Source organism: Capricornis sumatraensis, chromosome 13 (assembly GCF_032405125.1).
Source record: "Capricornis sumatraensis isolate serow.1 chromosome 13, serow.2, whole genome shotgun sequence".
NCBI classification, from domain to species: Eukaryota; Metazoa; Chordata; class Mammalia; order Artiodactyla; family Bovidae; genus Capricornis; species Capricornis sumatraensis.
In genome coordinates, this window is record NC_091081.1 from 37,888,567 (window position 1) to 38,003,693 (window position 115,127).

Below are 115,127 nucleotides of genomic sequence, written 5' to 3' on the forward strand. Positions count from 1 at the left end.
TCCTTTCTCATTATAACATATAAATTATACCAAAAATGGGGGAACCCCATGCAAAGTCACTTTAAAAACATGAAACAGCAGGCATAAATTCAAGGAAGGTTATTATATCCAATAATATCCCTCTGTAGAAACACCTCAAGATCTTGGTATGTTTAAGAGAAAAAAAAAAAGAAAGGTTTAACTTGAAAACAACTGAAATATCTAAAGAGTTATAAAAAGTGAGCAAATGTTTATTTGGTAATAAGAATACTGAAGATACAAGCTACATTTTCTTGAATTTTATTCCATTTTAAGGAACCATAGCTACTCAGTCAAGACTAAATTACCCAGATATCCAAAATTGTTTTTTGAATTATTCTTCTTTAATGGCTGGATAGTATTACCCTCAAAATTCTAATTCTGAATATTTTATGTAATGAAGATGATGAGGATGGAGAATTTATTAAACTCCACATAATATTTACAGAGAAAGTAAATTTAGTATGTGTATACTGAATTTGACCTCTGAAACCATTCTAACCTCTTTCATACTGTCTATATAATGAAGAATGAATTTTCAAGGCTTCTTGTTATTAGAATGGCAGGCCAAGGAGGTAACATATGAAAAAGAAGAGTAAATATTGTTTGATCTCAGGAAGAAAGTTACACCCTCTTCCAAGCTGAAAAAAAATCTGTGAACTAAGGATGGTTGTGATTTATTCAAAGCACTAACCGATTCTCAGCACCCAAGACAATAAACATGGGAGAAAATGAAAATTAAGAATATTATCAATTTATTAATAAGTATTACCAAATAAACTTAAGACTAAAGATATTTGGATCAGTCTAACTGAAATATTCATTTTAAAAGAAGGTATTTGCAGAACATGGTGTTACTTAGAAGAGGAAAGGCCTTTTATTCTCAGCATGGAAAACTTATTCTTTCAAAACACATTTGAATTAGGCAGTACTTTCTGTTTTGCTCGGTAGAATTGTTCCATGTGAGAAGATCAAGGAAGGTTTAGCTTAAATATATAAATTTTAAAGAACCCATGTTTCAACTATTGAAAAGTCCCACCCTAAGGAAAGTTTCTGCCCAGCTTTTTAAGCATAGGCAGTTAGATTCCATATCAAAAGATAAAGAAATGTGGGGTGTTTGAATGAGTTGACAATATCTGTAATCTAAATGTGAGATGTGGGTATTTTGCTTTGCTGCTTCTTCTTGCAATTTGGGCAAGAAATTTGAAATAGAAGAAAGAAAATTGCTGGGAGAAGATTTATAAAGGGGGACCAGTTTATATTTGCTGTTATAACTAATTTTTCTAACTAATATTTCCCCTCCTATGCTTTGCAACTAATTTACCTTTAAGCATTGGTTGGTCTTTTAAAAACTGGTTACAAACTTGTGACAAAATTGCAACTCTTAGAAAATATTAATACATTCAAACAGTCAATTCTACATTCTGGCGATAACAAACGTTGCGGTGAATGCTGGAATCTTAAAAAGTTCTTTCTGGAGCAATGCATTTAGCCGGATTTCCGGTGACTAAATGGGTCATCTCCAACAAGAAATGACTGATTGCTCGGGGCATGAGATTTTACTCTATTCCATCAAAGTGACGTTCAGGTGCAGAAAGCTCCACACATGTGACAAACAGAAGTGAGAAAGGAATGAAATGTGAGACATTTCATTTCCCCATGTGGTCCTTCAGCCCCCTGAAAAAACTGACCTCCGGCGTTGCAGAAAACGGAGGAAGGAAGCCCAGGCAGAGAGCAACGTTGGGGATCTTTGAGGGTTCGGCGGAGGCCTGCCCCCTGCCACCGAGGAAGGACGTCCCAAGCGCTGGTGACCCAAAGAGCTCCACGGGACAGCCGGACTCAGGCGCAGAAGAGCGCGAGGTCTGGCCTCTGCCCTACGGCCGGCGCCCCGGGGAGGAGGGCCCGGGTCTCCTCGGGGACTTGGAAACTTCGGGGCGCTGGATTCCTTTGGCTCCCCTCCTGGGATTGGACCCAGTGGCGAGCCAGACTGTTTTCCTGTGCAGACGGAGAGAAAAAGCTCCCCCTAGACCTCGTGGGACCTATGCCTCTCTCTTCCCGTGGATGTCTCATGCCGCCCTCACACCTTTTTAGTAATGGGCCTGCGTAGCGGTGGGGCAGGGGAACTACGAGCTCCTGGAAAGCAGGATGCGTGACTACAAAGTGCCGGGTTCCTGGAGCTGCGGGCAGAGGGCGGGCGGAGCAGGGCGGCTGGTCTTGCTGGCCCGGTCCGCTCCCTGCGTGAACTTTGCCAGATGCTCGCGACCCGCGTCCTGCTCCGCGTCCGGGCCCCGCCTTCTCCCCAGCCTAGAGCGCCGCTAACCTGCAGAATGCAGGGCAAAGCAAGCCGGGCCTTGGGGCCCCAAGGCTGTGCAGCTCAAGGAAAGCTGAAGGAGGTTGGGGGCTGGGGCGGGGGAGGGTGCGTGGGTGCCAAAATCGGAGCGAGGCCGGTGCAGCCATGACTGTACTGGGCTGGCGTGAGACTCCCAAGGCAGGAAGCCTTTTATAATAATTCCTTTAAATGCTCTTTACTGATAAAGACATAAATGATAATAAAAGAGAAGGAGGAGCTCACATTTGTCAGCCAAAGTTAGAGTAACGAGCCTTTTGGCCTGAGCATCCTAAGTTAAGTCTCTCATCACTGTCCGTGACAGGTAATGAGCACTTACTGTGCGGCAACTCTACTGATGCTTGATATGCATCATGCTAAGCCCACGCAGGCCCTTCAAATGTGATCTTTCCCCACGTTTTCAGGAACACTGCAAGGTAACTGTGACATAGATGGTTTTCAAAAAGTCTGGAGAGCTTCGTGACCATTACAAAGGCGTGATCTCGCACAGAAAAAGGCTGTACAATTCTACCTGCATGTCTGGAGTCAGATCTAGGTTTTGAAACTTAGGGGAAAAATGGACCAAAGTCAAAGGCTTGGTGCTGCCTGTGGAAAGACCAGGAAGACTCCAAAGGCCATTTCTATCATGGTTATTGTTCATTAAAAAAAAAAAAAAGTTTGAACGTGTAAAATTATTTTCATTTAGTCAAAGAATTACAACTACAGCTGAATAAACCCGTAGTCAATATATGTATTCATATCCTAAGGAAAAATACAGACAATTGGTGAAACAGTGATTGTGAAAGGTAGTGAGTGGTTTCCTGTGCCTGTAGTGGGTAGCCAGCCTGAGTCTGTGTATTGGAAAACACAAGAAAGCATGCTTAACAAGAAGGAAGACTACTTCTGGAAATGTTTGTAGGTGAAAATGTTGAAATTGTCAGATGAAGTCTAGCATTATCGTCAAGGAAGACACGGAGCAGGAGGATACAGATGCAATAATATTTCCCGTATAAGTTTAACTCTTCTTCTAGTAATCCTGCCTCCCACCCTCACCCCCAAATTCACTACACTACAGTGGCAGCTGACAGTGTTTGGGGTTGTCAGGCAGAGGTAATCGAGCTTCAGAGCTCTTTGCTTAAATAAAAGTTGATTAGTAGATTCCCGAGTGTCCCAGGATGGGCACGTAAACTCCCAGGATGGGCACGTTGGCAAAAAGCTGGGAGGAGGAGACTCGCACACTGCCCAGCTTTCCGCTGCTTCTACTGCCGTTTACTGTCGCCCTGCCAGCTCCAAGGCGGCAGCCGCGCTCCCATCTCCAGAGCTCTTGCGGCTGTTTCAGGGTTTAAGACACAGGAGGAATTCCAAGTCCCTGAGCACTGAGAGTTTCCCTGGCTCCAGCTAAACCTGGCTGGGAGAGGAAACAACACAGCCGCCAATTTGACCCTGCTCGAACCGAAGTGAAAACACCTCTTGCAACCACCCTCCCCCCCACCCACCCACACACCCACCCGGTTCTCGTCGGGGGAAGATGCAGGATCTGCCCCATAGGCTGCACCCCACACACTTCCCCCGGCTGGGGCAGGTGAAGTCTCTGAAGAATTTGGAGATTGTTGCGGCACCGCTGCTGTTCTGGCCCGCAGCCGGCGGATGGGGGCGTATCGCTCCCTGGAGTCTCGCAGGCCTGAGCCGCAGCTGGGCGGACGCTGGGAAGACAGGTGTGTGCTGCCCAACCCCGGAGCACCGGGAAGCGTCTGGGAACGAGATAGGAACGCCCGGGGGCTAGTCCGTCGGGAGGAATCATCTGGCATTCCAACAGCTCCCGGGTCTGTTGCTGCAGATCGGTCCGCGCCGCGGGAGCCAGAGGAGAGCCAGGCCAGACCCGCCAGACGCGCACGCCACCCAGCGCCGCCTGGCGCAGGTCTCAGCCCGGCGTTCCTTCCCTCCATTAGGCAGAACACTTGGCGCGTCTGTTTTTGTTCTCTAGTGTGGGCCTCCACAGGAACCGCAATGCGGTCCTTACCTCCCTTTTCTCAGCTTCTGGAGCGGTACCCAGCACACAGAAGTTCAGTAAAATAATGGTTCGTTCATTTAACAAGTATTTGTTGAGCGCCCACTATGTGTCGATGTGCCGAGTAAGGATACAGAAGTGAACAACACAGACAAGGCTTCTGGCCTTAGCAAGCTTTATTTCCAGTTGGTTGAATTAATGAAAAAAGGATCAAGTATCAAGAGCAGCTGCAGCAAAGATTCTGCCTCTGAACGTTTCCACTGATCACCTCATAAAGGACAGGAAAGGAAAACAGAACAAAGGAGATAAAAACTAGAACCGTCCCCTCCCTTAGGGTCTCTAGGGATGATTGAAGAGATCTTCTTTAATGTATTCTGTGGGCAAATTAACCGACTTTCTCGTATTTAGTGCTAAGGTCTGTATCTTTGCCTCCTCCAGAACTTGTATATTGAAACCTAGGGTCCAATGTGATGGGTGGAGCCTTAAGAAAGTGGTAGGTCATGAGGGTGGAGCTCTCCTGAATGGGGTTGGTGCTCTTATAAAAAACACTCCAGAGACCACCTTCCCCTTCTGCCATGTGAAGACACAGAGAAAAACTGCCTATGACCCAAGAAAAGGGTTCTCAACAGACATAATTCTGTCTGTAGTCTTGATCACGGACTTCTCAGATTCTAGAACTGCAAGAAATAAATGTTTGTTGTTTTTAGGCCACCTAGTTTATGATATTTTGTTACAGAAGCCGAAATGGACTGATGTTCAGTATATTTTCCATACTGAAGACAGAACTCGGTCTTTAAGTTTTAAACAAAATCTATCATTTTAGTCTCAAGGAAAACTCAAAGAAGACAAAGAATAAATAAGGTGAATAAAAAGGGAGATGAGTATTCAAGCAGTCCAATGATTAGAAACAAAAAGAATGGTAGGGTTAATTTACACCAAGTCTCATTTTCCCTTCTCACAAAGAAATATTTTGAATTTAATTCATGTGAACTAGGGGCTTCCCTGGTGGCTCAGACAGTAGAAAATCTGCTGCAATGTAGGAAACCAGGGTTCAGTCCCTGGGTCTGGAAGATCTCCTGGAGAAGGGAATGGCTACCCACTCAAGTATTCTTGCTTGGAGAATTCCATGGACAGAGGAGCCTACAGTCCATGGGGTCACAGAGTCGGACACACCTGAGCAACTAACACACACATGTGAACTATCCACTGTTTTTTTTTTTAAACATAGATCAAGATCTGCCAAGTAAAGGAATTCAGTTCAGTTCAGTACAGTCGCTCAGTCGTGTCCGACTCCTTGCGACCCCATGAATGGCAGCACGCCAGGCCTCCCTGTCCATCACCAACTCCCGGAGTTCACTCAAACTCATGTTCATCAAGTCGGTGATACCATCCAGCCGTCTCATCCTCTGTCATCCCCTTCTCCTCCTGCCCCCAATCCCTCCAGCATCAGGGTCTTTTCCAATGAGTCAACTCTTCGCATGAGGTGGCCAAAGTGTTGGAGTTTCAGCTTCAGCCTCAGTCCTTCAAATGAACAGCCAGGCCTGATCTCCTTTTGGATGGACTGGTTGGATCTCCTTGCAGTCCAAGGGACTCTCAAGTAAATGAATTCGAATCATAAAATAAGTACATCCTGATAAGCTTGCCCTGAAGGGCAAGTCGTTGTTTGATAATACTCAGTACTCTTCTCCCTCTTAAGCTACTTTAGCTTTGAAAAGACCTGCTGGTCTGTGTTCTGTGCGTAAGTCTTATTTATAAAGGGGACTGAGTGACAACACAGAGAGGTCCGTGCCACTGCAAGAAAAGTTTAATGTTTCTCACAATTCCCCTAGAAACAGAAGGGACAGCTCATCACACAGCCACAGAACAAACACCAGATTTTGATCATGAAGCAAAGGCAGGAGTGTGCAATATGTTTAGGCCAGACATTTTATTAGGGTTCTTATGGGAAAGGTAAGGTCGGGCAGCATGAACAATTTAGGAATGGCTAGTTTGAAGAGTGTCCTTGAGTTTTAGGCTATAGCTGAAATGGGAGAAAGCATTTCAGGACGCAGCCGAGAATAGGCTTTTCTGTGTTGGCACAGAAAGAATTCAGCAAGAGGCAGTGACAGGTAAGGAAAAAGTTTAGTAGTGTAGGAAAGCATGTGAGATTTACAAGCAGGCAGGTGAGGGAGTGCTGCCCAAGAGCTTAGTAGGCTACAGTTTTATAGTCAAAGGAAAAGTGAGGAGGTGGAGAAGACCAGCTTACTCATTCTTAAGTAGATGTCAAGCTCTATCATTAGTTCCCCCTCCACATCAGATGGGGAAGTTTTCTTGTCCCTACATGTTCAAAATGGGATTGTCATGGCACAATCAAAATAAGCAAAAACGTGGTGACATATACTAAAATATGGTAAATCATCTCAGGTTTCAATATAATGTCACCTCCTCCTTATATTTTCGTTTTTAGTGTATGCAGAGGAGCATGTCCTAGGAATCATTAACTTACTGCCCTTGCTGGGCAGGATATGGGTCTCATTCCACCACTGTTTTTTTTTTTTTTTTTTTTCTTTTCTGGCTGAGGCACAGGCTTGCAGGTTCCTAGCTCCCTGATCAGGGACTGAATCCATGCCCTTGGCAGTGAAAGCGTGGAGTAGGGGACAACCAGGGAATTTCCCTGGAGGATTTTTTATTTCCTTCATTTGCTTTGTATTTTATTTTTTATTTTATTATATTATTATTATTTTACTTTACAATATTATATTGGTTTTGCCATACATCAACATCAATCTACCACAGGTGTACACGTATTCCCAATCCTGAACCCCCCTCCCACCTCCCTCCCCATGCCATCCCTCTGGGTCATCCCAGTGCACCAACCCCAAGCATCCTGTATCCTGCATCGAACCTAGACTGGTGATTCATTTCTTATATGATATTATACATGTTTCAATGCCATTCTCCCAAATCATCCCACTCTGCCATTGTTTTATTGCTTTGGGTCATGACTTATGGCTCCCTGGCATGGTTTTGTTAAGCAAACGTGCTTTCTTGAGTGATCCTTAACTTATGAGGGTCTATCATACATTTTTTTTCTTTTTCAAAAATAATATTTACTTATTTACCTATTTGGCTGTGCTGAGTCTTAGTTCCAGCACGTATTATAGATCTTCAGTTGCAGCATGTGGAATGTTTAGTTGCAGTATCCAAACTCTTAGTGATGTTATGTAAGATCTACTTCCCTAAACAGGGATCAAACCTAGACTTTCTGCTTTGGGAGTTCAGAGTCTTAGCCACTGGACCACCAGGGAAGTCCCATCCCATACTTTTTTCTTTACTTATGTTTCCCTAGTGGGATTACTTATTGAATTGCTGTACTTTGTCCCTTTATTCTGTTCCTATGATGGGGTGGTCCTTATTGCCTGGCACCTAACCCTGTGGTGATTAAGGTGCAGGAATATGGGCCAGATAGCAAAGGTATGACGGCTCTGGATTCATTAGTTTACATATCAAGGGCATACTTCTTGTTGGATCCTTTGCACTCCCTAAGAATTAGCCCTGATGGAGCAGTCTCTCCCCAGCCACAAAGATTATTTAAGATGTCAAAATGTCATACAGAAAAATTTTAAATATGATTAATGCAACTGGGGTAAGAAGAAGGGGCAGAAGTTTCCTGTGGTCTTTGGAACAGTTTGCCCCTGTGATCTGGGCAGCATACTGTCTTCTCTTTGGTGCCAGAAAATTACTTTGGAAACTGATTGGTTTGGGTGAAAGAGAGATGAAATCAAATGATAAATGCCAAAGAATAGGTTCAGAGAAGTAGAATCCAATGAAAGGATGAAGTTATCAGCCAGACTTATGGTGGGCTGTTGAGCTAGGTTTACACCATAACCAATTCAGTCAGTATAGCAGAGGTTAAATGGACTTCTTGAGCTTAGAATTTGAGACTGTAAAGCCTTTCATTTGTTCAACAAATCATGTTTTCCAAAGATCACCTCCATATGTTGTCCAACATTGGAAAGCAGGCCCAGCTGGTATTGTTATTCTGACTTGTTTTTTTCATGGTAAAGACTGCTTTATTGATGGCAGTTAGTACAAGTCAATAAATACTGACTAAAAGAACTCAGTTGTGTATCAGATTTACTGGTCCACACAGAGCTAAATGGAATTGAACCAACTGATTGCTGGGAAGATAAACTGAAGTCAGTCCTGCTTTTTGGGAAATGAAACCACAGCCAGCTGATATATGGCATCTGCTGTTTCACCAACTGTAAGAACCTTGGTGGTTGTATATAGGAGGGCAACAGCTATCCTACCCTTCAGATGCACTGGAATTCCATTATCCTCCTGAAACAGCTTTTGTTTTGCTGGAAGCTTATTTTCAAACTGCCTGCGTAAAGCAGTACTTATGGTCCTCTTAGTAATCTAATGGAGAGATAGAAGATTCCATAGCATCTTGGCTCAGCTACTGCTCACCAACCGTGATAACTGACCATCAAGAACCATTATTCTGAGTCTAAAGCTGAGCCTCCGACAAGTAATTTGTCCAAGGCCACATAGTTAGTTAATAGAAGAGCCCTTGTTAACACTGGGTCTATTGTTCTATTCAGTGCTCTGCCCACTATTCATGAACAGTATAGTTCTGTTTCAACAAGGACATTTAAAAATTAATCATAAGTATTTATTGAGGAATCATTAGTAAAGTGTTCAGTACTGTGTGAGGGCCTGTGGGAGTGTGATATTTGCTGGTCCTTAATATGTTCAGTGTTGACAAGTACTTGGTTTGTCCCTTCTTGGCACTATTTATATAATACAGAAGTCATACCCACTCCAGACACGCAGACTGGTGCTGCATTCTGGCTCCACCATACTACATTTGTAGACCTGAGCTGGTTGTTTAACTTTTCAGCCTATTTGCTTATCCATAAAAAGAGCCTAATAATACCACTTAATAGGCATGTCAATAGGATTAAGTAAAATATATACATGTAATTATTATTAACTATAGTTTTGGGTAGCTGGATTTGATTTCATGAGATAGAAGATCATGAATTGATGACCCAGCAGTTGAATGGGATTTTTTTTTAAAAATGTGAATATTCACAAATTTTCATGTTATCCTTGCACAGGGGCCATGCTAATCTCTTTATCATTCCAATTTTAGTATATATGCTGCTGAAGCAAGCACTAAATGAGGATTTCTGTATTAAAAAATGTGCATTGAGAAGACTGCTCATATTAAAAATGTTTCTAATCATTATTAAATGTACAATGTGTAATGAGAGATAGCATTAGAGTATGAACTCACCAAATTCAAGTATTTTACAATATTGTGTTAATTTCTACTGAACAAAAACAATACATGTATATATATGTGTGTGTGAGTCACTCAGTTGTGTCGGACTTTTTGCACCCCCATGGATTGTAGCCCACCAGGTTCCTCTGTCCATGGCATTCTCCAGACAAGAATACTGGTGTTCATAGCCATTCCCTTCTCCAGGGGATCTTTCTGACTCAGGTATCAAACTTGGGTCTCTTGCATTGCAGGTAGATTCTTTACTGTCTGCGCCACCAAGGAAGCCCTATATACATACACCTATATATATTCTTTTAAAATATTTGTTTATATTTTTATTTATTTATATAAATATATTTTATATTCTTTCCCACTATGATTTATCACAAGGAAAACTTTTAGATCAAATTATACAAGGCATTTCTCTTATTGGCCATGGATCCCTGAATCTCTTGCCCCCAGTGTTGCCTTAATCATCTCTTATTAAATAAATAGCTCCCATAAGATCATTTAAAGTTTTTCACTGTGCTCTGTATTCCATGATTTCCTCCCTTGTATCACATTAGAGAGAGAGAAAAAAAAGTAAAATTCAGTAATGTTTTTCTTTCTCCATTTTTTCCTATCCCCATTTATCCATTGTTTTATAATTAACACAAAAATCATTTTTCAAGTTCAGTTCCAGGGGATGAGATGATTGGATGGCATCAGCAACTCAATGGACATAAGTCTGAGCAAACTCCAGGAGATAGTGAAGGACAGGGAAGCCTGGCATGCTGAAGTCCATGAGGTTGTAAAAATTCAAACATGACTTAGCAGCTGAATAACAACAAAGTTCAGTTCCAACCATTTTTCTAAGTTGAAAATTTAAAGAGATCATGCCATTTCCCCCCTTTTCAGCATTTTAAAGTCTTTGAAAAGTTTTGAGGCTGTTTCCTCAAAGAATATATAAAATGTATAATTTATGCTTCCTAATTTCAACTCACAAATAGTTTTTATTCAATTTTCCGAGAAGAACAAAGAAAATCAGTGTGGTATAATGTGATGGAAGTGTCTAGCTGAGAATTTCAACAACAGAACTTATTTTGGAAAGCTTCCCAGAGTAAATAACACTTCAGAGAGTCAATACCAGATTGGCCATTTCCTCTTGCCCTGGGACACTCTGTGCTTATAGAATGTGCTTACCATATTTTGTCCTAATCCTTCTTCTCTCTCCTTGTCAGTTAGGATGATCTTGTCTGTGGGTATTAGAAATGGCAACTGAAAGTTGTTTAAACAATAAAGGGACATTATTTCCACATAACAGGAAGTCTGGAGGCAGTTTTTTGAGGGTGGGTTAATTCCACAACGAACCAGTTTTTTTCCCCTGTCTTTTAGTTTTGTCATTCTTAGCCTGACTGCCTTGTCCTCATAATCATAACACACCCGTCTCACCATATATATCACAGACGGAAGTTTCTCAGACTTGGCACTACTGGCACTTTGGGATGGATAATTCAGCGTTGTTGCACATACAGCATTGCAGGATATTTAACAACATACCTGGCCTCTACCTAATAGATGCCCTTAGCACCCACCTCATAGTTGTGACAAGCAAAAACGTCTGCAGATATTGCCAAATATTCCATGAGGTCAAAACAACCCCTAAAGTTCCGTCTTATGAATAGTGGGAAGTATGTGCATGTATTGTTTGGAATTCTTCAGTAAGGAGGATTTATCTCTTTTTACCCATTTATTTATTCAAACATATATTTGTATCAATATGGATTCAGGTATATTTATTTTATTTTTGGGGCTACAATAGTACACTATTTTGTTGTTGCTATTGCTCAAGCCTTTCCACCTTAGGCTACTGGGGTCTTTTTCAAGTTGACTGCTGTGTCCTTTTGATACATTTCCTTCCTTCTTTTTTATTTTTGCTCACTTCCTTCCTTACTGGTAGTATGAATTAGGATCATCTTGCATTTTCCCTGCCCAACCTTATAACTGGCTATTTCTCCAAGGATCCTGGGTTCCTTTTATTGGAGAACAGTATTTGGAAACTAAGATCTGGTGTGAGTGTCCTGCTTGCAATTGGGGTGTCACTGCTCTTAGCTTCTCTCAGCAGGTAGAACTAGGAAATATATATATGTATACTAACACCTGTGTACAAACATATCTATGATTATTTTATATCTGTTTGTGTATATAATGAGCTAAACAGAGTTAATTCTCTGATCTCTAACTCTAATTCATTACCATAGAGTTCAGTCTATCCGTTCTCCGTTGATTATCTGTAACTTCTTTATCTGATAGTAAGAAATCTGGCTCCCATTAGCTACTATCCATTTACTTATTTGTTCAACCTCAGCATACATGCAAAGCATATTCAGAATTATTAGCCTATATTCTTATGAAAAACGGATGTACAAACCAGAGTACAATGTTTCTACAGTTCTTTTTGTTTTTGACTTTACAGTCTCCAGTGGAGTACATTTTTTATTCAGAATGTTAATACAGAAAGAGAGCCCACAAAATTTTTTGCCCAAGAATCCATATCTTAGCAGCAGCCTTGTTCTGTCTCACTAATCCCATTATAACTTTGTGTGCATATTCTTCCACAGTTTTTCCTTGTTCAAACTTAAATACATATCTGCTACTGCTAACTCACTTCAGTCGTGTCCAACTCTGTGTGACCCCATAGATGGCAGCCCACCAGGATCCCCCGTCCCTGGGATTCTCCAGGCAAGAACACTGGAGTGGGTTGCCATTTCCTTCTCCAATGCAGGAAAGGGAAAAGTGAAAGTGAAGACGCTCAGTCGTGTCCGACTCTTCGTGACCCCATGGACTGCAGCCCACCAGGCTCCTCCATCCATGGGATTTTCCAGGCAAGAGTACTGGAGTGGGGTGCCACTGCCTTCTCCATACATAATACATAATACATATACACAGTCATATAAATACATGTATATGTACATTAGTTCTATAGAATATTTTGGTCTGGAAGTGAAGCTTGAGAAATACAATGTTTGATGGCTCCCACGGTAAAGCGTCTGCCTGCAACTCGGGAGACCCGGTTCATTTCCTGGGTCGGGAAAGTCCCCTGGAGAGGGAAATGGCAATCCACTCCAGTACTCTTGCCTGGAAAATCCCATGGATGGAGGAGCCTGACAGGCTACAGTCCATGGAGTTGCAAAGAGTCGGACATGACTGAGCGACTTCACTTCACTTCACTTCCCGATGCCCATCCCCGCCACAGGCAAACTCTGAAACAGTCAAGGTTAAGGATCATCCTCTTAGCCAGTCATGGTAATTCTAATCAGGACTGCCCCTAGCTGTATAGTGTGGAAACCCTGAAAAATATGTTTTTTGTGTTACCTCTATGTATATGAATAAACCAGAATAGAAATGGTGCATGAAATAGAGTGGAAGCTAAGTTCAAAGTTCACGATGTAAAAAAAAGCTGAAGAGCACAAAAATTAGTTACAGTGAGCAGAGACTATGAAGTAGACAGAAAATGGAGGGAACTACACAGGCTAGCTGGAAACAAGAAAACATAAGAAAGAAGTAAGCCTCCATGAAAAGATGCTCAAGTTTGCAAATTATTAGAGAAACTACTGCAATGAAGTACCACCTCACACCAGTCAGAATGGCCATCATTAAAATGTCTACAAATAAAATATGCTGGAGTGGGTGTGAAGAAAAGGGAACCCTCCTACACTGTTGGTGGGAATGTAAGTTGGTGAAGCCACGATGGAAAACAGTATAGAGGTTCCTCAGAAAACTGAAAATAGAATTACCATATGACCCAGCTCACTCCTTGGCATATATCCAGACAAAACTATAAAAAGATACAGGCACTCCTATGTTCATAGCAGCAGTATTCACAATAGCCAAGATGCAGAAACAACCTTAATGTCCATCAACAGATGAATGGAGAAAGAAGATGTGGTCCATATTTACAACGGAGTACTACTCAGCCATAAAAAGAATAAAATATCTGCAGCAACATGGTTGCAACTAGAGATTATCATGTTAAGTGAAGTAAGTCAGAGAAAGACAAATACCATGTGATATCACTTATATGTGGAATCTAAAATCACACAAAAGAACCTATCTATGAAACAGATTCACAGACATAGACACAGACTTGTTGCCAAGGGGGATGGAGCTGGGGAGGAAGATATAGTAGGAGGTTGGGGTTAGCAGATGTAAGCTATTACATATAGAGTGGATAAACAACATGATCCTACTGTATAGCAGAGGGAAATATATTCAGTATCCTATAATAAACCATAATGGAAAAGTATTTTTTAAAAAAGAAGGTATGCCCTGGGATTTCTTTGGAGGAAATGATGCGAAAGCTGAAGCTCCAGTACTTTGGCCACCTCATGTGAAGAGTTGACTCATTGGAAAAGACTCTGATGCTTGGAGACATTGGGGGCAGAAGGAGAAGGGGACGACAGAGGATGAGATGGCTGGATGGCATCACTGACTCGATGGACGCGAGTCTGAGTGAACTCCGGGAGTTGGTGATGGACAGGGAGGCCTGGCGTGCTGCGATTCATGGGGTCGCAAGGAGTTGGACACGACTGAGCGACTGAACTGAACTGAACTGATGTATATGTATAACTAAATCACTCTGCTGTACAGCAGAAATTAACATAACATTGTAAATCACCTATATTTCAACTTTTTAAGCAAGTCTAAAATGAAACCTAGTTTAAAAAGATAATTAAAAAAGAAGTATGCCTCAATCTTGCATAGTTTTCTAGTTACGGTTCTATTGTCAATTCACGTTTCTTTGTATAGTGAACTGTACATTTCTGAAAGGAACATTAGCAATCAAAGGAGTCTAATTAAAACACACAAATTTGAAAAAAGAATGAATGAAAAGATTCATTCATTGAAGGAAATTAGCCAGTGTTCCAGGAGTAAAGGATGTGATGGGAGCAATTAGGAGAGCCTTTCAGTCCACAGCCAGACTGTGAGATCCATTCTGAGTATGAGTTTGAAAAATATATTAAAGTCAGATTTCAATCATTTGGGAAGATTACTGAGACAGATGGATTTCTTCAGAGTTTTACAATCTGGCTTTTATTCTCACAGATTCAGAAACCTGAGCTGCCATTCTACCAAGTCTAGACCATCTCTTAGGTGTGGACACACATTAACCAAACACACAGAAATTCATATGTTAAAAAGCCAGTATAAATTTGTTAATCTATGAGGATAATAATTGCCAAATTGACCAAATACTTTAGTTCACTACTCAGAGCATTATGTTTCTATAGGCAAATCCATGTGAAAAGCCAAATTATTACTGGAGGACTACTTAATAAGTGAAAGTGAAAGTGAAGTTGCTCAGTCGTGTCCGACTCTTTGTGACCCCATGGGCTGTAGCCTACCAGCTCCTCCCTCCATGGGATTCTCCAGGCAAGAGTACTGGAGCGGGTTGCCATTTCCTTTTCTAGGGGATCTTCCCGACCCAGGGGTCAAACCTGGGTCTTCCGCATTCCAGGCGGAATTATTTCCTCAGGGCAAGAATTCTTAAAAAGATAATTTTTTTCTTCAAGCTTTCTCTGGAGTCTAAAGAATATTGTGACCACATTGTCAAAAATAATATTTTTCTCTGATCATAGTTTTATAGCCAGAATTTAGACCAGACAGTGCTCAAGTTGGTCCTTATAACAAGGGCAGATTGGTCCCAGCAGGGATTGTCCCTCTAGGGAAGTGAGGGTCTTAGTTTGATCAGCCCCAGGCTGTTAATTACAGAAGGAAGTCCTAGACATAAGGGAACTTTAGTCCATTTTCCTATCCTATTGTCAATAAAGATCTAATATTTTAGGCCATTTTTCTTGTCACAGCTATAGATTGACCAGTCAAAAAAAAAATCTGTTTTTCCAAGGGGTTCCCAGGTGGAGTGTGGAACCTTAGAATGAGCAATTCCCGTATTAGCTCGAGCAGTATGTACCAGATGTCTGCACACTCAAACCAAACCAAACCAGAACTTCACCAGGCAGGAGTCATACTCCAAATTCGTCTGCACTCCCCAAGAATGGGCACAAGGGGCCGATGCTGGTACCAAAGCTCCGGTTCCTCATGGTGTCCAGTTGAAGGAAGGAAGTCCACTCTGGGTCCCTTCGTGGTCGCAATAACTGTTGACTAAAAAAGATGTACAACTTGAGAGTGGCAAGTTAAGCTTTACTGGGGACAAAATGAGGACTGCAGCCCGGGAGGCAGCATCTCAGATAGCTCTGAGAGACTTCTCCAAAATGGCAGTGGGGGGAAGTCAATATATAAGATTCTGGAGAAGGTAGAGTTCAATACCACAAAGCATTCATTTTACAAAGGTTTTTTGTTAGTTATAAGAATCAGTAGGAGCCAGGGCTATTAAGCTATATCACTCTGAGGCATCACCTCCATTCTAAGACCATACCTGTTGAAGAGCCTAGATACTTAAGTCCGTGAGCCAGAGCCATTGAATAATTGGAAGGCATTACAGAAGTCAGAATAGCGCACCCCATTCAAAGATGTCCACATCCTAATCCTCAAACACCTGTGAATAAGTTAGGTCCAGGGTCCTCAACCCCCTGTTATGAACCAGGCACACAAATGGGAGGTGAGTGGGTGGGCCAGCGATCAAATCTTGAGTTACAGGGCAAAGGAAAATTGAGTCTGAAAATGGAGTTGAGATTGCTAATAGGTTGAATTTAAAATAAAGAATCCAGCTTATTCAGGTGCACCCAACGTAATGATCACAGAGTATTTTAAATGAAGAAAAGGGAGGCAGAAGAGTCACTGTCAGAGTGATGCTATGTGAGTCAATTGGCCATTGCTGGCTTTGAAAATGAAAGGGGGCTGTGAGCTAAGGTATGTGGGCAACCTTTAGAAGTTGGAAAAGACAAGAAAAAATTCTCCTCTAGAGCTTTTAGGCAGGAACACAGTCTCGGTGACTCTGTGACTTTAGCCCCAATGAGAGACCCATGAATTTAGGACTTCTGACCACCAGAACTGTAAAATAATAAATGTGTGCTGTTTCACATCACCAAGTTTATGGTCATTTGTTATAGCAGCAATAGTAAACTCAAACACACACCTTGCCAAATTTGATCTTTCTGACATCCATTTACATATTTCAGAAATTTCCTTTCCTTAAATACCTTCTTTCTTAAGAAAAATAATACAGTAACTTGGTGTAAACTTTTAGAAAAATCACAGTTCAGACAGGCTTCTGTAATTGGTTCATGCTGGCTAGGCTTAGCATGTTTATTATTTAGACATTTTTTTGTTCTGGAGGATCTTCTTGGGAATGTTCCGTTTCTTGGTCCTGGGTGTAGGGTAAGGGAGTTAGAGAAGACGAGGTTCGGAAAAAGAAGGAGACCAGCACTTTACAGGAATAGATCACCTTTAATGAGGCAAGAAGGGGCATCAGTCAGATTAGTGAGCTACTGCACTAATCCAAGAAAAGAGTAAGTATATTACAGGCTGCTGCTGCTGCTGCTAAGTCACTTCAGTCGTGTTCGACTCTGTGCAACCCCACAGATGGCAGCCCGCCAGGCTCCTCCATCCCAGGGATTCTCCAGGCAAGAACACTGGAGTGGGTTGCCATTTCCTTCTCCAATACATGAAAGTGAAAAGTGAAAGTGAAGTCGCTCAGTTGTGTCCGACTCTTCGAGACCCCACGGACTGCAGCCTACCCGACTCCTCTGTCCATGGGATTTTCCAGGCAAGAACACTGGAGTGGGTTGCCATTTCCTTCTCCATTATACAGGCATATATGTGGAAATCTACTGTCTTAAGGGGGCCTGTTCTTCTCCAGGGTTGTTCAGAGTTGTTATCTCTTAAATGGCTGGGGCAAGGAATTCTGAAGATTGGGCAGAGGCTGGGACCAGCTGGGAGCTGGGTGTAATCAACCTTAAGTAAGTGAAGTCACTCAGTTGTGTCCGACTCTTTGCAACCCCATGGACTGTAGCCTACCAGGCTCCTCTGTCCATGGGATTTTTCAGGCAATAGTACTGGAGTGGATTGCCATTTCCTTCTCCAGGAGAGGATCTTCCTGACCCAGGGATGGAACCCGGGTCTCCTGCATTGTATACAGACGCTTTACCATCTGAGCCACCAGGTACTGTAAAATTTTTTTTCTTTTGTTGTGAGAGTTCTTTGTTTTGCATAGAATGGTGGGGAGGACGTGGAGGGGGGTTTTGAGCTGTGTAACTTTCCTTCACTGGGAATCTTCAGACTGATTTAATATCAGTGAGTTCAAATTATATGTATAGTAAGGACTGAGAAAGAATATTCCTAAACTTATAAAGGAAATTTAAGTATCAGAGAAAAAAAAAAAAGCCGCCAGCAAACTTACATGGCTCATCACCTTTTGCATCCAGATAAGCTGGGGTATTTAGACATTTTAACAGCTTTCGTAAATTGCTGCATTCCACCAGAGATATCCTAAACTAGTTTTTCAGTTCAGTTCAGTTCAGTCACTCAGATCTGTCAGACTCTTTGCGATCCCATGAATCACAACACGTCAGGCCTCCTTGTCCATCACCACCTCCAGGAGTTCACTCAAACTCATGTCCATCGAGTCAGTGATGCCATCCAGCCATCTCATCCTCTGTCGTCCCCTTCTCCTCCTGCCCCCAATCCCTCCCAGCATCGAAGTCTTTTCCATTGAGTCAACTCTTTGCATGAGGTGGCCAAAGTATTGGATTTCAGCTTCAGCATCAGTCTTTCCAATGAACACCCAGGACTGATCTCCTTTAGGATGGACTGGTTGGACCTCCCTGCAGTCCAAGGGACTCTCGAGTCTTCTCCAACACCACAGTTCAAAAGTATCAATTCTTCTGTGCTCAGCTTTCTTCACAGTCCAATTTTCACATCCATACATGACCATTGGAAAAACCATAGCCTTGACTAGATGGACCTTTGTTGACAAAGTAATATCTCTGCTTTTCAATATACTATCTAGGTTGGTCATAATTTTCCTTCCAAGGAGTAAGCGTCTTTTAATTTCATGGCTGCAATCATCCTCTGCACCATTTGATTTTGACCTAAATCAAATCCCTTATGATTATACAGCGGAAGTGAGAAATAGATTTAAGGAACTAGATCTGATAGATAGAGTGCCTGATGAACTATGGACAGAGGTTCATGACATTGTATAGGAGACAGGGATCAAGACCTTCCCCATGGAAAAGAAATGCAAAAAAGCAAAATGTCTGTCTGAGGAGGCCTTACAAATAGCTGTTAGAAGAGAAGCGAAAAGCAGAGGAGAAAAGGAAAGATATAAGCATCTGAATGCAGAGTTCCAAAGAATAGCAAGGAGAGATAAGAAAGCCTTCCTCAGAGATCAATGCAAAGAAATAGAGGAAAACAACAGAATGGGAAATACTAGAGATCTCTTCAAGAAAATTAGAGATACCAAGGGAACATTTCATGCAAAGATGGGCTTGATAAAGGACAGAAATGATATGGGCCTAACAGAAGCAGAAGATATTAAGAAGAGGTGGCAAGAATATACAGAAGAACTGTACCCGAAAGATCTTCACAACCAAGATAATCACGATGGTGTGATCACTCACCTAGAGCCAGACATCCTGGAAAGTGAAGTCAAGTGGGCCTTAGGAAGCATCACTATGAACAAAGGTAGTGGAGGTGATGGAATTCCAGTTGAGCTATTTCAAATCCTGAAAGATGATGCTGTGAAAGTGCTGCACTCAATATGCCAACAAATTTGGAAAACTCAGCAGTGGCCACAGGACTGGAAAATCTGAGTTTTCATTCCAATCCCAAAGAAAGGCAATGCCAAAGAATGCTCAAACTACTGCACAATTGCACTCATCTCACACACTAGTGAAGTAACGCTCAAAATTCTCCAAACCAGGCTTCAACAGTACATGAACCATGAACTTCCTGATGTTCAAGCTGGTTTTAGAAAAGGCAGAGGAACCAGAGATCAAATTGCCAACATCCACTGGATCATGGAAAAAGCAAGAGAGTTCCAGAAAAACATCTATTTCTGCTTTATTGACTATGCCAAAGCCTTTGACTGTGTGGATCACAAGAAACTGTGGAAAATTCTGAAAGAGATGGGAATACCAGGCCCCCTGACCTGCCTCTTGAGAAACCTATATGCAGGTCAGGAAGCAACAGTTAGAACTGGACATGGAACAACAGACTGGTTCCAAATAGGGAAAGGAGTACGTCAAGGCTGTATATTGTCACCTTGCTTATTTAACTTATATGCAGAGTACATCATGAGAAACGCTGGGCTGGAAGAAGCATAAGCTGGAATCAAGATTGCTAGGAGAAATATCAGTAACCTCAGATATACAGATGACACCACCCTTATGGCAGAAAGTGAAGAGGAACTAAAAAGCCTCTTGATGAAAGTGAAAGAGGAGAGTGAAAAAGTTGGCTTAAAGCTCAACATTAAGAAAACAAGATCATGGCATCTGGTCCCATCACTTCATGGGAAATAGATGGGGAAACAGTGGAAACTAGTTTTTGGTTCAAGCCAATTCAATTCAACCGACATTTATGGGGCCCCTCAAAGGTGATTTACCTTTGAACTGATGAAGCCTAAGCTGATGCTCCTGACTTGCAGGGCCACTGCTAAAACTGAGGGATGCTGGGCATTTAGACGCTGGAGTTCTGGGTAGGAAGCAGAAACCAGGTTGTACACAGGAAGTATTTCTATGTGGCATTCTGGTAAACTGCCTGAAAGTTCACAGAAGGAAGGGACCTGAATCTCCTAGCTTCTAGTAATTTGTCGTAATCTCTTTTTGCATTGTTTCGCAGTCACTTCATTCCAAAAGAACTCCATTAAGAACCTATTTGGCTTGTTAGGTTTTGAGGCCAAGTGAAAGTGTCAAAGTCGCTCAGTCGTGTCCGACTGTTTGCGATCCCATGGACTATACAGTCCATAGAATTCTCCAGGCCAGAATACTGGAGTGGGTAGCCTTCCCCTTCTCCAGGGGATCTTCCAAACACAGGGATCGAACCCAGGTCTACCGCATTGCGGCTGGATCCGTTACCAGCTGAGCCACAAGGGAAGCCCTTTGAGGCCAAAATTAACTTTATTTCTCTTTCCAAACACAGGAGAAAGAACAGAAGTCAGGAAGTCGTATACTTTAATACAAAGCCACTGTGCTGCTTTGGAAGCCTGTAAGATGGGAGTAAAGTTAACCCGAACAAGGGATGGTTTCCCCATCCCACCCCTTCTCCGTGAATCGGAGCTGCCACAGACTCCCGAGCCGCGCGGGCTCTAGGCCGGAAATGACGAAAACCTCTCGCGATACTCTCCCAAATGCCGCGAGACTTCGTGAGAGTCAGTTCCCAACTCCTTTTTCAGTGTGCGCAAGGGCTATCTCCTCCCCGCCTCTTTCCTCCGCTACCGAGGTGCGGGCCGGAACTTCTATGCGTAGGAACTGGTTTGTACAGCAGAGTGTTGCCGGCCGGCGTCAAGGAGAATAGGGTGCTATCTTCCTCTCACCGTCGCCGCCGCGGAGCGGAGCCGAGTCCATCAGATCAAGGAGCGCGGTGACCGGGAGGGTTGGGTCTATGGTCGCTCCGCGCGCCGCTCCGCCGGCTGGTGCTTTTTTATCAGGCCAAGCTGTGTTCCATGGCAGGGAACTTTTGGCAGAGCTCCCACTAGTAAGTGATCTTCCGTTTTCTCCGGGCCTGGCTCTTGGAGGTGCTGGGTGTACGGGGCCTGCAACTCCTTTTGGCCTGGATCTCGGCCCCTGTCCGGAGCGCCGCGGAGGCTCCAGGGAGGCGGCGGCCGGAGGCGGGATGTGCTTTTTCTTCGGCGACTCCTCACCGCGCCTCTTTGGCCGGGTTTTGGAGTGGTAGAAAATTTCTTGGCGGGGGTGGGTAAGAGGGATTGCGTCTCCGGAGGAGGAAGGTTCGAGAGTTTTAGCTTCTGATTTTTGGTTTAGCTAGGCCAAGGTTGGGGGCAGGGGAGAGGCGGGGCTGGCGAGGGTTGGGATATGGGATGGACACAGGTATGGGAAATGTGACAGTTCAGAACTGTGAGGCTGGCTTCTCAGGACAGTTGTGGTTCGCTCTCGCCTGATATTTGTGAAGTAGATTGGCATCAGTAGTCGTTTGTCATTCTTCTGTGTTGAATGGATTAATGTTACTCCAAGGAAAGGGAGTCAGGCTTGTTTCTGCTCATGAACCGCATTCTGCCACTGTCTTTAAGCCTGTATGGTTTTTATGTTTGTAAGTTATAGATCAAGTGCTCTCAACATTTGTCCATTTCGTTAGTCTATGTCTCATGTTTTGTTTTAAAAGTGTATTTTCTAGAGACTTTACCAATATCGTTAACGTGTTTTCGTGAATAAGTTTTTGTTGACGTCTGTACCGTGGAAGAACTAGAGTAATATTCAAAGCATTTCTCCCTAAATACATTTGTGTAAGCAGATAGGACGATGGTGATGGGACTAATTGAACTTTGGGTAGGCTGTACAGTGTACAGTTGAAAGACGAACAGAACTTGATGATACCTTGGTGTAAATAATTTTTCATGCGAAGAGAGCATGAAAAGTAAATTTTGTGAGGATGGATTCCTATATTATTCAATTGGTATTTTAGCCGTTTGCACTAGAAAAAAGAAACAATGGGCTTTAAAACCTATTTTCAGAAAAGCAGGTTTTCTTGCTGTAAGTGGTTCTGTGGAGATGAATGGCTATCGAAGCTTTACTTCCGATCATATTTAATTTGCACTGTATTCACTGACTGAAATATTTGCTTGGGCAAAATTAAAATATGGAAAATTTCTGTAGTGAAGTAGTAGTATTCTGGTTAACTTTGAAAGAAGCTGAAAAAATTGACAGATAGCCAGTTGTTGATTATCAGAAGTTACAGCCCTTTTTCAACTTAAAAAAAAAAGATGTTTGACCCTTTGATAAGTCTTCTCATTATGCTTTCATTTACTGTTTGCTTATTAAAAAGGGGCCAGGATGTATTTTATAAAATCAATTATTTTTTCACTTTTCAAATATAAAATTATTATAATGTTAAATGTGCTGTTTTTAAAACTTGTCCTTGCCTTCCTAATCAAATAGTCCTGGAGGAAGGGGCCACTTTATCTTACTCAGATCCCTTGGGAATCATGGAGTCCCTGATCTGCGAAAGGTAACAAATATGAAAGACAAGACAAGCAATTCAGGAAAAACAAAAAGATTATGAAAGCCATTGTTTTTAGGTGATTTTGGTGAAAGAGAAAGATTGATATGATTTTTCATGGCTTAAAATTGCCCTTTAACATTAACTGCTGCTAGCAACAGTTAAAAAATGGATAACATTGCTGCTATCAGCATGGCAGTTTTTGTTTCCCTCAGTAACATAGGAAATAATGGTGAATCTTACAATCATGTGTAATTTTAAATTTGAGAATATGTGGCGTTAACTGGTTTGTCTTCCATGCTGTGTGCTGTGAAGAAAAACTTTAAAGTAGTTGTTTGTGGGATTTATCTTTTTAAATATTTGAAATGACTGTGGAGAAGAAATGGATGATTTTGAAACAGAGACACTGGTAGTATTTTTCAGGAAGTTAAGTAGAACACAATACATTCTTTGACTATGATGCAGTAAAACTAGAAGGACAGTAGACATTTGCTGGTTGACTGAAATAATGAACAGGTGACAAAAAATAAAACTACAAAACCAACTCTGGATACTTTACTATAGCAAAGAGAACATTTAAAATACAGTTACATATTATCTAGGAAATAGTATAATGAGATTAATATATATTCATATCTTTGGGATGTGGCCAAAGCCAAATTTATAAGAAAGTTAACATCTTGAATAACTGAAAAAAAATAAAAATTATATATTTTACTTCAGAATATTAAAAAGGAAACAGTGAAATAAACCTAAGAAAAACAGGCATAATAAAGGTAACACTGATATTGAAAAGGAAAAAACAGTCAAATTATAAGAGCTGCCTCTTTGGAAGGGAAAACCAAAACAGTAGACTAAACTATGCTACTGAATATAGGGGAAAAGGAATGGTCAGTTCCCCCCTCAGTCGTGTCCGACTCTTTGTGACCCCATGGACTGTAGCACTGCTAGGGTTCCCTGTCCATAACCAACTCCTGGAGCTTGCTCAAACTCATGTCCATCCAGTCGGTGATGTAGAAATACAAAATTAGGTAGGAGAAAAGTAAGTAATCACAGATGTACCTTTGGGTTATCTTCATTTTCAAAGTAAATTTTAAAGCCAGAACAAAGTTATCAGAGAGCTACTTCTTTAAAAATTGCTCCAGGCCCACATTATTTCATAGGTAAATTTTTACCCACTTTCAAGACGATCTGCCATTAAAGTTGTTCGAATTCACATGAAAAGTTTTCCGGTTCTCTTGAGGCCATGGTAACACAGATAAAAATCTAGCAAATGTAGCAACAACAATGGTCACTTTCGAATATTGATATAAATGTAAATTACTATCAAACAGAGTCCCACATTACATTAAAAGTATAAAAAATGACACTGGTTTTATTGTAGAAATTAGTCAATATTAGGAAATCTGTTAGTAAACAGTGAAGGCATTAAAAAGACACCTAATAAAATTCATTTTTTTTTCAACATTCATTCTTGACTAAAGCTCTTAATAAAACAGAAATAGGATGGTAATGTCATGAATACATATCAGAGCATTAATGGTGAAACATTAGGAAAATTAGGATGCCTCTTTAAAGTTGTTCTGAATGTGCTACTATTAATGTAATTAGTAGGATGCTCGTGCTTGTGCTTAGTGACCTCAGTCGTGTCTGACTGTGTGCGACCCCGTGGACCGTAGCCTGCCAATCTCCTCTGTCCATGAGATTATCCATGGACAGTTCATTCATTCTCCAAGAATACTGGAGTGGGCTGCCATGGCCTTCTCCATGGGATCTTCCACCATTCAGGGATGGAACCCAGGTCTCCTGCATTGCAGGTGGATTCTTTACTCCTGAGCCACTGGGGAGGCCCAATTAGTAGGATAATGAAACATGACAAAATTATAAATACAAGGAGACAAAATTAACCAGAAAAAGTAATTAATTGAAACATTATTAGAAATAATAAAGGTTTGATAAAATGACCAGTTAACAAAATTTAAAAATTGAAAACGTTCTTTTAATGTTGATGGAAAGAAATAATTTACAGTGTAACAGAAAATATAAACTACTCAAGAATAAATTTAAATGTGTAAGACTTATAGAAGTAGAACATAAAGATTTTAATAAATGAAGTTTGAATGCTAGCATTGTAAGGGTATAATTTCTCCCTAATTGACCTTTAAATATAATGCAATCCCAAACAAAATTTTGTATGAATTTCCTTTTAGGGGATGTGATATAATGATTCTAAAGTTTGTGTTTTAGAATAATATATAATTATAATAGAATTGCCAGAAATCTTCTGAAGAATAGTAGCAAGAGGTTTTTTCCATACCAGATTTTAATTACTTGATTTTGTATGTTTTAAATTTGGAGAAGGGACTGACAACCCAGTCCAGTATTCTTGCCTGGAGAACCCCGTGGACAGAGGAGCCTGGTGGGCTACACAGTCCATGGGGTTGCAAAGAGTCAGACATGACTGAGCAACTAAGCATATATGTTTTAAAATAATATGGTTTCCCCTGTGGCTCAGAGGGTAAAGAATCCACCAGCAATGCAGGAGACAGGAGATGCAGGTTCAATCCCTGAGTTGAGAAGATCCTCTGGAGGAGGAAATGGCATCTCACTCTAATATTCTCGCCTGAAAAATCCCATGGACAGAGGAGCCTAGCAGGCTAAAATCCATGGATTGCAAAGAGTCAGAAATGACTGAATGACTAAGCACAATATATTTTAAAATAGCATGGCATAAGAACAAGAAAAACAAATTAAAAAGAAGAAATTAGAAGATCCAAATATAATGATAGAATTATACACTGAAATTCTGATGACATTTGAATAACCATTTAACAAAACATTTAGCTGGATCCTTACTTTATACCCTATATCAGTTTTCAGATGGATCACAAAAACTGAAAGAAAAACGCCTTAGGGATATTAGAAAATATGTAGAAATGATGTTGAAGCTGAAACTCCAATACTTTGGCCACCTGATGCGAAGAGCTAACTCATTTGAAAAGACCCTGATGCTGGGAAAGATTGAGGGTGGGAGGAGAATGGGACGACAGAGGATGGGATGGTTGGATGGCATCACCGACTCGATGGACATGGGTTTGGGCGGACTCCGGGAGGTGGTGATGGACAGGGAGGCCTGGTGTGCTGTGGTTCATGGGGTCGCAAAGAGTCGGACGTGACTGAGCGACTGAACTGAACTGGAAATTTTTTTGTAAGTCATTTTGTGTCAGGGATGGCCTTCCCGTGTGTGACAAACATAAAATCAAAGTAAAATGTAAATAAATTTGAATAAATATATGATTCAAATTTCTGTATCACAAATCATTAAATATTGAGAAATCATGCTAAATTTGGGGAATGTCTAGAGCATATTTGACAAAGAAATGATTTTTTAATCCATAATATACAAATTTTAGATCATAAGACTATCTGAATCATAAAAAAGATGACCATAATTCTGTTAGAAAAATGGTCATGTAAGAATTCAGTTCAGTCGCTCAGTTTTAGAATTACAGTGTACCAAAGAACTTTATTAAATCAATAAAGGTTTTACCTTAGAAGTAAATTTAAATAAAACAGTGAAATGCTAATTTGCCTTAAAGTTGTAAATTATGTAAAAGATAGGTAGTGGGAAGAAAGGACAACAGAAGACTGTCTAAAGGATGTCTGGCTTCCTTATCATCTCAGGACTCTAAATACTCTAACAGCTGTCCAGTGCTGGTGATTCCAGTGGACTGTATCTCTGTGAAAAAAAAACACAATTTTGCCTTTTTATAATTCTGTTTGAGAAAGTTGGAAGTTTAATTAGCTTTCCAACCAACCAAATTTCTGCATTTGAGTCTTAATCATATTTTAAGTGTTACTGTGGCTTCAAAGCAGAGAAGGCAATGGCACCCCACTCCAGTACTTTTCCCTGGAAAATCCCATGGATGGAGGAGCCTGGTAGGCTGCAGTCCATGGGGTCGCTAAGAGTCACGACTCAGCGACTTCGCTTTCACTTTTCACTTTCATGCATTGGAGAAGGAAATGGCAACCCACTCCAGTGTTCTTGCCTGGAGAATCCCAGGGACGGGGGAGCCTGGTGGGCTGCCGTCTATGGGGTCGCACACAGTCGGACACGACTGAAGTGACTTAGTAGTAGTAGTAGTAGTAGTAGTAATAGTAGTAGTAGTAGTAGTGGCTTCAAAGAAGCTATTGTTTCTGAAGTAGTGGGTTTTGATTGAGTTGGCTGTTTTTAAAAAACTGTTTGGATTTTAATTGTGATGCAAAAGTTATAGTAATGAACATTTGGTTTTGTACAGACATTATTTCCACTCTGATGGATAAGCTCAAGAAAGGTCATATTCCAAACTGGTTGTGTATAAAATTTGCTTGTTCACAGTAGGAACAGCTTTGTTTCGAATAGGTATCTTACCTAGCAATAAATTAAGCACATTTCTGCCCTTGAAATTATTGTTAATTCTGTCTGTAGATCAACAAAGTTAAAAGGCCCAAGTATTTTTTAAAAATACTGTGTAATGAACTATTAAAAGATTTTAAAACTTAAAAAAATAAAAGGTAGTAACCTGTTGGGTCAAGTATTTTATGACACACTCATGTCTCTTGTGTGAATGGAAACTGCTGTGGGAGGCCAGCTGACAATGCATATCTAAATTACCAGCAAAACTGACCCGTTAGTTCTACTTTTAAGAATTTATTCCATATATTAATCAAATATACAAGGGTGCATTACAGATGTTCATTAGAGCATTACTTGCAATAGTGGAAAAAATAACTTACATGCTTATCAATAAGGATTAACTAAATAATGATCCATCATCATGACATGCAACAATTTAAAGGGATGCTGAATAACAAATTCACTGACATAAAACTTTCAAGACATACTGAGTGACAAAAGCATGTTGTAGAGTATTTTGTGGGATCATGTCAATTGCCTGTCTATTTAAAAATAGACTAGGCAGGAGGAGGAAACTATTAGTAAAATAAATTCTGAAGCAATAACATGAATGGAATTTGTGAAGTGGGATACTCTAGTTAGTCATGAACAACTGAGAAAAGATATACTTCAAATCTTAGGCACCATCAGATAATTTCTTTGTCACTAAGAAAGTGTAAATATTACTGCCTATTAAAATGCTAGGCAAGAATAGTGACGAGGTGGGGGTGGGGAGAGACAGATCAATAGACTGAGAAGGAGGGGATAAAAGAGCAGATTTTTTTTAGGGCATATTTACATTTATTAGTGAGATCATTCTCAGTGTCAGTGTTCCAAGAAATGTGAAAAATACTGTTTTTAAAGGTTACTTGTATTCTGTACTTCTCACAATATTAGCAGCCTGTTCAATCTTAGAATATTTTATATAACTTTGTTAGTGAATTTTCTATGAAATGTCTGAATCTTTGCCTTTTTTAGTTTACAATGGATTTTGGATAAACAAGATCTGTTGAAGGAACGCCAAAAGGATTTAAAGTTTCTCTCAGAAGAAGAGTATTGGAAATTACAGATATTTTTTACAAATGGTAAACTTCCCTTTTAATTGGTTGAAATGGTGTGGTTGGTTACCTCTGAATTAAATGTTTTTCTGTAGTAATTTGTGATGTACTGTTTTAGTCCCTATTTTACATTTTTATTTGCATGTATCTTCTTTTTTACAATTTATATGTCATTTTAAAAGTAATTTAAAGTCTTTTGTGAATCTTACATGTCAGAGACCCTCAAGACAGTCCAAAAGTATTAATTTCCCAAAGCTTTTATAATGTATCATTAAACTTAATTTAAGATTGGCTAAAGCAAAGTTCTTTGAGGATAAATGATTATTTGGATTGGCATCCCTTATTGGTCATTCCTATCGTACAAGTATGCTTTAGGATTTAGTGTTAGAAGATCCTTGTTCTGCCACACGATAGCTTTGTCACAGAATCTTTATTACTCTCTGTCCACTTTTATTGCAGAACTACCTCTCTGTTGTTTTGAGGATTCATTTTGGTTTTTTTATCAGCTTTATTAAGTAATTGTTATAATGCTGATAAGTGTCTAATGATATGAAAAGCATTAAAAACACTTAGCAGGTAGAAGGGAAACAATCATTCAATCTCCTTGATTCAAGAATAGTTTTTACTATGATATAATTTCTGTTTTTTATTGTTTATGTGTCGCTATATATTTTTAAAGAAATTTGCAGCCCTAGTAGTAGACCACTGTGATCCAAGTAGAGCTGTACAGCATGTATAGGTTTTTTTCTCTTAGTTAAAATGAATATAGTCATCATTTAACAACAAATAAATTATTGTTAAATGTTAATTATATCAGAAATACATTTAACTTTATTTCTCTTTTAGTTATCCAAGCATTAGGTGAACATCTTAAATTAAGACAACAAGTTATTGCCACTGCTACGGTCTATTTCAAGAGATTCTATGCAAGGTAGGGATGTGTTATTTTGGAAATATGTTATGTATATTTTAAATCCTTATCTAATGTTGATGATCTTATATAAGTGAATCATGTGTTTGCCAGAGTTATTCTTTTTTCCCATATAAATATTTTCTATATGAAATGTTTTCATATATGTTTTCTGTATGAATGACATTTACCTTCATTTAATCATATTTTAGGTATTCTCTGAAAAGTATAGATCCTGTATTAATGGCTCCTACATGTGTGTTTTTGGCATCCAAAGTAGAGGTATGAAATACTTTTCTGTTCTTCATCAAAATACAGTCAACGTATATTGGTTAATCTATTCCAGTTTTCACATTACCTGTGTAAAAATAATAACAGATGGTGATTTATATAAAATACTGAAATTTGTACGGGATCAAAGAAATATCTTCTGCCTCTAAGACATTTATTGTTTGGCACTAAGGCGCCTTGCATACATGCTACAGCTTGTCTGCTGTAAGCTGAGAATGTTCTTCCTTTTCCTCTGCATGCCTCCTGAGTTCTGCTGTTTTCCCTTCTTGCCTCCTGATTGGCTGCCTAGTGGGCTGTGGGGAAAGCAGGCATTGGGGTGGTTATAGGTATTATATGCTTTCTAACGAAGAATGGTTTGGGTGAGGGAAAGAGAAAGATCAGAACTTTCAGCTAAGACCAAATCTCTGTTCACCTTACTTAGCCTTTACAGTATTTTTGAGAGAGTTCAGCTAAAATCCAGAAAATAAAGCAGATATAATTAACTGGTTTTTATAATCATTGTAATCTTTAGTAATATGAATCCTTTATATTATATTTCTATTTTTAGATGCTGTGTTTAGAATAGTAATTGTATTTCTGAATACTGAATGGAATTTAATTGTAAGTGGTAATTTAAGGAGGTAGAACCAACCCTGTTTTTAAGTTCTTTAATGGAAAAGAAGGTGTTTATAAAAGGCCTGTGTTATGGGGTGGCTTTTCCAAATATTACCATGTAATGGAATGTATCTGAAGGACAACCAGTGTGGGAAACTAAGACAGAAATCTTTATAAACTTCTTGTAGATTAACTAGAGTTTTAATTTGTCTTCTTTGTTAGATATCTTTTGTTACATGATTTATTGAATAGAACTCTTATAATAATTTACTAAGTGAAAGTTTTTGCCTGAAGAATTTTGGGTAGAATTATCCTGGAAGATCATGTATTCTTTCATATTTGGTTATAGCATTTAAAAAAAAAATCTTTTAACTTTGACCAAATCTTTCTATGTTTTGTCCAGTTGTGTGAGAACTGTATTGAAATGTCATATAAGAAATGTCTCAGGCATTTAAATTTCAGTTTCATTTATTATGGCTTGAAGTTTATATGAAACATATACTACAGGCATACATGGGTTCAAACACAATTAGATAAGGATGTAGGTTGAAGGTTTTTGGACAGGCTCTCGTAGTTAGTTTCTTTTTTTGACTAAGGAACCAAGTCTTGATTTTTCAGTTTTAAAATGAAGCTTTGGGGAAATCGCTGGTGGTCCAGTGGTTTGGACTCCATACTGTCACTTCCGAGGGCCTGGGTTGGATCCCTGGTCAGGGAACTAAGATCCTGCAGGCTGTACTGTGCAGCCAGAAAAAAAAAAAAGAATACAGCCTTTTAACTTTATAAGGTTAGCTACAAATTAATTAAGACTATGTAAGGTAGGTCACCTCATAAATTTTAGTTATTTTTACAGCAGGGGTATTAAGTTCAGAGAATAAATAGGAACTAGTGTCCAAAGTCTTAAGGCCATACCATGGAAAGGAATTTGAGTCCAGAAAACTGACACTGTCACTTTAGGGCTTTCTACTTTGGTGGTAGTGGTGGTTTAGTAGCTAAGTCCTGTCTGCCTCTTGTGATCCTATGGACTGTAGCCTGTCAGGCTCCTCTGTCCGTGGGATTCTCCAGGCAAGAATTCCTGGAGTGGGTTGCCATTTCCTTCTCCAAGGGATCTTCCCAACCCAGGAATCGAACCCAGGTCTCCTGCATTGCAGGCAGATGATTTACCAACTGAGCTATTTACTTTGGTACGTTCCAATAATAATAAATTATAAAATTATTTAAGCATTTGTGTTTAAAGTAATTTTAAGGAAAGGTCATAAATTTAGATATTTAAGTACATCATTCCTTTGCAAACATCGGAGAAACGTAGGAAATACTCTGTTTTGATAGACTTCAGATATACTTAGGTTCATTGGGTTACTGTGTACTTATTTAGTCTCATTTACTTTTCTTTGTCTAGGAATTTGGAGTAGTCTCAAATACAAGATTGATTGCTGCTGCTACTTCTGTATGTAAGTGCAAAAATTATATCCTGCTTTAAAATTGTAATTCTGAAGAAGGCTCCATAGGACATAGATGTTTTGCAGTTTATGAGAGCTATGAGAGATTAGTTGAATCTATTAAATCTCTTGAGGTGAGGTTATTACTTGGAATACTAAAAATGGATAGTTACTGTTGATCTAAAAACATCAGTTCTGTGGCTCTTAATTGTATAATTAGGGTAAAGAAAATATTTATTTTTCAATTTTATTATACTTTATTGCTCCATAATGACTAGCTATTGTGTTACTTTTGTGGGTGAAATAAACTGTTTCTTTAGCAATTGTAATTATGTCTTTGATGGAGATTATGTGTTTTTCCTCCATATGGGAAAATATGGTGCAGGAAAATATGCTGACTCTTTAGTCCTAGAGCTGATTCTAAGCACCAGTTTGGGTCTAAGCAGCAGCTATGTAACTTTGAGCAAGTTGCTCCACCTTTTGGACTTAGTTTTTTATCTAAAAAGATGGGGTTTATCTACCTGTGAGTGATGGAATTAAAGGAAATTACATTGTAAAGTACTGTACACAAGGTAATAACAGTGTTATCTTATGCTCCATCTTCCTAGGTTAAGCCAAAAGATATCACCTAACAAAAGCTAATTTTTTTTTTCTCCTGTGATCTTACACAGAAGAGGCAGAAGGTGTTTTAAGTTTCTGAGCCAAGGTTTCATATTACGGGGTCATTCCCTTTTCTGAAAAGAGTGTATTAATATAATTGAATCTTTTTCATGTCATGTCTTATTTTGAGGATAGAAGAGTAATAATCAGTGTTGCCATAGAGTTTAATACACCAAATATATCCCAGTGATGAAGTATTAAATTGTCATCTGGAAAATCAGTATTATTAAAAAATTGAAAAATGACTGCAAGGAAATCTACCAGAATATTAGCAGTGCTCATCTCTGAGTAGATTATAGGTGCCTTATTTTCTTCTTACTTTAGTTAGTCTCTGTTATCCAGATTTTTTAGAAGGTGTATATTTTAAAAAATGTAAAATACTTATTTCCAAGCTTTTTTTTTTTTTATAGTGTATTATATGGCCCAGACAGCTTAGGTTTCAGATTTCAGCTTCAGTGCTTTTGACATGCAAATTAAGCAAAATATAACCTCTCTGTTATATGAGTATATTAATAACATCTATGTCGTAGGGTTGTTGAGAGGATCAAATAAGTGAATATTAATAAAGCTCTTAGAACCATGCTTTGCTCAGTGTGTTATTAGTAGTTTCCTAGGGCAGCCATAACAAAATGCCAGAGCCTGCATGATTTAAACAACATTTATTTATTTTCTCAGGATTTTGGAAGCTGGAAATCTAAGATTAGGGTGTCAACAAGTTAGATTCTATTGAGGCCTCTTCCTGGCTAGCAGATGCCTACGTTATTGCCGTGTGCTCACATGCCCCTTTCTCTGTGTGTACATCCCTAGTATTTCTTCCTTTGTAAGGATACCGCTCTTATAGTATTAAGGCCCCATGCTTATGATCTCATTTAACCTTAACTGCCTCTTTAAATGCCCTGTCTCAAAATCTAGTCAGATTGAGGGTTAGGGCTTCAAAATGTAAATTTGGTGGGGAGGGACATTATTTAGCCCATAGTGCTCAGTAAACTGGTGACTGTCATCATGTTCATCAACAGCAGCATCAGTCATCACTGGAAAACACCACACTGGATGCAGTGGTGGATAGAAAAATAAGTACAAAGAATTTCAGGACAAGAAAATAAGACATCAATATACAAATACTAATACAGAAGGAAGTAAGTGGCATAACAGAGGAACAGAGGATGCAGTGAATGTTTTAGGTGGGAAAAGATGATTTGTTAGATGAATCCAAAAAAGACTTAAATAGAATTTGATAAAGAATTTGTACCCAAGGAAATGCAGGGGAAAGACAATCTAGGAACACTGAACAGTTCAGTTAATAAATATATGGAAAAGCTAATGAGTTACATTTGCCGAATGGTGAGTAAAGAAATAGTGGGAAAATAGCACTACCTGACTAAGGCCAGATAATAGATGGCCTTCAGTGAGGAATCTGTAGCTTGTTCTTTGTCAGTGGTGGTACCTTTCATAGCTTTTTTTTCAACATGAGGGTGATTCCAGAATTGTGTGTTGGGAAGTGATTTTGGCAGAATTATGTAAGACGAATTGGAAGAGAGCTTGAGTGTAAGTCGATGGACAAATTTTGAAGTTTTTTATGTGATACGGCATGGATGAATCTTGAGGATACTATGATAGGTGAAATAAGCCAGTCATAAAAAGGTAAATCTGTGTGATTCCACTTATATGAGGTAATTATAGTAATCAAATTAATAGAGATGGAAAGTAGAATAGTGGCTGCCAGGGGCTGGAGGGAGGGAGAGAAAGGGGGCATTATTGTCTAATGAAAACGGGGTTTCAGTTTCTCAGGAGAAAGCGTTTTGGAGATGAAGTGTACCTGCATGCGTGCTCAGTCACTTCAGTCATGTCCAGCTCTTTGTGACTCTGCTGACCGTAGCCCGCCAGGCTCCTCTGTCTGTGGGATTCTCTAGGCGAATACTGGAGTGGGTTGCCATGTCCTTCTCCAGGGGATCTTCCCAACCCAGGGATCGAACCCTTGTCTCTTATGTCTCTGGTCCTGGGAGACAGGTTCTTACCACTAGGGAAGCCCATACAACATTGCAGATGTAATTAATACTACTGAACTGTATACTTAAATAGAGTTAAAGATGGTAAATTATATACAATCTATATTTTATCACAATTCAAAACCACCAGGAGTTTCCCAGAGAACCAGTGGTTAGAACTTGGAGCTTTCACTGCTGGGGCCCAGGTTCAGTCCCTGGTCAGGGAAGTAAGATTCCACATGGCATGCAGCCTGGCCAAAAAATTTATTTAAAAAACAAAGAAAGCAGAGAGGGATTTATAAATCTTAGAAACTTTAATAGGTGATAATTTTCAAGTTATTAATAACTAAAAGGAGAGGAAAGAAAAGGTTAAGTAGACAATTCCTAATGTCAAGTTTAAATGGCTTAAGATTTCAAATCTTGACAGAAGTTATCTAAATTAGCTGTTAGAATACTCAATTCCTACCATTTTTGAGGAGACAAAGGATTGATTTACTGTTTTCATTTGTACTTTTTTGGTGACTAAGTAGTAACTGTGTGTCTGTGTGTGTGTGTGTAGTTTTAAAGAAAATCCTAGAGACCTTTGCATGTATATTCATGATTTTATTAAAATGTATCATTTGATTAAAAAAATACATATTATAAAATGTTTAGAATGTTCAGATCAGTAAAAATCCTTAAATCTCAGAGATAACCACTGTTAACATTTTTTGGTTGTATTATCCTTCTAATATTTATATATACAGTTTACCTTGAATAACATAGGGGATCGGCACACCAACTCTGCTACGTTGAGAAATCTGCATATAGAACCTTGGCTCATATAGTACTTACTTACTGGAAAAATCCATGTATGTGTAGACACAGTTCATATCTGTGTTGTTCAAGGATCAGCTGTGCTGTGCTTAGTTGCTCAGTTGTGTCCAACTCTTTGTGACCCCATGGACTGTAGCCCACCAGGCTCCTCTGTCCATGAGGATTCTCCAGGGCCTTCCTCCAGGGGATCTTCCCAACTCAGGGATTAAACCCACATCTCCCACATTGCAGGCAGATTGTTTACCGTCTGAACCACCAGGGAAGCCCACGGTCAACTGTATATATTTACAAATATATAGATACTTGTAAACACATATACAACTCTTGTTCCTTTTAAGCTAAATTACTAAAGAATATAGAAATACCATTCTAGAGCTGAAAAGATTTTAGAAATGATAAAAGCCATTGATTTTTTTCCCATTTCCTGAATTTTTTAAGCAGCAGAATCCTGTCTTAATATATTAAATATATCATTGAAACTCTCTAATTGTAATTTGGATGGGGTCCTAGAGCTTTCTGCCTCTCAGTCTTTCCCATTGCCTGAGAAAGGAAGAAAAATCTGCATCTCTAAGCATCCTCAAGAGTTCTTACTAAAAATGATTTAGCTCTACCATCAATATTTTACACTGTATTAAAAAAGTTTGTGTTAATGAACTCCCCATTTTCTCAGTTTAAGTTTTTTTGTTTGTTTTCTCAGTGAAAACTAGATTTTCATATGCCTTTCCAAAGGAATTTCCTTATAAGATGAACCATGTAAGTATATTGTATAAAATAAAACTACTTGTCAAAGCTGTATATATAAACTATACCTCCATTTTATATTAAAATAAACTGAATAGTCTCCTAGAAATGGCAATTTAAAATTGTATGAGAATGTGGACTTTATTTCTAAATTAAAGCTAACTTCCTTCTACCATAAAAAAAATAATTTATAGTTGTGGTTATTAACCCTGGGTACCCATTAAATCACATTGGGAGCTTTTTTTAATAATACTGATGTCAGGGACTGTCTGGAAAAGATGAATTTCTATTGCCATTTTAATAGAAATATTCTTTTTCCACCTTGGAAGGGTTTTTTTTTTTCTCTCTTTAAATTGTATTTTTGTTTCCTTTTAATACTGTCTTCTATTATTGATTTGTAACAAGAATGATATTTAAGTGGAGATAATTGCGTTTTTGCATTTGTTGAGTGGAAAGTGTATTGTAAAATCTGAAGTTTATACAGGATATTTTAAATAAAAACAAGTAATAAGAATGCTTATATGAGACTGGCTTTTCCTTACAAGAATTAAAATGTCTCATAATCACAGTTGCATGCATTGTGTAAAAAGTAATTTTATAGCATATATTCATTTTGACATAAGCTATTGTTTTCTTAAAAATATTTTATAACTTTTAATAGCTATACATTCTTAAGTTAAACTAAGACTCAATTTAATTTGCTTTCATGATGACATTTATAATCTTTTCCAAACAGGTATTAGAATGTGAATTCTATCTTTTAGAATTAATGGTAAGTATATTTATTCCTTACGATTAATAGAGTAAAACTTACTTTCAAATTTAGTGAAGTCATAAATTTAAAGAAATAATTGTAGGGAGGTGCATTTTAAAACCATCTGAGTAATATGTGATGGTAAACCATAGTTCCTAGTGGCATCATCACCTGTATGCTCTTGGAAGCCTGTACAGTTGTATATCTTACTTAGGATGGGAAGTGTTTTCTGTTCTATAGTAACTATAATAGGATTACAATCAAACCAGTCAGGACAGTAAACCACTGTAAATTATTTGCACAGTTTGTGTATATGTGTGGGATTATTTAAAGATAGATTATGTCTTTGGCAGAATTCTGCTCCACCAGTTGGGAATTATGGATTTATAGGCTAATAAGAGGTTTCAGTGTGTTGCAGATGTGACACTTTGAGTCTCTAAGGGAATGGATGCTGACTGACTGCCAACCGATTTACCAAGGTATATTCCAGAGAGAGCACTGCCTTCACTGTTATAGTAGAGTTTAGGGCTGCCATGCTGCTTGCTTAAGAGAATAAGAGGGAAGCAAGCATGAGTTAGAAAAAAAATACATTTTGAAATACACTATTAAAAATCAGTTGGGTAATGATAAGGTTTTTGTGCTATAATAAATCTGTTTTTATACATACACATTTTTTAAACTGTTTCTAGGATTGTTGCTTGATAGTGTATCATCCTTATAGACCTTTGCTCCAGTATGTGCAGGACATGGGCCAAGAAGACATGTTGCTTCCCCTTGCATGGTAATTAGAACAGAAGTTATTCATAGTGTAACATGTTATTAGCTAGGAAGGTTGACAATTAAATATGAAATTTAGCATTTTTAAAGTAAGTAAACCGTGCCCCAAGATATTTTATGTTGAGTGAAATATCTGCTTATTGAATTTTAATAACTATATGGGAATAAATGCTAAAATGATAAAGATCTTTAAATTATTTACTTGATGGATATTTCCATTAAAATTTGATTCTTATGAAAAACAGACTGTTTAAATGAAAATTAAGATTTTATCTTTAAACAATAATGGAATATATAACTGAATCACTATGCTGTACAGAAGAAATGAACACTGATTTCAACTATACTTCAGTAAAATAAATTTTAAAATGTTATCTTTAATCAGAATATTTTGGGTGGTATTCAACATACATATTAATATTTTGTATAATTTCTAGTTTCCTAAATGATTTTCTAATTTTAGAAAAAATTTTATATTAAAATTTATTATGAAGTTTTAAAAATTTAAATATATTTAACTGTAATTTAATTCAATAAATTGGCTTATTGTCACATTCATGTATCCATCTTTTTCCTTTGATGTTTTCACCTTTATGTCTGTTAAAGTAATATAAAAGAGATATAAATATATACAGATAGGGAAAATCTGGCCCTCTCTGGAGGGAAATGTACAATCATATGAAGTAGTGATATTATGATTTACATTTCTATAGGAGGATAGTGAATGATACCTACAGAACGGATCTTTGCCTACTGTATCCTCCTTTCATGATAGCTTTAGGTATGTAAATGTGGTGTACCTTTATTAGCTAAATTATTATAAACCTATTTAGGTCATCCTAAAAGAAATTTCACCCTATTGTGCTTTATGTTTTTATGTTCCTTGAAGTAATAGACTATTCCTTGCATGTGAGCTTTCAATAATATGAACTGCAACTGTCACAAATCAGGATTATTCCCCCCCCACCCCCCTTTTTTGGTAAGTTTTTTTTTTTAATTGCTTGAAATAATTTTAACCAGTATCTGAGTTTTTCGGCAGAGAAGTTTGGAATTAAGGCTTTTAACATTAGTTGATATTTATATAAAATTAAGTCTTTGCTTTCCTGAGCCCAGTTAAGTCCTCAGAGGTCAAGTAAAGGAGCCTTTTGTGGTCCTTAGTGCCTTGCTGGAGGGAAAGTTAGCCACCATTCTTTCAGTTTTATCTGTGAAAGGCAGTACTGTCATGAATTACTAATAAAACAGATGGTTTTCGGTTTAAACTTCCTTTAATTTACATTTGTGGGAAAATTACCTAACCCTTTCTGAGTTTGTTTCCTTAATTATAAAATGTGGGCGGTACTAAAAACTGTATAAATTTGTTACAAGAATTAAGCTTTCTTTTAAATAATGCCTGCCATATATTAGGCACTTGTTAGTTTCTGTTTCCTTTCTGTCTTTAATTCCATAACTCTTGTCTTCTTGATTTCCTCCTTATTCTTTTACCAGTTCAGACTTATTTTCATTGGTTTCTCTATATTCAGTTACCCCTTTAAGGTTTATGTTTCTCAGCCTTCTTACATGAAGGATGGCAAAAAGGTTATATTTTAGAGTACTGGAGGCTCGCTGGAAGTCCTGTGTTTAGAAGGATTCTGAAGTGGCATCTGGTTCAGTGGGGAGGAATGCTGAGATCTGCATGGGTAAGAAGGCTGTGTGCCACATCCTTGTCATCCATGCTGTTTTGTTCTTCCTCGGGCAGGCTCATTGATTCTGCTGTCTCTCTGTGTTGAAACATTTAAATGTCTTTATTCAGCCAAGATTTGCTCTTGAACTGGTCTTTATATCAAACTGTGCCTTTTGGATAGCTTCCTTCGGCATCTTACTGGCCCTCAGACTCTTGAACAACAGTTTGCTCCAAAATATACTTTTGAATGTCTTTGTTATGTTGATGAATAGGACTATTTAGTTGGAAATCCAGTAGTTTGGCTCTTTTATCTCCCTCGATACCTACTTCTAGCTGGTAACCAACACCTATTGTATCTCTCTTTAGTAATCTCATAGCTATTTTCTCATTTTTATCCAGATTATTACAGCTATCTCCTTCCTGACTAATTGGCTTCCAGCATCCCTGTTCTCAGAGAGCCAGTCTGTCCTCCACACTTGAGCAGGGCTAGAGGTTCTCAACCAGGGATAATGTTGCTCCCCACAGGATGTGTGGCAGTGTCTGAAGATGGTTTTGGTCATGACAGCTGGGGTGGGATGCTCCTGGCTTCTAGTGAGTAGAAGCCAGGGATGCTGCTAAGCATCCTGCACTGCATAGGGCAGTCTTAAAGAATTGTCCAGTTCATAAAGTCAGTAGTGCTGAGATTTAGAATCTAAGCTGGAAAGAACTTTTTTAAAATGCAGAATTTGTGCTCCAGTTAAATCTTTCAGTGCTCCTCCCAGTTTAGTTCAGTTCAGTTGCTCATTTGTGTCCGACTCTTTGCGACCCCATGGACTGTAGCATGGCAGGCCTGCCTGTCGATCACCAACTCCCAGAGTTCACTCAAACTCATGTCCATTGAGTAGGTGATGCCATCCAGCCGTCTCATCCTCTGTCCTCCCCTTCTCCTCCTGCCCCCAATCCCTCCCAGCATCAGGGTCTTTTCCAATGAATCAACTCTTCCCATGAGGTGGCCAAAGTACTGGAGTTTCCGCCTCAGCATCAGTCCTTCCAATGAACACCCAGGACTGGTCTCCTTTAGGATGGACTGGTTGGATCTCCCTGCAGTCCAAGGAACTCTCAAGAGTCTTCTCCAACATCACGGTTCAAAAACATCAGTTCTTCAGCACTCAGCTTTCTTTGTAGTCCCAACTTCATCCATACATGACTAATGGAAAAACCACAGATTTGATTAGACAGACCTTTGTTGTCAAAGTAATATCTCTGCTTATTAATATGTTGTCTAGGTTGGTCATAACTTTTCTTCCAAGGAGCAAGCATCTTGTAATTTCATGGCTGCAATCACCATCTGCAGTGATTTTGGAGCCCCAAAATATAAAGTCTATCATTGTTTCTACTGTTTGCTTATCTATTTGCCATGAAGTAATGGGACTGGATACCATGATCCTAGTTTTCTGAATGTTAAATTTTAAGCCAACTTTTTCACTGTCTTTCACTTTCATCAAGAGGCTCTTTAGTTCTTCTTTGCTTTCTGCCATAAGGGTACATCATCTGCATATCCGAGGTTATTGATATTTCTCCTGACAGTCTTGATTCCAGCTTGTGCTTCATCCAGCCCAGTGTTTCTCATGATGTACTTTGCATATAAGTTCAATAAGCAGGGTGACAATATACAGCCTTGATGTACTCCTTTCCCTATTCGGAACCAGTCTGTTGTTCCATGTCCAGTTCTAACTGTTGCTTCCTGACCTGCATATAGATTTCTCAAGAGGCAGGTCAGGGGGCCTGGTATTCCCATCTCTTTCAGAATTTTCTACAGTTTATTGTGATCCACACAGTCAAAGGCTTTGGCATAGTCAATAAAGCAGAAATAGATATTTTTCTGGAACTCTGTTGCTTTTTTGATGATCCAATGGTGTTGGCAGTGTTGGCAGTTTGATTCCAACTTCTGGATAAATCCATAGCTTTGTTTTAGCATTTATATACCTGTCATTCTCTGCTCCACTCCTACCTTTTGTAAAAAGCCAGCTTAGATATCATCTCTTTAGTGACATGCTCCCCAACTTCGTACTCCCCGCATCACCTGAGTCTTTGTTTAGGATGTCTCTGTCCCTAGTTTACTCTGTGTATGCCCTGAAATGGCATTTTCCACCGTATTTTTTTACCTATTTTTATAATTCTGACCTTTGGCCTTTCAGTTCATCTTGGATGAAGCCCTACTTTGTAACTTTGTTTAACTTGGGGCAGCCAGTATGTTGTTTCACATTTGAATTGTTCTTTGCCTAGAATGTCACTCTTAACAAAGTCATATGGTTAACCTGACCAGGGAATATAATATTTAATAAGCCTGTGTGGGATCAGGGTAGGCAGGCTGCTTGGGAAAAATTATAGTAGGCAAAGTTATGATTTAGATTGTCATCTTTGGGCTCTTTCATTATCTTTGTTAGTTTGTATTATAAGCAATGTATATAAATACATTGTATATAGTTCATTACAGTTTTTTTTTTCCTCAGCTCTGTTGGATTACAACACTGAATTCTGTATAGAATGCCCAGTTTTCATCTAACTTGATCATATGCTAATGACTTGAAAAAGCAGAAGTAACACTGCTTTTAATTGAAATACCAAAACAGAGTAGTGTTGAAATTTATCATTGCATAGATTGGCTGGTTTTTCTGGTTTGTTTTTTTGTCACTCTGACTTTTGGGTGCATTTTGACCACTACTTTGTACTACTGTTCAGGGATTCTTCCCCTGTGCTGATTTTCTCAGTGGACTTTTTCCTCTCTGACATGCCCTAACTGTCAAGGCAACTGCACCATGACTAGCTCACCTCATGCTCACCATGAGGAGCAGGTGTCAAAAACGTTAAAAACAAAAATTATATATATATATATCACCCAGTAATTTTTCCTCCCTGTAAGATTAAATTGATGGGATGGTTATATAATTAATAAATTATATGAATCTGTATAATTTTTAAAAAGAATATAGTAAAATACACATAAGTGAATGAATCTGACTCCATACATTCCATGTGCAGTTAAACATGGAATTTGTGTCTCATTTTCTCTCCAGCTTGCCTGCATGTAGCCTGTGTTGTACAGCAGAAAGATGCCAGACAGTGGTTTGCTGAGCTTTCTGTGGATATGGAGAAGGTAATCTTTAGAATTCCCTTAACTGAATATAAACTTGAACATTTTGAAATTAATGTCGTATGTATTTACCATGTGCCTAAAATTTCATAATGTCTGCCAGGCAATGAGTACTTTTTGGTTTTAAAAGAAAAAATGTTAAGAAATATGTTGGGAAGAAGAATTGATTTTGACCATTTAGGTTATATTTCTCTTCAGTTTAGGATTACATAGAATGGTAAACTTAGAATTTGACTGGTTGCAAAGCAGTCTCTAATTGCCAAAATTATTTTAAAAGCTACCTAGTGACTACTGTAATACTACTGTAAACTCCAGTAACACAGCTTATCTCCTGACAGTGGATTGTTGCCCTTTTTTCTACCTTTTTTTGCTGAAATGTTCTAGAATCAGTCCAAGGATAGATTTACTCAGGGGAAAAATAAAGATCTAATTTGGAAACTGGACTTGATAGATTTGTAGCTGCTGGTTTTTGAGCACCTTAACTCATTTGTAGAGTAGTTAGTAGAGAATCAAAACAAAGTCTTTTGTGCACTACCACTCATTAAATTTTTTGAAACAGTGGTTTTAGAGGAGTGTACTCTGTAGTAGGGCTTCCTAGGTGGCTCGGTAATAAGGAATCTGCCTGCCAATGCAGGAGACACTGGTGTGATCCCTGGGTCAGGAAGATCCCCTGGAGGAGGAAATGGCAACCCACCCCAGTATTCTTGCCTGGAGAATCCTATGGACAGAGGAGCCTGGCAGGTTACAGTCCATTGGGTGGCAAAGAGTTGGATATAACTTGAGAATACACGTGCTCTATAGTGGTATTCTCTTTCATGATTTAGACTTTTGTTCCTAGTACCTCACTGTTTTGTTTTGGTTTCAGATATCAGTAGATAGAAGGAAACCAACAGAAGAGGTGGATAAGGATAAGACCTAGCATACATGTGCTTTCACATTTACTGGGATTGACTAACCTAATCTGAAGGATAGAGACTATCTTTTCACTGTTTCCCAAATGATGTCTAGGATATGATGTGTGTTCTTTATATACCAAATGTTGCTTGATATTGCCACTGAGAACTTCTCAAATATTTTCTTGTAGATTTTGGAAATAATCAGGGTTATTTTAAAGTTGTATGAGCAGTGGAAAAATTTTGATGAGAGAAAAGAGATGGCAACTATTCTTAGTAAGATGCCGAAACCAAAACCTCCTCCAAACAGGTACTTTGTAGAGTTTAATTATTGCTTTTATTTAATTATATATTTCATAGGCATTATCATATTTTTAAGAGTATGCTATTTTGTTTTTATAAAATGCCTTCTAAAACTTCATGATACGTGTTTTTTTGTGACTTAATATTTTGAAGACATCTCATTTAAGAAAATATATTAATCTGATCATCTGTTAAGTAACTTTTCCTGATATAATGGCAGGTCTATTACAGGTATCCCTCAACATATGGCTATATACTTACATAAATTTAAACAGAACAGAGATAGGCAAGTCCATTTAAAATTCAGGGATAAAGAATTTTGCAGTAGTTCCATGTCAGTTTCACTCTGTGCCATTTTTTTCCCCCAGTAGTGGCTGTTAACCCTGTTGATAAAGTTCAGTATCATTTTTCAAAAACTTAGATTGTTGATCTGATAATGTAAAGATAAATAATTTTGACTTTGAGTGACTCAGAGATCCACTGCACATAATAACATAATTTTGCTAAGTATGAGTTACTTGTGCTGAAAGGGTTTTTTTGTTGTGGTGGGGTTTTTTATGTGTTATATTGTTTTTTAACTGGTTTTTAACTTAATTCATTTAAGTTCAGTGGTTTTCAGATGTCAATGTACATCAGATCATTTTGTTTAGGGGAAAAAGGTCAGAAGGGAAACTACCCATCTTAATCATTTATCAAGAAAAATAAATAAGTTATATAACATTAAGGTTGATTTGTAGATCTGGTATGTTAAGGTTACCATTTGGAAAAATTAATACTTTTACAAGGAGCTGTTTAAAGCAGTCATTCAAACAGCTGCCTTTGGATGCATTTTTTGCAGAAATTCCCTGAGTGATTCTTCACTAGTTGCAGGGCCTGAAGCTGCAAGATGCTGATGGACAAGATAAGGCAATTATCCTATTGCCACAATTACTGGTATTTTCAGTTTCAGTGTTTAAATATTCAGTGCTTTACAGGAAATTACCATATTTCTTTCTGACTTTTAAAGGTTTGCTGTATTGACGTATGGTTTTATTATGCCTTTGGACAATGATTTTTTGGAAGAACATTTCTTGATTTTCATTATTAGTAGGAGTAAGATTTTCCATGTATAATTTAATTTCATAGGAAATTTGTCTAGAAGAATCTCTATGTTGAGTGATACCTGTAATGACAACAAAATACTCTTAAATTTTTGAGTGTGTATGGACACTAACTTCCAGAATGCTTGCTATATGTGTGAGGGCACCAAGTTACATAAGAATAAAAACATAAAACCAAATGTAGTCTTCTGGATTTTAATTTTTCCACATCTGTATCTTATGATTGGAAATGTCTTTGTTTTGTAAAGCTATAGCAAAGAATAACTTTAAAAATTAGTAGCTTACTAGGGTTTTGAAAATGAGTCTTTTAATTGGTGTAAAATCTCTTTCTTCCCCACTTGAACAGTGAAGGAGAGCAGGGTCCAAATGGAAGTCAGAACTCTAGCTACAGCCAATCTTAAAACATTCCGAAGAATTTCATAGTGGACCAGTTGGAAATAAACCATTGGACAGATTTCAGTAATATCTTCAATGGAACACAAATGAAAATGAATAGCTTGTTTCTGTCAAGCCTATTGGGAAGTGATTTTATTTTTGCAAAATGTTTTCCTTACCTAATTTGATTCTTATACACAATTGATTAAAATCTATTGTTTATGAAAGTTTGCAAAGGTTCTAAGAGGACCTACAGACAGACATACATAGACTTTTGAAAATTAATAGCTTCTGATTAGTGTAATTTTTCTTAATTTGGATAATAGAAATTTAAACTCTTTATTAAGCCAGAAAACATGAAACATAATTTGTTTAAAATTCTCTTTGGTCACTGAATGACCAAAAAAAGGAAATAAGTCAAATAAATGAGGGTCTTTTTTTTTTCCCTCCTTAAGTTAAACGTTAAAATTGTATTTAAGGAATCAAATCTTACAAAATCCTAGAAGGTTTTGGTGATGATGATGATGATTTCAGGGAAATGAATCAATTACCTATGATTTTAAAATGTATTTTATTCAGTAGTTTTGGTATCTTGCCATGGAGGATACTAGCCCAGCCTAGCAGAAAAGTGCAATATGTACAGCATACTTTGACATTTTAAAAGTTATACTGCATAACCATTTTGAAATGCTGGGCAAACATTAAAAAAACTTACATTTAATTCAGCTAATCAGGCATTTTGAAAGCTAATTGGATGAAAACTGTAATATGGTTGTAATTTGGTAACATTTTTGTTATTTTTACTGTGAAGTTTTTAAATGATGTACACACCCTAGTTTATTTTTGTGTCTTAGTGTGGACTTACAGATTTACTACAGGAATCCTGAGCCAGGAACACAGTCAGGTTTCAGGCCAGTTAGATACTGGCTGTTCTTAATTCTCATCTGAGTGTAGGACTTCAGAATAAATGTTATATCAGTGGGACTTTGCTATCTGTAGAAGTTACTAAATTACATGATCGTTTTCTTCAGACTTGAAGGAGAGTGATAAAATTTGGAGTCATAGGATATTGATGTACAATTTAAGGATTAAAAATTTTTATAATTCAGTTGTGAATAATGGATTATGTTGACTTCCTAGTATAAAATTACAAGAATAAAAATACATTCTCCAGCTATATTGGCTAGTGTCTTGAATTTATCTTTTTTGAATCTTCTTTCTGTTTTTGGAGTCTTTCTTCCTTTGGATAAGTATTAAAGCCTTCTATGGTTTATCAAGTAGTAATTTCATATAGTTTATAAACGGACTTTTAGAGTTCTGCTTCCTTGTGGAGAGTATGACATAAGCTGGAAAGAGATTATAAAGTCAGTACCATTGACAAACATTGGTCTCCTAGGATTATGAAATAAGAAAAAAAAGCTCTCCTCAGGTCTGAAGGAATTAAGATTGGGCTTGGGTTGGAAGGGCAGAGTGATTATATATATCACAATCATTGACTTAACCCTAATTTTTTTTTTAAGCCTACCTATATTTCTAAAAAGTTTTTAGTTTAAAAATATATATGCCTGGTACTTTTATTTTCAACCTCTTAAGCAGAAAATGTAAAAAACATACAAGAGTAGATAAAATGTTATCATGAGCCTCCTTAATACCTATCAATTCATGGCCAATTTCATTTTAAACTCCCACCACTTCCTCCAATATGCATATTATTTTGAAGCAAATCCAAAATATTTTGTCGGTAATTATCTTAGTATGTAATCCTAAGAGTAAAATACCTAGAAGAGAATTTGTCAAAATAGTTTTGTAATAATCAAATATCTAGTGTTTATATTTTTAGTTGTCTCCTTAATATCATGAAAATTATTAAATAATTCTACTTAGGATCTAAATATAGACCACATGTGTAATTCATTGATAAATCTTTTAAAATTCTTGGATTCCTCCTTTATTTCATTTCAGAAGTTCCCCATTTTGGTTTGCTGTTCATTAAGAATTTCCCATGATATGTACTTTGCTGATTGTATCTTTGAGGTGCTACTTAACTTGTTCTTTTTAATGGAATGCAATAGCTTCATCAGGTTCAGGCTCAGTTTTTCTTTTTCCTTTATAAACTACTGTATAAAGTATGGATATTTTCCCTCAGGAGGCATATAATGGCTGGTTGTCTCTTCCTTTACTTAGCAGCCATTGAGGATGTGTATTGTTTTTAAAAACTAAGTATTACCGTAGGCTGCATTATTTAGTAAGACAGCCGCTAGCCACATGTGGCTACTGTACACTCAAAATGTGGCTATTCTGAATTGAAGTGTGCTATAAATGTTGAATTTTAATACTTGGTACAAAAGAATGTAAGATATCAAATTTGTTTATAATGATTATATGTTTTAAATGATTTTTTAGATACCTAGGAGTAAATAAAAATATTAAAATTAATTTCACCTCTTTTATCTTTTTAAATGTAAGTAAATTAAAAATCACATAATGGCTTGCATCATAATTCTTTTGGACAGTGTTGCTATAAGACATAAGGAAAATGTCAGATCCAGTTCCATTTTATCTGCTTTTTATTCCTGCTCTAAGAGCAACTTTTAGTCATTTCTTTCCTGTTGTGTTACTTCCACATTTTCAAGTAACATGCTTATCGCATTTATTGAGCACTTACTTACTATGTAACAAGTATATTCTAAGCTCTCTACCTAATGAACTCATTTAATTTTCAGGCAGCCTTTTCAGAGATGTTCTTGTCCTCAGGAACAGAAAGTTAAGTAATTTACCCAATCACAAGTCAAGAGCTTGGATTTAGTTCAGTTCAGTTGCTCACTAGTGTCCAACTCTTTGCAACCCCATGGACTGCAGCATGCCAGGCCTCCCTGTCCATCACCACTCCCAGAGTTTACTCAAACTCATGTCCATTGAGTCAGTGATGCCATCCAGCCATCTCATCCTCTGTTGTCCCTTTCTCTTGCCTTCAATCTTTACCAGCATCAGGGCCTTTTCCAGTGAGTCATTTCTCCAAATCAGGTGGCCAAAGTACTGGAGTTTCAGCTTCAGCATTAGTCCTTTCAGTGAATATTCAGGACTGATTTCCTTTAGGATGGACTGGTTGGATCTCCTTGCAGTCCAAGGGACATTCAACAGTCTTCTCCAACACCACAGTTCAAAAGTATCAGTTCTTCGGCACTCAGCTTTCTTTGTAGTCCAATTCTCACATCCATACATGACCACTGGAAAAACCATAGCTTTGACTAGACGGACCTTTGTTGTCAAAGTAATGTCTCTGCTTATTAATATGCTGTCTAGGTTGGTCATAACTTTTCTTCCAAGGAGCAAGTGTCTTTAATTTCATGGCTGCAGTCACCATTTGCAGTGATTTTGGAGCCCCAGAAATTAAGTGTGTCACTGTTTTTACTGTTTTCCCATCTATGTAATGGGACTAGATGCCATGATCCTAGTTTTCTGAATGTTGAGTTTTAAGCCAACTTTTTCACACTCCTCTTTCACTTTCATCAAGGGGCTCTTTAGTAGTTCTTCGCTTTCTGCCATAAGGGTGGTATCATCTGCATATCTGAAGTTATTGATATTTCTCCAGCAAGCTTGGGTTAGATTTTTATTAAAATCTGGGTAGTGGACTCCAAGGCCCAGGCTCTTAAACACTTCACTCTACTGCCTCCTCTGCTTACCCTCCAGTTTCTTTTAATTTTTTTCAGTTTTAAATATTATCGCAACTTCCTACTATTGAAGATTTAACTTTCCTGCATACCTTCTATTCTCTATTCCAACTCCCATCCACCCCACCACCACCCTGCCCCCACACTCATTCTACCCTGGGACTTCTACTCCCATCATCCTCCCAGGTAAACTGCATAACTGTTGTTAGTTAAACTTATATTCAGTATATATTAAGTATACACAGATAATTTCGTGTTCTGTAGTATTTCCTTTTTATTTGAATATTTTTTGCCTTCTGGAAGCAGGGGTTTTAACTAAAAGTCTGGTATGTTTATGCAGATTCTTCACCCTGGTGTATTTACCTATTCCTTGTTGGGTCAAGTACTTCAGCAGCAGTTCACTCTCTGTAGTTTTTCTTCTCTGTGAGCTTGTGGCTGTTAATATCCTCACTTTGTTAATATATATGCCCTAGTAATATTTGTTTTTATATAAATATAATTTGCTTAAAGGCAGCAAAGATTTGAAGAGTCACAATCTGGGGAGAAGGAGAGCTGAGGAGGATGAGCCAACATCGAAAAGTGTATCTGTGTGCGTGTGTATTACATGTATTTTCCATCTTTTCTAGTTGTAGGGAGTTTGCTCAGCTAGAAACTAGACTGATGTGTCAGAAATAGAAGTTCAAGGTGATAACATCACATGTCTACCCCAGATTCTCTAATAGCTCAATAAATTATTTAGGACAAAAACCAGGTCCTTACAATTAACTTTCCAGGCCTTACATGTTCTGAATGACTATATAAATGAGACTAAAAACAGATGGGTCCGAAGAGACAGATGGAAGAAAGCACAAAGTTGTTTTACCACTCATCAGTATATGAGCAAGTATAGGACTTAACATTCTAACGGTATATACTCATGCTAGTGGGAATCATTTGCATTTAAACTTTCTTCTAATATTATTTTCATTATTTTTAATTGAGATATAATTACAGATAGTTTATCATTTAAAAATGTTCACTTCAGTGAGTTTTGGTAAATGATTATACCTGTGTCCCAGCACCTCAATCAAGATAGAGAGCGCTTCTGTCACCCTAGAAATTTTCCTCCTTGTTTTTCTAGTTCATCTCTTATCCTCAACAGAGGCAACCACTGTTCTGATTATTATCCCTATAGATCATATTACCTTTTGAGATTCCAAATTGTATCACTACCATGTTGGTCATAGTGCCATAAGTCTTTGCATATTGTTAATATTTTTCATTGTTTCTATTTCACCTATTTTTCATCCCAGATTCTTGGTATTTTAAGGTTAAGTCTGTTTGGTAATCTACTGGTCTAGCTCAGCCTCTTTGATGAAGAGTATAGAAGCTATGCTGAACACCTGGTCACACATGATGGTTAAGTAATACAAGTAACTGGGTATTTTGGAATATACTATTGAATAATACTAAAATATTTAAAAATTTATTTTAGAATCCCTTTATTTTCGAAACCTTTATGTTTCCATGGTGAGTCACATACATTACCTTAATCATCATTAGCCTTTGGAAACAGGCTGGGGGATGTGGTATTCCCAATTCATAGGTGAGAAAAAGATTCAACAAAAAATAATTGACATATACAAACTCCCTTTCCCATTAACCAGTGGTTCCAGGGCTACATTTTTATTCTTTTGCCTATTCCACTATTCTGGGCTGCATGTACACAAGGAAAGGGTCAGCTTATATTCCAAAATTCAATTTTCTTGTTTCTTCTCTGAAAGTTCATAGGTTGCCCATTCCTTCCATCCTCCAGCATAGTGTTGAGCACTAAAAACATACATCAAATAATTAGTGCTCTAACCATTTTTTCCTGCTTTACAGCACAAGGTTCACAGGAACTTTAGAGATAAGATGACTTTAGAGATTTAGTAGTGCAATGACTTTTCACCATAATAGTTACATTTGAAGCATATTTAAAGGATCATAGAATGAAAAGTACAGCCAGTCTATAATAGTCTGTACTCTATACTTCCATTAACATAGTGAGTATAAAATTCTTCAGTAGACCAGTAAAAATAGGCCTAGGAAACACTGCAATACATATCCTAAACCCATTTTTATTGTTAAGCTGCTGCTGCTGCTAAATCGCTTCAGTCGTGTCCGACTGCGATTCCAGAGACGGCAGCCCACCAGGCTCTGCTGTCCCTTGGCTTCTCCAGGCAAGAACACTGGAGTGGGTTGCCATTTCCTTCTCCAATGCATGAAAGTGAAAAGTGAAAGTGAAGTCACTGAGTCATGTCCAACTCTTAGCGACCCCATGGACTGCAGCCCACCAGGCTCCTCCGTCCATGGGATTTTCCAGGCAAGAGTACTGGAGTGGGGTGCCATTGCCTTCTCCGTATCCTTAAGTTGCTTACCTGTTAAAGCCCAGAGATACTGCTGTGACCATAGCCTTCTTGCTTCTCACTCCAGCTAAACAAGAAAACACTAGACTGTCAGATTTGGATGGCTTTACTTCTTTGTACTTCTCTTTGAAGTCTTTTGGGTTCATCTGTAGAGCTTCCCCTACATCATCCACTGAAACAAAATGTTAAGAATTTCGATTAAATTTTAGATACAGTCAATTACTAGATATATGTTTTCTTAATAAATGAGGTTAAAACACATCACTTACATGGTATATTGACAGACCCGGGGATTTTTCCAGACTCATGAATTTCCCATGGCTCTCTAACATCAATTAACATAATTTTTTTGGACTTCAGGAGGTTTTTAAGTTCTTTATAAGTGACATCTTCACAAATAGTGGTACAAAAATTGAGGCAGCTTCTTTTTATTGACTTCAAACCTGGAAAGAATAAAATAAATTAGCTACCTTCAAAATGACACTTCTATTAATATCTGGAAAGAGTAAGTCAAAGGAGTTTTCCCCACTGTTCAAGTCAGGTCACCATATCAATCTTTTGACTTGAGTTCTTATATAAAGTCTCATTTTCATAGTGGAAAGAACAGGGGTTTTAGAGTCAGATAAATCAAGATTCAAATCCTGGCCTGCACATTTAGCTCTGTGACCCTGGGCAGATTACTTAAACTCTCTGGGAGAGTAGAATCAAATATTATTATTTAACTTTTAGAGTTGCTGTGAGGTTTAAATGATCTATACAGTACACAATAATCTCTTTTCACCTTTCCTTCATGATTTATGCACATTGTTCCTTCTGAAGGGAACACCTTTCTCGTCTCTACCTGGCACTCTTTAAGCCTCCTTTACCTCACTTACCACTTCCCCTTTGATCAAACACTTCCACTTCTAGGTATCCATTCCTGTAAAATACTTATACACAAAGAAGGGTGTACATATACAAAAAGAAGCGTGTACAATGATAATTTTTGAAGAACTTTTAATAATAGCGAAGAAATTGGAAACTAAAATATCCATCAATAAGGAACTAGCTTTAGGGTAATTCATAGTTATGGGGTATATGCAGTGGTTAAAAGAGTTTTATGTACTGCCATGAATACCTAAGCTTCTGAATACCTAAGTGAGAAAAAAAATTACAGAAAAGTAAGTGCAGAAGATCACACTATATATTAAATATTTCCCAGTGGCTCAGCTGGTAAAGAACCTGCCTGCCAATGCAGGACATGCAAGAGACACATGATCCCTGGGTTGGGAAGATCCCTGGAGAAGGAAATGGCCACCCACTCCAGTATTCCTGTGTAGAAAATTCCATGGACAGAGGAGCCTAGTAAGTTACAGTCCATGGTGTCACAAAAAGTCGGGCATAACTGAGTGTGCACACACACATAGATTTGTTTAGTTGCTAAGTCATAACTGACTCTTGTGACCCCACTGTAGCCCACCAGGCTACTCAGTCAGTGGGATTTCCCAGGCAAGAATACCCAGATTAACATTTCCTACTCCGGGGGATCTTCCAGACCCAGGGATTTAACCCTCATCTCTTGCTTGGCAGGCAGATTTTTTATTGCTGAACCACCTGGGAAGCATGTACATTTATTTAGGTATACTCATATCTGGGGAGAGTATATAAAGGGGTGTGCTTTATTGTTTTAATATAATTTTTGCTTTATTGTTTAATGAATATAATCATGTATTACAAGTATTTTTTTTTTAATGAAACAGGGACCTTTTCTCTAACACCTCCAACTCCATCCTTTCCAGTGCAGTCTCACTCGACTGGGTTCTGTATGGTGATGGTTTATTTGTGTCTCTCTTACCCCCAAATGGGCTTCCCTGGTGGCTCAGATGGTAAAGAATTTTCTTGCAATGCCAGAGACCTAGGTTTAATCCCTGGGTTGGGGAGATCCCCTGGAGAAGGGAAAGGTACCTACGCCAGTATTCTGGCCTGGAGAATTCCATGGACCCATGGGGTCGTAAAGTCAGACACGACTGAGCTACTTTCACCTTCACCCCCAACTGGTGAAGTAAACTGTATCCCAGCAGGATATCTGTCAGATTAGGAGCTCAAAAAATGATTGTGGACTAAAGGTAAAACCAAATAACAGAATTTGTATGAATGACACATCTTCAACTACACAGGCTGTACCAAGAGTTACAAGGGACTAACGGGCGGGGAAGTGTTACATGGGAGCCCCTGTATCTTTATCCACAAAAGTTGTTGCTAAAGGAGAGGCAGCATATTAAGCAGAGAGAAGGGACAGGAGGTCTGCTCTGAGTTCTAGACCACCTCCTCCACTAACCACCTCCGCTTCTCTGGCTTCTGTTCGGCCAGTTGTGGTACTATTACAGGCCGAACTTGGTATCTAGGTTTGATCAACCCGTGAGTGCTGCTCTCTAGTGGGTCATAAGTAAAACTCGCAAGACGGCTTCTCATTGCGACTCTCCAGGGAAGAAATTGAACACGGCTCATTTCCCTGAGTCGCGAATTGACCTTTATTGCTCAGTCAAGCACCATACCTTTCTGTTCCCACGAGAGCCCCCTGAAGTCATGTTTACCCGTCTTTGTGTCTGTGGAGAGCAACCCCAGACCCCAGTAGCCCGGAATCTGAAGAAACAAGGACTGTAAGTGGGTGTTACATTCCCAGGGCTCAAGTGTACTGGGTCTGACTTTTAACTGGAAGCCTTAAAGAAGCAAACACTGTCACGAACGCCATCCTTTCCCAGGGGCTCGAGGTTAGGCGTCCTCCCTTTCGCCGGGGACCACTGAGCTCACCCCAGAGTGCAGTCTCCGCAGACCCGAAGACCGTCCGGCAAGTACTCCAGGGCAGCAGGCGCTGCAGCACCATCGCTGCTAACCCCTTCGTTCTCCTGTTTCTTCACTTCCGGCCGCGCGGCGAGCGGTGCCGGGCTCTCGAGCGCCCTCCAGCTAGGCGCGGGCCGAACCCGGTAATGCCACTAGGAGTAATCGCTTTAAAACTTAAAATATTAATGGGAAAGAAACAGGGTTGGGAAGAAACTGAGGTATGGGCTTTTTTTTTTTTTTTTTTTTTTAAATTTTTTTTTTAAGGAGAGGCAAAGTTTAAAAGTGAAAAGAAAATATAAAGAAGGCAATATTTAAAGGTATAAAGTAAATTCTTCCGGTTTACTTCAAAACAAGGATTCTTATGTATTGGATTAAAGCAAACTTTAACACATGGACACTTTGCTAAGAATCACTCTTAACTCCCATAGCTGACTCAACTGATGTCAGTATTAAGATAATCTCATCTTTTCCTTACTCATGATAATAGTTGACTATATTTGATGATAACATGAATGTGTTGGCTGGTTGGATGGCATCACTGACTTGATGGACATGAGTTTGAGCAAACTGGGAGTTGGTGATGGCCAGGGAAGCCTGGTGTGCTGCAATCCCTGGGATCGCAGAGTAGCACAAGACTGAGCGTCGGAATTGAACTGTGTTAGTTTGCGATTGCTAATGTAACAATTATCACAAGTTTATTGACTAAATTTTATTATGTACAGTTTTGTAGGTCAGAAGTCACTTGGTGAAAATTAAGGTGTCAGCAAGTCTGTGGTCCTTCTGAAGGTCCTTCTGAAGGTCTGAAGGTGTCAGCAAGTCTGAAGGTCCTTCTGAAGGGGACAATTTCTGTACTTAACTTTTACATCTACTGAAGGTTGCCTGAATTCCTTGGCTATTTTTACCCTTTCTCCATCTTCAAAGCCAGCAGTTTGTCATCTTCAGATCTCTCTCTGACTCTGATCTCTGCTTTTGTTGTCACATCCACTTTTCCTAACCTTTTTGCCTCTCTTTCACAAGGAACTTTGATTACAGTGAGACCATTGGGATAATCTTAATCATATGTGCAAAATCTTTTTGCCGTGTAAGCTAGCATAATAATAGGTTCTTGGAATTAGAACACATTGTATGTGGTTGTGGGGAGAGCATATTAAGCCTGTTGGATAAAGTTTCTTATTACCTTGTTTTTATTTTCAACTTGGCTTATTACCTTATTTTTAATTTATTCTCAATTTTGCTTCCCAAGGATAATGAAAGCCATATTAACTGCAAATTGATTCACAGTGAAAATTTTAAAAATGTTTCCAACTGGCATTATTAAAGTATGAATCCAATGAATTTCATGAAGGGTATACTTTTATTCAGTTTTAATATTTTAATAATTAATAAAACCACTTCAGATTTCTATACTAATGACATCACTTACAATTATGTTTTTTCCAAGTCATTTGGAGTTTAACCGTAGTCTGTGTAGATTGACTTTGAACTAAGATGTCATTAAATACTGTAGATTCAAGTACTCTCTGTAGCATCCCTATTATAAACCACAAGTGGAATGGACACAGATATGAAAACGATGTACTTGACTTCAATGAGTCACATTTAATCTAATTTATACTTTTGCAAGAGCATATATTACTAAACAATTATTTTTCAAGTGTTCATTGCTACTTATTTGAGAAATATTTTTCTGTAGGTTTTTTTTCCTGAATTTGTCCTTCTGTAACCAGCACAGTGCCAAACTTAGTTTATTTAAGAGGCTTAGAGCAAAAAGATTTTGTCAAACAGAAGTACTGATCATTGCTCCTTGAATAAATGTCCCAGGTTCTTCATTGAGAATTAGTGTGAGGGAAGGAAGTAAGGCTTAAAGTGGGATGCAAGGGAGAGAAATCATGTCACTTTTCTGGGAAAGGTCTACTAGTGCTGAGTTGATATCAATCATTCTCAACTCATTCTATTTTTTGCCACAATGCAGGTGAAAGACAATCGGAAAGGAGAGGATTCTTAAGAGACTTAGCACTTTTTCCATTTCTTTCTAAATCCACATCAAGCCCCCACATTTTAGATAATTGAATGAAGAATTAGGAAATTTATTGCCCTTCATGCAACAAATTTTTTTCAAGAGTTTCTATCAAAACTTGTTTTGACACAGCATTTTCACTGTTAATCATTTATTGAAAATAATCATTTATTGAAAATACCTGCACAAGTGAAGTGAAGTCGCTCAGTCGTGTCCGACTCTTTGCGAACCCATGGACTGTAGCCTATCAGGCTCCTCCGTCCATGGGATTTTCCAGGCAAGAGTGCTGGAGTGGATTGCCATTTCCTCCTCCAGCGGACTTTTCCCGATCCAGGAATCGAACCCGGGTCTCCTGCGTTGCGGGCAGACGCTTTACGGTGGGAGCCATCAGGGAAGCCCAAGTACTGGACAAGTACTCACAGATAAATGTACACCAAGAGGGGGCTGATTGGGGAAAAAATGATACATCCATTCATTGGAATTTTAAACAACCAGTAAAAAGAATGAGGTTAGTATGGTGATAAGTTCACAATATATAATCAAGTGAAAAAGAAAAATCAAGTTGTAGAATAGAAGGTAGACCATAATCTAACCTGACCATGATCTTTTTTAACAAATGGTAATCATATAAAAATGTCGTACAAATGCATATCATGTGCAAAGACAATTCCTGAAACTATACACAAGAAACAGCAAATAGAGGAGAGGAAATGTTACCTCTGAGGAAGAGAATGGGAATGTGGAAAGGCGGAAAAGATGAGGAACGTTATATCAAACTCTCATGTATTACTTTTATAATAAAGAATGTACCTTTTAAAACACATGATAAAAGTTTAATAATATATGTATAGCCTATAGCTTAGCAAAGTACTCCATACATTTCTAGACAACAGTGATGGTAAAATTAAGATATTTAACATTATTTGAAATGTATACACAGCAGACCTTAAGCAAACTTATATTTCTGTTTGATGTTTTGTCATAATGTCTTTTTTTTTTCATGTGTTGACAATAGCAATAAAAGTATACTTACTAGGTATTATTTAAAGATAATTTCCTTCCTTTGAAGCATCCATCGAATAATAAATTTCACTTTAACTGAAAAGATAAATAATTTGAAGAACATCAGAAACAAAAACAGTGTTAGACAATTTCCCTTAACTCCTGTAAATTTTTACGTCGAGATTGCAGTCTCTGGAGATTTGGGTACATCTGCTGGAAATCAAGATAACTTTGGAAATTTGTCATTTTCAAGAAAAATTTAAGTATTGTATCATGATTTGCATAATTCCTGTTTCTTTTTATGAGAGAGAACTTAAAATTTCATATTCTGACTCAGTCCCCTCCTTTTTTTCCTGGTAAATTGGATTCCAGTATATGATATATTTTAAAAAACCCCTTTGATTATAGTGTCCTTTATTTATTTTTAATTTTGGCTGTGCTGAGTCTTTGTTGCTGTGGGCTTTTCTCTAGTTGCAGCCAGCCAGGGCTACTCTTTAGTTGGGGTTAATGGGTTTCTTATTGAGGTGTCTTCTATTGCTGCCAAGCAGGGGCTCTAGGGCACATGGGGTTCTGGTTCAAGCTGCTCCTGGTTCATTAACACAGGTTCAATAGTTGTGGTTAGTTGTGGTTGGTTTAAGGTGCTTAGTTGTTGTGTGGCACTTTGGATCTTCTCTGATCAGGGATAGAACCAGTATCTCCTTTATTGGCAGGCAGATTCTTTACCACTGAACCACCAGGGAAGCCCCTGTAATGCAATTTAGTATTCAAATTATTTAGATTTGCTCGTTTTCATGTCCTTTTTCCCTCCATGTTCTGTTTCCAATCCAATGTTAAATCATTTATGAAGCAGACATTTTTTACTTTAAAATTACAACACAACCTGGGTTTATTTGTTGAGTATTTTCTTTTTCCCTAGGGGAAAAAAAAATTCCCTACCCTAAAACATGATTATGTACCCCAATACTTAGCATACATATTTGTATTCAGTTGTATTTGTTGAATGAATGGTTTCCATACACAGAATGCCAATGTCTAATAACTTCCTTGGCCAAGTTCTGTATGTGTAAATAATTGTAAATAATTTAAACTATTTCTTAAGAAATGAACCAAAGTTTTTAAGAGAAAATCAGAGTTTTGGGGGGTTTATTTCTAGTAACTTTTGACTCGTAATCCAAGACTCTCTCCGTAAGGCCACATCTGTCCCTTGGCTGAAGAACTGCTAAAGATTACGAATCTTGTCTCGTAGCATTTAGCCATAACTAGGGTGGATGTTTGCTATATTATTCAAACAAAATATTTTTCAACCAACTACTTTTACTAAACATGCAAAGTGCAAAACACTTTGAATAATCGAGCTTCAAAGAGGTTTAGGTATAGGTCAGGAAATTTTCAAATGAAGAAGAGAGAACGGCAAGTAAAGCAACAATAATGGAAAAAGGCAAGAAAACATGATAGATTTGACTTAACAGCACGGAAGAGTGTGACGGAGGGAAGTCGGAGGCAGTCTGCGCAGGGTGTCCAGCCACAAGTGGGACTTAAACCCGACTCCGAGAACACGGGAGGTGGGCAAACTCCAAGCCCTATCGGGATCCAATTAGGATCTATTTACGTTACCCTAAGATTAGCTGGGGTCTACGGGAAGCATGTGCGACTGCAGCCCACAGAGCCCGGTGTCCACGCCCAACTCCGGGTAAGCCGCCACGCGAGGGGCGGTCCCAACTCGTCCGGACGTTGGGGCGGGCACACGAGGCCCCGCCCCTGCCGGCGGGAGGGGCGGCTGCGCAGGCGCAGTCTCATGGGGTTGTGGACGCGGCTGCTCGGCCTGTTAGGGTGAGTTGTGGGTCTGTTGCTGGGTCGCCTCGTTTTCTCGAACTTCGTGTACGCAACCCTGGCCCCTTGTGGCTTGGACAGGCTTGGGAGAGAACCCTCTCCCCGCCTTTCTCGGTCCTTGGGGGTTCCAAGCGGTCACCGAGGGCCATGTGAGAGTGGCGGAGCCGGCAGGGTGTCGGGGCGGCCGCGGGAGGAGCCGGGGAGGCGGGACGGGAGAGGGGCCGCCCTCACCTTGACCTAGGGGCGCGGCGACCCAGCAACCTTCCGGCCGCCCTTCCGCGTTCAACCTCGCGGCGCATTTTCTCTTCGGGAATTTGGGATGTTTTTGTTAGAGACCAGAGAAAGCGTGTCTTACCAAGGTCTTCTGGCAGCATCGTGTAGTATTTGGAACCCTGGAGATGGACTGCCTGGGTCCAGATCGCCATCTACCACTTACTGGCTTTTGGCTTCTGCAAGTCACCTAACTCCTGGGTGTCTTTCTTCAAGTGTAAAATGGGGGAAATAATAGTAACCTACCTCATAAAGTGGTTGGTGGTTGGGAGGATGAAGTGGGTTAATATCACTGAAGTCCTTAGAACCGAGTGTGATGCACGAAAAAGTGAGTGCTAGTAATTTTTTTGAGCCTGGTATCCTTTTGAACCTCTGAAACGAGAAATTTTGTCCCTTTCCTCCCTCCCCTGGCACCCTCGCAGAAAGTAATGGCTCAAGAGTAGGAAAAGAATTTTTTTTTTCTTTCTTGAGAATATGGGCTTCTACAAGCATGGCCTTAAAAAAAAAAAAAAACTTATAAATAGTTTAGTTGCACATCCTACATTATGGACAAATATTAGGCTAATGCAGAAGTTGGAAGTTGGAAAGTTTTATTAGGAAATCACCTGAGAAAAATGGCCATAATTTATTTGTGCTGAAAAGACAACATGGCAGGCCTGAGATGGCTGTCCTTAAAAAGGTCTGCTTGCAAGGTTAGCCCTTGCTTGGCTTGCCTAGGAACAATATGGTTTATTCTGTAGGACATAATTTATCCAGAAGTTACTAGCCCCCATAAAAATCCTGCACCTGTGAGTGTGTAATGGGCTCCTGTGAGCAGAAACATTGCACAGACATTACTTATTGGGGGAAGGATGTAGGGTATTTGACCGCTCTTGGGAGGGAGAGAATGGTAAGGAAGCCTGCATTTGGATTGCTCTAGCCTTCACCTGTGTGTTTTTCATTATGATAGTCTGTGTGTTCACACTACATTGCTGCAATAAACGTTAGCCGTGAGTACACCTATATGCTAGGTGTTGTGAGTCCTTGAGTATATCTCCACATGTGAGGGTGATCTCAGAACTCTCCAGACACATTATTGATGATATGCAATATGTGAAGCTCTAATAATTGGAATTTTTTTGTAATAATTGGACTTTAATTTTGTCTCTTTTTACCTGAACGGGGAATTGAAAAAGAAAGCTATACAAATGAGTGACTGCTTAATAGTAGGTTACTGTCCAAAATGACTCTATGTTTAGACATACTGCGTGTGTCAGAAAAATCACTGGAATTGACTACATTGCCACATTTGAGTCAGTGTTTTTGAGAAAAAGCATAGGTCTTTTATAGATTCTAAGTTAAGTATCGGTTCTTTTGGTTCCTCTGCCAGGATTAGTTATGTATTAATGCTCATCTTTATCAAGAGTTTACCTGTGTGTGCACGTGTTAGTTGCTCAGTCATGTCTGACTCTGCAATCCCAAGGACAGTAGTCTGCCAGACTCCTCTGTCTGTGAGATTCTCCAGGCAGAAATACTCGAGTGGGTTACCATTTCCTTCTCCAGGAGATATTCCCCACTCAGGGATTGAACCTGGGTCTCTTAAATTGCAAGCAGATTCTTTACCATCTGAGCCACCATGGAAGTTTCAAAGTTTAGCTATGTGGGGAGTGTAAAAATATGACCAGTTTCTTATGGACCATATTTCTTGGATTCCCTTAGTTATGCCCATCTCTTTTTCAGGACATCAAGTTACAATAGTTGTAACAATAGTTACAGTGGTAAGTGTATAAGTTTAAGGGTGGAAATATCTGATTTGCAATTTCTTTTGTGTCCTTTCTGTCAGTAAAGTAGAAGACCGGATGATATTTGAAAGAGTAGGGAGAGGAGGAGTTGGAGATTGGGAGAGTGAAAACAGTTTCAGATTGCTGTGTAATAAGTTGACCAGAAGTTGTAGTAGATAATGGGATGTCTTGATCTGTTTGCCGTTGTGGTGGTTAATTTAGTGGACCCAGTCACCTTTCTTGCAAGACTTTTTCTCTAGCCTCTTTGGATACTGTCATGGAGAATGTGGTTAATTGGCTTATCTAGGATTGAGATTGTTAGGGGGGTGACATAGTAGCCATTAGGCTGTGTACACGTATTCTGTTCTTGCTAGGTACATGATAAGGTTGTACTCTTTGTACACTCCCGTTACTCTCACCCCTCCCTTTCCCCTACCATGTCTATTTGAAATTAAATGTGGCTATATGACTTGCGTTGGCCCGTAAAACATAAGCAGACTTGCACCATTTGCAAGTAAAGCTTGAAGAACCAGCACTAAATTTTCTGCTTCTCTTTCTCCTTTCCCTGCTACAGTGATCATGGAAGGGCTTGTTGAGATGTAGCCTCTTCTCAACCTGGGTATTAAAAGAGAATAGGAGTGGCTGATCAAGCAAGCTGGCAGAATTTGAAGCTGTGGTCAGAGAATGGAATACTCGAATTAGTGATTTTGTGAGGTTGAAATGTAGCCATAGGTTGATGAAGTAGTCTGGAGGGTGAAGGCAGGAATAAATGAAGTGGTCAGAAACTTGGAGGCCTTCTGCATCTCTGTAACCTTGAAGGCATTAATTTATTGCAGTGTTGTTCAATAGTGATGACCCTTGGGCCTGAAGAAATGACTTTTAAAATGGTAAACGCAAAAGCTTCCTTATGTGGAACTTGGTACAACTAAATCAGGTTTCAGAATTTATTATTGAATTGAGCGATTGTTCTACCTTGATCAATCAAAGCATATACACAACCACAAAAATTACAGTATAGCTTAGTCAGGTAGCAGCATGGTATTAGGTAGGATTTAGGATATGTGTGTGCTTAGTTGCTCAGTTGTGTCCAACTCTTTGTGATCCCCATGCACTGTAGCCCTTCAGACTCCTGTCCTTGGGGATTCTCCAAGCAGGAATGCTGGAGTGGGTTGCTGTGCCCTCCTGCAGGGGATCTTCCCAATCCAGGGACTGAACCCAGCATTGCAGGTGGATTCTTTACCATCTGAGCCATCAGGGAAGCCCATGAATACTGGAGTGGGTAGCCTCTCCCTTCTCCAGGGGAACTTCCTGATTCAGGAATCGAACTGGAGTCTCTTGCATTGCAGACAGATTCTTTACCAGCTGAGCTACCAGAGATATAGTGGTTTTTAAAACATGCATTAACTTCTATCTAAAACCTTTAGAATTAACTTTGAATTTTTATGAAATATAAGAGATTTCTTAGAAATATATTTAGAGGTAAATAACAGCATGAACAAAAAATTAAAGTCTCTGTGAGACATTATACAACTTTGCTGTTGAAAGTGTGGTCTGTGGATCCCAGCAGTGGCTTCCTGTTGGAAGCTTTTTAGACAGGCAGACTCTCAGGTCCTGTGCTAGACTTGAATAAAAATCCATACTTTGAGAGGATTTTGCTAGACTTGAATCAAAATCCACACTCTCCAATGTGACTCATATGCACTGTCAAGTTAGGGTCTTAGGAAGGTGAAACACTATTCTCCATTTCTTGCGGGAAGAACAGCTGTCAATTAGAAGATACTGACATAACCAATTGAATCCTTATTCAAAAAAGCAGACGTTTTGGGTTACCTGAAGAAATTAGAATATGATAAGATATGATATTAGGGAATTACTCTTAATTTTCTTAGAAATGATAATGATGTGAGTGTATAGGAGAATCTCCTTAAGGAATATATGTTGTCTGCAACTTCTAAATAGTTCAGCAAAAACAGATGTACTCACATACATGTGTAGATATGTCTATGTACACATTGATATTTAGATAAAACAGATGTGGCAAAATGTTCCAGATATGGACTCTGGATAGTCTATGGTGTTCGTTATACTGCTGTTTCAACTTATGTGACAGTTTTAAATTTTTCATAACTAGAAAATGGGGAAAAAAACACACAAAAAAGGCAAGAGCTTAAAAAGTTGGAAATGTATTTCTCTCTTTGTAGTCCACTGGGTTGTACAGTGCAGGAAGCGTGGCTGTACTGTGCTTGGCACTTGGCATCCATCCCTGGCATGTTGTGGCTTTTCCAACTCCCACTGCTTCCTAGCTGGTGAAACAAGAGAAAGGGCGAGATGAGCACAGGAGTCAGAAGTGGCATAAAGTTGATTTTTTTAAATTCACCTGGACATCATACATGTACGGAGCTGTTGGTTAAAGTCAGATGTAATGTGGCATTTGTGTGTTGGTGTAATAAAAATTTCTTTAGTTTCAGCTGATGTTCCCCTCTTTCTCCTCTGTTAATTTACGAGGCTCATTAAACTTGAAGTCATTTTAATATGCATTAAGTAAAATACATACAGTTTTTAATTTTGAGGATTAATGTGTTTTTCCCCCCAACCCCCAATCTTTTCAGTAAATAACAGATGCGGGTGAAACAGCCATCCAAAGCTTCACCTGAGAAAGCTAAGAGAAGTAAAAGGCCTCCTATACCTCACGATGAAGACTCGTCAGATGACGTTGCTGGTAAATTATGATGTCTTGCATCCTGAACAGTGTTGCAGAGGACAAATCATACGTGCTTTTAATGAATAAATCCTTTGCTCTTTATTTTAGCCATTTTCTGCATTACTTCAAAATCAGCTTGTCTGTTTCCAAAATACCCTGTTGCCATTTTTGCTGAGATTTTGTTTATTTTTTAAAGTAACTTAGAACTGGCATCTTCTCTTGTTGTTTGTTTCTCATGACTATTAGAACTGAGCCCTGAAGCCAGTGAGGTTGGTTGATGACCTTGAGGGGCTTCCTGGTTTGTCTTTCTCTTTAGCCTCATGCCTTGGGTTTTAGCTTCTGAGGATTTTCCTTACTGGCTTTACCAGTTCAGTTCTCCATTAAAAAAAGATGTTTTTAATCTGTTATTTCCATTTTGAGTATTTTTAACTTGGACAGTGTTTCAGGACAGATTGCTGAATTGAGGGAAGTCTGAATTATGTCTTCAAATATTTGTTCTGTTAATATGGTGTTCTTCAGGGGTTTGATGATTCTTATAACTCTCTTTTGCCTATCTACCATAGTTACCATTTTTCTTAAAGCCTCTAAAACTCCTGTTTTCCTTTTCTTGTTGTCTGCTGTTCATTTTTATTTTTTTAGTGTGTTCAGCAGTGTCTCTTTCATCTTCTTTTTGGTTTTACCTTTGTTTGATTTATTTTTCCTGAACTCTGCTGGTCACTTCCCTTTGTGTTGCCACTTGAGCCTCAAGTGTTCACTTCTTTTTTTGTGTTTTCCTCTCATGGCAGTGATTGCGCTGCCATTTTTGCTCTTCCTTCCTTCCCTTTTCATATTATCTTAGCACGGAATTTGGGGCTTTGATTTTCTTTGATTACCTATTCTTTCATGTAGAGTTGCCTTTCTTGGGCCAGTTCGGTTTAGAATATTTGTGTAAGAAGGAGGGCCAGAGCACTGCTGAGACCTAACTGTTGAGTTTGAGCCCAGTTAGCCTTTACTTCTTTCCAGCTACCAGGATTATTCAGTCCTGGGCTTTTTCAGAATCCAAGTTCTCTCTTTTTTCCAACTGCCATAGGAATAAGGCTGTTCTCTGCCACTATGGCTTGCTTTTTTACTTTCACTTAGTGAATGAGAAATCCCCTTCTTTCATTTCTTCTGAAAACAAAATTGGATAAAGGGGCGCTCCTGCCACTTTTGTTGCAGCACAGAGATGTAGGTTTTGTTCTGTATGCGCAAAGCGTGCGTGGTTCTCTGAATCCACTGCTGCGGCTTTCTCTCCACTTCCTTCTATGCGCATTCCTGTTTGATCTCCACTGCTTTGAGGTGGAAGTCTTCCCGTTTGATTTGTGACTTCGGGCTTCAGCTATCTCCTGGTTGCTCTGAGAATGAGCTTTGTATTTTTACTTTCTGTTCTTTTTGCCCTTGGATAGTTTTGGGGAGGAGAAAGGGGAAGTGTTGATTTTATGTCACCATTCACATGCTGGAAGCCCTCCATGTAAAATTTTTATTAATATTTTTAAAATGTGAAGATTTTGATTATTGCTTTTGATTTATGAATGTGAAATAACTATTTGCTTTTAATACATTTTTATATTTTTATTCAGGAATCTCTAGAGGACCTGTTTGTCAAATGAAAATTTGACAGTTATATGATTAAACAACTTGCAGGAAACTGAGGAAATTTACTTATTATTGTAGAAGGATATTTTTTACATTTTCCCTCCTCACAGAAGATAGTAAATGCTGTTTAAACACTTATAGGAAAACCTCAGACTTTTAAATTTGTTTATACTTATAAAAAGTATATACAGTTAAGATATTTAAAAGCTAGTAAGTTTAATTTAGGAACCTGCAACCTTTTTATCTTGCATTCACTTATCTTTGAATTCATTAACAATTTCAGTTTGTAAGTCTGAGTTGTAGAGTCAGAGACTGGTTAAGTTGTACCTTGGCTACATCTTATACTAGAGATGATTCAAAAGGTGTATGGAATGATTTTTCCTTAGAATTTTAAAATACAAAAGCTCAAAAACAAAGTGATGACTTTTGGTAAACCATTTCTAGTTCTTGTGTGGTCATTTTTATCAGTCTTTCTCTAAACACCTTTTTTCAATGACATGTATCTTTGCTGTTCAACGAAAGGACTTCAGAATTACTTCTTTTATGCCTATTCTTATAACTTTCGGTGTAAAATTAGAAGTTTTAATCTTTTATCAGATTTACATTTTACTTTTGTTGAAATTATTTATTTTAATTTGTCACATTCTTTGTCTTCAGAATGAAATGGAAGTAATATTTAGTCTCATTAACCAGTAGATAAAAAGGAATGCTTTATGTTCAGAAAGGAAAGTAGGGAAAGTTGAAATGTATATACTTCTGTTTCCCTCTTCAAGGTATTCAGTTTCTGCCTTTGTTGTTTGATTTTGGCAGATAGCTGTAGGTTTAGTATTTGGGACATTTGAGGTGGAGAAATTAAAGAGTTCAGGTATTTAGGAGAAATGGAAGTGTACTGAGCCCTTGGGAGACGAATATGGTTATTTGAAGAATTAACATATATGCTCATTTTGGCCTTTTGTCTCCACACAGTGCACATAGTTGGAATCTGTTATAAAGGATAATTATTGGCCATGCAAAATATATTTGTTATTTGGGAATATTCATTAAGAAGAATTCAGATAATTCTTGTTCCTGCAAATTATGCCATTGTTCCTCTCCTTTCTTTCAGCAGTGGTGAAAATAGTATCACAGCAGAGCTAGCCCATGGGAAAAGCTTTTACTTGTGTATCTTAGCGGAAAGAAAATCTGTTCAAAATGCTTGAGGCATAGTAGCTGCTCAATAAATAATCTTCTTAATTTATTTATTAAACTTTAATTTTTGAACTAATTTTAGATTCGCAGGAAGGTACAAAAGATACGCCATTTACCCTTCATTCAGTCTCTTCTGATTTAATATCTTGTATTTCTGTTGCACAGCATCAAAACCGGGAAACTGAAATGGGTACAGTCCTTAGAGCTAATTCAGGTTTCACCAGTTGTACATACGTGTGTGTATGTGTGTGTATAGCTTAATAACGTGTAGCTTTCTATAACCAGCACTGTCAAAATACTTGACTACACACTGGCCACTCTGAGTGCTGCTTATGTATAGCCACACCACTGCTCTCTATCGAAAGCCCCTGGCGACTGCTAATGTGTTCTCCAACTCTATAATTATGTTATTTCACAATGTTTTATAAGTGGTATCATACAGTATGTATTCTTTTAAGTTATTTTGTCTTTTGAATCTTCGTGCTTTTTAGTTAATAGTACTTTAATATTGTTGACTTTTGCTTGCTGATGTTCAAATTTTGTTTTGCCTCTTTCAGTAGGTTTCACTTGCCAACATATAAGTCATGCTGTCAGTGTGCATCATGTAAAAAAAGCAATAGCTGAGAACCTGTGGTCAGTTTGCTTGGAATGTTTAAAAGAAAGAAGATTCTGTGATGGACAGCCAATACTTCTTCCTGATATCTGGTTGTGCCTCAAGTGTGGTTTTCAGGTGAGAAAAGTCTCTTTCCTGTGAGAGTTTGTCTTAAATATTTTCCTTAATTGCTCACTCTGAGTTGGACTGTTGGTAGTGCTTAGAATTTAAGATAAATTTATTCTGTGTTTAGATAGAACTCTCCAGGGCCAAGCATAGCAATGTTTAAGGTAAAGTAAAATGTACATTGTGTTCAGAGAGTTATTGTGCATAGTTTATAAGTATTTTGAAAGGGAATCCAACCTACTTGCAGTAGTTCTCATATGTGGACCCTCCTTTACCTATTTGTATTTACTTAGGAAATGGATCCAAGCCTTTTTAAGAAATCTTTTGGGATTCATTTTCTTCTCTATGAGAAGTGATTTTTCTTTTTTTTTTGCAGAGTAACTTCTCTTAAGAGCTTTGACGCAACTGATTCTATTAACAAGGGAATTTCTAAATAAAATTAAAAGTATATATGTATATTTTTCAATAAGAGTTATCTTTATTATCTCATATAGAAAGCCAGAAATAGGGTCACTCCTGAGTTAGTTACTTCAGTGGAAAAAACATTAAAAACTGAGATGTCTTCCATTTTTCTGCTGTGCTATCCTATTCCATGGTTTCAGGATGGTCGAAGATGTTTCATGCATCATGTATCATACAGCAATCCCCAAAGGTCAGAAGGAGGACAAAAAGTACATCCCTTCCCATATGTAAAACTTTTCCAGAAACATATATTAGACCCCCTCATGGCACATTGACAGAAATTGAGTCTCATTTCTTTACTTACCAGGTGATGGGAGTTACTGTGATTGGTCTGAGTCTCAGTAGTTTTCAGTGGAGTTGGGTGAGGTGTGAGGATATTAGAAGTGTGTGTACAGGGGAGAGGCACTGCTGGCCTGTGAAGATGCTCAGTGTTCCACTGTGCATCACAGAAATGGTATGGAAATTAACTTGGCTCATGCCTGTTTTTACTGTATGACAAGAAGTAAATTAAATTAGCCTCTCTGCAAGAAGTTGAGTTTAATGAGAATCTAAATTGCTTTCTGAAACTTTTTTAAAAAGTTTAAAACAAAACCCCGCCCCCCCACCCCCCACATTTCAGCCATTTTTTTTTTTTTTTAATCTTTTAATTCCTCTGGGGTTCATTAGGTCTTTATCAGTTAACATTCTCATTTACAAAGACCAATTTACATTAACTGTAGTTATATCTGACATATCAAGGGTGTGCTGCGTGCTGCTGCATGCTCAGTCCTGTCCAGCTGTTCGTGACCCCACGGACTATAGCCTGCCATGCTCCTTTGTCTGTGGGAGTTCCCAGGCGAGAATGCTGGAGTGGGTTGCCATTTAAGGATAATTTAGGTTTTGATTAATTTGAAATGAACTTGTATGGAAGTCATACAAATAGTGTTCTATTTATCTTTAGGGATGTGGTAAAAACTCAGAAGGCCAGCATTCACTGAAGCATTTCAAGAGTTGGAGAGCAGAGCTTCACTGTATTATAGTTAATCTGAGCACATGGATCATATGGTAAGTTAGATTTGGTTAGTACTTGTAAATATCTGAGTTTTATAAGGTAAGATATCTAAAGCTATTATATCAGCTTGCACTTTTAAGCCTGAACAGAATCTATAAAATAAGAAAATTAACATTATCCATGAATATAAAATTTAAGTAAGAAAGAAATTTAGTCACGTCTCTAGTTTTCTTTAACATTTTCTCTGTACGTTAAAGAAAAATTCTTGCTAGTTGATTTTGCTAAATTAGAATTCCAGAGGAGAAAGTATCAGTTCTTCAACAGTCAGTTGGTTTGGTGATTCTCTACAGGGGATAGCCTAAGCATGTACAGTTTGTGAAAACTTAAGGATCTCTCAGTTTCAGTACTGTGGTCATTTGGGTTGATAATTCTTCATTGTGGAGGGAATTAGCCCTGGCCCCTAGCCACTGGGTGCCGAGAGTAGCCTTGCCAGTTGTGATAATCAGAAGTGTCTCACAGCTTTGCCAGATGTCCCCAGGGGTGTGGGTGGGGCAGAACTGCTCCTGTTTGAGAGTCACTTGACATACCCACATCAGCTTCTCCCTTTCCTCTTTCTTTTCATGTCCAGTTCATTCCTGCCTGTACCTGAAAGTATATAAATCTGTTCATTTCTCTCTCGAGCCACTGTATCTACCCTGATCTCCTGCTATTCCTGATGCTATCCAGTCTGACATTAGACAGTGATGTTTTTAAAATGTAAATTGGATCATGGCAACCCTTGCTTAAAAACCTCCCATGGCACTCCATTACACTTAGGATAAGTGACCCAGACTCTTAATTTGAATACTAAGGCTCTGAATGAACTGTCCCTGGTTATGTCTGTAGCTGTATCTCATTGCTCTTGCCTCACCCTATGTATTTTCCTTACCCCTTAATTTAAAGACAAAAGTGGATAAATACTAACTTTATTACTTGATGTGTAAAACTACTGAACATGTTTTCGTATTTGCTTAAATTTATTTTTTTTAGGTGTTATGAGTGTGATGAAAAATTATCAACACATTGTAATAAGAAGGTTTTGGCTCAGATAGTTGATTTTCTCCAGAAACATGTTTCTAAAACACAAACAAGTAAGTTAACAGCAGTTGCTAAAGAAATTTGTACTAAAGTATAATATTTTATAATTCCTATAAAGAAATGATACATTTATAAAGAGTACTTTGAATTTTAGTGTAACCTCTCAGTATGAGTGCTGTGAATTCTTAGGTAGCGATTTTGTGATGTTATCTTGTGTTGTACTTACATAACTAATAATGAGAAGATGGAGAGGATAGTTACTGGATTGTGGGCTTTGGAGTCAAATGGTGCTGAATTTGAATTTCAGTTCCACCTAAATAATTAAATTGTCTGTGTGACTATAACTTCTTATTTGTATGATAATTCTATCAAGTGGGATTGTTGTAACGCTTAGATATGTTCTCTAAAGATTAGGAAGTAATGTGTATAAAAATACATAAATCTCAACACATATTTATGAAATGACATCTGTTATTTGTTATCATCATAATGCCATCCTGACATTCACTACCTGGAGTTAGGCTAACCTGGCAGATTAAGGGCTCAGTTCCCAAAAGATTGCCCTCACATCGGACACCATTTTCGGGCTAGGAGTTCTCAGGCCCCCTGCATTTCTGACCGACTGGCTATCAGGGTGCCCACTATCTTCTTAGTTCAATAATTTATTGGAATGACCCAGAACAGAGGAAAGTGCCATACTTAAAATTACTGTTTCAATATAGCAGCAACAACAAAAAAAAAGACACAAATCAGGACTGGCCAAAAGAAAAGATATAAGCTGAGATGTGGGAAGGTAACAGACATGAAGCTTTTGTATCTTCTTCCTGTGGGGTCAGGATGCATCATGCTCCCAGCTCAGTGATGTGTCAGTACACCCAGGGTATTGTTAACCAGGGAAGCTCACTGGAGCTTTGGTGTCTGGAGTTTTAGTAGCGTTTCATTGTATAGGCATGGTTGATTGAATCACTGGCCACATGATTTAACTGAGCCTTCAGTATCCCAACCCTCTAATCACACGTTTGGTCCTTCTGGTATGGCTGGCCCCCATCCCTAGTCATCTCATTAGTGTACGCCCTCTAGAGTCCCACATGAATAAATAAAAAAGATACTTTGCTAACATAAACTATCAAGAGTGGTATGAAGGGCCCACCATAAGTAGAATAGATTCTCCAATCACTCTGGAAATCCAAAGATTTAGAGAGGTCTTCTCAGGAACTTGGAATAAAGAGCAGCCAAATTCTTTATTATGGAAGTGATGTATTATATACTGTATTTTCTTATCTAACATATAAGAAATATGTAACACATGTTAATATATATTAAGAATATATAGAGAAGCAGTTTCTTCAATCAAAAATGTTAAGTGCCTACCACTTAATACTTTGATATGAAGTGGTAAAACAAAAGCAGTTTTAACTTGTTCTCATGGAGTTTAGAGCATAGGGAGAGAGACAAACATAACACACATGTAACTTCTGATAAGTGCTGCAAAGGAAAGGAACAGATTGCAGTGATATGTGGTTTCATGGTCATAGTGATCAAGAAAGGCTTACATGGCTGGAATGTGGTTTGCTGGGAGAGAGCAGAATGTGATGATGTTAAGATACCATTGTCAGGTCATGAAGGATACCGTAGGGAATTCCATGGTAAAGAATTTTTATTTTATTGGAAAAGTCATGGAAACTGTTAAAGCATTTTAAGTAGAAATGTAGTAGTCATTCTGTCTTTTTAAAAAATAAAGATTACTCTGCCAAATGGAGAATAGACTGTTGTGCATGAAGAGTGGAGGTGGGGAGATCCTTAAAGAGGTTATTGGGGCAGGGCAGGTAAGAGATGAGGAGGGGTTCTGGTGGATAGTGGTGGACTAGGTGTAATGAGTGAGGGAGAGTAGGAGGCATCAAGTACAGATCTCAGGATTTGGGTTAACAAGGCGAATGGGGATAAATGGCCATGATAATTTTGAAATGCCTTTGGAGTAGGAATTGAACTGCTTAGTAGGTGGCATCAGAAACTGAAAAATTATGTAAAAGTATAGTTTTCAGCTGTGTTTTCTGTAGCCCATTAGAGAATGATTTTTTTTTTTTTGAGAATGATTTTTATTAGCTATTGCTCTGAGACAGTAATGGTGAAAACACTGGAGGAGGAGGTGGAGAAGGTAAACTCAGGTTCTTGGACAGCAGAAGAAATGATTAATTTTATCACTCACTCATTGGAAAATATGGGGGTTGTAGATATTTAATACTTAAAGAGCAGATGTTGGTCTTGATGGCTCTCTCCTGAAAGCTGCACATTACTTTTGTTGGCCAAAAGAAGAAATGTAGGGACAGGATGGCATGGGTGCCAAAACTACAGTTGTAGAAATTATTTCCTCTGGATTTTTACGTTAGAGCTTCCTTGAGGTTAAGAATAAAGACACTCTGATTCCATTGAATTTTACAGATTTCTTGTGTATTTATTATCACAAAGGATATTGTAAGGTAGGGAGTGTGGAATGGGAGAAAAATCATGGGGGGATTTGGCATTCAAATCTGACTCTTTTCAATCACTAGCTCTCGTTCTTTTATTTCTTTTCTTTTTTTTAAATATAAAATTTATTTGGCTGTGCCAGGTCTTAGTTGTGACATGTAGGATCTTTAGTTGCAGCATGTGAAGTCTAGTTTCCTGACCAAGGATCAAACCCAGGCCCCCTGCATTGACAGTGTGGAGTCTTAACCGCTGGACCACCAGGGAAGTCTTGTCTGAGCCTCATTTTCCTCAGCACTTTATCCATCTTTCCCATGAGAAGAGAGGTTGACAAGACCTTTCTTAAGGTTTAAGGTGTGAAATTAAAAAGATAATGATGTAATTCGAATAGAATTTATATTTTGAGTGATATTCACATAGAGTCCTTCAGAAATTCAAAGAGGAATACAGTGTTCAATTGAACTCAGTAGGAATCACACATGAGTGGATGAGCTGGCTTCCTAGTTGGTCCTTAAAGGATAAACTTTGGACAGGTAGAAGACATCATTTCAGGTGGTGAGAAAGAAGTGCTAATGTAAGCTTTAACTGTTTATGGAACCAGGGTAGCACTTGGAACAGGGGAAACAGGTTCTTGAAGGAGTTTGAGAGTGTGTAGAACCTTTAAAGTCAGGGAGAGACATAGTTCTGAATTCAGGGTTTCCAGAAGTTCTAGGTCAAAATGTTATTATCTCTGTGTTCCAAGTTTCAGTAGCTCTTGGGCAAGTTTGATTTAAGATAAGATCCCATGGTATTCTAGAAGTAAGTTTTTTGGGATAGTAATATTATTATAAAATGCTTTACAAATCAAATATGGAAGTTGCTATTGAGGTTTGTAAGAATGCTGGATATGATTATATAGCTATTTTAAATGATAATCATGAAGATTGTGGAAATACAAAGTGTCTGTATATGGAAACTCAAAAAGACTATTAAACCATATACACTGTGTTCAAGTGAAAGGATAAGAGTGACTTAAAAGGAGTCTTTTTATATGTTAAGTAAAAATAACTACTGAGAGGAAAGCCTGTACCTGTATGTTAAACATGTTTTTAAGTTACATGATGCCTGGGCTCGTTTCACATCTGATACATCTAGTTCAGCCTCTCTGCTCGGTGAATCTCAACTTTTGTTCCCAGTAACTCTTTAGACTCTATCAATATTTCTCATACTAGAAATTAAAACTAAAAAAATTAGAATGTTTTTTAATTTTACTGAAAAATAGCAGTAATTCCATGACATGTTAACACAAATATCATATTTTTAGGACAGAGAACTGTTTCCAGAACAACACAAACCAATCAGTGGCATTGTTTTACATTTTTACAACTCTCTTGAATGTCTGGGTTAATAGAAACAGCTGGATTCTCATAGCTACTTATGCATCCAATCTGTTCTGATATCACATGGCATGTAGCTGCTGGAAAACTGCTCTGTAAAATTGAGAATGAATGAAAGTTAAAAAACCAAATAACATCTTGGGCTTATTACAAAAATACTGTTGAGCTTAAGGATGCTCAAGAGATGGAGGTCATCTTCAGATCCACTTTGAGAACTGCTGAACTAGCACATTTTTGTCCTTGTAGTTTCTGTCTTCCATCTTTCTTGTCTGAAGGCTCGGCTCAGATCCTACTTCAGTGACACTTTCCCAGTCCTTTGTTTTATCTCTTCTGTGTAGCCTACATTATAATCTTAACACTCGGTTTTGTGGTGTTCAGCTTTTGTGTGTATCTGTGTCTGATTTTTACAACTGTACATGTCTTGAGGAATGTACCCTGGCTTACGTTCTCTCTGATTCTCATAGAACTAGGCAGTAAATACTGTTGAACTGAACTGAATTCTTGCATTTTCACCAAAACACCCCTGAATAGTATAAAATTATTTGTTCATTCAGTCTTTTAATATAGCTGGGTTTCTACCTTGTGCCAGAAACTGCTAGATGTTGGAGATACAGTAGTGCATGAGACACATCTGCTTCTCAGTTCCTGCCATTATTGATCTTTTAGTCAGTGAGGGATATTGACAAGTCATAATTACAATTGCTGCTTAAATAGTGCTGTGATGGAGCAAGTACAGTGGACTATGAGAACACTTTGGAGTGGTATCTAACCTAGAGGATCCAGGAAATTTTTATTTAGAGGAACAGATTTCTAAGCTGGGAGCTGAAGGCAGCTAAATATTAGCTAAGCAGGAAGCTGAAGGACAGCTAAACATTAGCTAAGCAGAAAGGGAAGGGGAGATAGCTTATTGATGAAGGATCTGTTCAGGGGATTGTATAGCTGCAAGGTTGAGTTTTGTGATGATGGCCATGGTGAGAGGTGAGAATCTGGAGGTAAGTGGAAATACCTATTGAAGGGCCTTCTAAGTTTAGAGTTTATCTTGCAGGCAGTATTGAGCCGCTTGTAGGTGCTAAGCAGAGAAGTGGATGATCAGTTACGTATTTTAGAAAGACCACGTACTGTGCAATGGAGATAGATAAGAATGCCCTTGTATGTATACCTGCCCACTCATATGGCAGTGTCATTTTATTATATGACTCAATCCAGACTTCTAAGGACAATGGTTAACCAGGAGGTAGAGGAATTTGGAGAACAACCAGGTGAAGTCATTGTTATTTGATTCCAAGGTAGAGGAATAGTGGGATAGCAAGTTTTTCCTTTTACTCTTTAAAGATTAAACTTCTTTTCAGCTGTAGAAATGGGCAAATTACATTAATACTACATGACTGGTTTAGGTAATTGCATTAAGCAGTTGAGGGAACCCCAGTGCTGGTTCCCAGAAGAATGCTTACAGCTGTGTAGATCTCACATCTGATGCTAGGATTTGCTTTAAAAAAAAAAAATCTCCACAACCTCCACCTCAAACACATATCAGAAAACTGAAAACAACGGATAAAATCTTATAATGAAAAGGTGATATATAACACAAGATTGGAAAAAGAGCAAGAAAACTTTCTTGTGAGACCCACCCAGAAAACCAGAAATATGTATTGTTAAAAGTGGGCCAGTTTTCTCAGAGGGCTTATTGCTCATTTTGATAGTCTTGTAAATGTCAAAGAAGTATTCTACAAATACAGGAATTCCTGTCGAAATTGTGTCATTGCATATATGTGAACTAGGCAGATGATAGAGAATCCCACATTCTTTCTAAACCAGTAAATTTGAGTAATACTGATGGGATGCCATTTTCAAAGAACTTAAAGGAGCATAAAATATTATATTCTGTTCAATTAATTAAGCTTATGCTCCTGATGTAAAAAGACATGTTGGTTCTTTGGTTTTATTAAGTTTGTTGTACCTGTTTTTGAAATAAGAAAGTATATACATTTGGGATCTGAAATAATATATCTGAGTGTAAATAATATTGTACCCTTTTACAATAACAATGTATAATGTAATACTTTTTAAAATAAATAATACAGTTCTGCTATCAAGTGACAGTCGTATGCCTAAAATTTGCATTTTCAAAACATAAGTACTAAAAATAGTTATTCCCATATATGAAAGGGGTTAGGGACAAAAAAAATGTTGAACATTTAAAAAAACCACTTGTTACCTGTAGGGATTTCAATCTGGAGTTCCTCTTCCGAATTACAGAACACAGAAAACCACTTGAATGAATTTCCTCAGTTCTCCCAAAAATGGTGCCAACTTGTACCCTTCTGGGTGTGGGGGAAGATGTTAAATTGCATACAGTGGGTAGGTAGAGTATTAGGGCTTAATATTTTTTGATGAACCCTTTGAGAATCTCAGGGCTGCTGTAAACTTTAATAAAGCTATAAATTCATACACCAAAGACATCCAGCAATTGATTATATCCAACTTTTACTTGAAAGCAGTAGTCTTTTCTATCACCACTAGCATTTCATCAGTGTCTTAAGTTGTTACACTTAGAAACCTTATTGTCCATTGTTAGACAGATAGCAGATCATAACGGATGTGTGGATTCTGAACCCAGATTGCCCACTTTTGAATCTACTCTGTACAGTTAGCTGTGTGCTTTAGTTTGATCATGATCTTTACAGTGAGGAAAGTTATCAGAGGAGATGATGCTTTCAGATTCTTTCTTTAAATAAGCAGACTGCAAAATAAGTTTGCTTTCCTCATGCCTATGGGACACTCAGGATGCACTAGTGTTCCAGCTCTGGTTTAACCAAGACAGTTCACAAATATTTATGCCTTTGTGAAAAGAGCGACATTTGATAGTATTTGGCAACAAATCCACTGTTGGTTGTTTTCAATTGTGTCCTATGATGAGCAAAACTGCATCTCTGTGTATTTGCTTCTGTATTTCTGTAGGTTAAATTTTTTGGAATTTCTGGCCAATTTATAAACACATCTTGAATTTTGATTACTGTTGTTAAGCTGCCCTCTGGAAAGACTATGCAAAGGATATAGTTGGCAAGAATACTCATTTTTCCATATCTTACTTTCTTTATAGTTTTTAGTGATTTTTTTGGATTTGTTTTTGGGGGTTTGGAGGGAGCAGTAATGAAGTTTTTAGAGTCATTGTTACTAAGTCCACCAGTCTTTTCTGTAACGGTTTTATAGCCTTTGAGGTCATGCTTTGAAAGTCTTTTGTATTCTAAGGTTATAAAGATATTCACTCACAATTTTCTGGTACATTAAGGATTTTTTAAAGTTTATAATTTAATGTCTAGAGTTGGTTTAAAAGGTAGGGAATCTTTGTGTTGGACTCATTTTTATGGTAGCAAAATTTGAGGTACTTAAGATGACTTTTTAGATAGTCTTAGCCAAATTTTGAAAACATTTTTTTTTCCTCTTTATTTTGGCTCTGCTGGTGCTTTAGCCAGAAAATGATGAAGACTTTGTCTAGTTTATTTTTTTTGTTATTGTTGTAGCAGCTTTGTCCTTTTAATTATACCATCCTTCAAAACATCTTGAAGTTCAGCCCTTAGTTGCATTCATTCTGTGTTCATAAAGGAAGAGTTCTTAAAGTGAATATGATCTCAAGTCGCTGCCAGATTGAGAAAGCTTTGCTGTCTCTAAAAGCAAAATGATCAGTAGTTTTTCTATGTTGGAAGTAATAAATTGCCTTTTATTAAAATGCATACCTGTCTGTAGGTCAGATAATTGTGAGACTGATTCAAACACCCTTGTTTTCAATTAGAACCCTAAACTCGCAGCTGACAGTTTCAGTAAGTAAATGTACATGAATACTTAGTTTCTAAAAGTTTTACCATGATGTAATCATTAATTTCAGGCTAAATTTCTCTGTGCTATTCACTGTGTGTTAATTCCTTATACTCCAGTCATAAATCATAGGCAATTAATTATAAATAATTACAGATAGTGGTACATACAGTATCTGGTACACAGTGGACATTTAATAAAACAATTTTATTTGAACTGTTAGATTTTACATTTATAGTTTATATGTATTTATATAAACTGTTTCATATATAACTGTTTCATTGTAAGCATGCTGCTTAGTAAAATGAAAAATGTGCCCTTTAAATAAGATACATATAAATAGTTCTTAGAAAATGTCAGTCTGTTTTCTAGTCCTATTATTGGATCTATTTAATATTCAAGCCTAATAACATAATTAATTTTGAATGTGTTCTCACAGAGTTACATGTAAAAGTCAACAAAACAGACTCTTGCCACTTGTGCGAAGTAGCTATTTAACCATGAAATAAACTATTTTTATTGCCATTGCCCCGTGGATATGTTCTTCCTGGCAGTGCTGTCCATATTTGGTGGCTCTGCATGGAGAGCCAGGTGGTGCTGAAAAGCATCGCACAGTGAAGCGTGGATATATCTAGGTTTGACATTTGTCATCCCTTACTGCTGAAGGGAAGGGTAAAATCTGGTTTTCCATATGCTTATGCTTTTTTTTGCCTGCAGTTTTGACCAGATGGTCTTATGAACATTGTTTACTTTAAGATGCTATCCCAGATGTTTTGAAAACTGATGGGTAAATGTGATATACAGATACATAAATCATTTGCACTTTATGGTTTAACAAATACTATTTGGCCTTATAAGATTAAAATATAATTTAGTTCTGGAAGTATTTTCCCAAGTGAATAATAAATATAATTTATAGATATATAGTATATATTTATAAGGAGATAATATCTATATAGTTTGTTTCCCCCAGCCACTCTGTTTTCATAATAAGCTAAAACATGGCAACATTTATTAAGAACGTTAACTAAAGGGAATACTTGTGAGAAGTCATATTTGTTAGGGGTTGAGAACAGTCAAATCTGTACGAATCTTGCCTGCTATTTTTTTGTAATTGTTCTCATTGTGCATAAATCACTGAAGAGAAATTACCTGGCAAAATGACAATGGATTTATAATCAAAAGATTATCATTTTTAATTCTGGGCAAATCACTTAACCAGTTGGAGAATGAGTTGTAAAATCACAGCAACAACCTTGCCCCAAAAGACGGGACACTGCTTGGATTTAATTATTCTTTTGTCCTAAATCTCTTAAAAAGCACTGTGAAGCCATCCAGTGGCAACAGCTACAATGAGAGCCTGAAATCTGCCAATTCTGGACTTCAGTCGGAATATCAGATATAATTAAGAGGTGGATTGCTCCCGTTTGCAAGCCAGGATCGGCATGGGGCTTCCTCTTGTTTGTGTAGTGCTTCTTAAGCACTGGCTGGCTTTTTTCATTTGCTTTACATTTCCTTGCAAGTTTGAATACTGTCTGGCCTTTTCCCGCTTTTCCTTTTCTCTACGGCCAGCCTCTGTACTTCAGCGACCCTCTCCATTGATTGTACCAAGTTTTGTCCCCAGGCTCTACTATGGGATACAATTCTTATCATTTATTTTAATATCTGGAGGACAGGAGAAGAGATCTATTTTACTAGTTCTTTTCTGTGTTAATTCAGAACTCTAGGGTTGGGATTTAAAAACAATTCTTCGTTATCTGGATAACAAATATCCAGTAACAACCAATAGTGTTTAACATAGAAATAAAGGGGAAAACAGGAGTAAAGGGGGAAAAAGCAGGTAATAGAGTTTATGATAAAATGTTGTGTCACAGGGTAAAAGTTGAGTTGAAGGAAAAATCTTTTCTTTGTAATAGATTTGGTTAGTGAAAGAAATATCTGAGAACCTACAGATCTATTTTTCTCACTAAGATGTTTTCACATTAGGAAAAAAAGCAGGATCACAAAAACCATGAAGTCAATGTAAAAGGCAAAACTCACATTAGCAATTTAGGAAATCCAGTTAGAAATGAGATAAACTTGAGGGGGAAGTCCCTGGAAAATACAGGAAATGATTAAAGAGAAGAAAGTGAGAACAGACAAACAATGGATGTGACAAATAGCTCATGAAGATGTGGATGTTGGCATGAACAGCAATTTCGGGGGGCTCTCTGGGCTGTTTTTCATACACTTACATAGTGCTTAGCATGCTAGATACTTTGTAAAGCAAGTTTAGCTTATTTAATCCTTATACAAACCATATAAGAAAATATGTTAGTCATCCCACTTGATTGATACTGGAGCCCTACAGCTAGAAGCCTTTTCTTTGGCAAAAGTCACAGGTTCCAAGTCAAGCCTAATGTGACCAACAAGGTGTGCCTGATGTCAGTCTGCCAGTACCTGAGACTGAGGTTTCTTTTGATGGTGTTTGTTTCCCACTCCTGTCCCTGAGAAAAGGGCCTCCTCAGCTCCTTTACATCTCCCATAATGCTTTTGTACAGAAGGCCGGGGAGGAGATGTGTTCATTTATTTCGTCTTAAGAAGTCATTGGAAAAAAAAGTCATTGGAAGCATATAAAGCTAAAATTTGACTGTATTTGCTGTTTAATGTTGTCGGTTTTAATTTATATTGAGCTTTTAAAATGTATATATTCTCTTCAACATCACACCTCTGTGGAGGATAGAGCAGTCATGAGACATTGTCTTATCTCCATGAATCTGGTTGGAGAAGCAGACAGCCAAGTTAATTAGCAATGCAGTATAGCATGTCAGTATTGCGTGCATCCATGCTAAGTCACTTCAGCTGTATCCAACTCTTTGAAACCCCATGGACCGCAGCCTGCCAGGCTCCTCTGTCTGTGGGATTCTCCAGGCAAAAATACTGGAAGGGGTTGGTTGCCATTTTCCCTCTCCAATGTCAGTATTAGGTAAATAAAAATATAATTGGAAATATTGTAAAATCTGAGAGTTGAAAGGAATATAAAAGAACATCCCTTTAAAATCAGATTTGAGAACTTGGCAGTTTCCTGTCAAACTTCAAATTATAATGATTTAGAAATCTGTTAAATAGATAATAATGTCAGTTCATAAATGTTAGAAATTTTTCTTCATTTTCATAATTATTAAACACAATGAATTGATATAATTTGCAAATCAGTGTTAATTATGCAAGTCAGTAAGCCCAAAACATGCACTTTACCATACCCTTAAGTATTAGGTATTTTACTTTTTATATTATCTGTGGGGTTCCCCACCCCCAAGTCCCAGGTTCTACATCCTTGGATTCAGCCAACCACAGATCAGAAATATTCCCCCCCCAAATTCCAGATACTTGCTAAAAGCAAAACCTGAATTTGCTGTTCACTGGCAACTATTTATTTACATAGCATTTTTATTGTATTAGGTATTATAAGTGATCTGGAGATGATTTAAAGTATATGGGTTGATGTGTGTATGTTACATGCAGATACTGTGCCATTTTATCTAAGAGACTTGAGCATCCATGGATTTTATTTTGACAGTTTCTAATTTATAGAAAACAAGAACTATACCATCCCCAAATTACTACTGTATGGTGTTTTTAAAATTCCATCACATTTCTTCTGTTTATTAATTGGCATTCTTTTGTAAGGAGACTTTTTTTCTTTTATACTCATTTAAAAAGTCTTATCAATTCAGACTCGTTCTCATTTTGTTCAGTGAGTAATATTCTTATCAGCACTCTTCTTTATTTTGATATTCAAATTGTTCTAAATTGGACCACTGGAAACCTGTTCAAAATGATGCCTGTGTATTTTGACATACTCATCTTTTTTTCTTCTTTGGAGCACTTATTTTCTGGCATAACAAAAATGGTATAGGCTCATTTTGCCTCTTGCTGCCCCAGGTTTAGAATCAGCCTTTTCTTCAGAGAGTCTTCATTTGTTTTAATGGACAATGGTATTTAGAAACCAAGATCTTTTCTGCCTGCTTATTTAAAATTCATTTTAAACTACTTTATTTTTAAATTCATCTGGAATTCTACAGGGAGGTTTGAAGAATGGATGTGTATGTATTAAGATGAATTAAAATGAATTGCTTTAGCAGTAGGATACAAAACAAGAGCTCCTTATTTCCATTTGTATTCTTGCCCCTCAGAAACACTGATTCAGAGGAAAAATCTTATTTAATTTTAAATAATATATTTAAATTGTATCAAATGATATGTATTTAAAGTCTCATATCCATTGTCTTTTCTCTAACTTAGGTGCATTTTCTAGAATCATAAAACTTTGTGAAGAAAAATGTGAAACAGGTGAAAAAAATAAGGGGAGAAAAGGTGGCAGTGTAACATCTGTAAAGGGAATTACAAATTTAGGAAATACTTGCTTCTTTAATGCGGTCATGCAGGTAAGAGCCATGGGAAAGCTTTGTAAAATATAAAAGTTTGTTTTAATTAATTTGTGTTTTTTGGCACACCTTGGACGTCAAATAGCACACCTTGGACTGCTAAATGTTCGTCTAGAAGTTTGTTTGTTTTCTTTTTGATTGTTTTAGGCTGTCTTTAGCAGTTGGACTTCCCTTGTGGCTCAGCTGGTAAAGAATCCACCTGCCATGTGGGAGACCTGGGTTCGATCCCTGGGTTGGGAAGATCCCCTGGAGAAAGGAAAGGCTACCCACTCCAGTATTCTGGCCTGGAGAATTCCATGGACTGTATAGGCCATGGGGTCGCAAAGAGTCAGACATGACTGAGTGACTTTCATTTTCACTTTAGCCATTGTCATACAGTACATATGCCTTCTTTTTCTACAGTGATTCTGCAAGACCTCTATTTTACCATGGCTCTGTTAGTGATATTTATTAAATGTAAAATGTATTTAGTTAAATTTTCTTAAAACCTAAAGACATTTTTGCTATATCAGATGATATTTGAAACTTGGAGAGAATATTTATTCTGTGAAATTGGAGGCATATTATAACTGAATCAGAAGATACTACTTTTATTTTCTTTCAGAATTTGGCACAGTCTTACATTCTTACTGAACTGATGAATGAAATCAAAGAACATGGTACAAAACTCAAGATTGTTCCTTCCTCTGACTCTCAACTGGTGAGAAGTATAATTATCTGGATAATAGTTCGTTTTAGATAAGCCAGTCATGTTGCCAAAATCTATCTTCTCAGAGCTATCCATTGAGATGGTAGTCAGAGAATTTGAAAAAATAATTCAAAAACATTTTGTGAAAATAAATAATAAGACTTAAAACTTCTAAAATCAGAGCTTTAAGATATGTTTTGCTTCAAACATCTCATAAGTCAAACAACAGAGAAAATACTGAGGCAGCTCTTGAGTAGACTTACTAGAAAAGACTAAAGCATTTTGATTTTTGTTGAATGAAATGTCTAAGATTCTTGTTTTATATTATAAAATCTCTATTATAAAGTTTATAGTTATTGGTAACATTTCCTTAAATACAGCATTTTTTATCCTTTAAAGGTAGATTTAATTTTAATAGTGATCATCTAAAGGTTTTTTGGAGCCTAGTTTGATATTGGGTTTTTTAACTAGTGAGAAAGGGAAAAAGGCAGCCTCTGACACCTGGAAGCTATCCTGATACGCACAGTTAGGCCATGTTGTTCACGTGAACCTCACAGAATACCAGCCTCAAGCAAGGTTACTCCAAGACTGTTAAAATGAGACAAAACAAATCCGCTTTTTGTCTAAACCAAGATTACTCTTCCACTGAGAAGATCCCAGTCACCTTCTCTTGGCCAAAATGAGTCACTGTGACTTCTTTTTTCACTTGTAACAGCTTTATCTTCATTCTGCTGCTGCTGCTGCTAAGTCACTTCAGTCGTGTCCAACTCTGTGCGACCCCACAGACAGCAGCCCACCAGGCTCCCCCATTCCTGGGATTCTCCAGGCAAGAACACTGGAGTGGGTTTCCATTTCTCCTTTTATTGAGATATTTCATCATATAAATACCCCCACTTTCTTACAACAGCCAACTGAGAGCAGACCTTTTCTAAAATTATTTTCCTTAATTTCTTCCCTAAACCACCCAACTGAAACCCAAATCCTCCATTGGTTCTTTTGAATACCTCTGATTGAGACACTCCATGGTTCCCTGTTATGTGTGTTCCCCCTCAAAGCAACAAGTAATGAACCCATCTTGTTCTGCTCCAAGTGTGTTCCTGGTGGTCTTGGAGGGTATTACACTAATAATTAGGATTCCAGTTAGAAATTGATTCGGAGAAGGCAGTGGCACCCCACTCCAGTGCTCTTGCTTGGAAAATCCCATGGACAGAGGAGCCTGGTAGGCTGCAGTCCGTGGGGTCGCTAGGAGTCGAACACAACTGAGCGACTTCACTTTCACTTTTGACTTCCATGCATTGGAGAAGGAAATGGCAACCCACTCCAGTGTTCTTGCCTGGAGAATCCCAGGGACGGGGGAGCCTCGTGGGCTGCAGAGTCGGACACGACTGAAGTGACTTAGCAGCAGCAGCAGAAATTGATTTGTCTGTGTGTTTTAGAGGAACAAAGAGTGAAGGTATAGCTCATAATCTGGCTGTTGAAATTCTTAAAAAAGAGCAATTCTAAAACTTACTAGCCCAATGTAGTAACCTTAGATTTTTCTTCCAAAGAAGCAATTTTGAAAGACACTATGGTTGTATTTTTTGTTGAAAAGTCAGTCTGTAAACTCACTGCCCTTTTATTCTCTTGAGATTTTTATGGTGGAGCCCAGTTGCCACCTTAGGAGCTAGTGAAGACTGCTTTACAAAATAATGATAGGTGTTTGAAAAGATTTCTGACCAACTGTGATCTGATGTTAGATTTAAGTATTTCACACTTGAAGCTGTGAAGTTAGTATATGGCAGTCAGATATTATAGCTGATCACTGTAGGTTTGTGTCATTCTAAGAGGGAAATTTTCAATCTTAGGTCTTAGTTTTCTAGGACATAATAATTGACCTGAGTGGTGGGACTATTGGTATAGATCACTCACTGCTCTTTCACCACCTGTTTTCGTTGGGCCTTTATAATCTGTATGCCTTTTCTTTCTTTTCCATACCTTATTGTGGCTCAAACCACCAGTAAGTTTGAACATAAGTTGAACAGAAGTGATAAATGTCTTCGTCCCCAAATTAGGGAGAAAACACTCAGTACTTCATTATTATTAAGAGTATGCATAAAATAAGTACAAGGTTATGTATTTTGTGACATAATTCCCATTCCTTATTTTATTAGTAAAATATTTGGAAAAAAGAAGAGTATGGGGTTTTGCTCATAAATGTTAATGATTATTTGTGAATATGTACAAATAGCAAGTCAATAAGTAATTTTAGGAGGGTACATGAAGGGACAGTTAAAAGCAATGAAAGATTGGTTTTTCACTCTCAAGCTAATAGTTATATAAAGTAAAGGGCAGAGGATATGAGAATACCTATATTTTTCAAGGTAAGGCATTTAATTTCATTTTTTATATAGTTATCTTGTATATGAGGAAATAAAGCTTTTTAATACACTTGAGATGGTTTAGTCATCATTTAAACAGTATAACTCTTAGACTTTTTAATGACATTTTATTTTAAATTTGTTTATTTCTGACAAAGAATTGATCCTGTTTTTAAAGGACCCATTAGTGGTGGAACTTTCAAGCCCTGGACCATTGACCTCAGCCTTGTTCCTGTTTCTTCACAGCATGAAGGAGACTGAAAGAGGACCACTTTCTCCCAAAGTTCTTTTTAATCAGCTTTGTCAGAAGTGGGTACATCTACCATCTTAATATGAATGATCATGAGTTATGAAGCACTAATATGCTCATCTGGGCTTCCCTGGTGGCTTTGACAGTTAAGAGTCTGCCTGTGATGCAGGAGACCTGGTTCGATCCCTGGGTAGGGAAGATCTCCTAGAGCTTAATATGAGTAGTTTGACACTTACTGTGACGTTGCCGTTATGTCTTGGACTATCAAGAGAAAGGGACTTTCCAGGTGGCACTAGTGGTAAGGAACCCACCTGCCAATGCAGAAGACATAGGAGATGCAGGTTTGATCCCCAGGTTGGGAAGATCCCTTGGAGAAGGGAATGGCAACCCACACCAGTATTCTTGCCTGGAGAATCCCATGGACAAGAGGAGCCTGGTGGGCTATAGTCCATAGGGTCAGCGAAGAGTTGGACCTGACTGAAAGCCACTTAGCACACATGCAGAGAAGGAACTAACATTTGTTTAGTTGCCGCTGTGTGCTTTATGTAAATTATGTCTCATAATGCTCTGAAGACGTGATTGTTTTCCCCCATTTTATGTATAAGAAAACTGAGACTGCCAGAAGTTGAGTAGCTTCCCTTGCTCCATGTAAGGGTTTAAATAGATGTCTGTCCTGACTCAGAAGCCCATTATGTAATACCATAAAGTAAGAAAATTATAGAATTATAAAATCTAAAAGTGCCGTTATAGATCATCTAGCTTAGTTTTCTTATTTTTTAAGATGCGTTTTCAGGCATGCAGAGTTTAAGTAAATTTCCCAAGATATTGCCAATATAGTTAAAAACAAAACCCTTATGTGCCTAGAAATAAACACGTCATAAAGGACCTAGCTTAGCTTTAAAGCATTCATTTATTCTTTCCTAGAAATTTGAAAAAAAAAGTGTGTGTATGTGTGTATATATGTATATATGTATATATATATATATATATATTCCTAGTTTTGTGATATTCTGTGGTGTGTCATGTACCTTAAGGGTGTCTCCAAATTCTCAAGATAAAAGTTCAGAATACTGTACTGTGAAGCTTGACACATTTACGGTACTTGATGTGTAGTCACTGCTTAATAAATGTTAGCTATATTGTTTCCAGTGTCCTGAAGATCTCATCCTCATGGAAACAGTAACCATATTTTGTGCTTCTCTTTATAGAAAAAAGAGTAAATTGAACCTTTGAATATATGAATATTGAATATATGTTATTTCAAGGTGATTTTAAATAATAGTAATATATTATTGATATAATTACTTTATTTATTTTCCTTTCCTGTTTTGTTTTTAAATCATAGGGCCCCTGCATTTAAAAGTTTTCAACAACAGGACAGTCAGGAGCTTCTTCATTATTTGCTGGATGCAGTGAGGACAGAAGAAACAAAGGTCAGATTTCTCAATGTTTATCACATATACTCTTTAAGAAGAAGGTACAAAATTGAAGGAATTTTACCAAAATTTTAATGTACAGTTGAAAGTAATTTGACTTTTTAAAAAACTATTTTGTTTATCCTCCTCCCCTTTTTTGCCCTGCCTACCACAAGATTATTTTTTTATCATTTTATAGCTCTATTATCCTTTATTAGTTTGTATACTTTGACTATAAATAATGGAAATTAATTAAAACTAGCTTAAATAAAGAAAAAGGAATCTAATATTCCAGATAAATGGGGATATAGGACAGGAAGTTTTTCAGCAATCCAGAAAGTATTCTCCTTTTCCCCCTGGTTTCTCTGGCTCTGTAGATTTTCTTTATGCATGTCTCTGCAGACTGAGTAGCTTCTTTGCTTCCCTGTCTGAATGGTAGCTCCTAACTGCCATGGCTTGCATGTTGCAGTTCCACATGTATAAAGATGAACTGGCTGCTTGTGAATCCTAATTTTAAATTCCCAAAAGAGAGAAACCTCATTGTCCCATGTTGGGTTAGAATTCACTCAGGGACTAGAGGATTGGAGTCCCAGCCTCCTGAGTCAGGGTCTGTTGAGTAAAGAAGATCTAGATAGATTTCCCAAACAGTATTTACTGTAACCCTGTCCTTTAATTTAGTGGCTGTTGGTTGACTCTGATATTAAATTAGTTATTTACACCTTTTTTGGTGGGGTCCTATGCAAATAGGATACAGTTTTTCAGAGAAAATGCCAGACATTAAAGATGTCCAGTATACAGTACATATCCCCCATTTGCTCCTTTCTCACTTGGAGCAGACCCTGCTAATCATTTCATCACTGTTCCACTGAGTCAGGATTCAGTCTCAGAATCATTCTCGACATAGCACTCTGGACAGCCCCTGCCAATCCTAATTGTCATAACAGGTGAAAACCCTGTTTCCTGTTCAAGGTGAATATATTTCTTCATCTATATGTTAATATGCAGTAGAACAACCAGGTGCAAGTGAAATGCTGATGTGCTTGTGGTAGGTGTTTCTTTTGTTACTATGAAGGGTGGTATCTTTTCTTTTTTAATTCTGCTTTGTTGGAATTGTACATGACATTGTAGTGTTTCTTTATTCTGTATGGCCAGTTTTCAGTGAAGAGACAGTCATGGTTCTAATAATTTCTCATAAGTTATCTTGAAGAATGAGTTAGTTACCAAACAGTGTATATTACAGTTCTATCCTTAATTGGCTGTTTATAGGGTATCATATTAAATGAGTTGAATTTCCACTTCATTTTAATGGGGCTTCCCTGGTGGTTCAGATGGTAAAGCATCTGTCTGCAATGCTGGAGACCTGGGTTTGATCCCTCGGTTGGGAAAATCCCCTGGAGAAGGAAATGGCAACCCACTCCAGTACTCTTGCCTGGAAAATCCCATGAACAGAGGAGCCTGGTAGGCTACAGTCCATGGGGTTGCAATGAGTCAGACACGACTGAGCAACTTTACTTTTTACTCACCTACTGTTTAAAATCAGGTCTGTTGTCTCTGAACAGATTGTCATCTCCTCAAGAAATGGTAGTCTATGTCCCTTGCAGTTAGTAGGAGCTCATTTAATGTTTGTTCAGTATGTTGTCTGTGTTCACTCTTTAAATGGACAGTTTCATTTACGTATTGAATTGGGAAGAAAACAGTTTCTTAAATGAATAAACTAGCTAGTTTTGGGGGGCATTTGTACTTATTTTGAATATGTTATAATTTGAGTAAACTGTTAAATTGAAGGGTAGTTCTGCATTATGTTTTATCTGTAATTTGTTTTGAAGAAATCAGTTAAGAGTAAGTTTTGGTAACATTAGCACATCCCCCTGAGCTAATAATTCATTACATTTTCTTAGATCTGGAAACTGATACCATGAGTTTGGAGATACAAACTTAAGTGTTTCAGACTACCAAACAAATGATCTAATTCTATACAATACTGCTGATTAAACTTTAATTTTAGGAACTTCCCCTGTGGTTCCATTGCAAGGGATACGAGTTTGAGCCCCAGTTGGGGGACTAAGATCCCACATGCTGCACAGTGTGGCCAAAAAAAAAAAAGGTTTAATGTTAATGCTTGATCATCAGTGACTAGTATAAATATACATTTTAAGGTTGCTATTTAAAATGTAACCATAATTATTTCACTATTTGAAAAAGTATTGAATCTGATTTACTAATTGATATTCTTATTGAAGGGATTGATACAATAAGAATTGATATTCTTATGGAAGGGATTGATACAAGGTAGCAAAGTAGAAAGAGATGCTCTGTGTTAGGAATAGTAAATGCATTTTGACCTTCTGAGCCTACAGATGACGCAGTAGTTACTTTAGGATTAATTGAAGCCATCAGTTGCTAGAATGATTTTTTTTCTTTTCGCCTGAGATTTACAGGAATATGTTTACTACATAGTGGTCATGTATCATTGTAATGGAATTAAAAGTCACCTTTTTACAATGTTTTTCTCTGTTGCTATTACAAATAAAACAATAAAATCTATCATTGTGATTTTTTTTCTATTTTACTTTCATTGATGGCATTCTTTGTTGTAATTATTCTTTTGTCGTAATGATGCGTTGGGATTCACAGTATCTTGAAAACTCAGGCAGTACAGCAGGAAACATTATTTTTTGAAAGCTCTTATCTTTCTTCCTCTATGTGAGGCTTTTAGATGGAGTGGCAGAATTAAAATGTCAAGTCTTGGATCTGTTCTGTCTCGTAAGCAAGGACGGTCGTGCTGGCTGTACAGTGAGCACCCGGGCAGGAGCTGCATTGTCTGGCCTGGGAACTCCACAGCTGTTAATCGGGCTGCTGTTGTAGTGTGTCAGCGCATGTGTTCTTTGATTGAAGGAAGGCTACAGCGGTATGTCTGCCACCAGACTCTTCCAGTGATGGTTAAAAAACGGCTGACCTCCTTTCATCTTGTTTCACTAAGGTCTTTTTCTTATGACTATGAAGTTGAGGAATATAACTCCCTCTTGCTGAGCAGAGAGATAAAAGGGATCATTTGTGGAAAAATTGTAAACTTTTTATATGTGAAATAAAGTCAAATTCACAATAAGGGCTTCTTTTATAGGCAGTCTTTTCAGCTTAGAAATATATGCTTCTTGACTTTTTTTCCTTTTAGTTTGAGCTATCACTAAATTAATGGTATTATTACATTTTTATTATCAAAGATTTATCACTTTAATCCATTATTAGGTAACATGCTTTTAAAGGTAGACTAGCTCTGCTAACTTAAATTATGTGTTTTGCATTCTTATTTTTAAAAAGAGTTTAACAAGGAGGTTTGAACTGGTTGAACCTTGATGCTGCAAATTGATTAATGTGCTGCAGTTGTTAGTAGCTCTCTGACCAGTCTTTTTAAAAAATCTAAATGGTTCAAAGCATAGCTCTTAACAATGAAAGTTGTAGATGGACCTTAACCCATTTATTTTATTCAACTTGATTAACTACCTTTTAACTAACTTTAACAGTTTAGAGCAGAGAATGTAAATTTGTGGCTAGGATACAATAAAAAAAGCAGATGTCTAATAGTTTAGAAGTTAAGAATTTAAACAGCTTTATTGTTTTTACTCTTTTAAAAAAGAGTGATATTACAGCTTACATATCAGTGTATGGTAAAGGCTCATTAAAAGTCATGTCTGAATTAGTAAACTGTTCACATTGTAGAATAAATTTATAGACTTGTAAGTTGAATTAGAGGTCTTTAGTTGCTCGAGAGACTTTTTACAGTTATATCTATAGATGATATTTATAGGTAAACTTGGGTATTTGTGGCATCTTTCATTTAAGTCCATTGAATATTTCTCTTGCATATCTCTTGCACCATTCTAATTCGCTTCTTTTAGTTCAGTGTTCTCTTTTCAAGGTAAAAAAGTCAAGTTTACCTCAGACAGTATCAAAATGATATCAATTTTCAAGTTTATTGAGTCTGAATTGGAGATTATTTCAGTATTTAATAGCTTCTGGGACACATATTTCAATTTCCTTCACATGTAAGTATATTTTAGGAGTGAATAACATGGTATGGATTGTTGTATGTTTACTTTTATATCCTACTTTGTATATATTTAAATTTTTGAATCTTACATTAACTTTCAAAATACACTTGAAAGAGAATAGTGAGCAGTTCTAGGAAATACAATGTGCTGATCATAGGCTAGTTAATAAATAGAACTTACTTTCATAATTATTGGGGAGGAATATTAAAAACTAATTATAAAACATATCATACGTATGAAAGAACATGTACAAATATAGTTTAAAGCATACTATAAATACTATTAGCACTCCTCCCTACCACCACCCCCAGAGTTAAAAAATAGATTATTAGTACCATAAAAGCTACCTGTTTCTTTTTTTCAAATACTTCTTCCTCAGCACAGGTAACTACTGTTTTGACTTTTACAGAAATCATTCCATAGTTTTGAGAGCTACTTCTGTATGCTTAAACAATATATTGTTTAGTTTTTGAAAACTGAGTAACAAGCACAAACTTAACTGCCTTTATTGGATGGTTCCCAAAAGATGAGAGAATCTCTGGAACATAGTCTGGCTTTGGCTTGCCAATTTACAAGACCTCTTTCTGGGAAAGTCAGTAGGCAAGGTCATGAATGTGTTCTGAGTCACACCTGTCAAAGTCAAGGTCAATTGACAGAGATTAAAAGAGACCAGGTACTAGTTCTCATCCCAAAAGGCTGGAGACTGCTCCGTGTTTTCTGCTTCTGAGTTCATCATGGCCCACATCATGACTCTCGGGAATAGGCCCAAGCAGAACAATTCTGGGGTGGTAAATTGTGTCCTCTTCTGATCAAGGTAGCAGAGCAGGAAGGGGAGATGTAACATTAGCAGCTCATTCCCTGTACCTTCTGTTCTCAGAGAAAAACATGGTAGAATGGCAGAAGGGATCTTGGTGTCAACAATATGTCCATCTTGTAAGTCTCACTGCCCCAGTCTAGATTGGTTGCCTCCCACATTAGCAGTGTAAGCATCATTCTGAAATTCTTCCTAACTGTCCTCCTGGGAATTCTCTCTGACTCTGTTACATTATGTCCCTGCTGTTGCCTGTAAACCACTTTGTTATCTTTCTTTTTTTATGTTCTCATTTGGTGATGCGTGTGTATACATATGTATATTTCCTTTTGATTCTTCAAAAAGTGGCATATACTAATCCATGACCCCGTCTTTTTGAGGTAACATATTGTAGCAACTTTCCATATCAGAAGATAGAAAGTTTCCTTTTTTAAAAAAAAACCTGTTCCTTTATAACCAATTCTAACCATTTCCTTATTGATTGTTCCTTATATGTTGTTTCTAGTGTTTTTGCCTTTATGAACAATGCTCTGATGAATAATGTATGTGTGTTATTTCACATGTCTGTAAGTATATCTGTATAAATATAGAAGTGAGCTTTCTGGGTCACATGATACATGCATGTGTAATTTTGATAACTGTTACCAAATTGTCCTCCATAGGCATATAGTTTTCCCTGTGTCAGCAACATAAGTGTCTTTCCATAGCCTCACCAAAAGACTTTTGTACCAAACTTTAACATTTTTGCCAATCTGATAGGTAGAAAAGGGTATCTCAGGGTAATTTTAGTGTACGTTTTTCTCTTTATAAATAAAGCCCAATATCTTTTCATTTGTTCTTATCTTTTTGCCCATTTTTCTACTGGGTTTTGATCCTTTGATGATTTCTAAAAGCTTTTTGTGTACTAGAGAGGAAATATGTTACCAAGTTTATCATTTGTGATATGATTTTGCCTATAATGTGGCAATAGCTTTTTTTTTTAATGTAATTTAAACATTTTTTTGTTTTTGAATTTAAAAATCTTAAGATTTTTTTTTAATGGCTTCTGGATATTGAGTCTTAGTTGAAAAGGCATTTTTAATTTACTTCAAAGTTATAAAAGAATTTCCCCATGTTTTCTTCTGATACTTTTATGATTGACTTTTATCTAAATCTTAATCTATTGAAATTTACCCTGTTCCATGATATTTTCATTTTTCCCATTTGGCTGTCCTATAGTTACCCAAACTATATAGTATGCTTTCCCCACTAAATTGGTAGCACTCGTACTAACTTCTCATATTATTTGGGTTTTTTCTCAACTTGCCCTTAGTTGTGTTTGCTTATATGTTTAAGTACTAGATTTAACCTTTCAGTTATAAAGATTTTAATGCATTTGGTCAGTCATCTCTTACTACACTTTCCTCTCTGCCCCCAAGTTTTCATTGCTATTCTTATTTATTTTTTCCATATCTGGGTAGAACCTATCTCTCCCTTCAATCTCTCACATTAAAAAAAGAAAAAACTCTAAAATCTATATACTATTGCCATTTTCACTGGGATTATGTTAAATAAATAAATTGGGTGGAAGGTGGATTGAAATGTTCATAATGATAGGACTTATCCAAGAACATGCTATGTCTTTCCATTTGATCACATTTTCTTTTGTATCTTTCAGTAGTGTTCCTCATTTAGATATTACACATTTGTTTAGTTTATTCCTAGCTATTTTATATTTTCAGTTGCTATTATAGTTTATTTTTTGCTATATCTTCTGACAGTTCTGTTTGTGTGAAGGCGATTGACTTCATTATATTCATATATTCCCTATTATTCTCATTATTATAGTAGCTTTTTATTTAATTTAGTTCCTCTGGCTTTTTGAAGTAAAAAGTCATCTCATCTGCAAATAATTTTCTCTCTTTTATACTTTTATATCTCTGAGATTTATTTTTTGTCAAATACATCAGTAAAACTTTAATACAGTGTTAAATAGTAGTAGTGAATGGGGGTATTGAGGGATTTGATCTTATTTTTACTCAGTGTATATGATGGCTTATATTAATTAATATTATTAGATTTCCCTAATATCTCTGTATTACTAGAATAAAAGCCTCTTGGTCATACTATAATCTTTGTGTGTGTTTTTTTTAATTGTGCAGCTAGCTATATTCTGTTGCTGATATTTTATTTAGAATTTTTTTAGGTGATAGTATATCTGTGTGTACACTCTTGTCAGCTTTTGGTACCAATATTATGCTTCATGAAGATAATGATAGCTTCCCTTTTTCTGTGCCCTGGTACATAGCTTTACTGTAGTCTTCTGTGAAATTATTGGAGGTTTGTGCAGGGAATATGTAATTCAGTGACTTTAATGATTTTTTTTTTCTTCCTTGAAAGCTGGAAAATTTTCTAATGTTTTGGAAAATTATCTACTTTTTTTTTCCTGAATTTCCAAATATAATTACCTAAGAGTTGAGCAAAATGGTCTCTCATGATTATTTGTAATATCTTTCATTTAGGTGGTGATTCTCCATCTTTGTTATATGTGATGTTATGCTTTTCATGCTTATGTTTTTTTTCACGCTTATCTTGATTTAGATTAGTTGGTGGGTTTATTTATCCCTGGTGCCCAGAAAATCAGCTTTTGATTCATTTATTTATTCTCTTCAATTTCTACTTTTTTCCTCTTAACTCTTTCCTTATACTTGTGTTCAGTTTGATGTCCTTTTCTAAATGTATAAGTTAGCTGCTTAATTCGTTTTTAATTCTTTTCAATTGATCTACATATATAAAGCTGTTCTGAAGAGTGAAAAGTATCTTGGATTCTGACATATAAAGTTTTCTTACTCTCTGAGAAGATTGCAATTCTGTTTAATTTCTCTTTGACATGATAATTTTTTAGCAAAAGATTTATGTATCATTTTCATATCAAGAAATCTAAGTCAAACAGTGGTTTCACATATATGAAAACCTGACTTTGCTTACTACCTTTCCCCTCACCCCACTGTTAAAATGTGAATTAGAGAAGATTAAATTTATCCACTAAGAGGGCCGCAATTAGTGTAAAAGATGATAATTTATTGGCTTAAATAAATCTTTATTTTTGAAATATATTTAGTTTTATTCTGAGAGTTTTTCGTGAGGTTAGATCTTTTCTAAACCATAAGAGGTGTAGAACCATAAGCCTTATCATTTACTAAGTGCTGCTGATGACTTGCACACATGATTTTCATTGACAACTAAATTCAAATAAAATAAAAATCAAGTTCTGGAGTTGTCTTCTTCTTGTGGACAATATTCTGGACTTTAGTCATATATATATATGTTTATGCATATGTGTATATATATATATATATGTAAAATAATCTATATGGAGGTCATAGTGACAAGTTTAATAGCTTCTTATGTATTACGACTTTCTTTGTAGATAAGAAATTTCATATGGTCTACTTGTTACTTTTTGTCCTGATTAAGGAGTAAATCATCTTAGGGATAGAGTTGGGGAGAGGAAGGGAGGAAGCGAGAGATGGGGGATAGAAGAAAAAAGGAGAACTTATTCTAAACCTGTAAAAAAAAAATGGGGCTAGACTGCTTGCATTTTGTTGACTGTGAAAAATACTTTAAACACAAGAGAGAACCTGTATATAGGAACCTTCACTTATTTGGGGGAGAATCTGGCAACACAGAATTATTCATGCATGGAGTTTTAGAACTGGAGTAAAGGATACATTTAACTTTCTAAAAATTCAGTCATTTTAATTTACAGACTAGGGAACTGAGATCCAGTGTATGTTGCTGTTTGAAAATCCTCTTGTTAAGAGGATGAAGCTTGAATCAGTTGTCACTGAAACCAGATTCTAGTCACAGGAACACAGAATAATGCTTTGAAAGGATACATTCTAGTATAGATTCTTAAGAAATTCTTAACTGCTTTGTTTTATAGCGAATACAAGCTGGCATTCTAAAAGCATTCAACAACCCAACTACTAAAACTGCTGATGATGAAACTAGAAAAAAAGTCAAAGGTATGTTGACAGTTTCACTGTTAAGAGTTTTTTCTAGAAGAAAATATTGTAAGTTTGTTTTTAGCGGGGAAGTAGGAGAGGAACTGAACATTATGTGAACTAATTCTCTGAAGTAATGAGAATTTACTTATTCCTGTGGTGGCAAGATAGTCTAATGGGTCATAGAAAGAAAATGTTAGAATCTATGTGAATTAAAAAAAAAAACTAGTATCAAATATACAGTTTGACTGATGCACTTAAGAGAAGTATCCTATGGGAGATTTGAAAGGTTGTTGAAAGTAGCAACCTCCCTTGGAAGTTTACTTTTATCATACTGAGTCATTTTTCGATAGTGGATTTATGGATATTGGCTAGTCTTAGCTAGACAAAATGCTTCAGTGTTCCAGAGATTCCTTCAAGGAAATCATTATTTAAGAGGATACTGTTAAGTCAAGCATACATGTCTACTAGTGTTGACTCTTCATCAGCCAAAATATGAGGCAGAAACAATGATTAACTAACTGATCAAAGCTGATCATTTATAATGATCAGTATTTAAATGTAGGTTTATATCCCATTTATTAACAATTTATTATGTCCTATAAATATATTCTTCCTTGAAATAGTAATTCATTTTTAGAAAATGTTTTAAAATATTATTTCTTACTTTATTTATTCTCTTTTCTAATTCTGTTTTTATAGCATTATATATAAAGCATGTCTATATGAACAAATATAAATACATTAAGCTTGTATATAACAAAACTTTATGTGCTGTTGAAGGTTCAAGATTTTAAAAAATAATAGGTTCTCGGGTATGCTCTGTTCTTTTGTTTTGAGATAGTGCCATCTAGTGCATGTTTAGAATAACTGTTCGTTTTTTCTTTCACTCCTTTTCAGTTTTGTAATCTGACTTATTTTCAATCCCTTGTACAATTTTCCTTAATGAAACATCTTAGTCAAACATAACTTCTAAATAGTTACCATCATAATTAATAGGTATTTCTTGATATGTCCAGATAAAAATCTGCTCTGTCATTCAGTGCTTCAAGTAATGTTTTAAAATGATTTAAATTGTTTGCATGAAATTTGAGGATAGAGAGCCAAAAAGGATGGAGGAGAAATTTGAAAGAGGAGTGAATAGGTTTAAAAAAATTTTTTTTAAATATATTTCCCACCGTGGTTTACTGTGAGAAATTTCAAACTTCCATTAGAATAGTGTGAAGCCCATGTGCCTGTGTGCCCATAATCATGCTTAAATTACACTTGATTCATGTTTCATCTGTTCTCCCCCAATTCCGTATTATTTTGAATCAAAGCATAGGCATCATTTTCTTTTATTTATAAATGTATAAATATGTAACATATAATAAATAAATAGAAATAGAATGTTTTTAGCATTTTTATGTAACAGGAGTTAAATATATAGCTAAGTTATTAATTTCCATGTTAGTTCTTTATGCTTTGCAGGGTTTACTTGTCTTTTACTACTCTGTTGTTCCCACAGTTAGGGTCCTGGCATTTGTAGCCCTAAATCATAATCTCTTTTCTCATCCCTCTGTCTACCTCTAGGTTAGGCACAGAGGCTTTTTAAAGGGTTTAGTGGGAGCAGTTGACTGTGGTATGAACAGTGGTGATTACTCTACTTATTTTACTTCTTAAAGTTTAAGAACAATCAGTTTGTTATTTATTTGAGACTGCAGTAGTTGATAGTCACATTTTCTCTATAGAATTGTAAAGAAAATTATAACATCATATAGTAAAATATATTATTAAATATGTCCCAGATTATTCAGATTTCTTTTGATTCAACAGAAAAAAAGCCTGTTACATTGTTAGGTTGATGGTTGATATGTTTTTTGCATTAAAAGTATTATTTTTACAGCATATGGAAGAGAAGGTGTGAAAATGAACTTCATAGATCGTATCTTTATTGGTGAATTAACTAGCACGGTCATGTGTGAAGAATGTTCAAATGTAGGTACTTTGGAATTCTCTTCAACACGGACTAGATTATAGTCACATTGTTTTATTGTTTTCTTTCACATGTAATCATCAGCAGTCATTTTTATTTGTGACAGATGACTACATAGTAGTTTTTGAAAGTCTTTAAAAAATATATCCTTCACTGCTAGAAAATAAACATAATGTATAATTTTTTTTAAGTAAATGTTATCTAAATTTTCCTCTTGACACACCTGTGAAGTTCATTTAGCCTGTTTTAGTATGGTCCTATGTGCTAGCTAGTCATTTGGGTTGAAAATGAAAGAGAAACTTCTGTGAAGAGAGTAACTACGTTAATATCATTATGCATTGCCCTAAATTGTAATCCCAATAGAAATAATTCAATGTAGTGACATAATTTAGACTGATCTTCTTTAAAAGTTTACATTTATATGACTTGTTCAATTTTTTCTTAAAAAGCAGACTTGACTCATCTTTGAATTTAGTGATAATTTCATTTTGAATGCCATCTGTACTGTAACAGCTTCTTAAGGACTGTATAAATTTTTACAGGTTTTTCAATTGCTTGGTAAGGAATATTTCTGGAACTGTATGGCATATAATAGGTTTAAACTTCTGTCAGATTTTAATCATAAAAGAGAGAGTTTTTATATCTGTCTTCCTATCCCAGATTGTAGAGTATCTTCCCTCTCTAATCTTATAAAATCAGGATTATATATTGTATCTCCTTCAAGCCTATCATAGTGAAGCACAGAATGTGTCATCATGATATTATGGTTGACCCTTGAACAGCATGGGTTTGAATGGCATGGGTTTGAACTGCAAAGGGCTCACTTATACACAAAATTTTTCAATAAATACTGGTAAAGTCCTACACAATCTGCATTTGGTTGAATCTGCAGATGCAGAATCCCAGATACAAAGCGCCAACTGTGAAGTTATGCTCTACTTTTTGACTATTCAGTGGGATGGGGGTCAGCATTCTTAACCCCCACATTGTTCAATAGTCAGCTCCACTTAGGTTTCTAATATATTCAATGTAGAAGTTGATTTCTTTTTTCATAAACTATAGAGTATCTTTTAAAATAGAATTATCCTGAAGAATCTTCAAAACATAGTCAAGTTCTCTAGCTTTTCTCATGGCTTTTTCTTAACATTTCATATTTTATTTATGTTATGTCATAACATATATCATATGTTATGGCGCCAATTTCACCAAAAATATACTTATATCCTCAGTTAATCAGTTTTATTATATAAGTTTATTTTAAAAGTTACTTTAAATATTCCACATTAGTCATATTAGCAGTATTATAAAAGTCAACTGTGTTGCATTTACTGAAGCTTTGGATTATCTTATTTTGATTAACTGCATATGTGTTGCCATGGGGTCACAAAGAGTTGGATACAACTGAGCGACTGAACAAATGTATTGCTATACCCAATTAAATTACTATTTCTTCCAGGAATGCTTTTTAACTTAAGATTTTAAGTTTTCCTGGGAAGATTTCTTTAAGAGTTTACAAAACTACATTGTTTACATTAGAATTCTAACTGAAGTTTTCAATGTGTTTTCTTTTTAAGATCTCCACCGTGAAAGATCCTTTTATTGATATTTCACTTCCTATAATAGAAGAAAGGGTAAGGAGAAAAACCTTAAGTCTTTTTGTGAAGGACATTTATAAATTCATAATGTAGGCATTTTTGAGTATATTATCAAGTATCTGAGAGTCATTAGTCTTTATATACAGTAATTGAGTTTGTGCAGTGTATTTGATATTGGAGTTTGTATATGTATGAGTGAAGGATGACATAGTTCCTAATCTCAAGGAATTTAAACCCTTATGCTTTATATTTTGAGAATTAACATTTAGGAAATTATATTTCAAGTGTTACAAATATTAAAAAGTATATGATATCCAGAATTTATTTCCTAAAGAAATTTTGTATTATGTACATGCTATCTATATAGGTTTCAAAACCTGTACTTTTGGGAAGAATAAGTAAATATGGAAGTTTACAAGAGACAGATAATGGTCAATACAGTGGCACTCTTACTGTAGAAAATACTCATCAACCCAGAGCCATCAGGAAGCATTCTTCATCTAAAGATATGGTAAGATTATATGCATTTGTGAAACAAATGCTTTTTGAAACATTTTAGTAAGAAAAATTTTTTAAAGTATACAAAAATAGAGAAAAAGGTATAATAACCCCCCCATGTGCCCATTTCTCAGTGTCATAGTTGTCATCTCACAGCTAGTCATGTTTTATCTGTCTGTCTCACATTTTCCTCCTCCTCATCCTAGGTTATTTTGAAATAAATTCCAACATATATCTAAATGTGTGTCTCCAAAAGATGCTTTTTAAAGACATAACCATTGTATCATTATTGTACCTAAAAATATTTAAAACTTATTGGACAAACATCTAGTCATAATTTTAATTTCTGTAATTGAGTCATAAAATATTTGTTTTTGCTTTTTCAAGCATATTTGAATTTAGGATCTTAAAAAGATCTATAGATTCCCACGTCTCATAAATGTCTTTTAATCCACAGATTCCACCTTTTTTTTCTTTGCAATTTATTTGTTGAAGACACGAGATCATTTTTTTCCAGCAGTCTCACCTTCCCACATCAATAGTAATGCATTTTGTATATTGTGGTAGTTCGTTTTGCATGCAGTAATTCATCTAGATGTTCTTAAGAGACACCTCTGTTCCCTTTGTTTCCTCTCTAAGGCAGTTAGAACTAAAGGCCTAAATAGCTTTAAGTTTGATTATTTAATTTTTTGCAAGAAAACTTTTTCAAGTGATGGTATGTATTTCCCTCAGGAGGTGCATATTACATTTGATATTTCTTTTCCTGTAATGTTATCAGTAATTGATGACCATTGTCTGATCCACTGTTTCACCAGGGACTCACTAGGGAGGGTGACCATGGTGATTGATGAATAAAGCCGTATAAATTTAAAGACATCCATTTGAATTTGCACCTTGTTAAAAAAAAAAAAACGCTTTTTTACATGATATGATTTATACTAGCTTGGCAAATTGATGTATTACCAGATTTAACTTACTCTGTTCAAAAGTCCTTTAAGGGGCAAAAGTACAGAGATTGTGCAGAGGTTTACACTTGAAAAGCTTCCAGCATAGCACTGTTCCACAAAAGTCCTGTTCCCCACCCATAAATAGGTAACCATTAAGTTGGTTCCTTGTGTAAAAGTTTATTTTTAAATTAGAGCTTTTTGTTAGCATACTGTTCATTGTAGTTTGGTTAGATTTAGGAAATGGATTTCAGAGGTACTAGAAATAGTATTTAAATAATTGTGAAATGTTTAAATAAGACTTATTAGCATTTATTTTCAGTAAGGTCACAAGATTCTTTTCTCTGAAAACACTATCAACTTACAGAATCAGCTAATTCATGGCAGAAAATGTACAAGAAAATCTGGAGAAGATAAAGCTGCTGTCATATACCAGAAAAATGAAAGCCTTGAGGTGAATAGAGACTCTTCATTCTTTGCAAGCGTCATGAACACCGAGTTGACTCTGACTGAAAGCCCTACCGATGGCAGTGAGAAAGAAGACAGCCTTTCTGAAAGTAGCGTTGATGCTGACAGCGAGGCTTCGGAGTCTGAGAGTGCTCCGAAACAGACTTTGTTGTTGAGATCCAGAAGCGGATACTACACGCACACAAATGGACACCCTCACTACCCGTCCAAGAGTGAACCACTCACTAGGGAGGGCGACCATGGTGATGAGGGAGTGGCCGAAGCTATTTCTGAACTTCATTTGAGCAGCACTATAATTCGAGCTAGGGATTTTGACAGAGAAAATCAGCCACTAAGTGTTTCAAATAATTTGTGTTTTTCAGAGGACAAGCATATGGTGTCTCAGAGCCCCCAAAATGCTTTTCAGACCCTTTCTCAGAGCTATATAACCACTTCTAAAGAATGTTCAGTTCAGTCTTGTCTCTATCAGTTTACATCTATGGAATTGCTAATGGGGAATAACAAGCTTCTGTGTGAGAACTGTACTGAGAAGAAACAGAAGTACCGAAAGGAAACCACTTCTGCAGGTAAATAGTTAGCTTAACTTTTTTTTTTTAAGTATTCATGGATTATCTGATAATCAGTAGCTAGTGGCTTATAGATCCTACATGGAGGAACCTAAGGACCTGTCACCATACGTTGGCTGCTTGAAGTCAGGGGTTGTCTTACTCATATTTGTACCTTAGCATTGAAGACACTGACTGGGCAAGAGAAATTTTCAATAGAATTTTGTCCAAATATTGAAGAACAGGAAGTATCCATCTCTGCCTTGAAAATGCAAATTCACATAATCTTATTTCAGGGAACTAGCTATCTCACTAGACGGACCTTTGTTGGCAAAGTAATGTCTCTGCTTTTGAATATGCTGTCTAGGTTGGTCATAACTTTCCTTCCAAGGAGTAAGCGTCTTTTAATTTCATGGCTGCAGTCACCATCTGCAGTGATTTTGGAGGCCCCAAAAATAAAGTCTGACACTGTTTCTACTGTTTCCCCATTTATTTCCCATGAAGTGATGGGACCAGATGCCATGATCTTCGTTTTCTGAATGTTGAGTTTAAGCCAACTTTTTCACTCTCCTCTTTCACTTTCATCAAGAGGCTCTTCACTTTCTGCCATAAGGGTGATGTCATCTGCATATCTGAGGTTATTGATATTTCTCCTAGCAATCTTGATTCCAGCTTGTGCTTCTTCCAGCCCAGAGTTTCTCATGATGTATTCTGATTTAAGTTAAATAAGCAGGGTGACAATATACAGCCTTGATGTACTCCTTTTCCTATTTGGAACCAGTCTGTTGTTCCATGTCCACTTCTAACTGTTGTTTCCTGACCTGCATATAGGTTTCTCAAGAGGCAGTTCAGGTGGTCTGGTATTCCCATCTCTTTCAGAATTTTCCACAGTTGATTGTGATCCACACAGTCAAAGGCTTTGGCATAGTCAATAAAGCAGAAATAGATGTTTTTCTGGAACTCTCTTGCCTTTTCCATGATCCAGTGGATGTTGGCAATTTGATCTCTGGTTCCTCTGCCTTTTCTAAAACCAGCTTGAACATCTGGAAGTTCACGGTTCACGTATTGCTGAAGCCTGGCTTGGAGAATTTTGAGCGTTACTTTACTAGCGTGTGAGATGAGTGCAATTGTGCGATAGTTTGAGCATTCTTTGGCATTGCCTTTCTTTGGAATTGGAAAGAAAACTGACCTTTTCCAGTCCTGTGGCCACTGCTGAGTTTTCCAAATTTGCTGGCATATTGAGTGCAGCACTTTCACAGCATCATCTTTCAGGCTTTGAAATAGCTCCACTGGAATTGCATCACCTCCACTAGCTTTGTTCGTAGTGATGCTTTCTAAGGCCCACTTGACTTCACATTCCAGGATGTCTGGCTGTAGATGAGTGATCACACAGTCATGATTATCTTGGTCATGAAGATCTTTTGGGTACAGTTCTTCTGTGTATTCTTGCCACCTTTTCTTAATATCTTCTGTTTCTGTTAGGTCCATACCATTTCTGTCCTTTATTGAGCCCATCTTTGCATGAAACGTTCCCTTGGTATCTCTAATTTTCTTGAAGAGATCTCTAGTCTTTCCTATCTATGGTTTTTCCAGTAGTCATGTATGGATGTGAGAGTTGGACTGTGAAGAAAGCTGAGCGCCGAAGAATTGATGCTTTTGAACTGTGGTGTTGGAGAAGACTCTTGAGAGTCCTTTGGACTGCAAGGAGATCCAACCAGTCCATTCTGAAGGAGATCAGCCCTGGGTGTTCTTTGGAAGGAATGATGCTAAAACTGAAACTCCAATACTTTGGCTATCTCATGAGAAGAGTTGACTCATTGGAAAAGACTCTGATGCTGGGAGGGATTGGGGGCAGGAGGAGAAGGGGACGACTGAGGATGAGATGGCTGGATGGCATCACCAACTCAAGGGACATGAGTTTGAGTGAACTCTAGGAGTTGGTGATGGACAGGGAGGCCTGGCATGCTGCAATTCATGGGGTCGCAAAGAGTCGGACGTGACTGAGCTACTGAACTGAACTGAGCTATCTGAAGCCTTTTGAGAAATAATTTCTGTAAAACTTAATTGCAACACCAGTGAGATTAATGTCCTTCACAAAAGTCATATCATGAGATATAAATTTGAAGATTTTAAGTAATAGTATATTATAAAGCTAGCTATATACTAACTATGTTTTGTTGACAAGAGAAAAGTAGAAAAGGTTGATTTGTCAAGTAGGAAGTTTTTGGTGTACCTCTAGCCTTGATTAAATGAAGAAAAAATTCTGATTCTTAATGACTGTTTTAAAATGTAGGTTTTATTATTCAGATATAATGAGCCTAACAGATGAGATGATTGCCACTGAAAAGGTAGTTTATTACTTAAGTGTAGTTCCCAAGAGAAGGGGACACACTAAGACATGCCACCCAGGGTAACAAGGGGAATCACCAGGGTTGGTCAGGAGACAGAGGGAGCAAGGGGGAAAGTGCAGTCAAGTGCCTTTATTGTGGTTGCCGAGGGAAGGAATGAATGGAGCAGGGCAAAAAGGTTTAGAAGTGAATAATCTGAGGTATAGGGACTGTCTCTAGTGGTCTGGTACCTGGCTCTGGTGTGAGTAGGGCAGGTTAATAGTGACCTAGAGTATCAGAGCCCAGTATAGGAGGTAGTTGGGTAAGGGCTTTGGAAATACATATGAAAGGCACACTTGATTTGTTTACTGTCTAAGAATTAGGCTCTGGAAAAGGCACTTTGCAGTGTCAGCAAGGCCCCAGATGTCAAAGCATCAGAATGAAAATATGGTTAATACATTAAAATTAATGTCTAGATGGGAGAGGAAGAAATGCCAGCTTATACTAATCCAAGTTAAATATGCAATTGGCCTTTGAAATCCTATCACAAGTCTTTCCTAACAACGTCTTATTTTTTTATTAATTTATTTTTAATCGGAAGATAATTGCTTTGTAATGTTGTGTTGGTTTCTGCCATACATCAACATGAATCATAGATATACATATGTCCCTTCCCTCTTAAACCTCCCTCCCACCCCGCCCCACCCCTCTACATTGTCACAGAACCCCAGGTTGAGTTCCCTGCATCGTAGAGCAGATTCCCACTAGCTATCTATTTTACATATGTAACAACCTTTTATGGAAATGACCCATTGTTCCCATGATACATGATCTTCTTTCACTGCAATGAGTTATGACCCAGTTTTTTCAACTACAAGTATACTGGAAGGCATTGACATAAGTCACTTCTGGTCTATCAGCTTTCCAGCTTCCAGAGTTGTGTTGCAAGTGTCACCTCCCCTGTTCTTTGTCCTTATAAGTGTGTGGCTTAAAAATAAAATCCCTTTCATATCATTGGAGTTTTAGGGTTGAGTTGAGTCTCCCAGTAATCAGAAGTCTTAATTTCTTTTCTAACATTTTAAAAAATGTGGTATACTGCTTCTGTTTAAATGTTTACTATACTTTATGGGCAATAATGTATAAGACGTAATTTATAAATAAATTTATTATATTGTATCTTATGCAGAAAAGAAAGCAGAGGGGGTTTATACTAATGCCAGGAAGCAACTGCTCATTTCTGCTGTTCCAGCTATCCTGATTCTCCATCTCAAAAGATTTCATCAGGTAAATTCTCTTTAGTAGTACTATACATATTTTCATCGTATGTTTTGCAGAGCCCTTAGTCTTGTAAGGCTTCCCAGGTGGTGCAGTTGTAAGATATCCACCTGCTAATGCAGGAGATGCAGGAGACACGGGTTTGATCCCTGGGTCACAAAGATCCCCGGAGGAGGAAATGGCAGCCCCCTCCAGTATTCTTGCCTAGAAAATTCCATAGACAGAGGAGTCTGGCAGGTTACAGTTCATGGGTTGCAAAGAGCTGGACACAACTGAGCAACTGAGCATACACACACAAGTCTTGTACTGTCAAGGATTAGACAGTAATTTATTGAATTTAAAATTTTTCTTGTGAAATTTACTGCTCTTTCAGCCATGATAGCTTATAAGACTTTTCTAAATAAGATTGTCTAATTCACAATATATGAAGATTTAGCTGGTATGGTAGGAACCTCAGTGGTGTGTGTCTGTGAGAGAGAGAGAGTATGTGTGTAGGTTTGTGTCAGTAGAAAATAGAATTTTTAAGGAACCCTTAGAAGTAGGGAAATAACAAGGTACACATAGCTTTCTGAGGTTTTATCCCAGTGGAGAAGAGTGCTTGGGCTGAGTGTGGCTGGCTGGAACTAATTGCAAAAAGGGCTACAAGGCAGGCCTCACTTTTCTAGGATTCTAGTGGGAGAGAACCTATTTTTAAAAGTTTTTCTCCAGTTGGTTATACTTTAATGTCTTCTCTCTCTCTCTCTCTTTTTTTTTTTTTGTATTTGATAAAATGATTTTGAAGTTTCTCCAGAAGAAACTTTAGTAATTAAATACTGTGGTCAGAATTGTCAGTGAATTTGAGTACAATTTAAAGTCTGTTGTTATGATATAGGATGAATCTCAAACCAGTTGGGAAGAAGGTTAGATTATTCTCTAAAGGACTTAAGAAAGGTGTTTGAAATAAAAATTTAGAGCTTCCTTCTAGACCAAATATGTTGATATCAGTACTGTTTTCAGACAGATTTTTTTAATTGTATGAAACATTATTGAAAGACTAGAAGAAAACTTCAGGAAAATTACTAACCTGATCCTTGTGTGAACAATTTTCTAAATATAAAACCATTGAAAGAAATCTGAAGAGATGGAAAGCTTTGATGATATATCTGCAACATATCAGGTGGGCCACAGATGGACTAGAAGAGATTTTTCTCTGTATCTGCATCCCTACCCACGGAAATTAGATGAAGTTCTTGATTTCCTATAGCCAACATTACAGAAACTCTGTGGAAATGGCCATGGAAAGCGGAAGCAGATGTATTGTGTCTCATTACAGTACATCAGAATGCTAAATGGAAGGTGTATATCTGCAAGGACTTGGTGTGAATTTGCTAGGGTCATGCCAGATTTGAGAATGATATACCACGGTTATTTTATATTTGGTACTTACATCCCTTTTAGGAACAACCTACAGAAGGAGTTCATGCCCTTACAGGGAAATTTTTCTAGATGTCTAGGTACGTCAAGCCTGTATGTTGTCACCTTGCTCGTTTAACTTCTATGCAGAGTACATCATGAGAAACGCTAGGCTGGAAGAAGCACAGCTGGAATCAAGATTGCTGGGAGAAATATCAATAACCTCAGATATGCAGATGACACCACCCTTAAGGTAGAAAGTGAAGAGGAACTCAAAAGCCTCTTGATGAAAGTGAAAGTGGAGAGTGAAAAAGTTGGCTTAAAGCTCAACATTCAGAAAACGAAGATCATGGCATCTGGTCCCATCACTTCATGGCAAATAGATGGGGAAACGGTGGAAACGGTGTCAGACTTTATTTTTTTAGGCTCCAAAATCATTGCAGATGGTGACTGCAGCCATGAAATTAAAAGACACTTACTCCTTGGAAGAAAAGTTATGACCAAGCTAGATAGCATATTGGAAAGCAGAGACATTACTTTGCTGACTAAGGGCCGTCTAGTCAAGGCTATGGTTTTTCCAGTGGTCAAGTATGGATGTGAGAGTTGGACTGTGAAGAAAGCTGAGCGCCGAAGAACTGATGCTTTTGAACTGTGGTGTTGGTGAAGACTCTTGAGAGTCCCTTGGACTGCAAGGAGATCCAACCAGTCCATTCTGAAGGAGATCAGCCCTGGGATTTCTTTGGAAGGAATGATGCTAAAGCTGAAACTCCAGTCAGTACTTTGGCCACCTCATGTGAAGAGTTGACTCATAGGAAAAGACTCTGATGCTAGGAGGGATTGGGGGTAGGAGAGAAGGGGACAGCAGAGGATGAGATGGCTGGATGGCATCACTGCTTTGATGGACGTGAGTCTGAGTAAACTCTGGGAGTTGGTGATGATTAGAGAGGCCTGGGTGTGCTGCAATTCATGGGGTCACAAAGAGTTAGACATGACTGAGCGACTGAACTGAACTGAGGTCCCTTCTTGATCTCAGGCTAGATGTAATGTCTGCAAAGCCACATTCTCATTCCCTGAAACTGTGAAATAGAGGGATCAGAATCTCTAAGCAGTGTCTCTGCTTCTAGCTTTCTTGTGTCTCTGAAAACCTATTTCCCCATACTAATTTTAGAGTTCTATTAGAAACATCCATAGAACCTGAGAGAGCTCAACAAGAGGGAGCTCCTTTGTCATAAATATAGCAAGTGACTAATATTGAAAATAAATAAAGAGCCCTTAAAGACTGGATGGACATGAGTTTGAGTGAATTCTGGGAGTTGGTGATGGACAGGGAGGCCTGGCGTGCTGCGATTCATGGGGTCACAAAGGATCGGACACGACTGAGCGACTGAACTGAACTGAAAGATCAATAAGAAAAAGATCAAGACTCAAATAGTAAAATGGTAAAGAACATGAATTGACAGTTCATAGAAGTAAAAAATTCCAAGAAAAAGTGAAAGGAAGTTCCATTCTTTCTAGCAAAACAAATGCAAAATACAATGACAGTGAGATTCCTCTTTTAGCCTGCCCAAAATTGTAAAGATTATAACAGTGTTGACAGAAGTCTCTTCTCTTAAGGGGTAATTTTTCAACAGCAAAGTACTGTTTGGGGAGGACACATAAGCCTGACATGATCTCAGACATTGCAGGTATCAGCTGCTTTATAGATGTTACCTGATAAGAAAAAAAGGAGGCAAACAAATTGAATACAGATTAAGTTTTCCTGATATGACTTCATAATTTCATTTCTGATATCAGGTTAAGACTCCTAAAGATTACTTGAAAATGCAAATCACTGGCAATATTTTGGTCAAAAAATAAGTTTTTCTTTTTCATTAAAGAAAAGAAATAGGCAACAATCTATAGTAAGTGTTATGTGATTAATGCAAATAAAAAGACTAGTCATTGAAGTAAGTCATGAAAGCTTTTCATGAAAGGTTGCGTCTGTATTAATTTTGTCTACCCAAACGGGATTCAAGTATCTTCTTATTCTAAAAAGAGTCCATTTTTATTTTTGAGTTTCCTATCCAATATATTTGATGGTCTGTCAGTAAATTTTTATTATTACTTAATGCAAATATACATTTTTCAAGGCCTGCCTTTGGATACTAAAAATAGAGAAGGAAGTAGAGTTTCTTAATCAACATGAAGATTCATTTTGACTTATATAATATGTAATATTTACTTTTATTGATAAAATGATTTGGGTGTTCAGGCTTTTTTCTTTTTAATGAATGAATATCACTGAATTTTAGAACTGAACATGACCTAATCTATCCCATTTATACCCATTTTCTGCCTTGATCTAGATAAGGTTGTCTAGAGTCAAGTTAACTGTTAACCAGTCATTGAGTCAGGCCTGTAACACCAGACTCCTGACCCTTCAATTGAGTACATTTTTAGGTAGCATATGTGTCAGTAGCTTAGCTTCAGTCACATTGAGTTTATTTTTCAGTGTTGAAATGCACAGTGAAAGTAATTATTTTCATATTGTCTGTGGTAAAAATACCCATGTAAATGAACTATCTTTTGCAATAAGTTTATGAAACCTAATTGAGAACTTAGTCATATATCAGTTTTGGATTGTTGATGTTTTAATAGCTATGAAGAAACTAACTTTTTGGATTTCCCTTTTGGTTTTAATTAAAATTAACAAACCCAATGATCTATAAATTAAGTTTGTTACAATTTTTTTTTTTTTTTGAGGCTGGTTTGAGTCTTCGCAAAGTAAACAGACATGTAGATTTTCCACTTATGCTTGACTTAGCACCATTCTGTTCTGCTACTTGTAAGGTATAGTATATTATTAATATATTTAATTGTCTTGCAAATAATATGCTTTAGAATATCCTGTGTATTGTTTATTAGACCATGTCTTTCTCCCTATCTCCTACCCTCTGTCTCTCTTGTCCCCTTCCTCCCTTTCTTCTTCCATCCAACATTTAACACACTGAATATGACTTTTGTCTTTTGGGAGACAGAATAAGTTGAAAAGATGCATAAAGCATAAGTGAGGCATGATTTTACTGATCAAAGCTGCTTGTAAATGCTGCTAGAGTCAGATAGTTGCTGAGAGAAATAAGCAGACTTTGTGCCCTCTCCTGTTCCTTGTGAATGATGTGCTTAATTGGTAGTAGTTTTAGCATTTGAAGAGTTTTCTTCTCTTTTGTAAACCGGTGTACTAGTGCATTGTCTTTCATGCCATTTCATTTACGTAACTGAGACTAGTGTACTTGCCAACTGAGTACAAATTTAAAATTACTAATACTTTAATAATCAGACATAGAAAACAAGCTGGTTTATAATTGCTTGTGCTTATATGTGAGAACTAACTGTAAGTGAAATTGATGACTTTACTTTCCATGTGGAAACCACACAGTTCTGGGGTAACTCACATATTGCCCTGTTCGCCATTTCTAGTTAACAGTCTGGGTTTAGTGGTACATAAACTTATTGAACTTAATAATTTCAATACATTGATCAGTCAAGACAAAAATATCTTAAATGCAGTTTTTCAGTGAATCCAGTTCGTCTACTGTGGAATACCAGCACTTTTCTGCCAGATGTTTATATTCAGTCTCCATAGAATTTGATATATTCATAGAACTTGATAATCTGGCAAACAAAATGTCTAGCAAGCTGTGTATTAAATTTACAAAAACATATTTTTTAAAAGTACCTATTATGGAGAATTTCCAACAAACACCAAAGAGTACAGTACAAATGAACCTCTCGCCCCCAGATCCTACCTATATGGCCAGTCCCACCCCATCCACATACTCATCTACCTCTTCCTTTTATATTAATTTTTTTCTTACATTATTTTGAAGCAAGTATCGGGTATCCTTTCATTCATAAATCTTTTCTTCTATGTTTCTCTAAAAGATAAGAATTACCCCCTCCCCTCCCTTTTAAACATAACCACAATACACTTTCACACCAAAAGAATTAGCATTACTATTTATATCTTCTGAGCTTCCCTAGTGGCTCAGATGGTAGAGTCTGCCTGCAGTGTGGGAGACCTGGGTTCAATCCCTGGGTCAGGAAGATCCCCTGGAAAACGAAATGGCAATCCACTCCAGTATCCTTGCCTGGAAAATCCCATGGACAGAGGAGCCTGGCAGGCTACAGTCCATGGGGTCACAAAGAATCAGACATGACTGAGGGACTTCACTTCCACTTTCTATCTTCTAGCATACGTATTTCCAATTGTCTAATAAATTCTTTAAATGAATTAATATCCAAGTAAGGACTACATGTCATGATTGAAAAATCTCTCTCTTAATACAGTTTCCCTCTCCCATCTCTGCTTCTTACAATTTATTTGTTGAAGAAACTGGATCATCTTTCTGGTAGTTTCATAGAGTTTAGATTTTGATGATTATTCCTTTATCCTCTTGATTTCCTACAAATAGGTAGTTGGATCAAGAGAAGCTTGAATAGATCCTCACCCCACCCCTCAACTTCCACCCCAACCCCTGATAAGGCTGTTTCATAGGGAGTTTCTGTTCTTTCATCAGGTGGCACATAATGCCAGTTACTTTTCTGTGGTGTTAGCAACCAGTGTTGCCCAATGAGTTCATTAACAGTTACAGAATGGTGGTATCCTGTTACTCTTTCTTCATTTATTTACTGGAATACTTCTATATAAAAGAAATTCCTTTCATCTCTTTAATTATTTTACATTATAGTTCTTTTAGAAAAGCCAGGATAAATGCTCAATTCTTTCCCCATTCTTTTAAGCCAGTTTCAGAATAATGAATTTACTATCATTCTCAAACTGTGATCAGTAAATCTATCATTATGAATTCATGAATTTTAACACACTAAATTTTATGTTTGAATTTACTGCACTCTTCTTTTAATTCATAGTCTAATACGTCTAGTGGGTCCATTGTTGGCCACTGAGAGCCTCTTCGTGTTGGCTCCTCGGTTCTTTAGACATGACCCCTGTGGTTGCTCACAGAATGATTATGCCACCAACTGGATGTTCACTTGCTTATTTTAAAATTTTCATTTTTAGGTATTATTACTTAAATTTTTTTGTTGTTGTTTAATAATTACATAAAGTATTTATGTAGTTCTAAAGTCAAATGTATAAATCAAGGTAAATTCAAAAAGTGTAAGTTTTCTCCATGTCCGTTCTACCTGTTTCTTTCCTTTCTTTAGAGGTAACCATTTTTTCAAATTATTATTTATTCATCTATAATTTTAAAAAATATAAACAAATAAGTACATATCTATTATATATGTATAATATCTCACCTCTTTAATAATTATAGCTTACGAGATGTATCCTTTCTTTCTACCATATTAACATTGTATCCTGCAGAGTATTTCATAGCAGTGTTTAGAGATAATCTGCACTCCATTTTTCAAACAGCATAATACTCTATTCTATGGATGCATTATAGTTTATTCAAGCTGTCCCCAGTTTATGCACTTTTGAGTCTACAGTTTTTTGGTATTACAAATAATCCTGCAATCACTTGTCTGGTGCATGTGTTTTTACATATGGCTCATGATACCTGTGAGATAGAGTCCTAGAAAAGGGACTGATAAATCCAAGAGTAATGCACGTGTAGCTTAGCTAAATAGCATGAAATTTTTCTGCTTTTGCATTCTCACATGTGAGCACTCTTTTTCCCGACAGCCCAGGCAACAGAAAAGGTCAAGTTTTTGCATTTTGCTAGTCTAGTACAGGTGGGCAAGTACCCCAGTATAGTGTTAATTGCTGTTATTTTAAGTAGGATGTACATTTAATTTAATTTTCCTTTATAATAAGATTTCACTAAATATTACTAATTAATTTGAGTTTTTTTTTCTTTGTCTAAAAGAATGTAAGTGTGGGAGGTAAAGTTCTCTATGGTCTCTATGGCGTAGTGGAACATAGCGGCTCAATGAGAGGAGGTCACTACACTGCTTACGTGAAAGTGAGAACACCCTCCAGGAAATTACTGGAACACATCACTGGAAAGAAAAATGTACCTGGTATGCCACCCTAAGTTTGTTTTATTCTTAAAAACAAATTAATTTATTCTTTTTCTGGAAGAAGTAGGTTTTTTAATGGACACTTCATGTGGATTCACTTTGTTAAGTGAGAAATACCTTAAAGAGTACCTAGATAATCTTAAATATCGTAAAACTGTACCCTTCACATCATGTGAGATGGCATCCAGTTTTTCAAGGTGTTAAGTCATTGTGTTTTGCAGTGGAATAGCATTTTAATAGTATCAGTAGTTTTTGAAGATATACTAGGTCCTCAGAATAGAGCTAGAGTTAAAAATTTGCTTCAGTCATCTATGTATTTCTTTCTTTCTCTTTTAGTGTAAATGCACTTTTCCTTAAATAAGGCTATCTAGTATTTCACTAGATATTTAAATGCTCTTAATATTAATGCTTTGAAAGAGTTCATTTTGGAAGATGTTTAACCCCAAACAGCCTTATGCAATGAAGTCTAACATTAGATACATATAGTTAATGATAACTTTCGTGTAAAGTCAGAACATACTTATTGTAAAATTATACTTCTTTTTGTTTTGTTAGGTTTGAAAGAAGCTGATAGTGAATCAGCAAGCCAGTGGGTCCATGTTAGTGACACTTACGTGCAGGTGGTTCCAGAATCAAGAGCACTTAGTGCACAAGCATACCTTCTTTTTTATGAAAGAATATTATAATTATTTGTTAATTAGTATTGATAATGATTATTTAGGTCACTTTTATTTAAATGCTGCAGTGTTAACCACAATATGCAATGTGCCTTTGTAGTTTTTTCTGTAGGAATAGCATGTTCCTCAAATGTTCCTGAACATTGTTACCATTTTGGTGAATCCTTTTAAAGTAAATTTACTAAATGCATTCAGGGACTTCCCCAGTGGTTCAGTGGTTAAGACTCAGCTTCCACTGCAGGATTGGGTCCCTGGGTAAAGGAACTTAAGCTTCTGCATACCTTGTGGGATGCAGCCAAAAACAAAACAAAGTAAAAACAAAACTAAATGCTTTCAAACTTATATCCTTAAACATAAACACATGTTTTTAAAAACTTATTTGTCCTGGAAAAGAATAACAGAGTTCACAATAGTTAACTCTTTTATAATGTGACTTATTGCAGGCATTCAGAAATGATGCTGGCTAAGTCAAATCATTCTTTAGACAGTGTTTCCCAAATGTGACTCACATACCAGTTTTCTGTTTTCATGTGTGTGTGTGTGTGTGTATATATCTCCTATGCCATTGTTTATTATTCTTAACCTTATTTTTTAGCCTTTTTAAACCATAGTGTTATTTTGATCATATTCCACATTTTATGTGCTAGTTATATTTTTTCTAATAAGTATTAAAATAAATGTATAACTATTAAAGAAAAATTGTTCACTCATGTAGCACTCCACTTAAAATCATCTCAGGGCTATCCAGTGGTATATCACCCGGCTGTGTGGGAAACATTGCTATAACATGTGCTATGCTGTGCTTAGTTACTCAGTCAAGTCCATCTCTTTGTGAACCCCATGAACTGTAGCCTGCCAGGCCCCTCGGTCCATAGGTATTCTCCAGGCAAGAATACTAGAGTGGGTTGTCATGCCCTTCTTCAGAGATCTTCCCAACCCAGGGGTCGAACCCAGGTCTCTCGCATTGCAGGTGGATTTCTTTACTGTCTGAGCCACCAGGGAAGCCCAAGAATACCAGAGTGGGTAGCCTAACCCTTCTCCAGGGGATCTCCCTGACCCAGGAATTGAACCAGGGTCTCCTGCATTGCAAGGGATTCTTTACCAGCTGAGCTATCAGGGAAAGAAGCCCTTTTTGTAACATATACTTACACAATTGGCATAGTGACTTTATCATTTTTTATGTGACTCAATCATATAAAAAAGCACCACGGTTACTTCAGTAATATGGATTTACAAATAACATTGATTAGCTTATTGCTTTGAGGTTTTGAGAACTAGAAAAATACTAAAATATTTTATCAACATACTATATTCAGCCTATTCATGATGGAGTTGAGGATAATTTACAGGTGATTAACCAAGATCAAAATGTATTTATAGATAATTGTTACATGTACAATTGGTAAATAGAAGTTGTTAATTCATATGGAACCATAGGATACTTTTGAAATGTAAATTACCAAATCATATTTGTAAATAGAGAATTATATTCTTATACTTAACAGGAAAATATGCATTTTTCTAGTTCTGTAGAGCAGTAAATATTAATTATGATTTTGGGGTTTTGAGATCACTTTTTGTCTTTAGTAAGCATCATTAGTAAGTTCAACTAGGTTTTGTTTTTATTTTAATGGACCATTAAGTTGGCATTTCTGATTTTCTTTCAAAATAATTAATATCAAAATGATGATATTTCCCCCCACTCCTAGAAAACAAATTATTAAGCTGTCAAAACTTGCCATGAAAATGTTACTATTCCTTACGCTTAAATGTTTAAAAAATGACTACTTTGGTGTTACATTATTAAATCAAAACACATAACTGCATGGTTCAAGCATCCTCATCATTAGTGCTCACAAATGATAGTACAGGCAGGTGCTGAATAAGTGCCTGGTACTAGTTCATTCTCCTGTTGTTAAAGAAGTGGCTATAGATAACGTGTGGAAATATTTAACCAAGATTCTGACCCTTCTTAATATTTGTGTATATAATATTATCAAGGTTATTAGTGCTGCCTTTTGCTACATGGATGAATGGAATTGTGATTAAAGACAGTAATAATATATGAAATTCAGAGCTTTAAAAAGTCATTGCATAAACTCTATTTTTAAGCTGTCAAAATTTCAGTAGTAGTGATTTCCTTGATTTTTAACAGTGAAATGATGGAAAAATATATCTTTATATAAGTTAACCTGTAAACTCAGGTTGTATCCTGTAAAGGTGAACAGTGTTTAAAGGTTTTCTCTTTAACTTTAATCCATTAACATTGAAGAGTTCAGTACCAGAGCAGTGAAATCTTTTGGAAAACTATTAGTTAAATCTCTTTATTCAAGTCAGCCATCTTGGTAATGATAATTACCAAGATGTAATTGTCACTCGTAAGTTGCCTCATTTTTCTCCTAGAAAAAATACCATTAAGAGGCATGCAGATTTCTTTGGATGTCACCTGCTTCTTATTTTGTTGATCGGTAGATGGATAGATGAAAAAGAGAAGGAAAGAAACAGGGAAAGGAAAGAAAAGAAGAAAGAAGGGGAAGAAATGAGCATTCTTTTCTGTTTCCTCTTGGCTTACCCATTACACAGTTAAGTAGAGATGGTGAATAATC

The 115,127-nt window shown here is 37.2% G+C and overlaps 3 protein-coding genes, 1 non-coding gene and 1 pseudogene across 10 annotated transcripts; 2 read left to right on the forward strand and 3 right to left on the reverse strand.

Moving 5' to 3' along the window:
- Positions 1–8,531: 8,531 nt before the first annotated feature.
- On the reverse strand, positions 8,532–8,783 carry LOC138089982 (cytochrome c oxidase subunit 7A2, mitochondrial pseudogene; annotated as a pseudogene).
- Positions 8,784–9,412: 629 nt separating this feature from the next.
- Positions 9,413–9,516, reverse strand: LOC138090014 (U6 spliceosomal RNA). The gene has a single exon (XR_011145841.1). It is a non-coding gene; the product is annotated as a U6 spliceosomal RNA (small nuclear RNA).
- Positions 9,517–21,128: 11,612 nt separating this feature from the next.
- Positions 21,129–46,979, forward strand: CCNC (cyclin C). 3 transcript variants are annotated; one of them, XM_068984816.1, is made up of 12 exons: positions 21,129–21,258; positions 28,148–28,254; positions 29,074–29,158; positions 29,350–29,419; positions 31,419–31,470; positions 35,617–35,672; positions 36,397–36,432; positions 37,104–37,195; positions 37,905–37,972; positions 41,908–41,987; positions 43,069–43,187; positions 44,627–46,979. In XM_068984816.1, the coding sequence occupies exons 1-12, from the start codon at positions 21,227–21,229 to the stop codon at positions 44,679–44,681; spliced, it is 852 nt and encodes a 283-aa protein (XP_068840917.1). In that variant the 5' UTR covers positions 21,129–21,226; the 3' UTR covers positions 44,682–46,979. The 3 variants fall into 3 exon arrangements, with proteins under 3 accessions (XP_068840917.1, XP_068840919.1, XP_068840918.1); XM_068984818.1 differs by having other exon boundaries at positions 37,908–37,972; XM_068984817.1 differs by lacking the exon at positions 44,627–46,979 and adding an exon at positions 44,019–44,256.
- A 2,841-nt stretch (positions 46,980–49,820) lies between these two features.
- Positions 49,821–53,593, reverse strand: LOC138089956 (thiosulfate sulfurtransferase/rhodanese-like domain-containing protein 3). Its single transcript, XM_068985527.1, has 4 exons — positions 53,504–53,593; positions 50,983–51,156; positions 50,726–50,885; positions 49,821–50,135 (listed from the first exon to the last, which is right to left on the reverse strand). Exons 1-4 carry the CDS (start codon positions 53,574–53,576, stop codon positions 50,063–50,065), a joined length of 480 nt encoding a protein of 159 aa, XP_068841628.1. The 5' UTR covers positions 53,577–53,593; the 3' UTR covers positions 49,821–50,062.
- A 9,438-nt stretch (positions 53,594–63,031) lies between these two features.
- On the forward strand, positions 63,032–112,530 carry USP45 (ubiquitin specific peptidase 45). Of its 5 annotated transcripts, none has more exons than XM_068985319.1 (17): positions 63,032–63,131; positions 66,473–66,645; positions 68,036–68,139; positions 69,116–69,216; positions 81,100–81,242; positions 81,847–81,942; positions 84,466–84,596; positions 85,883–85,970; positions 94,738–94,819; positions 96,684–96,775; positions 98,348–98,404; positions 98,736–98,879; positions 100,178–100,844; positions 104,337–104,434; positions 108,560–108,646; positions 111,691–111,844; positions 112,400–112,530. In XM_068985319.1, exons 1-17 carry the CDS (start codon positions 63,032–63,034, stop codon positions 112,528–112,530), a joined length of 2,448 nt encoding a protein of 815 aa, XP_068841420.1. The 5 variants fall into 5 exon arrangements, with proteins under 5 accessions (XP_068841420.1, XP_068841422.1, XP_068841423.1 ...); XM_068985321.1 differs by having other exon boundaries at positions 66,476–66,645; XM_068985322.1 differs by lacking the exons at positions 94,738–94,819; positions 96,684–96,775.
- Positions 112,531–115,127: the final 2,597 nt, after the last annotated feature.

Coding starts and splice junctions, on each gene's coding strand:
- CCNC (XM_068984816.1), top strand. CDS start 21,227: ATGGCAGGGAACTTTTGGCAGAGCTCCCACTA. Junction 37,973..41,907: donor TCCTTTCATGATAGCTTTAG/GTATGTAAATGT, acceptor TTTTCTCTCCAG/CTTGCCTGCATGTAGCCTGT. Junction 43,188..44,626: donor CCAAAACCTCCTCCAAACAG/GTACTTTGTAGA, acceptor CCACTTGAACAG/TGAAGGAGAGCAGGGTCCAA.
- LOC138089956 (XM_068985527.1), bottom strand. CDS start 53,576: ATGGTGCTGCAGCGCCTGCTGCCCTGGAGTACTTGCCGGACGGTCTTC. Junction 51,157..53,503: donor TGCGGAGACTGCACTCTGGG/GTGAGCTCAGTG, acceptor TATTCTTTCCAG/GTTTGAAGTCAATAAAAAGA. Junction 50,886..50,982: donor CGGGTCTGTCAATATACCAT/GTAAGTGATGTG, acceptor ATTTTGTTTCAG/TGGATGATGTAGGGGAAGCT.
- USP45 (XM_068985319.1), top strand. CDS start 63,032: ATGCGGGTGAAACAGCCATCCAAAGCTTCACCTGAGAAAGCTAAGAGA. Junction 84,597..85,882: donor TTTAATCAGCTTTGTCAGAA/GTGGGTACATCT, acceptor TTTAAATCATAG/GGCCCCTGCATTTAAAAGTT. Junction 94,820..96,683: donor AACTAGAAAAAAAGTCAAAG/GTATGTTGACAG, acceptor TTATTTTTACAG/CATATGGAAGAGAAGGTGTG.